Source organism: Myxocyprinus asiaticus, chromosome 17 (assembly GCF_019703515.2).
Source record: "Myxocyprinus asiaticus isolate MX2 ecotype Aquarium Trade chromosome 17, UBuf_Myxa_2, whole genome shotgun sequence".
Taxonomy (NCBI): Eukaryota; Metazoa; Chordata; class Actinopteri; order Cypriniformes; family Catostomidae; genus Myxocyprinus; species Myxocyprinus asiaticus.
In genome coordinates this window covers 23450904-23590723 of record NC_059360.1, presented here as the reverse complement: position 1 = coordinate 23590723, position 139820 = coordinate 23450904, and the positions used below count along the sequence as shown (strand labels likewise).

The 139820-nt window shown below is 37.9% G+C and overlaps 3 protein-coding genes across 3 annotated transcripts; 1 reads left to right on the top strand and 2 right to left on the bottom strand.

Annotated features, from left to right (window-relative positions):
• Positions 1-2340: 2340 nt before the first annotated feature.
• Positions 2341-16468, bottom strand: LOC127455153 (isovaleryl-CoA dehydrogenase, mitochondrial-like). Its single transcript, XM_051722779.1, has 12 exons — positions 16184-16468; positions 15149-15238; positions 14972-15023; positions 7985-8154; positions 7679-7772; positions 7385-7515; positions 7161-7257; positions 6962-7055; positions 6776-6857; positions 3702-3806; positions 3504-3576; positions 2341-3183 (listed from the first exon to the last, which is right to left on the bottom strand). The coding sequence occupies exons 1-12, from the start codon at positions 16310-16312 to the stop codon at positions 3050-3052; spliced, it is 1251 nt and encodes a 416-aa protein (XP_051578739.1). The 5' UTR covers positions 16313-16468; the 3' UTR covers positions 2341-3049.
• A 4315-nt stretch (positions 16469-20783) lies between these two features.
• Positions 20784-42122, top strand: LOC127455015 (inositol-trisphosphate 3-kinase A-like). The gene is made up of 7 exons (XM_051722535.1): positions 20784-21498; positions 29046-29145; positions 30324-30537; positions 34823-35027; positions 36867-36965; positions 39842-39913; positions 40778-42122. The coding sequence occupies exons 1-7, from the start codon at positions 21055-21057 to the stop codon at positions 40979-40981; spliced, it is 1338 nt and encodes a 445-aa protein (XP_051578495.1). The 5' UTR covers positions 20784-21054; the 3' UTR covers positions 40982-42122.
• A 2390-nt stretch (positions 42123-44512) lies between these two features.
• On the bottom strand, positions 44513-134739 carry LOC127455014 (tyrosine-protein kinase receptor-like). The gene is made up of 29 exons (XM_051722534.1): positions 134607-134739; positions 110776-110871; positions 107874-108023; positions 107506-107731; positions 105868-106007; positions 105540-105686; positions 102460-102609; positions 100535-100635; positions 99507-99667; positions 97690-97784; positions 94777-94872; positions 94433-94607; positions 90370-90520; positions 82208-82339; positions 80555-80711; positions 77418-77600; positions 71894-71992; positions 69669-69821; positions 62226-62339; positions 56355-56541; positions 53073-53163; positions 51676-51740; positions 50473-50602; positions 48038-48135; positions 47835-47927; positions 47586-47687; positions 47175-47309; positions 46921-47011; positions 44513-45940 (listed from the first exon to the last, which is right to left on the bottom strand). The coding sequence occupies exons 1-29, from the start codon at positions 134659-134661 to the stop codon at positions 44978-44980; spliced, it is 4536 nt and encodes a 1511-aa protein (XP_051578494.1). The 5' UTR covers positions 134662-134739; the 3' UTR covers positions 44513-44977.
• Positions 134740-139820: the final 5081 nt, after the last annotated feature.

Here is a 139820-nt window from a genome sequence, read left to right as displayed (position 1 = left end):
CTGCAAGCACAAAACAGCTGTTAGAGGTGATTTTCCACAGGTGCCAACCCTTACCGCACTCACTCTCTCAGCATCGCTCTCCACAGACGTTGCTCCGCCACACCCCCGTCACCACATACCCCCATCGCCCAACTGATATTTACTCCCACCCCATTTCTGGAGAGGAAATCCGCAACAGCCATCTTCGCCCTGACCTGTGGACCACCTCGAACTTAAAAGGCTGGAGAGCTAGATACCAACAGGTGATCCACGCGTTGGCATCCTTCATGCGATGGAGCCACTGGAGCGGGGTGTTGTCCGAACAGAGGGTGAAAGCACGCCCCAAAAGATAGTACCAGAGGGTGAGGACCGTCCACTTGATGGCCAAACACTCCTCCTCAATTGTGCTGTACTTCGTCTCTCTCATCGAGAACTTGTGACTAATGTACAGCACAGGGCGCTCCTCGCCCTCCACCATCTGGGACAGTACCGCTTCCAACCCCCTGTCCGATGTGTCCGTCTGCAAGAAAAAGGGAGAGAGAAGTCAGGAGAGTGTAATAACGGCCCGCCACAGAATGCAGCTTTTACTTGCGTGAACACCTGCTGACACGGCTCCATCCACTGGACCAGATCTGGTGCCCCCTTTTTAGTCAGATCAGTCAGCAGGCTGGTGACAGTCAAATAATTAGGCACAAGCCTATGATAATAGCCAATCAGCCCCAGGAACTGTCTCACCTCATTTTGGTCTTGAGTCTTGGGCAGGCTGCAGTCGCCGCGGTCTTATTAATTTGCAGCCGCATCTGCCCATGACCCAAGTGGAAGCACAGATACTGATAGATAAAGATAAAGATAAAGGCCTCCGGGTTGTCCTGCAGTGTCATCTTTGCTTGCGTCACAAGGGGTCCTGCTGCTGCTGGGGTTATGGCTGAAGCCCCCTCCTAGGGCAGCAAGCTCAGCAACACCCGCTGGTCATCTGCATGGGCCTGGAGGAGCATCTCGAAGTGCTTCTCCTGCTCCATCCGCAGCTCCATGAGGGCCTGGTGTTGTTTCGTGGATGCTGGCAAGGGACTTGAAGACTTCTTTCAGCGGCGAGGACGTCATGGCAGCGTATCCTTCCTCCTTCCTGGGTTTCAGCACCACTGTGGCAAAAGTTCTTAACTCTCCTGAGGGCCTGGGTAGCTCAGCGAGCATTGACGCTAACTACCACCCCTTGAGTCGTGAGTTCAAATCCAGGGTGTGCTGATTGACTCCAGCCAGGTCTCCTAAGCAACCAAAATTGGCCCGGTTGCTAGAGAGGGTAGAGTCACATTGGGTAACCTCCTCATGGTCACGATAAGTGGTTCTCGCTCTCAATGGGGTGCATGGTAAATTGTGCGTGGATCGTGGAGAATAGCATGAGCCTCTACATGCTGCGAGTCTCCGTGGTGTCATGCACAACGAGCCACGTGATAAGATGCGCAGATTGACTATTTCAGAAGTGGAGTCAACTGAGACTTGTCCTCCGCCACCCGGATTGAGGTGAGTAACCATGCCACCACAAGGACCTAGTAAACAGTGGGAATTAGACATGCCAAATTGGGGAGAAAAGGGTGTGTATATATATATATATATATATATATATATATATATATATATATATATATATATATATATATATATATATTATACACACACACATTAAAAAGGTATTTTTATTTTCTCTCACTCAAAAGCTTCAAACTCAAATGTTAGCTGCACTGTCACACACATCCACATGCAGGCTCGGCTCTCTCTCCCCTCCGGCGGTCTGGATCGCCCTTTAAATCATTCTCCACTCTCACTGCAAACACAAAACAGCTGTTAGAGGTGATTTCCCACAGGTGCCAACCCTTACCGCACTCACTCTCTCGGCCTCGCTCTCCACAGACATCGCTCGGCCACGCCCCCATCACCACACTTTTTTACTATAAATCAAAACTTTTACATTTTGAAAGTGGAGATTTAATAGCTGAAATATCCTTCTAAAAATCTGTGTTCTGCAGAAGAAAGTAAGTCATACATCTCTGGAATGTCATAAGGGTGAGTAAATGATAAGACAATTTTCATTTTTGGGTGAACTATCCCTTCAAAAAAAAGTAAATTCATCTTCCCATCAATCCAGTTAAAATTCCAATTAAACATAATTAAATTCAAATTCCAACTCATAATTTGAAAGGAGGCCAATTCTTAAATTCTGAATTCTGCTGAACCCTAGCGTATCCTAAAATCATAATCTATATTCTTTCTTTTTTTTTTCATTGTCATTTAGACATGTATTACCGGTAGTCATTTATGGTTGATAGTTTGTGCTGCCATGCAATGCATCAGAATACAAACCACAAAGATGATTTGAGTTCTTTATTCTAAATAATTAATAAAACAAACAACATCTGATCTGACTGCTTCACGAACATGTACATAGGTAATTGATTATCCATAATGCAGGTTTCTGAAAACTTTGATATGTAGATACAATGAATGGAAAAGAATGCTTGAATTACATGCACTGCAATAAATATGCACTATAAAGCACTTTTATGCATGAAAGAAAAATTAACATAGTTTACATGTGAGGAGTCAAAAAGTTGAGGAAAACAGTAACAAGACAATTACCGACATGACGAAGACTTCTGTGGAAAAATTGGTATTGGGTGCGTGTGTGCTCTCGTAAGCGCTTTTTTCAAAGTGCAATTAGTCTGTCATGAAGAATTCATAGTCTGTCCTTTGAAAATCACTTACAGGTTAAACAGTAAATCTGTTGTTAATGCATTGTATTATTGTGCATTAAATGTGCATTTGTTCTTGTGTGTGTGTGACCACTCATGTACATACTCTAGAGAGAGTCAAACAGTTTTTGACATCCCAAAAAAAAAAGTACACAAATAACCAAGTATCTAATATAGTTTTGCATCATCCCTCTTGAATAAGCACATTAATCCTCATGTGATTTAAAGTGTTGATAAGGATGCCAGAGGATCATTTTGTGACAGTTGTTCACTGCCCCATTTTCTGTTGAATTTAATAACCGTCACTCATCCGGTAAGTGCGACTTCTATTTGAACATGGCATTGAAGGCCCTGCCAATGATTATCCTTCTGACCTCACTAGTGCCAGCTCCAATCTCATAAAGTTTAGCATCCCTTAGGAAGCGGCCCAATGGGTAGTCATTAATGTAACCATTTCCACCTGTTGAAACAAACAAGAAGTAGGTCAACTAGGTCTTAAAACATGAAAACCTATATTTCAAATACAAATAAAACTACTTTTTAACTCCGTCAACACAGCAGGTAAACTGCATTTATGACTGGTCAAGACAAGTTAGAACAAAGCATCTACTCAATACGTGGCAACTGGTACAAGTTTGACTTGTTTGCTGCTTACCCACCCAATAATTCACTGCTGAAGCAATAATGAATGAGGATGGAAGAGTCTGACATGACTTTTCTGTAAAGTACATCAGGAGCTATTTCTTTCATTTTATGCTGTGCTAACTACTAGGCACTCACCCAGGCATTGAATCCCATCCAAGGCAACTTGAGTGGCGTTCTCAGCACAATAAAGGATTACCCCAGCACAGTCCTACAATAACATCACAAATCAATACTGCTACTATGCAGTCTGGAACCGGTGCATGCATCCGTTCCCGACACAAAACAGTATGAAACAAAGCAGACAAACAGAAAAACTGTTAAAAAAGCTCTTACCTTTGCACTGACATGGCCTTTGTCACAAGCACGGGCGACATTGTATAAATACTGCCGACACGAACTAAGCCGTGTGTACATATCAGCCATCTTCCCTTGCATTAGCTTGTGAATTGACAAAAATAATGAATTTTATTACCCAGGTGACAAGTCTTATAAAAACAAGTTAGTAGATGCATTATTTGTAATTGTGAATGTTTTTCATTGTTAATGCCATTTTATTCTGTACTTTCCCTACAACACTGAATTAACTTTCCATTCACCATAACCTGCCTTTCCCCCCCAAATACATTTTTTCTTCTTCCTCAATTTATTGGTCAAATTTTAAATAGGTCATTGACAGATAAGGCTGTCTGAGATTACAAAAATGAGAAATCTTAAAAATCTGTGCCACAACTCCGATGCTTTCTGCCTGTCAATAATTTTTTTCAATGGTTTCTGCCTGATATCGGTCTCAATAAAGCTCAAATGGTATCTTTGGAGTGCAGGGTTTCGGAAAGAGGGGGCGTGGCATGTGGAAATTCTAGAACAGCTAAAATCGCTTAAAGCCCCTTTTAATCAGGATTTAAAATATATATATATATATATATATTTTCAAAGTAAAAAAAAAATACATATACAGAAATTAATATTTTTAACACACATCATGCATTTTTGAGTGAAAAATATAAAGAATTTTCTTAAGGTTATTCCATTTGACCTGCACAAAATTTACCTTTTCATAAAAATGACAAATATCTGATATTTTTAAATGCAATGACCTTGACACTCACTCATAAGGGTCCTGTTTTATGGTTTTCTTGTCACATGACAACAAAATGTCTGCAAGTTGGTTACACCCCCTGACTTTGAAATGATGGACAGAAGTTATTAAAGAATTAATATTTTAAGACAAATGTCACTACTTATTTTTCTTGAGAATTTTTTTTCAAAGAAGTCTTTTAATTTCAATTAACCCTATAAAGCCTGACATATGAAATAATAGTCAATAGTTTATTTTGGAATGTTTTTTTTTTTTTTTTTTTTACCTATTAAAAAAAGTTTAATATGCGATTTGTGTATTTTTTATTATTTATTTTTTTAATCATATTTGATACATACAGCTTTTAAAGATCAGTTTACATTTTAAATATATCAAAGGTTTGGGGTCACTAACTCATTCTTTATTATTATTCTTTATTTATTTTTTCACATTTTAGAATAATAGTGAAGTCACTATAACTATGGAATAACAGAAACAGAACTATGGGAATCATGTTGTGACAAAAAAATTCCAAAGCAAATCAAAACAATGCTATATTTTAGCATCTTCAAAGTAGTGCCCCATTTTGCAGACATGTACTCTTGACATTTTCTCAACCAACTTCTTGAGGTATCACCCTGGGATGCTTTTTAAACAGTATTGAAGGAGTTCCCATCTCTGTTGGGCACTTATTGGCTGATGTTCTTTATTATTCGGTCCAGTTCATCCATTTCAAAAACTCTTTTTTTATTTTTAAATAAAATATTAGTTTCGTAATGAAATAAATGAATAAGTTTTGGAATAAAATGATGATTGAGAGATATACCTCAAAAGCCTTGTGTATCATATTTGATAGACGCATTTCAATGTGATTTTTCTATAGGATAAATAATGTACAAAATTTTAAGCAAGCACAAGTTGCTTCAATTCAGCAGATCCTTATTTGGAAAGATCAGTAACAATTTAAACATTATTGTTACTTTTACTTAAACAAAATCAGCAAATATTTTACAGCAAAAAGATGTGCATCACAATATTATGGCGGAAAGATTGGAAATGATATTACTGTGAGTTTGTAATGACATACTACCCATACTACTCTTCCTACTCCTGCCATGTCTGTCTATGGCAGAAATAGTAAAAGTATTATGTCAGTATGCCATTCTGAATTCGGCCAAGGTCTTCTACTTTCAGAAAAGCACGGAAACATCTACCAGGAGGGAGTAGACATCTAGTACATTGCATACAACAGGTTTTTCATCATGTTGATGATGTAGAGTCTTTACAGAATCACGTACCAAATGTGATACACACAGCATTATAGGGTTAACTTTTAATTATACTTTTTTTTTTTACAGTCTCCTTTCTACAGATGGTTACACCACATTTTTTACTTTAAAGGGATAGTTCATACCAAAATGAAAATTCTCTCATCATTTACTCACCCTCATGCCATCCCAGATGTGTATGACTTTCTTTCTTCTGCAGAACACAAAGATTTTTAGAAACATTTCTCAGCTTTCTAGGTCCATACAATGCAAGTGAATGGTGGCCAGAACTTTGAAGGTACAAAAAGCATATAAAAGTAATCCATAAGACTCTAGTGGTTAAATCTTCAGCAGCGATATGATAGGTGAGTGTGAGAAACAGATCAATATTTAAGTCCTTTTTAACTACTAATTCTCCTCTCTGCCCAGCAGGTGATATGCACAAATAATGCAAATCGCCAAAAACAAAAGAAGAAGAATGTGAAAAAGAAAGTGGAGATAAATATTAAAAAACGACTTAAACATTGGTCTGTTTCTCACCCAACACAATCATATTGCTTCTGAAGACATGGGTTAAACCACTGGAGTCTTATGGATTACTTTTATGCTGCCTTTATGTGCTTTTTGGAGCTTCAAAGTTTCACTTAAATTGTATTGACCAACAAAGCTGAGATATTCTTTTAAAATTCTTTGTTTGTGTCCTGTAGAACAAATGAAAATCATTCACATCTGAGATTGCATGACAGTAAGTACATTTTGATATAATAAATTATGATTTTTGGGTGAACTCCCTTTAAGCTCCACAAATTTTTTAATTTTTTATTTAACTATGTATCATAGTAGATATGTACTTGTTTAAGTGTTTTGTGTGAATTACATCTTTAATGTATTTTTATATAACTAAATAAATACAGACAAAAAATTTAAACTTTGAAACTATGAAGAGTTTAGCTTTGAAAGGTAGTAGTTCTCATTTGTGATGCACCCTCTTAAATCAGCTAATGTTGCAGTGTGACAAACATAAAACATGTCAAAACCTCAAGTTTCATAGACTGAAAGCATACCTGGAAGTGGCCAATTTTCTGCCCAAATGCTTCACGAACATGTACATAGGGAATTGCATGGTCAAGCACAGCTTGCATGATGCTGAAAAAAATTCAACATATGAATGGTAAACAATAACTGTTCAACTGTTCATGGATCAATATATATCTCTCAGCATGCAATTAGAAATAAACAGTGACAGTTACCCAACGGGTCCAGAAGCCAATACAAGTCTTTCCAGATCCAGTCCACTCATCATGACATATACCCCTTTATTCAATGGGCCCAGAATATTTTCCTCTGAAACGTTTGAGAAAAATGAAAAGAACATTTAAAAATTTTGTTGGACCACTAACAAAATCAAACTCATGAACAGGCATAATAGATTAATGCACATTCATGCACCTGGAACCTTGCAGTCCTCAAAGATCAGTTCACAGGTATTGGATCCTCTCATTCCCAGTTTATCCAGCTTCTGTGCAGTGCTGAATCCTGGCATACCCTTCAAGAACCAACAGCAAAATGATATGCTGATCAACTGAATATGTTTCACAAAACCAAATAAAAACACCAATAAAAACAAATCAATAATTTATTTATCCAATACAAATCAAATTAGCCTCTCTCACCTTCTCTATGATGAAAGCACTGATCCCACGAGCCATTGCTTCTGGGTTTGTCTTAGCATACACAATAAGAACATCCGCATCAGGCCCATTCGTAATCCAGAATTTATTACCGTTTAACACATAGTGGTCACCTTAAAGATGTCAGATCAAAGCAAGAAAGATAAGACAACCAATGCAAAATGGATATCTAACCACTTATGACATGTCCATTGTACTGGTGGAACAGCGCTTATTATAGCAGCATACAGTGATGAGTAATACAGTAGCATACAGTGTTAACAGAAGGCCAGTCACCTTCCTTTCTGGCTGTCAGTTTCATGGACACCACATCAGAGCCAGCGTTGGGCTCACTCATGGCCAAAGCACCCACATGTTCCCCTGTCATCAACTGAAGCACAAACATAGATGGCAATGTTTTAGTAGCTCTTCGAAATGACTGACATTCAAATCTTTCAATAGCCTGTGTTTACAGCGGGGAAAATTAATATTCCCTAACATTTTGTCATATGGCAGGGGCTGAGAAAGCCATTTTTGAAAGTTTGTTCTGACACTATAAAAATGTAAAGGACATGTCAATGAAAATGATTTGTTTTGACACACCTTAAGCATGTACTTCTCTTTCTGTTTCTGGTTTGCATGTCGAACCATCTGATTTACACACAAGTTAGAGTGAGCTCCATAGCTGAGTGCGATAGCGGCTGACACACGGGACATCTCCTCCATAACAATTACATGATCAAGATAGCCCAATCCCGTTCCACCATACTCCACTGCATACATCAAAAAAAAGATTTTGTCGAAGACACTAGACACTAACATTCCCACCAGATTAAGTGCTTTTCCACCATCGGACCAAACGATTCTGAGCACAGTAAATAACAGTTCCAGTAGCATTTCCACTTGAGCATGGTTCAGGGGTGTGTTTCTCATACAACAACGTAACTCACTGCTTAACCACTATAGTACGATGCATCATTGGAGAAATTACCTAGTCGCGACTGTTTCCTGAAACCATCCATCGTTTGAACCATGTTGGTTCAACAACATAGAGCTGTCGTTAATGACGTTACGCAGGGGGTGGAGTAATAACTTCTGCGAATATTAAATTATAAAAGCTCATTTACACGTACACCAGAAAGTCATTTAATGTGTGAAAGCTGCTGAAGACAGGAAAGCTGCATGCACTTTGTAGATACATGCATTGCAATAGATGGGTTTGCCTCTACATTAAACCTTGGGGTTCCCCCGACACACTTGAGCACAAACGCACATGTGCACTCTTCAAAAACATATAAACGGTACTTATGCGTTAACATTAACACATAAAAACGGTGTTCTTCAACAGAAACTGTGTGAGATAAAGCGCTTTCTCTTAACAGCCTTGAATCCCTTAAACAGCTATACTCGCATATATGTGATGTTTCAGAACACCGCTTTCTGCAAAAGCCCGGAGTAAGCCGTTTTCTTAAATGCATGTGAACTTGGTCAAAGTGTTGACAGAATGAAAGATACTGTATATATAAAATAGAATATATAGAAGCCTCAGCGAAGTGGAATAATGACACGGCAAACTAACTAGGGAACTATGATTCTAACCACAGGTAAAAAGCTGTGTTCGTTGGAACTAGGGTTTCGGGAAACACAAAATCGTTGAACTATGCTGGTAATGATAGAATTTGCCACCATAGTTGGCTAACAATGCTTCTGGGAAACACACTCCTGTACGGTTTGATAACTAATTGTTCCCAGCCCTGATTTCTGTGAAGGGAATAGATTCAGGCATAGCTCCAAAAGGTGTGTGAGCTCCAAATCGCCATTTAAGATAATATAGGGAGCCCCTAACCTAACCTTTCCCTAACCTAAACCCTTTTGGAGTTTGGATCCTTTTTGTGGACTTCAGTTCGGCTTTCAACACCATCATCCCAGCTTTTGGAGTAACTCGACTCCCTTTTGGAGTAACCCCACCCTCTTTTGGAGATTCCGCCCCCATTTGGAGGTCTCCGGCCTGCAGCTATACCTACTTGGGATTTCTAAGCAAGGAATGAAAACGGAAACTGAAAACCAAGTCCCTTTCAATTGTTCCAGAGTGAAAACTTTATTTTTTAAATGTTTAATATTTAAACCGATTATATTCGTTCCGATATTTTTCTAAGTCTAAATGGTTTATTTTAGTATATTTTCAGAATTACACCACTTCCTGTTGCCCATAAAAATGAGGCATCTCTCTTTTTAGCTAAACATGATAAACATGTGCTTTGATTCTGAAGGAAACTGCTGCAACATATATTGTTTGCCTTAATGAATGTTGAAAATGTAGCCTTATTTGACATGCTGAAGACCTTTTAGACAGCTATATATAATTACTATGTATACATGCATGGTTAATCCAGATACAATTATTAAAAATAAAAATTACATTTCTTAGTTGTTTCCAAGTCTTCACTGAATTATTGTTAGATAAGATGCATTGATACAGATTTGATGCTACCGGGTTCTGACTGAGAAGCAGATCTGTAATTAAAACAAAATAATTAAATAACTATTAAATAGTTTACACTAGGAAGTTGCACATGAACGACACCTCAATCGTAAATATGACTTGGAAACTGTGAGATAATTTTGATACCCGGGTTTCCGAGATGGGAGGAGTCATGGCAAAGGAGACTATTAAGAAAAATTATTAAAACCTGTCATTCACTATGTCATTCACAACGTTATTAGCTTCACCTGTGAGTAGTCATAATGTTTTGGCTCATCGGTGTACATAAATGAATATGCCCAAAATGGCAAGCGTTATAAATTAGCTGTATTTAGAAAAATACAGACCAAAGAGGATGCTTACAGAGGTGGGGATAAAGTCTTGTACAATCAGGCCAGGAACACACTGAATAAGGAAATCAGAGTGGCTAAAAGAAGATACTCTGAGAAGCTGAAAAACAAGTTTTCAGCTAACAACCCTGCATCAGTGTGGAGCGGCCTGAAAGACATTACTAACTTCAAGAGACTTTCCCCCAACACTGTAGAGAACCAACAACTGGCTGATGACTTGAATGTGTTCTACTGTAGATTTGAAAGGCCCAATCTCACACCCCATCTGCTCTGACCTTCAATTCACACAAACACCAACACCTCCTGCAAACCCCCTCCTCCTACTCAACCTGCACTTAAGATCTGTGAAGAAGAGGTGTGCCGTGTCTTCTGAAAACAAAAGACAAGGAAATCACAGGGCCCAGATGGCGATTCACCCGCTTGTCTTACATCCTGCACTGACCAGCTGGCCCCCATCTTCACACAGATCTTCAATAGATCACTGGTGCAGAGTGAAGTCCCATGCTGCTTCAAACGCTCAATCTTCATTCCTGTCCCAAAGAAACCAAAAATCACAGGACTTAATGACTACAGACCCGTCGCCCTAACGTCTGTGGTCATGAAATCATTTGAGAGACTGGTGTTGGCCCACCTGAAGGACATCACTGGACCCTTTCTAGATCCCATTCAATTTGCTTATAGAGCAAACAGGTCTGTGGAGGATGCAGTCAACATGGGATTGCATCATTTACTGCAACATCTGGACAGACCAGGTACATATGCAAGGATCCTTTTTGTGGACATCAGTTCGGCTTTCAACATCATCATCCCAGCTATTCTCCAGACTAAATTACACCAACTCTCTGTTCCCACGTCTATCTGTCAGTGGATTACCAGCTTTCTGATGGACAGGCAGCAGCTAGTGAGACAGGGGAAATTCACTTCCAGCACCTGTACAATCAGCACAGGTGCCCTCCAGGGATGTGTGCTCTCCCCACTACTCTTCTCCCTGTACACAAATTACTGCATCGTCAAGGACCCCTCTGTCAAGCTCCTGAAGTTTGCAGACGACACCACTGTCATCGGCCTCATCCAGCATAACGATGAGTCTGCATACAGAAGGGAGGTTGAACACCCCAACACTGACCCCCCTCACCATTCTAAACAGCACTGTGGCAGCATTGGAGTAATTCAGGTTGCTGGGCACTACCATCTCACAGGACCTGAAGTTGGAGATCCACATTGTGAAAAAAGAATTTTTTTTTCTAATGTACAATCATTTATAGCTTTTTTTCTCTGCGCATGAATGCAGCAAGCGATGTCGGAAGATGTTATCTGCAACCACTAATCTAGAATAATTTTTTTTACGTTTCATTTCTCGTTAAGGTGTGGACTTGACTTTGGGAAACTGACCAGCAGTTATGAGCCACTTTATCCCAAAGCAGAAATCGAAAGCAACAGGCAGTCGATTAAGTGAGATAATTCCGCAATGAAATTCTCTATGCAAGAGCGGAAATCTTTACTAATCAAATGATCAATTGTACAATAGAGGCATGAAAGCAGAATGCTCCGCCTGCAAATAAGGACACACTGATCTGCAAGATCATACATGTTTATTGGTTTTGTGTGTTCGCCGGTATTCAAGGCAAAATGCTTTGCCAATATACAGTATTATTAAGCTTACATATTCAATTGAGGGTGCTCTTACATTCACAACCCCGCAGAACCGGGCTTGCATCTAGCTGGCAGTTGCACTAACACGATGGCAAAACAACAAGATACATTACTTATCTATTAATTTATTATTGAATAGTAGTGTAGTCTACTAGCTCACCTTTTGCTGCACTACCACGTTCGGGTAGCACATCCTCGTGCTCTCTGGCAATGTGACACGTAAGATTCCAAAAGGAATATTTGCTAATTCTCACGTCTCTCCACATTCCCTTTCAATTTCTTCGTTCTTAGCTTTGATTAATACTTTGCATTTATTGAGGTTATAAGGTTTGCAACTTCACTAAAACAATGTTAGAGCTTCATAACCTCAGGCCTATTGCTTATTTAGCAGATTCCCAAACCAGCATATCACGATGCGCATTCTGGGTTCTGCGAGCGGCACTGAGCGGTCTGAGCGAGCAGAGCGGAATCTTCAAAAAGGCGCTCTCCGCTCAGGTGAAATTATCACCGCTCCGCTCAACCCTCCGCGCTCGCTCCGCTCACATGCTCTGGTGTGTGTGTATGTATGTGTATGTATGTATATATATATATATATATATATATATATATATACACACACATTACTGGTCAAAAGTTTTGAAACACTCATTCTTTATTATAATTTTTTTTTTCACATTTTAGAATAATAGTAAAGTCATTAAAACTATGGAATAACAAATGGAACTATGGGAATTATGTTGTGATGCTTTTTAAACAGTATTGAAGGAGTTACCATCTATATGCTGGGCACTTATTGGTTGCTTTTCTTTATTATTTGGTCCAAGTCATCAATTTCAAAAACTTTTTTTTTATTATTAAATTTTAGATTTATAATGAAATAAATTAATATGTTGGCACAATTATATTTTTGTCTACAAAATTAATTTCAAACATTTAAGCATACGCCTTCAGATCAAAAGATTTTTAAGATCATGGGAAACATTTCAGTCAAGTGTTTCAAAACTTTTGACCGGTAGTGTATATACAGTATATATATATATATATATATATATATATATATATATATATATATATATATATATATATATATATATATATAGTCATATTGCGTATTTTATAAATACTTTATTTTCTATTCAATTTTTATTTTATTCAAATTGTTTTTATTTTTTTATTATATTTTATTATTATCTCTGTCTTGTTGCTGTATTGTATTGTCATGCACTGGAAGCTCCTGTCACCAAGGCAAATTCCATGCATGTGTAAGCATACCTGGCAATAAAGCTGATTCTGATTCTGATTCACTACAGAATTCAGCTAATTGCGAATAACGTAGTGAATGACAGGTTTTAATAACTTTTCTAAATACAGTTAATTGTTAGCGCTAGCCGTTTCATTCATATTAATTTATGTACATATCCAAAACATTATGACCACTCACATGTGAAGCAAATAACATTGATCATCTCCTAACAAGGCCACACGTCAAGGTCAGGGTAGATTAGATGGTAAGCGGACAATCAGTTCTCGTAGTCAATGAGTTGAATGCAAGAGAAATGGGCAGCAGTAAAGACCTGAGTGACTTTGACAAGGGCCAAATTGTTATGGCCAGACGACTGGGTCAGAGCATCTCTGAAACAGCAAGGCTTGTGGGGTGCTCCCGGTCAGCAGTGGTGAGTACCTACCAACAGTCGTCCGTGGGGGACAAACTCATCCATGCGCAAGGGCAACGAAGGCTATCCCGTCTGGTCCAAACCGACAGAAGGTCTACTTAGGCACAAGTCACAGAAAATGTTAATGATGGTTACGGGAGGAATGTGTCACAAAATACAGTGCATCGATCCCTGCAGCGTATGGGGCCCGAGTAGCGGCAGACTGGTCAGAGTGCCCATGATGACCCCTGTCCACCATTGAAAGTGCCTACAATGGGCACGCAAGCATCGGAACTGGACCTTGGAGCAGTGGAAGTAGGTTGCCTGGTCCGATGAGTCCTGTTTTCTTTTACATCACGTGGATGACTGTGTATGTGTGCGCCGTTTACCTGGGGAAGTGATGGCACCAGGTGATGGCACCAGGATGCACTGTGGGAAGACACAAGCCGGTGTTGGGAGTGTGATGCTCTGGGTAATGTTCTGCTGGGAAAAACTGGGTCGGGCCATTTATGTGGACATCAATTTGACACGTTAACCTAACTAAACATCGTTGCAGACCAGGTACACCCCTTCATGGCAATGGTATTCCCTGACGGCAATGGCCTCATTCAGCAAGATAAAGTGCCCTGCCACACTGCACACATTGTTCAGGAATGGTTTGAGGAACATGATGAAGAGTTCAAGATGTTGCCCTGGCCTCCAAATTTCCCAGATCTCAATCCGATTGAGCATCTGTGGAATGTGCTGGACCAACAAGTCCGATCCACGGTGGTTCCACCTCGCAACTTACAGGACTTGAAGGATCTGCTGCTAATGTCTTGGTGCCAGATACCACAGGACACCTTCAGGGGTCTTGTAGACTCCATGCCTCAGTGGGTCGGCACTGTTTTGGCAGCACGCGGGGAACCAACAGCATATAAGGCTGGTGGTCATTATGTTTTGGCTCATCAGTGTATATCAGCAACCATTTGATGCAAGTTGTACAGTTTTACACTGTAAATCAAGCTAACTGACTGAGTAATATTTATAATGTTGTCAAAATAAAAGTTCCTTAAGAAATATGTAAGAATAAACCTGCTGTTGTCCATGTTTCCTGTTCTTTCCGACAACAAAGCACTTGAACGTGACATACTCGTATCTACCACTTCAGAAGTGGAAAGTAGGATAATTCCCATAGCACATGAAGGCAGCATTAGTCCCTGTTTCTAAACACGGTTAGCTAACCTTACTCTGTACAGAGAACCATTCCTACAGTGATTGGTCACTTGCCCAGCCATTCCATTCTAAACCTGATTTCGCAGCACCACAGTGGAAAAGGAACGGCATGGCTCTGCAATAAAAACCATTCAGCACGACGGTGGAAAATCAGCTGTTATACTCAATACTACCTCAATAACAGTTTGAAGCAAGAGTATCCTATCTACAGACAACTTGGGCCTATAAATGGTCTAACCTGGAGCAGTGATTCCAAGCAGTCCAAGATCACCCATCTCCTTCCAAAATTCCTAGAGTGAAAAAAAAAAAAAAAAAAAAAAAAACATTCTTTTGAATTATAACCTACTCATAATTAATAAAAGAGAGACTACTGAGAACATTTTGTAATAAATAGTTGATATATACAGGAATTTACCCTCATGCGAGGAAACTCGTTTTTCTTGTCAATCTCATCTGCATGAGGAGCGAGCTTCTCTTGGCAGAATCTCTGGACTGTCTGTCTAAGCTGGAGTTAAAAATAATTGTATATGACAAACACAGGTCAGCCTATCTACAAACAGCATGGGAGCCGCCAAAAACTTAACAAAAATTACTTGGGTGTTGAAAGTACATTTGGAACATTATGTGTTGTAGACCTCCTGTTTAACACTGCTGAACAAAACAGCTAAAACCAGCCTAAGCTGTTTGGTTGGTCCAAGCTGGTTTAAGAAGTTCTCCCAGCCTGGCCAAGCTGGTGCTGGCTGGTTTAGCTGGAAGGCAAGCTGGTCTCCCAGCTAAAAAAAAAAAAAAAAAAAAAAAGAAAATGCCCAAAACGCCATCTTGACGTCCAGCTAAGACCAGCCAACCAGCTTAGGCTGGTTTAGGCTTGTTTTTTGTTTTGTTTTCCAAGCAGGTAAGTGGATACTGGACCCAAATTATTTTCTCACAGAATTACTAATCAAAATAAAATTGAATATGGCATCAGAATATCTCCTGACCAATCAAAAGACGCCATACGTTCACACCCCTTTCATCAAGTATGCTATTTTTATTTATTTATATTGTATTTGAATCAGAGAACAAAATACCAGAATACCTTGCATTAAACCATTGACAGGCAATATGCAATTGTAAGTGTACTTGTGAGCTTCATTTAAAACGTTGTTTCTTGTAGTTCGTGTGTTGTGTTTGTAATGCAAGGTCAGGAAAACAGCTCTCTGTGTGACAGTTTCTCAGACAATGTGTATGATGCACTAATTGTAGCTGAATATTAGGTCTACAGATCAATGACTGGCGACTAACGAATCAAGTTATCTTGTGTTCCTAGAAATGTGTCAAAGGTCATCACGTAATGTAGCCCGCGAGTCGGCTTTTCCCTTCAACACTTTGTGGGTTCATGTTACTTAAACAAGAAACGGTGTCATTTTGCGAACTTTTGGCTAACGGTTACGTAACCCGGTGTGTCGGATACCTGCATCTGCTCTTCGTTGAGACCGTTCACGAAGTCGTCTACTGGAATAGCCCCAGCGCATCCTCGTCGCGAGACACTAACATTTGCCACTCTTGGGCAAAGACACAAAGCTCTTCTGACAGCGAACATTTTGGGATATCTCAATGACAACCAGAGAACGACAGGGCAAAAAAGAAAAATATGTCCAATCGCACTAGAACAGGTGGAGACTCCAGGGTCACACACGAACTTTAATAATTCGATACTGGAAAGAATTCTGCTCTCCTTCTGTTAAGTAACCTCAACAGACCACTAAAGCTTTACTGACACCTACTGCTAGGAAGTACAACCCACAGTCCAACGTTATGAGAAGACCAGCAAAACCATAGTGATGAAATGCTTCGAGAGAATCGTCATGAGTTACATCCAGACCATCACACCGGACACTCTGGACCCTCTCCAGTTTTCATACAGACCAAACAGGCACAACAATTCACACTGCCCTCACACACTTAGAGAGCAAGGATAGCTATGTTTGAATGCTGTTTATTGACTATAGCTCAGCATTGAACACGGAGATACCATTCTAAGCTCATCAACAAGCTTTCCACCCTTGGTGTGCCACCCATCCTCTGCAACTGGGTTCTAGATTTTCTAATGAGCAGACACCAGTCTGTTAGAATAGGGAACCACACATCCGGGACAATAACCATAAACACAGAAACTCCTCAAGGCTGTGTGCTGAGTCCCATGCTCTACACGCTCTTCACCTATGACTATGTGGCCTCCCAGAACAACACCAGCATCATCAAATTCGCTGATGACACGACAGTCATTGGACTGATAACTGGGGGTGATGAGTCAGCATACAGGAGGGAAGTGGCTGAACTAGTGAACTCAGGACAAAAGTGTCTTCCTAAATGTTAAGAAAACAAAGGTGATGATTGTTGATCCATGGAGGAGAAAGGGGCAGCACTCAGCACTGCACATTGGTGAGACAGAGGTGGAGAGAGTGAGTACTTTAAAATTCCTTGGTGTTCACATCACTGAAGATCTCACCTGGTCTCACAACACTACATACCTGGTGAAGAAATCTCAACAGCGTCTCTACTTCTTGAGAAGGCTGAGGAAATTCGGCATGTCAAGCAGAATCCTCAGCAGCTCCTACAGGTGCACAGTTGAGATCATCCTCACCAGCTCCATCACAGTCTGGTTTGGAAGCTGCACAGCTCAGAACCGTAAGGCTCTACAGCGAGTGGTGAGAGCTGCCCCAACCATCACTGGAACAGCCCTACCATCGCTGGAGGGCCTCTACCAGGCCAGGGTCATCAGGAAGGCTCACAACATTATTAAGGACAATAACCACCCCCAACACAGCCTATTCACACTCCTACCATCAGGTAGATGTGACAGGAGTGCAAAAGCAAGAACAGCCAGGCTGAGAAACAGTTCCTACCCGCAGGCCATCAGGCTTGTGAACAACTCTCATCCACTGCCTCTCCCCCCAGCACTGCAGACACAGTTTTCCCTCTGTTCGTAAGAGGTGTCAAGCTTCCCCACCCTGCCTACACACACATATTTATGAATATAACAACATTATGAACCACTACTGAGACTACCTCCGCAGGCCTTTGCACATGACCGTCTCCATGTTTACAATGCACGTACACACTTTCTCTTGTACTCTATTTTTAATTTATGTTTCTAATGTTTACACTTATATGTATGTGTATACATTTTTACTTGTGCACTATTTGTAATTTGTGTTTTTTTTTAAGTGATTGTTGTTGTGTGTGTGATTTCTTTCTTTTTTTTTTTCTCTCTCCTTATGTCCTATTTAAAATATGTCTGAGGTTGCTGGGAGGATTCACAGAGTAAGAATTTCATTGTACTGTGTAACACTGTTTCTTGTACATATGACAATAAACTCTTAACAATGTAAAAGATAATAATGTTCAAAAAGACTGAAAATGTTCCAGTTTAAGGAATGTTCTGGGTTTATTACAACTTAAGCTCAGCACCATCTGTTGCATAATCTTGATTATAATAGACTTATACTTTATATGTGTTAAAGGTTCATTCAGTATTTTTTACTCATTAAAAAAGTTAAACTCCTAAAGACATGAACTGTAATTTTGCAACATATGCAGGAAATCATGAGCACTCATATTACAATGAAGACTCCAGTCATATCAGTAACCTTATAAAATCTGTTTTATTCTACATGGAGAGGGTCCGTACATGGGGGCTGCCATGTTAGAATCACATGACCAGCTGAATACTACTCACTTTATCTCAGTAACCGTCCTGTTATTGGACACTTTCAGTCATTGATTAAAGTAATCATGGCTGACTGTGAATACTAAATTTCTACAATGGCATCTGAAACTGAAAACTATTGATTTTAAATGATGCTGCATCCAAGACACTAGGTGTCAGTTTAAGTCCAAGATGACACAAAGACAAAAGTTACTGAGTGCACTTTTAATAAAATCAGTGATTTTGCATGTTATGGCATTTACCAGATTACAGGGTTTACATTACGTCGTCATGACAATGAAGTTGTAATATTGGCTATAACTTAACAGAGATAAGGGGATTTTATCACAGTAAAATCATGTTAACACGCATATTGTTTACCTCTCGTGGCTAAAATACATATATCAGTGTTTATACCCCATTCACTTCCATTGTAAGTGCATTATTGTAACCGGGTCATTAGCAAAATATGGTGTCAAACATGTTTCTTTAATATTTCAGTCATGAAATAGTTTTCAAATAGTCAAGAAACCCCATTTAAAAGGCATCATTCTATAACCTAACATTTTATTAAATAATATGAAACGGTTTGACAGTATATTGTTTTACACATTATATATATATATATAAAAACCTTGTCCCCTTTATCTGGCACACTACTTCTATGACATTTACAGTTATGTATGTGTTTATGCTTTACTCGTTTTGTTTTCTCAGGTCAAGCATTAGTGCAAGGCCTAACAAGTGTGAAAAACCAAAAACCAAAATAAGTAATAGTAATCTAAAAGATTTAAAAAGAATGTCTGTCTCTTAATTTAATGGCATTATTGCTATCAATGGTAAAAACTTGTATTTTGAAAATTCAAAAGTGTTTGGAAAAGAACATCCAAGGTCAAAGTTCAGAAGGATATGCTGCTCAAATGTGCATATAGTGATTTTCCCACCATGCTGAAAAAGTTATTCATTTACATTTTAACTGTAATTTTTTCACATTTTAATATGTCAGTGGTGTTCCATTGTATAATGTTAATGTGAAAGATTTAATGGTATAATTTAATGATTTCAGTCTGATCAGTGGTGTATTTTTTTATGCTATTGACACCATCTTAGAAAATGTATCTTTTGAGAGAATTTTTCACTGGTGTTATCGTCACTTGTGATACAACCCACGCTTAATTTGTGAAGCAAAATTAAATAATAAAATAAAGAACAACAGTCAAGTCCTTTATGAATAAAAATAATGTCAAAATGTAAAAAAATGTTTATCCTCAACTTTTAACTGAATTGAAAATTTCAATATTTTAATCGGATATTAATTTTTTTTTAAGAATGACTGAACCACTATTTGTTTTGTTTGTTTGTTAATAAACGAGGGACGAGTCTAAATGATTTTTGGTGCTAATCAATGCCACATTCATTCCAGGTTCAATACAAGTTAAGCTTATCCATCAGCATTTGTGGCATAATGTTGATTACCACAGAAAATTATTTCAACTCGTCCCTCCTTTTCATTAAAAAAAAAATTAAATAAAAAAATCTGGTATACAGTGAGGCACTTACAATGGAAGTGAATGGGGCCAATTTTTGGAGTGTTTAAATGCGGAAGCTTATAACTTTATGAAAAGCACTTAAATTAATTCTTCTGTTTAAACTCATGTATTACTTGAGCTGTAAAGTTGATTAAAGAATCATTTTTAGGTTTATGTGGTTACGTTGTCATGGCAACAAAGTTGTTCATTTGTATATAACTTTACACAGAAAAGGTTAGTAAGTGATTTTATCACACTAAAATCATGTTAACACACATTGTGTATGTCTTGTGGCTATACTTTTGAAACTAGTATTTTAACATTTACTGATTGGCCCCATTCACTCCCATTGTAAGTGCCTCACTGGAACCCAGATATTTGCTTTTTTTTTTTTTTTTTAAAGAAAAATAGTGATGAGTCAAAATAAATGTTTGTGGTAATCAATATTATGCCACAAATGCTGTCGACTGAGCTAAACTTGTACTTAAGGTTGATTATTGTAGCTTATGTATTTTTCTAATCGATTTTGAAAACCATATTTGCATAGCCTTGACAAAATGCATTCTTTTGTAGTCAGGACTTAACAAATTGCACGAAATGATGGCCATTAAGGTGACTTTGGATGACTTTCACTGAACTAGTGACAATTTTAACACCCCACGTTTTTTAACCCGTTATTTTATATAAAGGTTCTATATGTTTGACAAAGTGAAGGTTTACCTAACGTGATATCGGCTCAGCACAATAAACACAAGCACGGCCGAACACTACACTGAATAAGGAAATAAAATATCAAGCAAAAGTCAAACAAATAAAAAGTCAGGAAGAGCGGTGAGACGTTGAAATGCGGAAGATCAGCAGTAGCAGCAACACAGAGGTGTTAACCGGGGTTCCCTGGGTGTCAATTCACACACTGACCTACACTGGGCCAAAGGAAATGATCTCGATGGATATTATTTATTACATAACTTACTGGAAATAAATGCACTGAAGTGAAACTGAATCAACTGTGTGTGGCGATACACACGGATTAAAATTTGGGGGCCCCCAATATCGCAGCCCGTGACCCCTGGGACTGGGGAAATAAACCCAGTCGTCGGTTCCATGCCCAAAGAGAGGCGGAGGTCGCTCCGAGGGGCGGTGTTCTCCCGTTTGTCTCCTATTTGCGACGGATCAGGGAGAGGAGGAGGAGGAGAACGCGAAGGAAACTTTTCGCCCACAGAGATTTGTGATGATCCAACACAGATGGCGGAACAGTATAGTGTGCAAGCAGGCTTTCTCCCAGTCAATAGCCCGGTGAGAGGGTGCTTGGTGCCGCAGGTGACCATCACATCTGACGGGGAATCCCGAGAGATCACGCAGGACGATCTGGAGGAGGAGGAGGTGAATGGTTGGCTGTGCCGTAAACTCTCCAACTCATCCCTCTCTTCTAATGGCTCTTCCACGGCGTTTGATGAGTCGGAGGATGACATCCTCAGTGACAACGAGACCAAGAGCAAAGGCATCGTGACTCTGGAGCATTTGGGGGACTCAGTGGACACAGGAGAGGTAGGTTAAATGTACAGAAGTGGTTCACTTGGGACTTACAGCTCGGTTCATTTGGCAGCCCCATATAAACCAATTTTTGTTAATATGTTTTTTTCCTTTTTATACCTTTATATGCACTATATATAAAGTATGTAACATACACGACATAGTTATATACCTATTGTTACTGTTTTTTCCTTATATACATTTATATGCACTATAGGCTATATAAAGTGTGTAACATACACGACATAGCTATATACCTATTGTTAGTAAGTTTTTTCCTTATATGCACTATATATAAAGTATGTAACATACACGACATAGCTATATACCTATTGTTAGTAAGTTTTTTCCTTATATGCACTATATATAAAGTATGTAACATACACGACATAGCTATACTGTATGCTATACTGTATACCTACATAAATAATAATATTTTTTGTATTGCATTGTGCATTTAAAATAAGTTCAATTATGGACACGTATGTAGGTCCTTTCTTGGAAAAAATTAAAAATCGTTGAAATCTAAGGAGACCAATAATGAGGAACTGTTGTTTTGGAAAGTTATGCAACCAAAAGTTGCTGATGAGGCTTTTATTTGATACCTGTCTCCATACTGATAAATCATCAGAAAATGATCTAATCGAGATCTGCATGTTTCTCACGGCAGTTGAAACAACAGTAACATGTTATGCAAGCTATGGTGTTATTGTGTTGACATTTGTAAAGAGTTCAGGCTAGATCATGGTAATGATATGTTTGTGTGTGGGTGTCTTTCTGCCTGTACTGGTTAACACACATGGTTTGTTCACCATGTTGCCAGTTTAAAATTGTACAGTATTTGCCATGACACATGGCATTAGGGGTGTAAATCCTTATAAGTATCTATGTATCCTTATTGTATGTTCCTTCTTATGTAATATTTTCATTAATGGAGGTCAAAATCATACAATTGCAAATAGTACACCACTTTTCACTTTGAAATGTTTCTCCATAACTGTTTACAAAGTAGGCCGATCCTAGGTTTTTTCATCTGAATTCTATATTTTTTATTTGCATTCAGCTATTTCAATATAGTTTGAGCAAATATGGTAAATGTGCAGCTTTAATAACCTGTCGGCACCTGGAGTTGTTATAACAACAAGCTCAACAGGCTTAACCGCTATATACCAAAGCCTTTTTTTTTTTATATGCTCACGTTATTAAATTCAGAAGTGGCTGGAGACTTATTGCATTAGATAAAAGAATGTTTTTCTCTCTTAAGGTACTCTCAACGCCTAGTGATGACCTTTGCATATTGTTTTGAAAATACGCCTGTTTGTGGATGGGCCAATGTGGACATTTTCTGAATTAGTCATAATTTAGAGATAACATTTTAAATTTAGTGGTACACACTAGAGGTCGACTTATAGTGGATTTTACCAATACCGATAACTAAGGTGGTGGAAAAGGCTGATAACCGATTAATCGGCCGATAGTTTAAAAGAAAAATGTGTCTTTCCTTACTATGACGGGTACAGACGTAGAGGTTACAAGATCCAAAATGCGTAAAATCCCAGATGCATTTTATTTTTCAACCAAAATCCTAAGAATAACCAGGGGAAAAAATGAAGATTATAAAGCAGGAATTATAATCCATTCTACCAAACCATTCTAATTGCAAAATCCTCCAGCTTCGGTTACAAAAGAAACACATAGGAATAATAAGATAAAAACTATTGGCAACTATCGGTATAGATTTATGCAGATAACCAATAGTTTCATAAAGTAACTATCGGCACCGATTAATCGGTAAAACTGATATATCAGTCTAATTCTTGTACACACTTAAACACACACACACAAATGAAGCCAGCTCTTCTCAGGCGAAATTAAAGGACCTAAAAAAAGATAAAAGTATTATACACTGACTACAAAACTCAAATAAATGGGCCCTTACTGAGTATTTGACAAAATGGTTGATAAATTCTAGCTAAATACTGTAAATCTATTCATTCGTTTTTATCTGCCTTCTCTAAAGTTTTCGTTTCTCACTTCTGTCATGTCTGTGATTATTTTAAATGGATGTGTTATATATTATATGCTCTGACACATTCACAGCCATAGAAGGCTTTCACTGTCACTGTACTTTAAACACACTCTGCCTACGTAAGTCTGGAGGGCATGTCTGCATAGTATCTACCCCTTACTATTCGGAAAGTTACACACCTTGTGCTGAATGAACTAATCTATGTTGATTATTTAGTCACAATAAGAGTCACACTCCATGGAAAAAAGGCATTCAAAGCTTTTAAAGAATGTTTGAGCAGGCCGGTTCCAGACATCTATTCTGAAATGTAAAGGGAACCATATACATAAACACTTCATTTCATCAGCCTACTGATATCAAAACACATTGCCATTTGACATTTAGCTGAAGCCACACTGTACCACAAACTAGTTTCCATCCACTGTTTGACGGCAGAGTGACTTCAAGTCAGTTTTGTAAATGTCGAACTCACTGGAGTGTCACATTGATTTACAATACAGATTTTTAATACATACGGCCAAACTAAGACCTCCTCCTTTGGTGTTTACTGCTGAATTAAAGTGTAATTAAGACGTTTAGGAGCCCACAACTCAAGATAGATAGTAATGGAAAATTGTTTGCGCAATTTCTGCTTGTCTAACTATCATAACAGAAATACCAAAGATGTTATTTTTTAGTTTGAGATATTTTGTATATAGTCTCAGGCCATAATTGGCACATTTGTGATATAGGTAAACTTTACAGGAAGGTTCAATTTGTTAACATTAGTTAACAAGAACTAACAATGAACAATACAGCATTTATTAATACTGGATAATGTTAATTTAAACAGATAGTAATAATTTTTTTTATAATCAAAAGTTGTATATGTTAACATTAGTTAATGCACAATAAACTAACACGAACTAACAATGAACAATTGTATTTTTAACTAACATTAACAAAGATTAATAATTGCTGTAATATATATGCTAAATATATTGTTCATTGTTAGTTCATGATACCTAATGCATTAACTAATGTTAACAAATGGAACCTTATTGTAAAGTGTTAACTTGAAATGTTTTCTATTTTTTGGTTTTTCGAGACTTGCAGTAGCTATTAAAAAGAAAACTGATGACTTTGAATAAATACTTGCCTTACAGTGAACTTAGTGAACCTGTAGGTGTTTAAAGTTTTTTTTTTTTTTTTATGATTCAGTGTTTACGTTTATTGAAGGTAAAGCTTTTTGTTGTTAAAACATTACATTTTTAAAACATGATTGGTAATTGTTCAAAAGTTGGCACCATCATTTTTGTATTGTCTGCATGACCGTCCAGTTCAATATTTAGATATGGGCGTGTTAGAAACGTGTGTGTGCACAGCTCCATAAAGTGCAGGATATAGCCTTTGGTTTATGGCTTTTGTCTCAGTATTTATACAGGGCTGTACACAGTCTTCTTGACTTTAAATATGATGCACTCTCTGGATCTTGTCCAACCTAAAAAGCAGTACTACCGTACTTCCATTTGAAAGACTCAATAATAGTTGAGTTGTAATTAAATGACATTGCTAAATGTGTGGTATTTTAAAGAAAGCTGAAATCAGCTTTTTTACCTGAGGGCAAGTACCAAACACAAATTAGGCTGTAGTGTTTTTGTCCATATTAGATAAAAGAACAAACACTACACTGCACTTCAGATAGACACAATGATGATTTCAACACCAAGTTTTCATTATAATTCAGTAAAACCTGCTGTCTCAGAGTTAATAATTAAAGATGTAGCATTTAGAATTGTTTATTTTTATTTTTTTCAAAATTATCAGAAATTATATTTTATTTAGGGGCCTTGAACTCTTTTACTCATAAAATTATTGTTGTACAAGCAATAACTCCAATACATTAGTTCAGCATATACAGTTGTATAGATATGGCGGTTGTTTGACCCATCAAAATCCTTTATGAGAAAATCAGAGATAGTTTTGTCCAGAATATTACTTCCTGTTGAACTAAACAGTTACACTTTATGTCTTTTCTCTAGACTACTCTTGAACTCTGGCATTTCATGCAATGATAGACCCATTAGATTATTGTTTAAGTATAACAAATGAACAAAGTTACACAATATAATATAGCACAATATAATGAAAAAACTGTGATTGGTTAATGGATCTCACTATCTCAGTAAGCTACATGTCAAGTATGATTTCCAAATGCATAATGCATCTTTTAAAATATATAAAAATAGTAACTTAAATGCAGTGCAGGCAAAGGTAGCTAAATGAATGTCATGATCCTGCCTCTTCTGGTCTTGTGTTATTCTTGTTTTGACAGGATTGTGACAGTTTTCCTCTGCCCATCTCACAGGTTGTCCCATGTGCTGTTGTTTCCCTCTCTCCCTCCCTTGTGTTTCTCACAGGTGCTGCTCAGCAGCGCAATCAGCGTTGCCATGGCAGCGCTGATTCGCGCTGCTCGTGATTATTGGCAGCACCTGTACCCTATCTCTATTTGCTCTTAGGGGTGTCAAACTCGGTTCCTGGAGGGCCACAGTCCAGCAGAGTTTAGCTCCAACCTTAATTAAACACACCTGAAGCAGCTAATCAAGGTCTTCAGGAGTGCTTGAAGATTACAAGGAGGCATTTTAGAGCAGGGCTGCGGCCCTCTAGGAACTGAGTTTGACACCCCTGCTCCTATTCTCTCCTTTGTCTCGTCTTTGTTGCCAGATTGTTGTGTTGTGTTGTGTTGTGTATGCTCTCCAGTTTTGTCAGTCGGTCCATTTGAGTTCCTGTTTGTTCCCTTTCTTAGTTAGTTTGTTAATAATTCTTTCTTGCCTTGTCTTTTCTGGTTTTTCTCCCCTGTGAGAGTTTTTGTTAGCATTTTAGTTTTGTTTGTTTTGGTCATTTTGCACATACTTTTTATCTTGATTTTGTTTCCTTTCATTGTGAGAGGTTTTGTTTGTATTCTGTTTTTATTTTTAATAAAGCCCTATCATTGCCATCCTGCATCTTGGGTGCTTCCTCAAAAACTGTGACAAAAGATCGCAGAGCTATGCAAATGTTATTCCCAGAATGAATAGAACTCAAATCAAACGTCTCAGTGTTATGGGCTGAAATGCTAAAGCTTTTTGAGCTGCACAGCTCAAACTGAGACAATGTGTGTGTGTGAGTCAGACTCACACAGTTTAAGAACATTGTGCAGTAGGCCTGGGTGAGTAATACAATTTTATTTTCAGTTACAATTTTGGCTTCCAACAATTATGAAAACAAGATAATCGAGATAAAATTATTATTGTGCCGCATTCCGTTTTGCAATGAAACTCCCTGGTGTTATATCTTTAACACATACTTTATTAAAGTTCAAATAATAAGGAAGCGGGTTATGAAAATAAACTCTGAAACTGGCATTTCTCTGTGCAGTCAGCGCCGCGTCTTTGAGTTGCGTGAAGTGACCCGGGAAGAGATTGAATCTTCTCCCGTTTGTTGAACACTCTGGGGCGGAAACACTTGTCACTCGCGTGCATTGGCTGCAGCTAGATTATAACGTGATGGCTCACAACGTAGTGAATCATAATATATGTGTCACGATCACTGTGTGTATCTTATCATGAAGAAACCTCTATTAAGAAGAGAAAGTTTGTTTTTTGTAACTCTTGTCCGGGACAAGTGGATTTTTGAAGTGGCAAGTGAAAGAGAACGCAGACGCACCTTGCTACGCAACCTCGATTTCACACATCGTTGCGTTGTGAAATGTGTCAGCACTCAATTCATAACACAACGCAAGTACCTGCTGCATTCTCAGCGTTGTCGCAAGGAGCGCTAAAGCGGATTTTCTTCTTTCAATCAATAACTGTCATGGCGGACTCGTGCAGCAATTTGAGTTGAAACTTTCCAAAAAATATATACAACTTTTTGTCCCCAGTCCATTCAAATGAACTTGTTTTTTCTCCGTGTCTCTCCCCACTCCTCAACTATCGACTCATCTACCACATCCGGGCTGTGTACGAAAACATAGGCAGCTGACTTGCTGCTTAATCAGTTAATGGTTAAATGACAGCTGTTTTGAATGAATGGAACTCTTAAGGAAACTGGTCTCTGAACAGTTTGAAAAGCACCTTATTTTCATCCTGCCTCCGTATACAGGCTCTGAAGGCAGCATTTTCCTGTTTTCGGACGCAGCAACGGTTTCGTGGTCTCGCCTAAAAAATCTATTGCCCTCTTGTGGTATGAGGTTTGTAACCGCCAGAGCAATGCAAAAGCGCACGTATGTACATCGGGACCACGCGTTGGCCATGCGTTGGCCAAGCTCTTGCATCTGTATTTGCGTACTTGCGTGAAGTATGTTTCGGCCTTAAAACGTCAATAACGAAAAAATAACTGGCTATATTTGTGATAGCCTAGGCCTGTGTAACTTATTAGAAAGTTCATATTCTTATTCTGCTGTTGAAAGTAATCCAGAGCATGTAATTTTATAATTCACTAGCGATCTAGTAACAGCTGTTTGATTGAGAGGCGGCATATGTGTGTGCGCTGAACATGCGCATGTTCTGAAAATGCTCACGCTAATGCGCACCTGAACTGTCAAATACATTTCAAAATTCCGCCAAAATGCCCATCTTGGTGACGTATATGTTTGAAGCTGTTAAAAAAAGCACTGATCTTAATTTGTATTTTTTGTTCTATTATTTTTAATCTATTTCTATTCATTGCTATTTTTTATTGTTATTTTATTACTGACTGTTTACTAGTCTTGAATAATTATTTAAGAACCTGAAACCATTCTTCCATAATTAATAAATTAGTTTGTGTTATTATTTGTTGTGGTATTGAAGCTGGTATTGAGAATTGTCAAATTTCACTACCGATATTTTGTTATTGTGATAATGTATAGCCTTTATTGTACATGGTAGATCTTGCTGCAATAACATGATGAAAAATTAGATCTCATTCCATAGAAGTGTGAGCACCCCTGCTGTAAATGATGGCGATGGAGGCTTTCATTTATTTGACAACCGTACATAACATAATATAATTATCATATGACAATAGCCTCCTCAACTACCCAGTGCAGTTTACATTTCAAGTTCAAGGAAATCCACTGTTAAAAAGAATAATAATAAAAAAAAAAAAGTTCAATAAATGTATGATGTTTCCGAAGTCAATGAGTAATCGTGTTAAATAATCGTGATCTACTGACCAAAATAATTGTGATTATGATTTTTGCCATTATAGAGCAGCCCTATTGTGCAGTGTTCAAAAACACTGTCAGATGGTTTTGGTCACTGGTTGCTGTAATTTTAAGAGACCCAGTCTCATTGCTTGCAGCTTATTGCTGGGCACAGAGTCATTTTCAGGCTTATTTAAAGCTTTTTCCTATACGTATATTAATAATATCTCTTTATGAAACTTTGTTCCAAGTGCAATAGAATGTCAGAATGCAATTTTATATATTATCAGTTATAGAAATACTGCCTTATACAGAATGTTCAAAATATTTATTGTGTTTCATTAAAAGTTGATGGTCAGTTATGACTGATTATGTTTCAATGTGTCTCAGCAAAACAATGCCTGGTGGAAACTGAAGACTATTGTCCATTGTCCTTTGGTAGCCTCACAACGAAAACGACTATCCTGGGTTCAGTTAGCAGGCCATAAAGGTAAGACATAAACTGCACACAATATTTTGTCCATGTTTTCTGACTGTGTTTTATCTGAAATATTTTTTTCTCTCTAAATACATGGGTAAGTACAGTCATTTGATACCTTTTCTTAGGGAAGTGGTAATGTGCAGTGTTATGTGACATTTGACTCATATGCACATGGCTATGACCATCACAATGATCTTATGATGTTATCTTATGTTATCGCATCTTAAAGAGATTAGTTAACCCCTCCAAAAATGTAAATGTAATCATTTACGCTCATGTTGTTCTAAACCCATGTCACTTTTTCTCTTCCGTGGAACACATAATGTGAATTTTTGAAGAATATCCTGGTCACTCCTACTACATATAATGGGAATGAATGGAATCTGGGGCTGTCAAGCTCCAAAATAGCACAAAAAAATAAAAGCACCATAAAAGTATCATTTTGTTCATATGACTTATGCGCCACATTCCAAGTCTCCTGAAGCAATGCAATAGCTTTGTGTGATGCATAGCCTGAAATGTAAGTCATTATTCACTGATAATCTTCCCCTCTGTTGAGGTTCCAAAATGGTTTACAAAAGTCATATGGACTACAAAAATAGTGTGGCGTTAATGCCATTGGACAACACTGAAACGTTATTTCTCACATGTCTCGTGAACAAACATCATAGACATCTGACACAGCATGTCTTAATGGTGCTATATTTGATTGGAGATCCACAGCGAAGGGGAAGATTTTCAGTGAATAGTGACTTAAATTTCGGTATGTTTGTCACACAAAGCTATCGTTTGGCTTCAGAAGACTTGAAATATAGTGCACAAATTGCATGGGCCACTTTTATGATAATTTCATGGTGCTTTCTTTTTTATTTTTGGAACTTGCCAACCCCTAGTCCCCATTCACTTTCATTATACGGAAAAGAGTGGCCAGAATATTCTTCAAAAATTCACCTTTTGTGTTCTACAGAAGAAAGAAAATTATATGGGTTTGTAACAACATGAGGCTTCATTTGTGGGTGAACTATTCCTTTAAGCTTTGGTAAATGCATGTAGGTATCAAACATGTACTGATATTTACTAATAGATGACTAAAGCAAATAAAGATCAGGTTTTCTGCCTCGAGTGTAAAGTTGATTATATGTGCTCCAGTGACTCCAGTCATCCTTTGTGTTTGTGTTTCTGTCCAGGCAGCTTCAAAGCAGGAGATGAGGGCTCCATACTGAAGAAGTTCTCAGAGAATGAGAAGCAGTGTTTTGAGAGGCTAAAAGAGGATGCTTTAAATTCTTTTGTGCCAGGCTACCAAGGAGTGGTTGAGAGAGACGGAGAACTATTTCTGAAAATGAAAGACTTATTGACCAGCTTTGATATGCCGAATGTCATGGACTGCAAAATGGGAGTGAGGTAGAGTAATAAGAAGACAGATGGGTGTTTTCCTGGGCCACATGTTGCATATATTATGATTTAAAGGAATAGTTCACCCAAAAAATTAACATTCTGAAATGTAGTTCCAAACTCATATGACTTTCTTTCTTATTTGGAACACAGTGAATAGTACCTCATTTTAAAGCTTAAAAAAGGACCCCTAAGTATCATAAAAGTAATTTATGCAACTTGTGCATCATATTACAAGTCTAATGAAGGCATACGATAGGTTTTAGTAACAAACAGTCCAAAATAGTAATTTTTCAGTGAACACGTGAACTTATGCACTCCTGAACATGCAACGGATGCCAATATTTTTTATTAAACGACAGTAATTTGGGCCTCTCTCACACGTTTGGATCTAGGGCTGGGCAAAATATTCCGCCTAATTGTGGTCTTCACGGCGTGCTGTGAATAACATTTTTGAGTCTTTCTGTATAATCTGAGTTCAAAGATGAGATCCTCATAATCCATTTATCATTGAATAATATCTCTTTTAATATCCTGTCTGTTCTCTACAGTCACTTACTGATCAAAAACAACAAAAGAAACATTTTATTTTAATCTTCACATTGTACGGATTCTGTGATGAACCCATTCGACCAAAACAAACACTTCTGTCACTTCTGCTGGCCTTAAAGAGAGAGTACCATTTTAGCACTTGCTCTACATATCGATGTAAATACTTGTAAATATTACAAAATAGGTATGTAAACAACAAACATGTAACAATATACTGTATATATTCAATATAATATATGCAGTTTCAAGACATATTATTTATTGATGTAATACATGAACTTTGTATAATTTTTAAAAGATAAAAGGTGACTAAAATGATGAAAAACTAATGATAAAATAAATGTTTTAAAATTAATATTTACATAATTAACAAGTTAGAAGGTCCACTGTATAATTAATAAAAGCATTAGATGAAAGAGATTTTATTTCATACTGTAAGCAAAATGTACATTATAACTGAAATATACCCAAATGAATTGAAATTGAAAGCTTATGAATTGGAATCAAATCATGATGTCATGATATATCAAATCGTGACATATGTATTGTGATGTATTACGATATGTTGACTCATGACGTGTATCGCAATACGTATAATATCGTGAGGTGGCTGCCGATACCCAGCCCTAGAAAAAACATTGAAAGCGTTATGAGTTTTATATTGCTGGCTTGCTCTTTTGATACATTTGTTAATTTGTTTGCGGTAAAGAAGCAAATTTCAAAAGAGTTGTAGTCACAGTTCTAAAAAGCATAATCAATGAGACCACATTAATGATGCAAATCATTTTAAACTTTAATTACAGTTAGTTACAGTGTGTAACATATTCCACAAGAGCAGGTCACAGACTCTAGAGACTGATTTCCACTAAAGGCAAATATAACATTCATTAAGCTAAGCCTGCTAAAACACCTGTTCTGGTTCTTGGTCTGCTTCCTGTCTGGGCAATGGGTGGAGCTGAGTCTCATGTAGAGAGAGGCCCTCTCACAGCGAACAACAATAATAACCACTTCCTGTGCATATGCAGTGAAAACTACACGCACACTTGCAGAGGCAGACACAGGGTGTCCCTTAGGACTTCCTTCTCACGTTCACTTCACATATTTTTCTACACACTAATCCGAGGTTTTGTGCAAGGAGTCCCTTGGTGGCTTCCTCTTTTCACACACAGGAAGTCAATTTCAAGACTGAAACTGAAATCAATACATGACTGAATTCATATCTATCAACACAATCTACCTCCACTAGACTATTAATTGTCCACAGAATGGGCACACTTCACCTTAAAAAGAAGGCAACAGTTGAAGTAAAATGGTTTTAATCTGGTCCTCTAATTTAATTGGACAAGTGGCATTCCAAGAGTGCTGATAATTAATATATAATAGCACTGGGATGCTTTGCTGTTTGAATCACTCCACTTGTCTGTGTTTACGGCATTCCAGGCAGGCTGTCAGTCTGTGCGTTGCTCACTCGCCGACACGCAGTGGTTGATTCTGCTTTGGCTTGGTTTGGAACTATTTATGTTTAGTATTTTTATTACGTCAAATCACAACTGTGCTGATATTACAAATATTACAGCCAAAACCAGGGTTGGGAGGGTTACTTTTAAAATGTATTCCACTACAGATTACAGAATACATGCTGTAAAATGTAATTTGTAATGTATTCCGTTAGATTTCATCAGTAATGTAATCTAAATACTTTGAATTACTTCTTCAGCACTAGCAGATTTTTTTTTTCACTTGTTTTTGACTATATAGACGTGAATAATGTAGGATTTTTATAATGTACATTTTTACAATGTAGGGATTTGTTTTTTTACCACATGGTTGTTAAGGTCCAACTACCACCGGTGAACGGTGTTGTACGGTGGTTGGAGGATGGGGGAGGGGATGCGTGTGTAACTGGGATTTGAACCGGTGTCAGCTGGCATGGGAGGCAGGCACGCTAATGAGGAGGCTAAAGGCTACAGTCCCTAGCATCAGTCGCTAGTACGCCTGTTGAAGCCAGGGGAGTGAGGTTTACACATACCGCACAGCTATCACGTACCAGCTGGTTCCCATTACACTCACCCCCCTAAATCTCACTCCCATCCTGGTCACAGCACCACTGTAACTGGTCCTTCTCAGCCCGCTCCAAGCAGGATTCGAACCAGCGTCAGCCGGCATGGGAGGTGGGCGCTCTAAGGATGAGGCTAAAGGCTTCAGTGTCTAGCATCAGTCGCTAGTGCACCTCTTGAGGCCAAGAGAGTGAGGTTTATATATACCAGCTGGCTCCCTTTACATGTGCAAAAAAAATTGCGGTATTAAAACATTTGTTAAACATCACAAAATACCAAAAATCAAGTCAAGATGATCCTAGGAGACCTACAGTAACGTGCAGAAAATCTGCCAGTACAGTAAGACTTCAATGCCGTCTTTTTTCACTCATAACAGCGTGAGAACGCCCTCTGTCTGCTCGTATGAGTAATACATCATCAAAGTTTCCAAGCTGTTCAAACTTAAAATGCTTATCAAATCACATCATTTAAATAAATAAAATGCTTTCCAACTGAACAGACTAAATATTAAATTAAACAAATGACAATAAAATGCAAAGTAATTTCCTCAGTAATCAAATACTTATTTTTAAAGTAGCTGTATTTTGATTACCAACTATTTAAATTACTCATATTTTGTATTTTAAATATGTAACGCTGTTACATGTATTCTGTTACTCCCCAGCCCTGGCCGAAACATACTCTACGCAAATAAGTGATTGCATACGCTTCTAGCTACGAAAGCTCAATTTCTTGCATAGTTGTGCAAATGTGTCAGACTGCAATTCACAACAAAACGCAAGTGCGCATTGCATTCTTAGCATTATCGCTATAGCGGACATTTGAGTGAACTGTCCGCTTCTACAGTGAGTTTTCTCTTTCAAGTCAACAACTGTCACAGCAAGAGTTTGAAGAGAATATTGCTGAGCAAATAAGTTAGTCAATATATTTATAGCAAATTAACTGAATAATAACAAATCCAATTTAAATGACCTTACTCACGCCATTTTTTATTTTTGATGGGAATGACAACGAGGCTTTGAGGGATAGACATACAGTCTCTTCAATGGCTTGTACAGTTGTTTTAAAGTGTTTTTTGGTCATTTTGCTGACAAAACATAAAACACCCCATCTTTCACTATATACTTTATCTATATATTATAATATATTTCTCTAATATCTTTTTTACGTTATCTCTAATAGCGTTATGTATGTTCAAGCGGAATGTGCGTTGGCAGTCCACTGGCCAAGCGCTCAAATCTGCTTAAGCGTACTTGCATAAAGTATGTTTCTGGCCTTAGAATAGTTTAGATCAAAGTATGAGGAAAAAAGCTTCAGCATACAATGACATTCTAGAGAATTATGTGCTTACAGCTTTGTGGCAACAGGCCTCTTCTGCTCCAGCATGACAATGCCCCAGTGCATAAAGCAAGGCCCATAAAGAAAACTGAGTCTGGTGTGGAAGAATTTGACTGGTCTGCACAAAGCCCAGATCTGAACCCCATTAAACACATTTGAGATCCTGCAAATCCCTGCAGTCATGTTCCAGTTCTTGTGGAAATCTTTCCCAGGAGAGGAGACGTGTGGTATTCGGGTGTCCACATACTTTGATCACAGAGTGGATATTTTTATATTGATTTATAGTGATTTTATCATTGTTTTTGAGCTAATACCATAATCTTTCTTTCCTTTTTTCTTTCTTGCAGGACATATCTGGAGGACGAGCTGGTGCGGGCGAGGGTGAAGCCTAAGCTACGCAGAGACTTGTATAATAAGATGCTGGAGGTGGACAGTGAGGCTCCTACAGCTGAGGAACAGAAGCAGCAGGCTGTTACTAAACCACGCTACATGCAGTGGAGGGAAAGTCTCAGCTCTACTAACACTCTGGGCTTCCGCATCGAGGGTATCAAGGTATACACAGTTCTTAAAAGTCAGGGCCCAGTTGAAAGAAACCCTTTAAGTCAAGAAAACCAGTTTATAATTGTAACAGTTATAATTTTAAGTGGATTGTGTGTATTTGTTTCTTAAGGAATAGTTCACCCAAAAATGAAAATTCTCGCATCATTTACTCACCCTGATGCCATCCCAGATGTGTATGACTTTCTTTCTTCTGCAGATTTTTTTTTTTTTAGAAGAATGTTTCAGCTCTGTAGGTCCTCACAATGCAAGTGAATGGATACCAAAAGTTTGAAGCACAGAAAGGCAGCATAAAAGTAATCCAGATGATTCCAGTGGTTAAATACATGTCTACAGAAGTGATATGATAGGTGTGGGTGAGAAACAAATCAATATTTAAGTCCTTTTTTACTATAAATGCCCCTCCCTGCCCAGTAGGTGGCGAGATGCAAGAAGAATGCGAATCGGCAAAAACAAAAGAAGAAGAATGTGAAAGTGGAGATTAACATTAAAAAAGGACTTAAATATTTATCTGTTTGTCGCACACACCTATCATATCACACACCTCTTTGTGCTTTTTGGAGCTTAAAAATTTTGGTTCCCATTCACTTGCATTGACCTACAGAGCTGAGATATTCTTCTAAAATCTTCGTTTGTGTTCTACAGAAGAAATAAAGTCATACACATCTGTGATGGCATACGGGTGATAGATGATGAGAGAATTTCCATTTTTGGTTGAACTATCCCTTGTAGGGTTAATGGGGCCCAGAGATTTCCTCTTTGGAATTAAATGACCATTTTAATGCCTAATGAGAACATGATCATGAGGAGAATTGTGGCACATTTGTTCATCACGAAAACAATGTGGGGCCAATGTCAAACATACATCAGTAGTTAAAATGTGGGACACATTAATGACATTTATTTTATTAATGCAACATAATTTTCAGTTGTAAAGATACCAACACTTAAATATTAAGCTCGTATGGTTATGTAGGTTATGTTGTATATTTGTCAAGCTTTATGTTTTTAAGTCCTGAAGTATGACTGAAGCAAATTTAACAAAAATAAACAAGCTATTGCCACTAAGGGTTTTCTTAACTTAAAGGAATATTCTGGGTTCAGTACAAGTTAAGCTCAATCCACAGCATTTGTGGCATAATATTGATTACCACAAAAAATAATTTTGACTTGTCCGTCCTTTTCTGTAAAAACATTTTAAAATCTGGGTCACAGTGTGGTACTTACAATGTAAGGGAATAGGGCCAATTTTTGGAGGGTTTAAAGGCAAAAAAAAAAAAAAAACAATTGTAGCTTATAATTTTATAAAGCACTTCTGTTAAAACTCATGTATTATTTGAGCTGTAACGTTGTTTAAATCGTCATTTTTACAGTCATTTTAGGGTTTTAGGTTTTGTTGACATTACATTGTCATGGCAACCAAGTTGCGAAATTGGCTTTAACTTTACACAGAAAAGGTTAGTTAGTGATTTAGTCACACTAAAATCATGTTAACACGCATATTGTTTTATGTCTTGTGGCTATTATTTAGAAAAAACCGTGAGTGTTTTGATGTTTAGGGATTGGTCCCATTCACTTCCATTTTAACTGTCTCAATATAACCCATATTTGTGCTTTTTTTAAAGAAAAGGAGGGATGAGTCAAAATAATTTTTTTGTGGTAATCAATATTATGCCACAAATGCTGTCGATTGAGCTAAACTTGTATTGAACCTGGAATATTCCTTTAAGGGGTTTCTTGCAGCAGAAGAAACGTAATCCAAGCATTATTTCTTGGCCTATGATTTTGTTTTGATTGCATATCAATTAGCAATGCATTGTTTTCTTTTCTCAGAGAGGTGAAACCTGCAACACGGATTTTAAAAGGACATGCTCAAAGGAAGATGTCATTCAGGTCTTCAAGGATTTCATCGGATGCAATAAAAACATACTTGTGCGTGACTTCTTGAGAACTAGGTTACCTATTGCAAATGCACCCCAATATTTGCATATAACAATATCAGTCATAAGCAACAGATGAATGAAAATTAGACCTTCAGTATTTCTATCCAGGATATATTACACTGATTAAAAAAGGACAGATGTTTGTAGGCCATATCATGTTTCCTCACAGTGACACACCATGGCAGTTAAAGGTGCTGTAAGTGATTTTTTCATGGAAAGGTATGCAAAAATGTTCCTACTCCCTGAAAGATATCACTGAAATAAGTGTCATGAGATATCTCAAAATGTGTCCAGGGGCCACGATCTCATTTTGCGCGTTCTCATAGTTGCAAATTATTGAGGCTTAAAGTTCCTGTGAAGTGCCTTGAAAAGCACAGCTTACTTTACACTGTTGATGTTTTTCCTACTGAAACATGAAGTTGGGGCGGTACTTGTTGAACGGCTCATGCCATTTTTTTAAAATAGCCAGTGGGTAGCTCAGCAAGTATTGACGCTGACTACCACCCCTAGAGTCACAAGTTCGAATCCAGGGTGTCCTGAGTGACTCCAGCCTGGTCTCCTATGCAACCAAATTGGCCCAGTTGCTAGGGAGGGTAGAGTCACATGGGGTAACCCCCACATGGTCGCGATTAGGGGTTCTCGCTTTCAGTGGGGCACGTGGTAAGTTGTGCATGGATCGCGGAGAGTAACATGAGCCTCCACATGCTGTGAGTCTCTGCGGTGTCATGCACAGCGAGCCACATGATAAGATGCGCAGATTGACGGTCTCAGAAGTGGAGGCAACTGAGACTTGTCCTCTGCCACCCGGATTGAGGTGAGTAACCGTGCCACCACGAGGACTTGCTAAGTAGTGGGAATTGGGCATTCCAAATTGGGAGAAAAAGGGATAAAAAAAAAAAAATAGCCAATAAACGCAGTCATACAGACACACTCACTCATTCCTCTGTTCACCGTGCTGCTGTTAGAGAGTGAAACTGTACAGAAACTGAGCGATCTCAACCTAGTTTGGCTGCTTTTCCACTGACTTGAGATCTGAACAGTGATCTAACTGTCCCTGTTACAAACAAAAACAGTGCATCGCGGACTTCACTAATGACGAGGCAGGAGCTGTTGTGCAAGTCATGAAGATGAATCAGAAACAAGCGAATAAAACATTACAACATCTCAATGTTTTGAATCACACTACACTAAATAGAAAGAGCAAAGAAAATTTACTTGTGATGTACATCCCAAGAAACCTCTGAAAAATGGCTGCATTAAATACAAACTCCAGACACTTTCATCGCGTATAACTCCCACGAGCGTGTTCCAATCTGAAGTGATAGTCCCAATGCCCTATTCCTTTCAAAGAAAATTACCCTCCACTCTGAGGGCTTAAGGGGCTGAAATGTGATGACGGTCAGTTACAACTCACTTCTACAGTGATTATTATTGTAAATTCGGTATGGAAAGACCCCACAACATGGATTGTGCTCTCTTTGAAGTGCCCTGTGAAGGAACCATTAGCGCAGGTGAAAACACAGTCATGTACGGTGAGCAGATTAATGGGGCGGGTGCCTTCTTGTTCTAGAACGCATGTGATTGGACAAAGTTTCTCTAGTACAGTTTGACATCATGATTTGACTGTCTTTCTAACCGGAAGAGCGAGACTACAGAATTTAAATGATATATCTTCTGAAAATTAATTTTGTCAACCTTTAGATACACTGGCATATTGATTACCCTAAAGATAACATATATGGACTAAAAGCAGCAAAACTTTCATTTTGATTTCACAGGGTCTTTAATGCCATATTCTGATTTATAATTTGTCAGTTGAGGACGCTATTTCACTACTGTTGTGTTTGACAACCGTGGGAACATGCTTTGTGTCGGTTTCAACGGTATCGGCACTGGCATGCACAGAACGGGGGCTCTCCCCCATGCTCAACAACTATTGCTGCATTTTGCTTCACACTCTGTCAATGTCCTTTCGCCCCTGCCCCTGCTAAGGTTTGTGCACGTCACTGGGTATCGATGCAGTGTTTTGGAAAGAGGGGGCATGGCTAAATCAACGGCTCAGTCTCGTGGAAGTTAGACTGGCTAAAATCGCTTACAGCACCTTTAAAGCAGTATCATGAAAGCCCATCTGAAAGGAATAGTTCACCTAAAATTAAAATTCTGTCATCATTTACTGCCGCTCATGTTTTTTAAAACCTGTATTAGGAGTTACAGTATTTATAGCAGAATGTACAAGCTGCTCTTTTCCATACAGTGAAAGTGATATGTGACCACAGCTGTCAAGCAAGATTGTCAAGGCAAGATTTTCAGTGAATAACAGCTTACTGTAAATGTCAGTCTATTACTACAGAACGGCCCCAGGATCACATGGCTTCCGAAGATTTGGAATACTTGGAATAAGACATGAATAATTTAGACTACTTGTATACTACTTTTATGTTTATTTGTTTTTTATGTTTTTTTTTTTTTGTTTTTTTTTGGAGCTTGACAGCCCTGGTCCCCATCCACTTCCATTCTACAAAATAAGAGCAGCGTAAACATCCTTCAAAACAAACCTTTTGTGTTCCACAGAAGCAGGTTGGGTTTAGAACAACATGAGGGTTAGTAAGTAATGACAGTATTTTCATTTTGGGGACAATATGTTACTTCCCATGAAAGGGTATATGTGCATTTAAGAAATTGAGGAACTAGAACGGAGTTAGAAAAGCAGATGTAGCCAGTTCAGACTGAGGTGGTCACGAGGTTTAATGAATAAATTAAACCTAAATAGGAGCTTCACTGTGCTTTAAGTTTATAATTACTGACAAAATAACTTCAGTTGGATTATGATTAATACTGTGCTTTTCTCCTTTACCTACCTAACAGAACTCATATATTACAAGGCTTCAGGATATCAAACAGGCTCTGAAGAATTCAGAGTTCTTCAAGAGACACGAGGTAAAAAAATAAATAAAAAAAATACAGGAAGTTTTGTGAAATCTTTTTTTTTTTTTTTTTTTTTTTTTTTTTTAGAAATCTTTGTTCTGCAGTTATCATTTTTTCCTTATAGTTGTTAAAGGAATATTTTGGGTTCAATACAAGTTAAGCTCAATTGACAGCACTTGTGGCATAATATTGATAACAACAAAAAAATATATTTTGTCTTGCCCCTCCATTTCTTAAAAAAAAAAGCAAATATCTGGGTTCCAGTGAGTCACTTACAATGGAAGTGAATGGGGCCAATCTGTAAACATTAAAATACTCACTGTTTCAAAAGTATAGCCACAAGACATAAACGATATGTGTGTTATTATGATTTTAGTGTGATAAAATTTCTTACCTTTTTTGTGTAAAGTTACAGCCAATTTTACAACTTTGTTGCCATGAAGATATAATGTCAACAAACCCTAAAACGACTGTAAAAAAATGTGTTTTAAACAACTTTAAAGCTCAGATAATACATTTACAATGAGTTTTAACTAAAGAATTCTGACTTCAAACCCTCAAAAAATTGGTCTTACTACAACTGCAACTTCAATTTTTGTTTTTAAGAAAAGGAGGGGCAAGTCAGAATATTATTATTTATTTAATAATTTGTGGTAATCAATATTATGCAACAAATGCTGTCTATTGAGCTTAACTTGTGTTGAAGCTGGAATATTCCTTTAAAAATGTCTAATTAATATCTAAAAAGAATTGCAATATGACATTTATTAATTTTTTATAAACTATACTGTGACATACTACATATGTTTTACTAATGTTTAACAATTGGTTTGGTCCATCTCAAAAACCATTATAACATTTATTTATGTCTTTAAGGTCATTGGGAGTTCACTTCTCTTCATTCACGATCACACAGAGAGAGCTGAAGTCTGGCTCATTGATTTTGGCAAGACCACAACTCTTCCGGATGGACAGACCTTGGATCACTACAGACCCTGGGAGGAGGGCAACCGAGAGGACGGATACCTATTGGGCCTTGACAACCTGCTCCAGACCCTTGCCTCACTTTCCAGGGAGTGACCTTTTGACATCTTAAAGAGAACTTTTGACTTACTGCCCGAATGACAGCAATGGGATGGATGCTGACAGACACTTACAAATCTTTTGCAGTGCATTATAGAGAAGCTACTGGTGAAAGAATCAATTACTTTACAGTATTACGTTTTTATTGTCAGACCATGATCGTAGTTTAAAAAACTCAAATTGATATCACATTGATCTTTGATACAGTATATTGTCTGTCATTGTGCATCATACAGTTCATCCTCCCCAAGGCTTTATGTACATACTGGCACCTATCATAATCACTTGTTTTTATATATATACAGTATATACAGTACACAGTATATACTTAATATAGGACAAACTCACATGAATAGTTGGTTGTAAGTAACATTTTTACATATCTAGGCCCAACAAACACTAGTCAAACAATTGATATTACACAACTTACTGTTTTCTAAAATTGTTCCATCAAACTAATGTGTAGAACCACATTGCAACAATTAAAGGAATAGTTCACCCAAAAATTTAATCATAATTTATTCATGATGTTCCAAGCCTTTATGACTTTCTTTCTTTTTTTAATGGAACACAAAAGGAGATATTAAGAAGTATGTCTGGGACTCATAGTCACCATTCGCTTTCATTGCATGAAAGTTAATGGTGAATGAGGCTTTCAGTCTCAAACATTCTGCCTAACACAGAAGAAAGAATGTCATATGAGTTAGGAACAACATGAGGGTGAGTAAATCATGGAAAATTTTTCTTTATTTAGGTAAAACTATCCCTTTAAGCAAATATAGCTCATATTTTCTAGTGTGCTAAGTGGAACATTTATGCAAGAATACAGTGTGAATAATGCACGCATGCATTCCTAGTACAATAATAGTTTGGTAATATTTTGTTCTTTGACCACAGTGATCAGTCAAAGGTGGTGTTATATATTATTCTTTTGATGATTGCATGGGCATATTTTATTGGTGTTAGGTTGAAGAATCTGGGTTGCAATTTTCCATACTGCACATAACACCAAGCGTTTTCATTATGGATAAGACAAACTTAACCTTGTGACACTATTTTGTTTTTTAGGGCAGGTGAGATTTGTTACAGTGTTCCCTGTGCAGTATGTTTATGACAAATAAAACATCTGCTTAAAATCGTTCTGTATTCTCTTTTTTGCCGTTCTGAAGTCATTTAAGTAAGGTAATTCATACCAGAATTATAGTCCAAATCAATTTATTTTAGGTTTGCTATTACTCAGCAATATCCTTAAAAAAAATAATTGTTACATTAAAATTCACTTTATGTGATTGAACATTTCTAATCTGGCCTATTAGAAATGAGCCCCTGTGTGATACCGCATAAACAGCAAGGTGTATGCAGAACATTGGCAGTGATAACCTCAATATAATCCAACAAATAAAAAAACAAAATCATGAGATTAAATAAAATCACAGCTACATATTTTAGGGGTTAGTTTAGTGTGAAATAAAATTAATCCAAGAATACAGCACTCATTTTCATGGCTAAAGTAAGACTATTTCTACTCTTCTATCCAGTTATTATCCACATTTATAAGGCTACAAAAACATGACAAACTTTAAGCTCTTTAAAATGGCAGTTAAAATATAAAAATGTTAAATTAAAAGATAAACAAGACAATGTAAAGTGAAAACCACCAACAAATTGTGCTAATACACTTTACTCTCTTCTGTCAGTAAACTTGCATAAAGACGGATTATCAGCAGATCCTGAATAAAATAAGTGACAAAAAAGTTCTTCGCTCATAAAAACATTGTTCATCGTCGATAACTAATAAGTACAATAACTAACAAAATAGCACTTAAAAATAACTTCAAACAATAAGCAAAACATTTAATTTCTCATGCATCATATTACATACACTGAGGTGTTGTGTGTATGCTCATGCTGTCATAACACTACTGTATATACTTTACAATTGCCTGCATATGTAATCTGCAGAAACATAAAGACACATTCAAAACATGGTAGCTAAACATAATGTTCAAAGTTTAGTTTGAGGACATCTGGGGGATAAAAATACGACTTCTATTTATTCACTTATCTAAAAAAGAGATTGCAAAAAAATATCACAAGAGATGGGTGTCTTAAACAGCTCTCTAGAAGAGTCCATTGAAGTGGAAATCAATACATTCTCTGCAGCAGCCACAACAATCTCACCCAGTGTTACATGGCTCATTGACTTCCAACAAATTCTGGTGCAACACCTTTTCTCAAGCCTTCATAATTATCTCAGTGTTTTACACACAAAACACACCCCCTTTGAAAAGGCGACACACTGTTCATAAATGTGTTTGTAACACAGTCAGTGTTCAGGTATGTGAAGGAGGAGACGGGGAGCAGTGACACAGTTCAGGTAAGGCTCTTTATTTCTCTGCCTCTCTGCACAGCTGTTGCACTCTTCTCAGTGCTTTTTCATTTGCTCAGTTTAATTAAAGTAACTTCCAAAATAAACATACATTCCTTAATAACACTCAGGCTGGTTCCCGCCTCCTCCTTGCCCATCCTTTACCCGTTACATTGTTGTTTTTCAAAACTAACACCAGACAAAATACATGACAAAACACCAAGCTTAGTCTAAACTATTGATCTTTGATCCATTTTTTCCAGTCAAAACACCCTGTAAAGTCAACCTGATTTTTTAATCTAAATTTAAAGGAAAAGGTGTTCTCTGTATAGCAGTGTTTTTCAGCATTTCTTACTTTTTAATACGTCACCATTTTAATTTATGTAGGATAAAGTTTAAAACAATCCTCTTAAGTCTTTTGTGATGTTTTTAACCTATTCGCTACAGCAAGTTTTACTTATAAAGAAATTAATAGTACTTCTGAAAATGTTTTAAAATGATGTACACTCACATGAGATGAAGATTCCAGTCATATCAGGGGCCAAGTATAAGCGGTTTTATTTTATATTGTTCAGGTCTACCTCATGGGAGCTGTTTTATGACCCCTCATATTATGTGGTTCACATAATGTGGTTCAAATTGGGAGAAAATGGGATAACCCCCCCAAGATTATAAATGTAGATGGTTATGTAAAGCATACGTTAAAATGTATCACCTTACAAGTCATGTATTTTAGTAAAATTGTACTATGTGAGGAACAGGGCGAAAAGTAAGTGTTTATTAACTGATAGTCTGCCGTTTTAATTATATTTTGTGTGAAAGTGAATAAAACTCGTTGTGGCACCTCTAGTGTCCATTTCACCAGAAAACGGCCGTGATCTAGAAATAATTTTGTAAAAATGTAGGAATAGTAACAGGATTTTTGAGACCAGTTTGCAACAATACTGTGTGCACCTTTAAAGTTTACCAAGTTACTCAACTCTCTAAAAAAAAAAAAAAAATTACAAATCGATTGAATTGTACAAATCATACATAAAAAAAGCAACTTCTGACTGATCATTATGTGGTACTGTTTAGTGTACTATCCATTTGTGTTCCATTTTAGGTCTGAACGTGCTTTTGATCCTACTGTTTATTTCTAATACCAGCCTGAAATGCAAATATATACTGTATATTCAAAGCTGTTTATGACTTCTTCCATGTAGTCCTTAAAGTGAACATAATATGTTTTCACAGTGTTAACAGTAGATGAGAATCCAGTGAATTAAGTGTTCAAGGGCTGCTATTAGCCAACAGGAAGTTTCAATAGAAACCATCAGCCATTTAGAAGAGAGCTGCCAGTTACAACTCCAACTCTCCATGTCTTTGGTGTTTTTGAACCACAAAATAATTATGTATTCTCTCTTTTATAGTTATAGTCTTATACTGTAGTAGTCTGCCGGCAGTAACTAACCTGACATTCTGCCTCTAGCATACACTGTAAGTGTCAAAGCGTAATAAAATACCTTAGTGCCAAAAATAAATTAACACCAAAATCAATGTTTGGAGCCAAACAAAATGAGATGCCGGGTATTTTCCTATATACTGTACTACTATCTAAGTGCCTCTTAGATTTTTCTGGAATGCTACACAGGGGTGATACTAAGGTCTTCTGACAGCGAAAAGCCAGAATCCCTGTCCCTTGTAGGTTTCTCAGGCTGGATGTACCTCCTAACATCCTCATGTCCATAGCTAGCATGGCGCTTGACCAGAGGTTTGTGAGTAATAGTTGTAGCCAGACCAAGAGCAACCAGTGAAGAAGTTGCTGCAGTGCTGGTGCAGGGCTCCACAGACTTGGCCACAACCACAGGCAAGCTCTCGGTCTCATAGCTCTGCTCGTCGTAAGCATAGTTTACGTTACCACATGGGAAGCTCTGAAGTTTCGCCAAATCCATAACCGCAGCGAGCGAGCCCCCTGTAGCGCCTGTTGTTGCATCCTTCTGAGAAACATGACTTAGAGGCCCAGTGGGACTGCCAGTGGTCTGGGAGGATGTTATAGTTGGAGGTGGGGATGTGGATGTTGAAACAGTTGCACTTGCAGCTACTACTACAGGGTCAATGCGCTCTGAGGTAGAAGCCGACGCAGACAGGGGAGTGGAATTATAAGACAGCGGCACGGATTGGGTATGGCACAGGGCTGATTTTCCCCGTCCAAAGCTCTCTAGAACCCAGGAACCGTAGGTGGGGTTCCAAAGATTTTTTGTCTTGTTCTTGAGCTTCTGGCTGCCTGACAACGAGCTGGTTCTAGAGCATGGTCGATGGTCTGGGACTTGAAGCCATTGCCCAGGACGAACCCCTGGAGCTGGAACCGACTCAGCCCAACATGATTCCAATGTTTCACGGTACGTGCCCACCTCCTGTGCAAGCTGGACTGGTCTTTGCTGCTGCAAATGGGGTTTTTGGGCCTGTGGATTTGGATCCTGTGACATAGAGTGGGCCACAAGAAGAGGTGTCAAACTGCCAGATCCTTCTGGACGGATAACAATGCCACTTTCTTCCATAGAGGGACCATACTCCACTGGAAGGGGGGTGTTGATGACATCAGGGTCCTGATGGGTCAAGAGATGGGGGACAGTTGAAATGTAGAGGATGGGGGCAGAAAAGGCAAAAAGAGTTGAATTAAGTCATCTTAATTTAAAGAAAGACAGCAAATTCCATACTGTTTCTGCACCCTTGAAGGGTGAAGCAAAAGTGAGCAACTTGTGGAAGGGTTGTTTGTGAATGATACATTTATAAAGTAATGCCATGCTCCCTTCAGAGTACGCACTTCAAGGGCTATGCCCTTCTAAGTGAGAAGGGAATAGGGATGCTCACTTGCGATTGTAATTTGCCTTAAAGGTATAGTTCACCCAAAAATTAAAAGATGTGTATGACTTTCTTTCTTCTGATGAACACAAATGAAGATTTTTAGAAGAATATCTCAGCTCTGTAGGTACAATGCAAGTGAATGGTGGCCAGAACTTTAAAGGTCCAAAAAGCAAATAAAGGCAGTATAAAACTCCAGTGGTTAAGTCTATATCTTCAGACGCGATTTGATAGGTGTGGGTGAGAAACAGGTCAATATTCAAGTCCTTTTTTACTATGAATTCTACTTAGTGCCCAGTAGGTGGCGATATGCATTCTAACAAAAGGAAAAAGTGAGAGTGAAATTGGAGATTTATAGCACAAAGGACTTAAATATTGATCTGTTTCTCAGCCACACCTATCATATCGCTTCAGAAATGTGGATTTAACCAGTTCTTCTGTTTCTGGAATAATGTTATGATGCTTTTATATGCTTTTTGGACCTTTAAAGTCCTGGTCATCATTCACTTGCAATGTAAGGACCAACAGAGCTGAAATATTCTTCTTAACATCTTTGTTTGTGTTCAACAGAAAAAAGAAAGTCAGACACATGTGGGATGGCATGAGGGTGGAGTAAATTATGAGAAAATGTAAAATTTGGGGTGAGCTATACCTTTAATGTACTGCCTGAATTTTAACAGTGATATCTTAATGTATTATATTCCATTAGGTAGATTTGTTTTACCTGTGTACAGTAGTTGATACGTTCTAAAATGGTAGTGAAGTTTGGTCGGTGATTTGGACAGTGTTGCCAACACTGTGTCATGATCCGATAACTAAAACAGGACAAATCAGAAATACTAGCAATTAAAATTACTAGACCAGTATCACTATACTGCACCTATTAGTAAATCATGAGTTAAAGTTAGACCCAAGAGCCTTTCATACTTTATTCTTAATATAAAAAAAAAATCACACAATCACAGTTGAAGGACTTACACAGGCCCTGGGCAGCTTTTAGGAGGGTCCATCCGACCTCCGCCGGTTACAAATTCCAATACTTCCTGATTGGTCTTGCAGGGATAAGGCATGTATCCAAGTGAGAATATCTCCCACAGCAGCACCCCAAAAGACCTGCAGATGGAGACAAATCACATATAATGTCTGAAACAGTTGGCCTTGGGTCTGCAGTCTGCACAGCTGAGAACTGAGGAACAAGTGATACCACTGCAATTTTGAGAAATTTAAATACCACAAACAATCAAATATGTTCCGGTGTCATATTTAACCTGAAAATCAGAAATAACAGTCTAATGCACTAATCACTGCTGTACGTTTTTTTTTTTTTTTTTTTTTTTTTACCATTGTTAACAAATAGAAAGTATTTATATGAACCACAACTGTTATTACCATGTGTCAGTCTTGCATGTAAAAATACCCTCTAAGAAGGCTTCAGGTGGCATCCACTTCACTGGCAACATGGCACGACCACCCTTCCTATAGTAACTTGCCCTGCAATGCAAATGCATCCCTTTGTCAAAAACAGAATGTCTGTGTTCATTCATACTCATTATTATAGATTAATAAACATCACAGGTACAACATAACAAAAATGGAAAGACAGAACAGGAGGTGGGGTCATCAGTTGAATTACAGCACCTATAAATGTCACGGGCCATCCCAAAATCTCCAATTTTAGCCACTCTATCTGGACCTGGACAGGTCAAAAGGCAGTTGCGTGCTGCAATGTCCCTGAAACAGAGCACCAGAATTACAGGTTTGGCTTGCTCATGGTATCTACAGGTATCTACAATAACCATACATGTTTAGCACATCAAGTGATTTATAATTATAAAGTTCACCTGTGGATGAACTGGTTCTCTTCTAGGTAGCGACAGCCAAGTGCAATATCTCTGGCCATATGCAACAGCTCCAGCATAGTCAGAGAGGAGGACTTGTTCTGTTTAAACAGATAATTAAAACTGTAACATTGTAAAAAGTCAATTAAGTCCCCATTGCAATGAGAATGAATATGCAGCACAAAATAATGATCAATTATCAAATTCACTTAAATTTTTTAATTTGACTTCAAATAAAATGACTTTTGCTTTAAACACACATTATTCCATTTTGTTTCACAAAAAAGTGAAAACAGTTAATTCATATTTAAAAGCACAGCTGCATAACGGTTTCTGTGCCGATTTTGTAAAGGCAGCTCTAGAAAAATCCACATCGAGAACTTGCAGAGCATAAAGGTCTATTGAGAAACAGCAGTTTTAAACAACAACAATCATATGAATAATTAAAATATGGGAGAAAGAATTGCAAACTGTCACAAGTGTATGAGACCAAGGCAGGACCCAAACACAAGAGGCAATTTCAAAGGCTTTGATGTAAAATAAACCAAAGTACAAACAAAAACACTAAAAAAAACAAACAAACCAGAAAACAAACTAAAGCAAGATTGGAACCAACCGACTGGGAACACACACAAACATTACTAACATTACAAACAATTCAACAAAGAATTAAACTCGAGGGGAGCTTAAGAAGGGAAGGGTTGATAGGGAGCAGGTGCCGCCGATGATTGTTAATTGGAGAATGAGCTGTTGTCCGAGTAATGGAGCTGGCGTTCTCCACGTGGCACCTACAAAATACAAGAGGGTGAGAGAGAGACAAAACCAACACAGGAAAACACTCAGATAAGACAAACAGACAGTCAGGGGAGGCACAGTTAGGCAAGACTGTGACAGTACCCCTCAACTGATGGACACCTCCTGGCATCAACAATAGACACACCAACACGAGAGGGACTGACCAGGGAGGAAGGGTGGGAAGAAAGACAAGACATGGAGCCTGAGTGTCCGGATTCCGACACCAGAACCGAAACCGAACTAGACAGGAGAGTCAGGATCCAGACACCATGCTCCAAACATGAAACACAAAACAGATCGAAGAGTGCAGGCAAGAAAACCAAAACCAAAGCCATGCACCCACACAGAGACAACACAAAGACAGGTAGAGCACATGGCCAGGAGAATAGCACTGAGCCATGCGTTTAACACAGACACAGAATCTCGACTGAACCATCTCGAAGAAATGGGACTTGAAGATTTCTGCACGAGTTTCAAAGTTAGATGTCCAATATAAAGTGTCATTCCATTGCACTTTCCCCAGTTGAAAGGTGGAAATTCAGACTTTCCAAGTTGAATGTAACACTTCATGAATCACAGCAACAACAATACGGAGCATCACGACTTTCCTCACAAGAGTGAACATTTGGGGACACACACACACACACACACACACACACACACACACACACACACACACCAGGCGCGTGTGGCAGTGGACTCAGTGTGCTGAAGCAATGCATATACAGCAGGCGAGTGTTTCAAACAGCTAGACAGAGCTAGACAGAGCGCAGCTAAATGGAACGCAATGCAGCGTCTTCAAATTGAACTTCAATTTAACACGCATATTAGAAACGCAATGGTTATGGCATCTCCTGTTATTTGAAAATAGATGATTCAGACAGTCACTAAAAAATCTGGTGCGTATTTACTAAGATTACTACGGTAACCTGAAGGAATAACAGACAGACGTGCGTTGGGCACATTCTTTCAGAGTTGGATAGCGAATCTTCACATAATGATAAAATACGATGCATTATATTTTGAATATTTTGGATATTTTGTAACATATTATTTTATAACAGCCTATACTGTTGCCTATGCCTATAATAATGAATAGACGACACACTGGAACGACAAGGCACAATGCAGCAGCCATAGCTGTTTGTCAGACATGTTATTATATATACAGTTATGAACATGTAATCGCCAAGTACTGAAGTAATTAGTCCGAGTACTCGAATAGACAAAATGACAAAAATGACCCTTCCCTAGACGCAAGCTGTCTTCTTAAAAATAACTGTGTATTTAAAGTATTCTGTAAACACATACTATATATAAAGCCTATGTCAGTCATATACAGTATATGCCCTTTTCTCAGTTTGAGCCACTGCCCCTCAAAATGTCTGTGCACGGCTCTGATAATTACCATAGACTAAATCAAATCCTAACCCTAAAAGATAAATTTTGGCATTTTAATAATAATAATAATTAAAAAAAAAAAAAAAAAAACATTAATGAATGTATGAATTGGTTTTCCAAATGAGGACATCCTGAAATGTCCCCAAAGAGGTTTTTTTTCAGCTCACTTCTGGGAACAAACTTATCAACAAAGTTACACTATGTACAGTATGTACACTACTACACACAACACACACACTTACAGTTCTGGGGCGGTTTAGTCTCAAGAAGCTCTTTAAGTCTCCTCCCGTCATGAGCTCAAGCAAGATGAAGCGAGGCAGGATCTGCAGACTGACTCCAATACAGCGCACAATGTTCTGATGGCTGAACTTACTGCAGACATAAAAGAGTGGAGAACCAGACTCCAATGAACCATGAACACATGTTCTGCAGGTACAGGTCATCTTGACTCCAACTCGATCACAAACAGTCACACACCTCTATACATGTCAAGCTGTTACTTGTTCATAGTGCCATGACAGTTATTATACTGTATTATAATTTATTAGATATTTGTTATATTAAAAAATATACAGCATAACACCTTGAAGTGAAGGGCAGTCTGAGAGGCATTTTGCATTGAAGTATAACAAAGTTAGATGCTTTGTAACAAATTCTGGCAAAAACAAAAAACAGTTGTGGTCCATATGGTGGAACATGTTAACAGCTAACTGAAATAATTAATGCACTTTAATTTTTTTTTCTTCTAATGATATACTATAATATTATTTAGAGTTTCTGTATTATCTAGGCCAGTGTTTCCCCAACATTTTTTGTCTTATGTAGGATAAGACATTTCATAGCACCACAGAGACACAGTGTTCATGGTTTTAGAGGAAATTAACCTTAAATGGCTTACTTATTATTGTCTCTGTGTATTAAGCTGGTTAAGGATACAATATTTTAACATTGAAAGACTTAAACACTTCTGCTTTAATTATTTTATGATTTTGTCAGGCCTAATATTTTTCAGCGGCAGTTTCTGCTTTCTAGATCTAACAAAGCAAAATCTAAATCTTTTATCTTTTAGGTATGGGTTGAAAATCACTGATCTAGGCCAATGTAAATTAAGTATGAACTATGTTGTTCATTAAATTCACTAACTACAGTTTTCAGTTTACATAAATGATTATGAAAGAGAATCTCTGCAAAACATCTGCTGCCTGACTAAGGAGGACACATGCCCCTCCAAAAACAAAAATGTGAACCAGGCAATCAGAACAAACATTTAAAATGGAAGGAAAATATTTCATAGCCTGAAGTCAGTTGACTGAGAGCAGAGGATTGGAATGACAATCTATGTTCCCCCACTTGCTGTCTGTCACACACATGTACAGGCATAGCAATTGTGTGTGTGTGTGTGTGTGTGTATTTGGGGGAGGCGTGTGTGTTATTGTCAAGCATACCTCATAATCAAGGCCTCCATAAGGAAATCCATCTCATCCTGTTCTGAACAGATTTCTGGAAGAGTCTGTCATAGATAAAGAAAGAGACAACTCAAAAAAAAAAAAAAAAAAAAAAAAAGATAGATAGTTCTCCCAAAAAGGAAAACAACTTACCCTCATGTTTTTCCAAACCTGCATGACTTTCTTGCTTCCATGGAACAAAAAAGGAGATGTTAGGCAGAATGTGACTGACAGTCTCAGTCACTTTTTACTTTCATTGCATTTTTCCTAACATCCCCTTTTGGTAACACTTTATTTTAAGGGTCCACAATATGCACTAGTTAAGCACGAATAAGACAGTAATTAATGCATAACTGAATGTAGAGTAAGGCTATCTTAGCCATAACTTATTTTGTGTAGAAATTAATGCAATTAATGCTCTATTTCAGATATATATATATATATATATATATATATATATATATCATATATAAAAAGCTGTTACCAATAAATGACTAAAATCCTTTATTAAAGACAACTGGACCTCTTGTTCTAAAGTGAAAATTTAACCTATTCAAGTTATTGGTTTGTTTTGCATTTATTAGGTTGTATTTAAGATTATTTAAATATATTAAAAAAGTAATTAGGACTCATTAGTATTGGTTTTACTAAGTTGTTACTAATAAATTGCTAAAATCTTGTATTAAAGACAACTTGACCCCCTGTTCTAAAGTAAAAGTTTAACCTACTCAAGTTATTGGTTTGTTTTGCACTTACTGGGTGGTTTTCTAAGTTTACTAAACTATATTAAGACAGTAATCATGACTAATTATTATTGGTTTTACTAAATTGTTACTAAAGAATTGCAAAAATCTTAAAGACAGTTTGACTTCTTTTTCTGTAGGGAATCATTTACTTACACAAGTTATTTAGTTGTTTGACATTTATTAGGTGATTACAGTATTTGCAGTAAACTTAATTTAACCCATAACTTTAGTAGGTTAAACCTTTACTTTAGAACAGGGGTTATGGTTAGGTAAGGGTTGTTATTAATTTACTAGTAACAGCTTTGTAATAGCTTTAATTACTGGCTTAATATTGTTTAGTAAACTTGATATATGATCTCTGAAATTTAGCATTAATTACATTACTTTCACACAAAATAAGATGTTTAATAAATTGGAAATTATGGCAAAGGTAGCCTTTCTCTACATTCTGTAAATAATTAATGACTGTATTATTCATGCTTAACTAGTGCATTAGTGTGGACCCTTAAAATAAAGTGTTACCAGAAAATGATATGGGTTTGGAACAACATGAGGGTAATTCTTTTTGTTTTTGTGAACTATTCCTTTAAAAATACAGTAACAAAGAACGCATGAGCATTAAAATGCAAAGGCAGATCTGGGAACCCTCACCTTTATAGCGACCTGCATGGCTGTGTTGTCTCCATTCATACCCAAAACCTGTCCTTCATACACTTCCCCAAAGGCACCATGCCCCAAAGCCCTACAGTATAGTTATAGATCCCAGACAGACAGTTGCCAAGACAAGAATGAAATCTTAATTTATTGTCACACAACCATTTTCAAGTAATTTCTACAACTTTCACGTGATGTCGTCATAGAACAGTGCATTTAAGAAATATAAACACAAGTTACATGCTGTACGGTTGCTTCCATTGTAAGTGCATAGCTGTCAAAAAACATTTTTTTATTTGTTTAATTAAAGTTTTCTTTGGTAATTGACAGCATGCCACAAACGCAGTCAATGGAGTTTATCTTGTATTTAACCTGGAATATTTGTTTAATTTATAACAGGGAGTCTCCCTGGAGCAACCTGGGGTTAGGTGCCTAGCTTTGTGGTATGGATTTAGTAAATGGTATGGATTTAGTAAACATGCTAAAATGTGTTAAATGTAGTTGAGAGAACTACATTCTTACTGGTAGCTAAAGGCATAATTAAATTAGCCAAAAAATGTAATAAATAACAGAGTTCCCACGTTTTGCCCAATGAATATCCAAGATTTTTGCAGTCTTCGTGATTACTAGATAATTTTTTAATTTACATTTTTGTTTTCATGTCCTTGAAAAAAAAAAAATCTAGCTGATATATGTTACAGCTGTGCATAAAAAAGAAAAATCAAGTCGGAGCTGTAGCCGAGTGAGCTGCGCTCATGACATGTGGTGACATCGCGGGTGACCCGAGTTTGAATCCTGGCTCGTGAGGTCCTGTCCCGATCCCATTCCCACTCTTCTCCCTCTCATTTCCTGTCACCTCTCTACTTTCCCTATCCTATTAAAGCCAAAAGGCCATAAAAATAATAATAATAATAAAAAATATCAATAAATAAATGCTCTACTAAAGACATTTTAATGACTTTTCCATTACTTTTAAAGATTGTATTCATTTTCAAGACTTTTTTTTCCTGGGCCTGGAAATCACAACTCTACAGTAAAATTCCCTGATATCTCCAGGAAAATTTCTTGACTATTCCATTACTTTATTAGATTGTATTAATTTCCATGAATTATTTCTGGAACTGGAAATCACACTTTTACAGTAAAATTCCCTGTTATTTCCAGGTTTTCCATGACAGTGTGAACCTTGAAACAAACATGCAAAGGGCGTTCCAATTCTGTTGAAAACGCAGAACTTTCTGCAAAATTTTGCACACACAGAATGTGTGGGTCAGCTCGCCTGTGGTTGGCATCAAACAAGTAACCTTCTGGTTGCCAGCCCTGAGCCTTAAAGGGAAAGCACACCCAAAAATATAAAATCTCATCATTTACTCACCCTCATGGCATCCCATACGTGTGAATTTTTCTTCTGCACAACACAAATATTTTTAGATGAATATCTCAGCTTTGTAGGTCAATAAAATGCAAGTGAATGGTGGCCAGAACTTTGAAGGTCCAAAAATCAAATAAAGGCAGCATAAAAGTAATCCATATTACTCCAGTAATGCATTGCGGCCCATTTCCCAAAAGCATCGTAACTTTAGTACTTGAAAATGTTAGTAGATTAACGAGTGCTCTGGAGTAGTCATCCAGTGTTAAGAACATCGTAAGCACACAGACTTATGCAGACACCTGCAGGACAAATGCGAAATTACACCTGATACAATTTAAACACCTGTAGCTACACTTTATGCTCATTTAATATCAGTATGCATACATTTTATTTTATTTATTTTTTAACCGAAAAGGCTAATAATAATAATAATAATAATAATGAATGCACAAAATGGTTAGTCAATATTGGATGAACAGATAAATTACAAGTAAAAAATAAAACTTATTTGTGGACTAGTTGGTAACAACAAAGTGGTGGGATGATGGTTGCAGAGAACTGTTAAAATTACAATCAGAGAGAGAAGGAATGAAGTGAATAACTTGCTGCCGTGCATGAAAATCATCCGTCCAGTATATTAGCTCCTCATCCTCGTCTCCTCTTCCTCTCTGACACCTAAGGGCACTCTCAACCGCACCACGTGTTGTGTAGTACCGCACTTGTTGTGTAGCATTGCTGTTACTGTTATCACTTTTGTGAGTAAAGGGCAGTTTCCCTTTGATTGGTGAATGTCTCTAAAGTGCAGCTTCCATGTGTCTCCTTATTTTGCACTCCGCAGTAACACGGTGAACCTCGTTATATTCATTAAATGCTTGTTGTCATTAGCAGGACCATACACAGGGTCTCCACTGTCTTCACTTATCCTGGAAGATTTAATCTCAACCCACAGAGCAATTTTTGAAAATTAAATATTAAAATGCACATCTGATGAACGAAGCAGTGGTTGTGTAAAAGAAATATACTGTTCTGCACAAAACGATTGCAAAACAAAATGCAATTATGTAGTGAATTAAATTGTACATTTAAGAAAATATTTTTAAATATTTCCAGTGAGGTAAATTACAAAAGTTTTTAAAGTTACGCAACAAATATAATGAAGTTGCAATGACGAGCAGCACTATTCGGTCACATTTCAGCATTTCACGTTTATGGACAATGTCTCTCTTAAGCAGCACTTAAAGCGCATCCTCACACGTTCATGTTAAGTGCAGTTTTGGGAAATGCAAAAAAAAAAATAAATAACAAACGTTCATAAAAACGTTCGTAGAAAATGCTCTTAACTGCAAAGGTCAATCGTTATCGGGAAACGCAGTCCTGATCAAAATTTTAAGTCCTTTTTTACTATAAATTCTCCTCCCTGTCCAGTAGGTGGCAATATGCACAAAGAATGCGAATCGCCAGAAACAAAAGAAAACAATTTGAAAGTGGAGATTGATAGTAAAAAATATTGATCTGCTTCTCACCCACACCTATCATATCGCTTCTGAAGATATAGATTTAACTACTTGAGTTGTATGGATTACTTTCTGTTGTCTTTATGTGCTGTTTGGACCTTCAAAGTTCTGGCCACCATTCACTTGCATTGTATGGAACTACAGAGCTGAGATATTCTTCTAAAAATCTTTGTTTGTGTTCAGCAGAAGAAATAAAGTCATACACATCTGGGATGGAATGAGGGTGAGAAAATAATCAGAGAATTTTCATTTTTGGGTGAACTGTCCCTTTAACCTCTACACCACACCATCAGAAAAGCATATCATTGTAATTTCGTAGATATTATATCGTATAAAGCATATTTATATGACTGTTATGTGTATGAAGTGGCATACAGTATAGATTTGGTGTACCTGAGAAGTGTGATGTTCTTACGTGGCACCTCCTTAAGCTCACTTAGCGAGGCCGCCTTCCCGGCAAAGCAGTAGTTGGGGTTATAGTCAGTCATTATGGTGGAGGAACGGATTTTGCTAAGCTTGTACTCTGGGCTCTGCAGACGAATCCTGACCGCATTCAAGTGGTTCTTCTTACGATAATATACTGCAAAGAGACAAAACACATCATTGTTGAGTGATTGTTGAGTGTTTTTGAGAAATCCACTCTTTCATTTACATAATTATTTGTATCAGAGCAGATGAAAGTCTCTGATGTGGATAAGAATATGTTGTATCTTAAAAATTTCAATAAGCTTTCAACATATTGGCAATTCTCTCAAATAAACAAAACAACCAAGTGCACTTATTTCTCCCTAGGGAACTCATCACTGCATTTTAATATAAAAGAAAAAACCCTCAGGTAAGGAGTGAAGCTCTGGACATTTTAGATGACAATGGGCAGGGCGGACTCACCCTCAATGGAGGCTGCCCATGTCCCCGATGCAGGTTGGTAGTCTGCTGGGGAGGGCGCTGCGTGGAGGTGAGAGGTCCCCTTTTGCCGTCGGGCTGCTGGCGCAGTGGCGCGAAGCGAAGCCGGCAGGAAGTTGACCAGGGATTAGGGGTGAGGGAGGGGAGGCCCAAGCAAAGACTACCAACCTGCATGGGGGAGAGCTCAGGGGAAGAGACACAGTTAGTGTCCATTGGAGCTCTGCAAAGTGAGGACTCAGAGACCTTGCTTGGCTGTTTAGATTGACCTAAGTGGAGTGTACCTTTATAACAGTCTTGCATGTATGGTACAGAACTGTGTTTAAGTGATGTTGGGAGTATGAAGATCATTTCATTACAAAGTAACCCAATTAAGACAGATCATGGTGGATTACCCTTACAAAAAAATTCACTTTTCTTTAAGTATTTGAGTTATGGCAAGTCTTTATTTATTGTATCTTACAAAGACATACAAATACATGTCATGGCACAGCATTCTATAGTTAGAGCACAAGTCAAACAGACAATATATGTTTGTTTATTTTGTTCATCAGACATAAGGGAATACCTGATATTAAGCATGGTCATACAAAAATAAAGCATTTATATTTATTACTGCCATCATAGTGTGAAAGTCAATTGAGCACTCTGATAAACGAGTGGTTTAAGGCATACCTCAGTCACATTTGAAGGGTTTGGGAAATTTGGTGCACAGGACTTAAGAGAATAAAAGGATTGCGACAAAAAGGCAACAATCTAGATCTGTGATATGATTTGTCTACATCAATCATTTATGTTCTGTCTAAAGAAGCTAGAATATGTAACACTTAAAATGTTACATTCCAACAAAATACCTTCAATGTTTCACACCATTGAAAAGAACCAATCTACTTGTGAATGACTGTAAAAAGTAATTTCTAGGTATGCATAATATGTCGGTAACAATATCGGTATCGGATATACAAGTGTTTTTTAATTATCAACATCGGCCATCCACATTATAATTAATTGATTAATTATAAATATCTGATTTCATTTGAAGAATGTAAAATTCCAGATGGGAGCATTAGCGTGAATGCTGTTAAATAAAAAAATCAGTATAGATTTACAGTATCATATCTGTTATCAACCAGAGACTCTAAAGGAATATCCTAGGTTCAACACAAGTTAAGCTCAATCAACAGCATTTGTGGCAAAATATTTATTATCACAAAAATTTATTTTGACTTGCCCCTCCTTTTCTTTAAAAAAAAGCAAACATCTGGGTACATTGGAAGTGAATGGGGGCCAATCCCTAAACATTAAAATACTCACTGTTTCAAAAGTATAGCCACAAGACGTAAACAATATGCATGTTAACATGATTTTAGTGTGATAAAATCGCTTACTAATCTTTTTGTGTAAAGTTATAGCCAATTTTACAACTTCATTGCCATGATGATGTAATGTCAACAAACCCTTAAACCCTAAGATTACTGTAAAAACGATGATTTAAACAACTTTACAGCTCAAATAATACATGAGTTTTAACAGAAGAATTAATGTAAGTGCTTTTATAAAATTATAAGCTTCAAATTTCTGACTTCAAACCCTCCAAAAATTGGCCCCATTGACTTCCATTGTAAGTGCCTCACTGTAACCTCTATTTTTGCTTTTTTGAAAGAAAAGGACAGATAGTTCATAATTATGTTTTGTGGTAATCAACATTATGTCACAAATGCTGTTGACTGAGCTTAACTTGTATTGAACCAAGAACATTCCTTCAAGTAATTATCAGTTTTTTTGTATTATCTCCTAAATCTTTACTAGTGCATCCCTAGTCATTTCTTCACTTTTGACGTCACTGTTTCTAGAGAGACTTTTACAGCATTGTTAGAGTTTTTCCTTTGCGTAAGCAAATTTTAAAAGTGAGTATGTTGGACAGCCACCACTGCAATGAAGGTATTATGGATCTAAACCATTATAAAAAAATAAATAAATAAAAAAAAAGGACAGGACAGGACAGGACAGGAAATATGTATTCAACAAGATGCCCACATTTATAGGGACAGTGTATTATAACACCCTCAAAATTCCCTCACTGTCCTATGTTGGAAAATATATATCTTTTTGCCCTTGAATTAAATGTCGCAAATAAAAAACACACACGTTAAATAGCAGCAATTAAACTTAAAGGAATATTCCGGGTTCAATACAAGTCAAGCTCAATCGAGAGCATTTGAGATATAAGGTTGATTACCTCAAATATTTATTTCGACATGTCCCTTGTTTTCTTTAAAAAAGCAAAAGGCGAGGTTACAGTGAGGCACTTACAATCAAAGTGAATGGGACCAATTTTTGGAGGGTCTAAGGCAGAAATGTGCAGCTTATTATTTTATAAAAGCACTTACATTAAATATTCTGTTAAAAAAATATATTATTTGAGCTGTTAAGTTGTTTAAATCATCGTTTATACAGTCATTTTAGGGTTTACACCATCATGGCAACAAAGCTGTAAAATTGGCTATGACTTTATACAGAAAAGGTTTGTAAGCGATGTTATCACACTGAAATCATGTTAACACGTTGTCGTGATTCACTGTTGTCTTGCCTTGTGTTTATCCTGTCTTCTGTTTTCCCTGGACTACACTTCCCAAAATGCACTGCCCTCATCTCTGTCAGCTGTTCCCAATTGTTCTCACCTGTGTTCCATTCCCTCGTTAGTCCTTCTGTATATAATGCCCTGATTTCTGTTCAGTCTTTGTCAGTTGTTTTCACTGTTTCATGTACTGGTTCCTAAAGTGGATGTAATGTTTGTTTTATTTCCTAGTTTTGCCTTGTTCCAGTGTTTTCCTTGTTTTTGTACTTTGATTTATTTCTTATTAAACATCATGCTGCACCTAGATCCTGCTTTCATACTTCCTTCAAACATTACAGCACAACTGACCAAATGGATCTAGCGGCTATGTTCATCCAGTTGAGCCGGGAGGATTTACCCATAAGGGAATACTCCCAACATTTCAGTGCCATTGCCAGCTTCACTGGATTTCCTGATTCCCACCTTAAGGCAATTTACCGGATCAGACTAACAGCTCACCGGTGGAGGGAATTGCCGGAGACGGTAGATTACACATGGGAGGAATACGTGAAATTGACACTAGAAACTCTGGCTTCAGAGAATCCTCCTCCCTACCCTGATCCAGGCTTCCAAGACTTTCACGCCTGAATCAGCTCCGCGGCAGGTCACAGCCAAGTCCGAGTCTGCTCCGCGGCAGGTCACAGCCGAGCCTCCCACGGCTCCGCCTGCCAAGGCTTCGCCCCTCGAGCTTCCTATGGCTCTAGTCTGTGGCCGCCTCCCAGGCCTCCTGACCCTATCTTGACCCTGTGGTCACCAACCAGGTCTTCTGATCCAGTCCCTACCCCCGGTCCCCTGTGGACCCCTGGGGGGGGGTCTGTCATGATTCACTGTGTTGCCTTGTGTTTATCTTCTGTTTTCCCTAGAAAAATGCACTCCCCAAAATGCACTGCCCTCATCTGTCAGCTGTTCTCAATTGTTCTCACCTGTGTTCCATTCCCTTGTTAGTCCTTGTGTATATAATGCCCTTATTTCTGTTCAGTCTTCGTCAGTTTTCTCCATTTCATGTACGGTTCCTATCGTGGATGTAACATTTGTTTTATTTCCTAGTTTTGTCTTGTTCCAGTGTTTTCCTTGTTTTTGTACTTTTAGTTATTACATCAAACTGCACCTAGATCCTGCTTTCGTACTTCCTTCAAACGTTACACACGTATATTGTTTACGTCATGTGGCTATACTTTTGAAACCGTGACTATTTTAATGTTTACGGATTGGCCCCATTCACTTCCATTGTAAGTTCCAGATTTTTGCTTCTTTTAAAGAAAAGAAGGAATGTGTTGAAGGAAAAATATATTTGTGCTAATCAACATTTATACTAATGCTGCCGGAATATTGCTTTTAAGATTAGCGAATGTTTGCTAAAAATGGCCATTGGTGAAACTAAAGTTAGTTAAATCATTTGGCTCAGTTTTTTTATGAACATCATGTTGTAAGGTTAATAGCAGTCCTTTTCTTAGTTCCCTACTCAATCCTTTAGGGGTAATGTGCAACATTAAAGTTATTACATAAAAACAAGCAAGCAATCGGAATTGGTTTCTCCTTCAGTTTTTAAAAACAAATATGGAAAAATACAGTTAAATGACAATAAAAAGAACCTAAAATATTTTTTAATTTTCCTACACTACCGGTCAAAGGTTTTGAACCACTTGACTGAAATGTTTCTTAATCTTTTAATCTTAATAATCTTCTGATCTGAAGGTGTATGCTTAAATGTTTGAAATTAGTTTTGTAGACAAAAATATAATTGTGCCACCATATTAATTTATTTCATTATAAAACTAAAATTTAATAAGTTTTTGAAATTGATGACTTGGACCAAATAATAAAGAAAAGCAGCCAATAAGTGCCCAACATAGATGGGAACTCCTCCAATACTGTTTAAAAAGCATCCCAGGGTGATACCTCAAGAAGTTGGTTGAGAAAATGTCAAGAGTACATTTCTGCAAAATCTAGGCAAAGGGTGACTACTTTAAAGATGCTATAATATAATACAGTTTTGAGTTATTTTGGATTTTTAGTCACAACATAATTCCCATAGTTACATTTGTTATTCCATACTTTTGATGACTTTACTATTATTCTAAAATGTGAAGAAAAAAAAATTATAATAAAGAATAAATGTTTCAAACTTTTGACCGGTAGTGTATATTTTAACTGAACTAAAACTAAACAGCAAACACAGAATGACAAAAGAAGGAACAAGTCTGGATAATTATGAATTGCTGCAGATATAATTATCGGTTATTTAGTTTGGCTTAAATGTTCTGAAATACTACACATGACAAGTATTTGGCATTATTGGGTTTTGAATGGGTTTAGAGGGGTTCAAATCGAAATTTGGCCTGGTTTCACATAATTGTCCCTACAATTTTTTTACATCACAGTTTTGTTCATGTCACATTTAACTCTAAACTTTTTTCTTGTTTCTTTCTGATTAAACACTAATGCCCAATGGCTCATAAAATAGCCCTTTAATTTTTTAAGTCTAAAATATTTGTGGGGTATGAAAATGGAAAAAAATACAAATAAAGTGTGGACACTAATTTCAGTTGTCTTTCCTCCTCAAAATTACTGTTCCTAGCAGCTCTGAAAGCACTGTTGCTGCTCTCTCTTAAACTTGCTTTTCAGGGAAGTACAATTTAGCATGGCTAAATCTTTGCTGTAGTGTCACAGGGAGATAAATGGAGCATGTCAGAGCCGATGGAAGGTTGAAGGCACAGAGCTGAGGGAGAACTGGAAGAGTCTCTTACTGAGAGTGAGGCTGGCGCAGATCAGAACGACACCTGTTATTACCGTGGACGCAATCACTGCCAGGATAAAAATAAGGGATGGGGGCCCATCTGCCAGGGAGCCCAGAGAAACAACTGTGGGACGAGATGGACAGTGATATATTAAACATCTTTAGAACAATTACATTTATAGACTGGTAGAAAAGATTGCAAATGAGATATCTTTAAAGGAATAGTTCACCCAAAAATAAAACTTCTGTCATAATTTACTCACCCTCATGTAGTACTCGCATAAAAATGCCTTAAGAAGACTTGAAATATAATGCTTGAGGCGCATGGACTACTTTTTGTCACAGTCTGGCCTGACAAGTGTACCATGTACCATGTCTGTGTGTGTCGGTGCTCTCCCTCTCGTTTCTCACAGGTGCTGCCCAGCAGCAATCATAGCTTGTTTAACAGACCAGCAGCACCAGTGTCCCTTTATTTTCTCCTTTATTTAAACTCTCCTCTGCCTCGTGTTCCCTGCTCGTCTGTATTGTGAGTTTGTGTTTGTTGTTCCCTGTCCTGTCGGTTTCCTGTGCCTGAAGATTCTCCGGTTGGTTAGATTCTTGTCCTTATTCTGTTTCTGTTGGTTTAGTGCCTTGTGGCCAAGTTTATGTTGATAATTTTTCTCCATTGTGAGTTTTTGTTTGTATTTTGTCTTTCTGTTAAATAAAACTTATTTTGCCTCCATCTCTGCTTTTGGGTCTTTCATCTCATCAGTGATTGTGACAACCTTTATCATACTTTTGTGTTTATTTTTAAGCTTTAAAACGAGTCACTATTCACTGCCATTGTGTTGAAAAGACAGTATGTGATACTCATTAAAACATCTCCTTTTTTGTTCTGCATAAGAAAGTCATAAGAGTTTGGAACGATATGAGAGTGAGTAAATTATGACAGAATTTTCATTTTTGAGTGAACTATCCCTTTAAAATACCAATTGGCCCTTCGCTAAGCCCCACCTTAAAAGCATTTCTGACCAATCCTATCTTAGCAACTGTTGCTGTCTGCTGTTTCTCTGACCAGTGCTTGCTGTTTTTCATTGAGAATCTACAGGAGTAATATGTTTTTGAGCAGTATCATGCTGAAATTTATAGAAATGATCCAAAAATGTAAGAGTTGTTTCTGGGTCACTTGTAATAGTGAGGATATATGCAGTGTTTTTTTCTTATTTTTTTAATCATTAAACAAATCTCGAGAATAACATGCTCTGGATTAAACTGTGTCAGCCCTCATTCCCATATTAATATGTTTAATATCAGTAAGGACACCAAAAAAAAATTTCCAAGGTAAATAACTAATCTAATAGTTAATAACTTAATGTTAATTTATTTCTGTTTGATTCATGTCTTAGTAAAGGCGATAGTAAATAAAGAGTTCACAGCATCATAGTGAATATGTTATAAGATGTTATAAGCAGTTCTGTTCACTTATGTTATCAGGAATGTTATCACCATCAATTCTGATTCACAGTCTCCACAGTTTTCAATCAAATTACTGTATACATTCAGCTAAATGTAACAATTTCTTTGACAAAAAACTTCAAATAAATATCCTTTAAAAATGTCACTTAATTCCAGCCCACATAAAAATATTATAAATTCTGTTTATGAGAATATTTTGCCAAAAAACATGACATTCAAGGCAATCTCCCATTCATTCCTATGAGAAGTTCTGCAAAGCTTGTCGGTGCGAGCAACGGTAACCAAGTGGGGCGGAGCTTATCAAAGGATCAATTGTTTTTCCTAGACAGAAATTAGAATAAATGGAGAGCAAGTTGGGATTCCTGGGGTCTCCTGTTTCTCAGACTTGTCCTGAGAGACAAAAAAGCCCCATTATATTCACATGTCTCCTTTAGAGTTTCAGATGAGATCTCAACAATGTCTCAGACTGTGCTCGGATTTACCAAGATGCCAAAGTTTGCGATCAAAAATCAGAGATCTCAATATGAACTCAAATATTTCTGAAAAAATTCTTCCAAGACCGATCCTAGCTATACAATCCACATTTCCTTTTATAGCTTTATATACTGCCTGGCCAAAAAAAAGTTTTAGATTGGATTTAATAAGAAGATACTTAAGAGCCTATGATTGGATCATTATTGCAGTGATTAATATGTTTCAGCCTGCAACAATTCTTTTAACCCTAACTGATGCAGTGTGTAGCTTTTAATTTCTTAACCATGTCGGAAGACGTATCCCGTGGTCATGGAAAAGATGTTACTGTGTTTCAGAAGGGGCAAATTATTGGCCTGCATCAAGCAAAGAAAACAACTAAGGAGATTGCTGAAATCACTGGAATTGGGTTAAGAACTGTCCAACGCATTATTAAAACCTGGAAGGATAGTGGTGAACACTCAGCTTCGCAGAAGAAATGTGGTCAAATAAAATCTTGAATGATTGTGATCGGAGATCACTGAAACGCTTGGTGAAGTCACACAGTAAAAATCAACAACAGAACTCACAGATATGTTTAATAGTGAAAGTAAGAGCATTTCCACACACACAGTGCGACGAGAACTTACAGGATTGGGACTAAACCAGTAGTGTAGTCTAGTGTCAGAAAGCAAGAGACCAAAGATCAGAGGAACAGTTCACAGGATTTATTGACAATAAAGTAGAACACAGCAGGGCTGGCGAAGCGTGGGGAACCTGGCACCGACTGCAGCAGGAAGGCGGTGAGTGTGTTTGTAGATGTGTGTGCATCGTGGTTGTGTACTGAGACACATGAGGGAGAGAACAAAACAAACAGAACAAACCGGCAAATTCACCGGGACCGTGACTGCAAAGAGTTGTGGACATACTCGACCCAGACTAAATGAGAGCTCCAAGAAGATGGATTATGGGAGGCCATACAGTACAGGGTCTTCTCAAGTTCCTGATTAGCCCGCTCCGCCTGCCCATTTGTCTGGGGATGGAACCTAGAGGACAAACACACAGTAGCCCCCTAATTGGGGGCCAGAAACCTCTGCAAGGCCTTGCAGGAATTAGGGGTTGGCCAATCAGATGATCTGACCTTGCCAGGGTCCATGCGCACTCCCTCGGATGAAACGATGAACCCCAGGCACAGAACTGACTGTGCATGAAAAATGCACTTCTCCGCTTTAATGAACAGCCGATTCTCTAGCAGTCGCTGAAGCACCTTCCTGACGTGCTGGACATGGTCCTGGATATTCTGGGAGAAGATCAGAATATCTAGATAGACAAATACAAAACGGTCGACCATGTCTCTGAGCACATCTTTCACGAGCCCCTGGAAGACAGCTGGGGCATTGACCAATCTGAAAGGCATAACCAAATATTCGAAGTGCCACCTATGGGTGTTAAAAGCCCTCTTCCACTCATCCCCCTCCTTGTCCGGACAAGGTGATAAGCATTGCGTAAGTCCAACTTCGTAAAGACGGACACTCCCTGCATGAGTTTGAAAGCTGAAGATATCAACGGCAAAGGATAACGATTCTTAACTGTGATGTCATTCAGCCCCCGATAATCTATGCAAGGTCTAAGCGAGTCGTCCTTAGAAAAACCCCGCCCCTGTCAGAGAAGAGGAAGGCTGGATGAAACCGGCTGCCAGAGAATCACTGATGTAATTTTTCATGGCCTTTTCAACAGCCGTCCTCATGGAGGAGAAGTGCCAGGGAGCAAATCAATAGCACAGTCATACAGACAATGAGGAGGACGGGTCGCGGCTTGGGACCACCCTCAAGTCATGGTATACCAGCGGTACTCTGGATAAATCTGCCGATTCATCCTGAAACGAAACACAAGACTGGACAGGGGAGACAGCAGAGTTAAGACAGTGAGATAAACAGTATGAACTCCAAGCAAGAACAGTATTGGTTGACCAGTCTATGTGTGGGTTGTGCGTGACCAACCAAGCATGGCCCAACACTACCGGTGCCGATGGAGATTGGACCAGGTAGAAGGATAACTGTTCTGAATGATTGCCGGAGATGAAGGTAACTGGCTTGGTGGAATGGGTGATGATGGTCAGGGGCGTGCCGCTGATGGTATGGGCTGTGATAGGTTCATTCAACTGGATCACTGGAACTTGCCACATGGAAGCTAAGTCAATGTCCAGAAAGTTCCCTTCAGCTCCAAAAACCACCAATGCAGAAACAGCGTGACTGGTTGATCATAACTGCAGTTGGGCCGGGAGAGGAGTACTTAGTCTGGGGGTTTTGCTCAGGGTTTTTGCACTTGCCAGTAACCCCCTGCCTACTGATGAGCGGTAGCTTTTACTGGAGACATGGCCAGGATGGGCACAATATAAACAGAGTCCTTGGGTGAGGCATCGCTGCTTCTCCTCCGGAGAAAGCCGAGTTCTCCCGATCTGCATGTGCTCTGCCTCAGACCGTGATCCCGATGGCCTGGCCGGAACATTGGACTGGGTATAGTGGTCAGCCACCTGGGCAGGTGGAGAACAGTGATGACGGTGACGCAGGGTCAGGCGCTGAGCCACTCAGATGGCCAGGTCCAACAGGTCGTCAAAGCGGGGAGGCAGGTCCAAGGCATAGATTTCTTCCTCGATGTTGTTGGATAGCCCATGCAGAAACCGTTCCCAATGCACACGATCATTCCACTCACAAGATGCAGCAAGGGTGCGGAAATCGATGGCATAGTCCATGACCCGCCGGTTTCCCTGAGACAATCCAAATAAAACCTATGCCACCACACGACCTTGAGCCGAGCGATCAAACACTTGGTGGAGCTCTGTGGGGAATTCTTGGAATGAAGCGCAACAGGGATGTCCGTTGTCCCACATGGCGGTTCCCCATTCACCGGCCCTTCAGGTGAGAAGCGTGATGACGCATGCCACCTTCATTGTCTCCGACAAGAAAACAGAGGGCTGCAACAAGAAGTACAAGGAACATTGTGAAAGGAAGCCGCCTCACCTGAGAACAGGGCTGGAGGATTGAGATGAGACCCAGAGAATCCAGGCACATGGGGAACTGCATGGGGATCTGCCAGAGCCGGTGAGGGCGCTTCCTGGGTGGAACCGGTATCGGGAGGCTGGCGGAGTTGTTGGACGACAGAGGTGAGCTCAGCGAGCTGCGACGCCATAATCTCCAGAGCCTGGTTAGAAGCGGAGATCTGATCCTGCTGATGTCCCAGTAAATCTCCCTGCTGAGAATGGCCAGAGCGAAGAGTGGATTCCTCCGCTGGGTCCATTCTGGCTATATTGTTCTGTCAGAAAGCAAGAGACCCAAGAGCAGAGGAACAGGTCACAGGATTTATTGACAATAAATTAGAACACTGCAGGGCTGGCAAAGCGTGGGGAACCCGGCACTGACTGCAGCAGGAAGACGGTGAGTGTGTTTGTAGGTGTGTGTGCATCGTAGTCGTGTAGAGAGCAGATCCGTGAGGAATCCTCCGTGAAGAGTGTGTTCACAGACATGCATGCGTCATGGCAGTGTAGAGAGCAGATCCACAAGGAATCCTCCATGAAGAGTGTGTTCGTAGGTATGTATGCATCGTGGTAGTAGGGAGCAGATCCGTGAAGATTCCTCCATGAAGAATGTGTGGGCAGAAGGACAAGCGCAGCAGCAAACTGGAAGGTAACCGCACTCCAGACACACGAGCAGAGATGAGCAACCAATACAGATACACGAGACCGGACCAACTGAGGCAGAGAGAGCGAGGTGAGTTACTTGAACACACAACAACAATCTAGGAAAGATCATGACACAACTAAAGGTTAAAGTAGGCAGAGAATCAATGGAGAACAGGTGCTGTCAGCATGCTAATTAGTGGTGTGATCAGTGTTCCCATGGAAACAATCAGTGTTCCCATGGAAACACCGATCACGCATGCCAGCAGCACCTGATACACATGAGGGAGAGAAAAACAAAACAAACAGAACAAACCGGCGAATTCACCGGGAAGGTGACAGTCTAGGGCATACGCAGGCATACACCGTATGCCCACCTATCTTTCTTAGGATTTTGCGTATGCCCACCTAAAATAAGTGATGATACGTATGGCCGCCAAAACAACGAGTAGGCTTTTGACCCGGAACATTTTCAATCTACTAATGCGATGCTGCAGCACCGTTAAGTGAATTGCATTTTTGTACAGAGATTCTCTCTAAATGCGCACTTAGCTGTGGGAGGCGGGAGCGCACCTGATTGCACTGGCAAGTCAGACAGTCTGACTAAGCTGATCCACCAATCAGAATGTTAATTTCAGATGTGATTGAATATTTGCTAACCATTTTATATTTGCTTCATAAATTCACAGTATGTCCACCTCTTCAGACACTATTACACCACTGGACTAAACAGCTGTGTGGCCACAAGAAAGCCACTTATTAGTAGGCTAATTGGAAAAAATGATTTCAATGTGCTAGGGAGCATAAAGATTGGACTGTAGATGAAAAAGGTCATCTGGTCTGATGAGTCCATATTTAACCCTATTCCAAAACGATGGACGCATCAGGGTAAGAAGGGAAGCGCATGAAGCGATGCACCCGTCATGCATAATGCCCACTGTACAAGCCTCTGGAGGCAGTGTTATGACCTGGGGTTGCTTCAATGGACCCTTTTCATGAGTAAGCATTCGCAAAGCGGAAGCCATTATAGTTGGTTAATAGCGGTACATGGGGGACCACAGCAAATTTTATTTTTGCTTACCCATTTGCTACAACAGCAAAAGAAAAATCAATGATTACAATTTCACAGCTTTGCAAAAGAATATAAAAAATATAGCGCTGGATAACAGCAGTAAGAAGAGAGACACTGGACAAATTTTCTGCCACTTCCTCAGCAGATATGTTAGAAACCTCGTCACAGCTGTGGTAACTGATTTTTTTTAAAACGTATTCCAGCGTAATATAATACAATGTACACTGGTATACATTTACACTAAATATTTTAAAAATTGGAAATATAAAAAAGTTTGCTAGATTTACATTGTTGAAGAAGGCAGAAACGCATCATAACAGGTCTGTGAAAAGGGTCCATTGGTCAGGTCTAGGCAGAGGCTTAACTACACATTTGTTAAGGGGTATGCAACATCAATGTTGCCGCAAAACGTTAACCGCAAAACGTCTTTGGGATGTGCTGGAGAAGACTTTACGGAGTGGTTCACTCTCCCATCATCAATACAAGATCTCAGCCAAAAATGAATGCAACTCTGGATGGAAATAAATGTTGTCACATTGCATAAGGCTGTCGAAACAATACCACAATGAATGCGCGCCATAATCAAATCTAAAGGCAGTCCAACTAAATGTTACAGTATGCGACTTTTGGCCAGGCAGTGTACTCTTACTCTATAACAACAACTGTCTCATTTGTACCAATTTGTATTTCAATGAAACATATCTGAGACCTCCATTTCAAGTGTCATGATCTATGAAAGGCAATTTCTGAGCAATACATTTTTCCACTAGGGAATGCATTGATTTTTTTAGCTACTGTACCTGTGCAGGTGACATTGTCTGGTGCAAGCACCTCATTGTTGTCACACAAGCAGAAGATGAGTCTGGTATCTTCATCTCGCTTACAGCTCTGGGTCTGACAGTGGCTGCAATTCAGAAATACCTTGATCTCAGCTTCCCCGTGACTCTCCATGGCTAGAACACAGCACAAAACAACACATCAATATTGCACAGCCCTGGTACAGATCAGTGTTAAAGCTAGGAAGTCTTCTTGTCTTTTACACATTATGTACTTGCTAACTTTAAACTGAATAAAAAATTCTGGGAGACCATAAAGGATCATAACAACTGATTTGGCATCTGTTCAAGTTACAGTAAAACCTGTATATTAAATTAAAGGGTTAGTTCATGCAGAAATGAAAATTCTCTGATCATTTCATCAATTAATGTCTTCTAAAGCAAAACAATCGCTTTGGGTGATAAACAGATCAATATTTTAGTCCTTTCACTATAATAGTTTACTTACGGTCACTCTCTGATGCGTGTCCACAAAGGGACTCAGTTCACGCTGCCTCTTGCGTGACGTAAGCATGCTGGCATGTTCATGCGAGAACTGCCGTGATACAACCCAAAGTTCAGCTCCATTTGTTTAAAAGAGAACGATGTTCACAAGCTTCATTGGTTTTGCTTTCATTTGAATATGCCAGTACACTTACGTCACGTGAGAGGCGGCATGAACTGAGTCCCCTCGTGGACGCGCTTTGGAGAGTGACCGTAAGTAAACTATTATAGTGAAAAGGACTTCAATATTGAACCGTTTCTCACCCAAAGCGATCTTATCGCTTTAGAAGACATTAATTTAACCACTGGAGTCGTATGGATTATTTTTATTATGATTGTCTGTGTGTTTTAGAGCTTAAAGTGCTGATCACAATTCACTTGCATTGTATGGACCTACAGACCTGAAATATTCTTCTAAAAATCTTTGTTTGTGTTCAGCAGAAGAAAGAAAGTAACACACATCTGGGATGGCACGAGGGTAAGTAAATGTGAGAGAATTTTCATTTTTGGTTGAACTATCCCTTTAACATTAATACCTTTAAAAACAACAAACATGGTTGCATTATATAACAATTAACAGATCAATAGTTAATGTACATTCAGATGGTTTAAAATGTCATGAAACTCTGATGTTTTCATATACAGTACATTATTATTTTAATGCACATGAACTACTGATGTTAAGAATTTTATATTTTTGTTAATGTCTTATTAATACAATTTATCATAAAATACTACCAAAGATTTGTCTGTGCTTGGTCGCACAAGAGACAGTCAGTCTGGACTCTGGCCCTTTAACTGCAAACACTCTTGCAGTAATAGACTGTGGCGCCAACTTCAATAAGTCACATAAGGTCTTCTATTATATACCACGAGCTGCGTTTCTCATTTCCACGTCCATTATTAAATCAGTGTGTGCCACTGTGTGTATGTTTGTGCATGACCTATTTTCTCAAAACAGCCAACTTCTCTGAGACAAACAAAGACTGCAAGCTCATATTTGGAGTATTGTGTAAGTATTTTAAACATTTTGTAGAATTTATTCTAGAGTAATAACATGCATGTTTGTGCTATAGCATTTTTGTACATGGGTAGTTGACATGAAGTACTTTTTTGAAGTTGACACCCTGTGATTTGACACACTAAATTCCATCTAAAACAACTATAAAAAGCATTTTGCTAATTATTTTCTCATTATTATACATGCAGTATTTATGACTATATGAAACTACTGTATATGTAATATTGGCACTTTTAACAATCATTTGCCTCATGACCATTTAAAATAACAGTAAAGACAAAAGGTATTAAAAATAGTGGAGAACTTAAAGGGGGAAAAAAATCTGTCATCGTTTACTTAGCCTCATGTTGTTCAAAACCCTTGTGTCATTCTTTCTTTGCGAGAAACAAAAGGAGATGTTAGGCGGAATGTGAGCCTCATTCACCATTCACTTTCAGTGTATGGAGAAAAGATCCAATGAAAGTGAATGGTGACTGAAACTACTTTTCATTTTTGGGTGAACTATCACTTTAAGAGAAATGGTGACCAGTCATAGCACCTAAAATATATACTTACCTGTATACTGTACATATACATTTTAATCTTGATGTTGATTAAAAGAAAAGTGCAAGGACACATTATAACAGTGTTATAACAGTACCCACATAAGTTATTAGAGACTTAGACAGCTGAGATAAAGACACACCTGCCAGTGGTTGTAAAAATATCTTTCCCATTGGGTGGACAAAAGAGATTCCATCTTGTCCATCTGCTGTGATCCCATCAAAAAGGGGTGCATCACCACCTAATCAGATGTGATATGAAATATCAAGATTCCATTTTTAAATCAGCCTATTCACTTTCTCATACTTAATAAAAACATCAAACAGACTTTTAGCTTTTACAAGCTGCAAAATTATGAGTGGTGATTTAACAATGACCATAAAATATTTTTCTGTTTAAATGAAATATCTGTTTCACAAAGTGAGTCTTCCTTTGTGATAACACAACATATCTTTGTTTCATAGCATATGCTTTAGGAGAGATACACAGTAAGCCTCAGTAATTAATCTGTAACTTTGATCATTTTAAACTAGGATCTGCTGTTTGCCTTCTAGCCATTATGCTTGCCCTACCATTCCAATGAAAACTTTAAAAGACAGTACTTAGCCTTCACAATAAGGCAACACAATGTATACACAGTGTAGTATAAGGGTCAGAGTAAAATAAAAATCTAGCATTGGGTAGTGTATGTGTTTGCATGTTTGTGATTGTAACATGTGGTGGCCACAAGAAAGTTTAAGTTAAAATTAAAAATATATGAAATTCATTGCATTGAATAATAAAATATCAAACCAAGTAGCATTTGCAAACAAATTATGTTTGACCCCTTCTCATAATCAGGCCCAGACAGCATCTTTTTTTTTCCTGTGCAAATGTTTATGGAAAATCTGCAGAATTTTGCAGGAGGTATTTAAACCTAGTAAAATGTGTTAACTTAAGCTGAGAGTACTTTTTATTGGTTGTTGAAAGCACCATGTAATTTGCCAAAATATTTAATAAACAAGCATGCAAGAGGTGGGGAATGCATAGAACGTTTGTAAAATTACAGATGTTGCAATTCTGCAGAGTTTTCTACAGAGTTCTGAATGCTGAGTTCCTTATCTGTCACTCAGTCGACGTTGTGTTGATGTAGTGACACTAGGGGTCACTCTTGGGAGCCCAAGACACCTCTGGTCTTTGATAAAAGGCCAATAAAAATTGGCGAGTGGTATTTGCATGCCACTCCCCCGGACATATGGGTATAAAAGGAGCTGGCGTGCAACCACTCATTCAGATTTTCTCTTCGGAGCCGAACGGTCGATGTTTACTGAGCTGAGTGTTCATTCACCTTGCTGGATCTGATGGAGCATTTCAGCGGCTTCTCCCTCCTCTGCACTGGTGCACTGCAGAGAACGCCCCTGGGCACTTCGGCAGAAAAAAGAGAGTATATTTTTCTAAAAGAGTATATTTCTCTAAAAGAGCGGCACACACAGAACTTCTTTTTAAAGACGCATCTTTTTAAAGATGCCTTTCCATTTGTGTGTTATTCCTGGTTGCGGTCGTTACCTCTCAACTTCAGATGGTCACGATCACTTCTTTCGTGTCTGGGCGCAACCCATGCGGACACACCGTTCGTGGATGGATCATGTACTCACTGCGAGAACATGACCATGGCAATGTTGCGGTCGCGGCTTGCTTTCGCGGCTCCCCGCCTCGGTCCTTCTACCTACGGGTATGAGGCCAGTGTGGCTAGCACTGGGGGCGATTTGGGGACCCCAATGGGACAACCAGAAGCTTTTGTTGCTTTTTCATTTAATTTTGCCGCATGCCCAAGTGGCTGCGGTATCCAACAGTTCAGCAAAAGAGCGGTTTCCTCGTTCCCTGGGTCACATAACCGGTGTGCACAGCCGTCATCACGACCACCGTCCAACTTTTTATCCTTGCAGGATTGGCGCTCCAGCAGCGGTCTCTCCGCCCCTGCGTGACCAGCTGTGGCACAGATCCGCCCCCGATGTGACAGTCTCCACTGGTTGCAAGGACAGGCCTCTTCCTCCCCCGTCCTAGGCTGTTCCGGGGGTGGTCACAAGGAGCCAGGTAAGTGCTTCGATGTCCCTAGACTCAGCACGGCCATGACATGGTGTGGCACCTCGAGCTCCACCCTGCCACGAGGCCCCACCTGCTAGTACATCCGATAAGATTGTCCCTTTGGTCCCCCTCGCACGGAGCTTGGATGCGTGGCTTGCGCTTTCCAATCCATCGCGATGGCTGGTCCGGACCGTCCGACTCGGCTACGCGATTCAGTTCGCCAGGCGTCCGCCCAGGTTTAGCGGTATCCATTTCACCTTGGTGAAGGATGAAAATGCTGCTACCTTGCGTGCGGAGATCGCCACCCTCTTACAGAAGGGTGTGATAGAACCTGTCCCTCCGGCCGAGATGAAGAAGGGGTTTTGGCGAGCGTCCGGCATCAAGATTGGTTCGTGGCGGTAGACCTGAAGGACGCGTTCTTCCACGTCTCGATTCTACCTCGACACAGACCCTTCCTGTGGTTTGCATTCGAGGGTCAGGCGTATCAATACAAGGTCCTCCCTTTCGGTCTGTCCTTGTCCCCTCATGTCTTCACGAAGGTCGCAGAGGCAGCTCTTGCCCCATTAAGGGAGGTGGGCATTCGCATGCTCAACTATCTCAATGATTGGCTAATCCTATCTCACTCTCGGGACATGTTGTGTGCACACAGGGACCTGGTGCTCTTGCACCTCAGCCGATTAGGGCTTCGGGTCAGCTAGGAAAAGAGCAAGCTCCTCCCGGTTCAGAGCATCTCTTTTCTCGGTTTGGAGTTGGACTCAGTCTCGTTGACAGCGCGCCTCACGAATGAGCGCGCACAGTCGGTGCTGACCTGTTTGAAGGCATTCAAACAGAAAACAGCGGTTCCACTGAAACTCTTTCAGAATCTCCTGGGGCATATGGCATCCTCAGCGGTGGCCACTCCGCTTGGGTTGATGCATATGAGACCGCTTCAGCACTGGCTTCAGACTCGAGTCCCGAGATGGGCATGGCGCCGCAGGACACATCGCGTGGTCATCACGCTGGTCTGTCACCACCTCTTCAGCCCTTGGACCGATCTCGCATTTCTACGGGCAGGCGCTCCCCTAGAGCAGGTCTCCAGGTGCGTCGTGGTCACGACAGATGACTCCAAGATGGGCTGGGGCACCGTTTGCAATGGGCAAGCAGCCGACGGCTTGTGGATGGGCCCGTGGCTGCGTTGGCACATCAACTGCCTCGAGTTGCTGGCAATTCTACATGCCCTGCGGAGGTTCCGGCCGTTGATCCAGGGCAAGCACATGTTAGTTCAGACAGACAACACGGCAACGGTAGCATATGTCAACTGTCAAGGTGGTCTGCACTCCCATTGTATGTCACAACTCGCCCGTCTCCTCCTCTGGAGTCAGCAGCACCTCAAGTCGCTGTGAGCCACTCACATCCTGGGCGACCTCTATACTGTAGCGGTCGCACTGTTATGGCAGATTATCCTCAGGGGAGAGTGGAGACACCACCCTCAGGTGGTCTAGCTGATCTGGAGTCGATTCGGACAGGCACAGGTAGACCTGTTTGCCTCCCAAGAATCCTCCCGCTGCCTGCTCTGGTACACCCTGACCGAGACACCTCTCGGTATAGACGCGCTGGTACACAGCTGGCCCCCTGGACTGCGCAAATATGCGTTTCCCCCAGTAAGCCTACTTGCACAGACCCTGTGCAAGGGTAGGTGCTCTGCATGTGGCGGTTCCCTGCAGGTAACCCCATGTGATGTATATCTTCCGCTAATTCTTTTCCCTGTTGGCAAACTTGGTCAGAGGCCCCTCTGCCCCAGTCTCCATGTTTGTAGTAACTCCTCCCCCGTTGAGTAGGACCTACCATGAGACTTCTCCACACGACATACTTCCGACATAGCTCGGCAAGACAATGTGACGTATTTCCACTTAAATACCCCCTCTCTCTGGGCGAGGTGTGGTCTCCGCAGTGTCCTCCCCTAGGGAGGGACACCCCCCGACTAGACCTGGTTGGCCCAGTTGGATAACCCCCCTTTTTTTTAGGGAGTGGAAAAAAATAAGGGGAAAAGAGGCCACGACTGGGCTAGCCTGTCTCTATCTTTTGGGTAGTCGACTTGTCCCAAAGGGCCGTTCGACACTCATAACTTTGTTGGGGGAGGTTACGTTTTGGCCTGGTGCACTGGCTACGAGGCACACAGCGGTCTACCCATCACACATCGCCAGTTCACGTAACACAGTTCAGCCAGTTGCTGCGTTTTGTATAGGGACCCCTAGTGTCACTACATCGACACAACGTTGAGTGAGTGACAGATAGGGAATGTCCTGGTTACTTGCGTAACCTCCGTTCCCTGATGGAGGGAACGAGACGTTGTGTCCCTCCTGCCACAATGCTGAACTACCCGCTGAAATGGCCAGACCTTGTCTCGGCTCCTCAGCATAAAACCTGAATGAGTGGTTGCACGCCAGCTCCTTTTATACCCGTATGTCCGGGGGAGTGGCATGCAAATACCTCTCACCAATTTTCATTGGCCTTTTATCAAAGACCAGAGGTGTCTCGGTCTAGTGTCACTACATCGATACAACGTCTCGTTCCCTCCATCAGGGAATGGAGGTTATGCAAGTAACCAAGACGATTCCATCTGGGCCTGCTAATAACTAACTTTACATTTCTTAGAATTTTTTTTTTTTATCATTTTGCAATTACAATTTTTCAACAAGTTAGTTCCCCTTAAAGCGATATTTCACCAAAAAATGAAAATGATCTCATCATTTACTCACCCTCATGCTATCCCAGATGTGTATGACTTTCTCCTGCCTAATACACATGAAGATTTTTAGAAGAATATTTCAGCTCTGTAGGTCCATACAATGCAAGTTAATGGGTACCAAAACCTTGAAGCTCCAAAATGCACATACAGGCAGCATAAAAGTAATCCATAAGACTCCAGTAGTTAAATCCATATCTTCAGAAGCGATATGATAAGTGTGTGAGAAACAGATCCATATTTAAGTCTTATATGTTTATATATGTCTTATATGTTTTTATCATAAAATCATAAAATATGCACGAAGAATGCAAATTGCCAAAACCAAAAAAAGAAGAATGTGAAAGTGAAAGTGGAAACTGATAGTAAAAAATGACTTCAATATCAATCATATCTCTTCTGAAGATATAGATTTAACAAGTGGAGTCATTTGGATTATTTTTATTCTGCCTTTATGTCTTTGTGGAGCTTAAAATTTTTGGTACCCATTCACTTGCATTGTGAGGACCTAAACAGCTGAAGGGAGAGTAAATTATGAGAACTATCCCTTTAAATTCACACAAGTGCCCTAGCAGAGTAGCTCGTTGCATTTACATTACTACAGACACATTCCACAAAGTTTGACAACAAGAAAGTGTCAATTTACTGTACATTCTGTTTTAAGTTTGAAAGGTATATCTATTATTTGATGCTTAGAGCAAAATGTGTTGCTTGATAAGTGTTTTTGTGCTTTGTTTAATTAAAATATAAACAATTTGGTTTGATTTTTTTTATATACTGTATAATGCATAGAAACTCATAATTTTTTTAAGTGCCCCTTAAATATCCAAATATTTTTGGGGGCTGCCTTTCCAAGTGCTTTTAATATCACATTCACCTCTGTATCCTCCACCACCCCCTCCGGCAGTGCAAGCACCCCCTCCCCCTCCAAACCCCCCAAATGTAGCCCATCCGAGCTTAGACAGAGCTTGAGGACAGGATGAGCCTCCCTGCCCTCCTTCAACCAGAGATTTCCCTGCCCAAGGGAGATAGGATGAGTCGCTCCATCCACCTCCGCCTCCTAAACACTCACACAAAAATACAAACAAGCACATTACAGATGTGTCTAAAGATGTTCCATTTACAATTCCCTTTGGTTTGAGGAAGAAATATTCGGCAAGTTTGAAGACTAATTATAATTGGTGGTTATACTGTATTTGTCTTTAAAGCTGAGAGCTCAGAACTGCTTTCATATGACCACTTAGCATATAAAGCATCTCCCAGATTCCTAACCCACAAAACATCCTTCATAACTTTGAGGATTGTCACAAGATAATGTGATCCTGATGGTTTAACTGAGAAAGCAGCAAGCTCTTATTTTTGTGAAAACCTGGTTGGTAGCTAATGCAATTAGGCAGCCCTAGAAAACATACAGAAATGTGGCATTAGCTGGAATTTGGGGGAATAAAAGTTGACCTTCATCCAAACCTACACCACAGCGTAATTGTTTGCATTCAAAGAAAACTATTTCAATCTCAAATCATGATAACCAACCACTGACCCTGTTCTTGTATATTGCAGATTGAAAGAACATGCCTTTAAATGGGTCCAGGTTTCATACATAAATATATATTTATATGTGAACTGTGATCAGTGACTTCGACCAAGAAATATATTTTGAGCTTTATGCATTAAAGTAAAAAGGAATGTTTTAGTCTTCTAATGATATGATTAGGTTTCTACTCCAAACCTTTGCTGAGGTATAATCATTTAATGTTAGCTGAGATTTTTCCTTTTACTTTAAGGCAGGGGTCAGGAACATTTTTTTTGTATTTTTGGTTGATGCATTTTTTTGAAAAAATTATTTTTCGAATAATTTACTATTTTCAATAAAAGAATATGTTTATATTGCCCTTAGACTACTCAAAAACACAAAAACAAACAAATATGCAAAAATTAATAGGTAACATGTTGCACTGTAGAATTGAGTACACAGGTTTGTGCAGGTCTCCATAAAATTACTTCATTTTACAACTGTTCATGTAAAATTTTACTTCCTTTTTGGGCTGGGCAATATTTTTACGATAACTGCCTTTAAAATATCGCAATATCCGATTATATGGTCAGCCCCCCTGCCAAGGGTTAGTAAACATTTTTGCTTTATTGATATTGCTTTAAAAATGTAATTAATTTATTGAAACATGAAAAACTTAAACAAAAGACATTTCTAAATTCAAACTGCACTTTAAACGAAACGAAAAAAGTAATTAAAATAACGAAGTGATTAAAAAATCTTATATATAACCACCTCCTCAAATCCAAACATTTACTGTCTCCAACGGCCTCATTTGCTATCACGCAAGTATCACAACAGGTGAAAAATTACTAATAGCCTACAAATTAAGAACTAAAGATAAATGTAAAGATAATTATAATAATCAACATAATAAATAAGCCTAATAAATTCCCTTGTGTTCCCAAAATAATGCTGCCAAATGTGTGTTCTTATCGGATGTGTTTGTATTGCATTCTGGTAATACAGTTAATGCTGTCGAATTAAAATAAAATAGAACGTGTCTTGTGTTACTTTATGATTTAATCACTTTTGTATTTGTGTCTTTAATACAAAGAAACCTGTATATTTTACTGAACCTGCAGAGTTGCATTCACAATGTGAAAGAGTGAACTGCTCTGTGGAAATAAAGCAAACTAAACTCACAGCACCTCACGAGATGAATGGAGATCATTTGCAGCATTCTCATAGACGACATTATTCTTGCAAACAGTTTTCAGTCGAATGAAACGAGACAGGGTCCTGTTGCACACCTCTGAACAACTACCCTGTTGCGGGTAGATGAGCAAAATTACTCGGGTATGAAATACCTGCATTTGAACGAGGAGCTCGCCAACTGTATTGAGCCTCGTCGCATTTGGAGTGTGGCGGGTGCTATTTCACACCCTGGGCGCACATAAAAAATAACGAACATTCGTAAAATCGCTCATAGAAAATGCTCTTAACCGCTAAGATCAATAGTTATTGGGAAACAAGGACCAGAACTCTATGCATATGCGTGTCTTGGAGATGCGCTTTCATTGCACTCGTGAATAGCAGAGCTCACTGCGCACACATATCAAATCAGACGTGCATCGGGGGCTTTTCTTTCATCTGTTCTTCAAAATATAATCACATTTCATCAAACGCGCGTCTTTGTGTCTAATTTCTTGTAATATATCACTCCGAGAAGTCTTACAGGTCACCTTCCACTGTGGCAAAATACTCTGCATGAAAAATCCGCATTTGGCAGGTGTTAATTTCAAACCTTGTTAACCAGGAGTAGGCTGTATGACAAATTTGGGAGAAAGGAAACCAAAACACTGTCATTGACTTCAAGCTTTGCAATTGCACCCACACTTTTTGTAGGAAAATTATCTCTAGAAAGTTTTAAACGATCATGTGTTGGTGAATGATGAGACACCTCGCGAGCCACTAGATTTATAACAAAGAGCCACTTGTGGCTCGTGAGCCATAGGTTCCCGACCCCTGCTTTAAGGCATAAAGCTCAAAATGTGTTTCTAGGTCAAAGTGATTCACAATGATGTACCAGGTCACATATTGTTAAGCAAAGAGTAAGGTCAAATTAAATTTCAGCAAAAAAATTTTATTTGAGCTGAACATAAGAGTGAATGTAAGGGCTACGATTTCTTTTCTTTTCTCACTTATAATATTCACAATTTTTTAAGTTTAACATATAAAAGAAAAACAAGTTTCTTAGCAAAACAGGGGTTATCGTTATTTCAACAGATTTTATCAGAGACATCGGTAATATATGATACTATATTTAAGCTGAAACACACAAGCCACTTTGCTTGACCAGGAAAAATGGTCTAGAACCAGGTTTTGCCTTTTTTCACCATTTTGGTGTCATATGGTGTGTCAGAAAAATGCAATAATTAGCTTCTTTGTCATTGGTAGAATGAGATAATTTCTAGAATATTTCTAAACTCATATTGGAGTGAGATATGCTTGAAAGAGACCTGCTGCTCCCGATTTGCCATTGACACCAGAGGCCGCAGTGTCATTCTCATACTGTTCCAGGAAAATTTGGTCCAGGCTGCTTTCAGGGTCCTCCAGGTAGGCCTTCCCTCCCCCTCCAGCTGCAATCAGCAAAGGAACTGGTTCCCCATTCTCCATCTGCCCCCAACCGTAAAAAAATAAAAAAAATAAAACAACAGTTTTCATGATTCCAGTCAAGCCCTCTCTTCCATCTGTGTTTCAGTTTGGACAACTCTAAATTATTTCAGGAAGTCTCAGAAATGCTCATCAAGACGACTGCCGTTCACATGGCTCTCCTTAAGGGGACTCACAAGACTGTGATGGATGTGCTTAAAGATGTGTTTGAGATAAGGAAACAGAGGAAAAAACAAAGATCTTGGCTGGGTTTCCTGAAGCACTAAGTAGAATGTTAGCAGCACTTAAGTAGTACTTAATCTCTAAGGCGCATTTCCCAAAAGCATCGTTATCTAAGTAGTTCGTAAAAACTTTTGTAAATTAACAAGTGATTTGAATTGCTCTTAAGTCCATTAGGTGCAACTTAAACATATCTTTCTTTCATCTTTCACAATTTCTCAAAGACAATGGGACATTTAATAAATTGTATTAATATATTTTTATCATTGGAAAGCCATTGTTAACTATTTCAGATGATAAAAAAAGTGTTGAAAAAATCGCTATTAAATCAATAGGCAGTCTCCGCAGTCTGCGCATGCGATGTGATAGGTCTAAATTACAAGACACGTAATACAGAATAACGTTATATTAGCCTTCTTTGATAAGCATAATTGTAAAGGCAATAGAAAGACAATATGTTCCTATTAAACAGATTATTTAAGAAGACATATGTGAGTAATGTGACCACGCAGTTTAAAACTTAAATATGCCAGAATAAATCATTAAAATATGGTTAACAAAGGAGATTAGAGTGAGAGTGTGCAATGAGAGATTCCCTCGCTCTCTCTCTTCATCCTCCTCCTCTTCTTTCTTCCTCCAATGGATGTTTCAAATCGGATCGCCTATAGTCTTTTTCAAGGCAGTAACAAATTGCATGATGCATAATGGCAGTAAGGCTACAAGTAGCCTACACAGTGCCTCACACTCTAACCTTATTAATATTTAAACAGGTCTATGAGTAGTTCAGTACTAATGTTCATCAATGTAATTCTGTTCTATGTGCATTTGTTCAGTTTTCAGCCAAAGTAACAAAACTTTAGGCCATGTGAGAGCCCCTTATGATTCACATAGTGTAAATTCACATTACATGCATTTATTGCATCACTTTCATTATTCTCTCTAATTGAGTATCAATACATCTGAAACTCTGTCTTACTAAAGCCATAATTATTTCTCTAATTAAATTCTGTAATAGTTAGGTTACAAACAACTTCCTTGTTCAGTATTTCCACCTTATTTTCATTTTGAGAAGACAAACACCTGGACATACTGGCCAAAGTGATCAACACCTTTAGACAGGACAGCTCCCGTAAGGAAGCACTTAAGTTCTACTTTATAATGAGCAATCTAAGTGCTGGTTTGGGAAACAGGTGTTACTCCATCGTAAAATAACAAGCGACGTTAGTTAAGATGATCGTTAAAGCATAAGTTGCAGGGTTATCGTGAAACCCAGCACTTACCCGATAGATGTGAGTGGCTCCCCCACCGCCACCTCCACCCCCTGCCCACTCCAAAGTTGAACCATCGCTGTCAAAACCATCTTCAATAACAGAAGACTCGCCCAGACAGATGTTACGGGTCAGGGGGTTCCTCTGTATTCATATGAACAAAACATGCAGATAGAGAGAATGTATACATAAATACAAAAAATTGGGCAAAATTCTGAATTTAAGAATTGGCTTAATTTCAGTTCATGAGTTGGAATTTAAATGGAATTGGCTATGTCTCACATTTCCCCGTTTGGAATGCAGATGTAAACTGTAGTGTAGCTTTTATAGCGGTGAATGGGACACCACAGCAAAAATCATTTTTCATGTGCTATAACAGCAAAACAAAAATCCACTATTACATTTCCATGACTTTCCAAATTAGGAAAAAATAGAGATGTATTTTGACAGTCAGAAGGGAAAAAGATGTCAAATTTACTGTCACTCCCCCAGCAGTTGTATTGAAACCACACTGCAATGGTTTTGACTGGTATTTATAAATTTATTCCAGGGTAATGCAGTGGCAAGAAAAAGTATGTGAACCCTTTGGAATTACCTGCATATATGTATAAATTTGTCTTAAAATCTGGTTTGATCTTCATCTAAGTTACAATAATGAACAAACACAATCTGTTTAATTAATAACACAAATTATTCTATTGTTCTTGTACATATTAAATACATTGTTCAAATATTCACAGTGTAGGTTGGAAAAAGTATGTGAACCCCTAGGCTAATGACGTCAACAAAAGCTAATCAGAGTCAGGAGTTGGCAAACCTGGGTGTATGGTATCAAAATAACATCAAATGTATTTAAAAACACATTAGAAAATGTTTTGCAAAAAACAGAAAAATGTAAGCAAATAATCAGAATTGCAAACAAAATTATGTTTTCCTCAGTTACATTACTCGGTTATATTTGCTCTCTCTGACATTTTTTGCTCATATTTAATTTTTTTTGCACACTTACGCTGTGGTTTTCTATGCTCTCATTTCCAAATTCTTCCCTTGAGCTTCCAAATTTTCATGCAAAACAGGGCGGGGTTTGGTGTACCCATTGGTCAGCTAGTTCTAGACTGACAGCTGTTCTCTAGCCAATCAATCAAAGTGGGGAGTTGACGTCACTTGTGTATGAACTCTAATTGAATTTCCTCGTATATGGCCATATACCAGATTTCAATATCAGACAATGCAAAAATGGCAACAGGCCTAATTATTGAATCCTCATTTGTGTTTTTTGTTTACAGATTTATTGTACGTCTTTTTTAACCTTAGATACGTTTTCTTGCATTTCCTAACTGAACCGTAATTATTTATTTCTTTATTTTTATTTTATGAGAGAATTTTTTTTTCAACAACTTCAGGATCAATAATACCAGATATACATAAAAATAAAACATAAGCAAGGATATAAGAATTGTAAAAAATAAAGAAAAAAATTTATTTAGGGAAAATGATTTAAGGAATTAAGGACAACAAGACAGATAAACACAGATGATTAATATACATACTAATGTACAATATATAAAAGGAAAGCATCTAGTTACTTAGAGTTCCTTTAAAATATTCTTTATAATATTTCAAAAACCTTTGTTTTTTTTATTTTTAACAAAACTGAGGGATGTTAAGAGATATCTTAATTCAATAATAAAATGGGGAAAAGAAACAGGGCAGCTTGCAAACTTTTGTTTATGAATAAAAAAATTGGCTTGCAGGATAATGAAATTGACAATATTTTTAAAAGGTTGTTTGTGGAATTATTTTATTAAATAATAATATATTTCATGCTAAAAGAATATGTAGCCTAGTATTGGCAGGATCAAATAAGTGTGAGCCCAGATCAGACCAAAATTTTTTAGTTATAGGGAACTGCACCGTAATTTGATGACCAAACTTTCATCGTGGCAACGTAACTGATTGCGTTGTGACAACCGGAAAAGTGAAATTCCTGGATTCGTAGCCACAACGTAACTTCAGAAAGGTGCCAGTCCATCATGACGACGTTGTGGCAACGTCAAGGAACAACAGTTGTTTGTTGGTAACTAGTTGGTAATTTTTGCTTTGGGTTAGTAGTCTAACCTAATTTATGTCCTTATTTGCCCAACATAATTTAAAGGCTATTTAAACAGTTGTGAGTATGAATAACGAATGCAGACTCAAAGTTAATGTACTTCATTTATTTTGACAGAGAACAGAGAAAAAAATGCAACAATAAAAGATATAGAGACCTATTGCCACATAATTGCAACAAAATAACAAGGCTAAATGACTTCTGTGCTCATATTAATCTGTACTTAGACCAGCTTAACACCTAATGCCTTGAATTACATTTGTTAATTTTAAAGCAATTTTAAGGATATAATGTTTTTTAAATGACTTCATTGCAATATAATCTTCAGATCTACATATTTTTCAATAAATAATGATATTAAACTATAGCAAAAATTAAAAATGAATCAGTAAGAAAAAAAATGAATATATATATATATACAGTCACTGTGACACAGACGCGCGCACACGCAGCTCCGTGTGTCTCTCTCTCCATCTGCTGCTGTCTCCTCCCACCGCTCCTCCTTAGAACACAAGACACGTGTGGGACACAGGTGGAACTCGTTTACCACTTATCTCTCTGGCCTTGCTCTGCCCTGACACCACTTGGCCACACCCTGATTGCCACTATATATATATATATATATATATATATATACACTGTATAGATAGATAGATAGATAGATAGATAGATAGATATTGCATAAGTATATATATTTGGCCGATGGATAGCAAGCACTCTAAACAAAGAGGACTTGTGAAGAGAGAGACGTTACGTCTAGGTTGTAAAACCTTGCAAATGTGTTTTGAGAGGACCATCCTGCTGCAAAACATATGTCCTGTAAGGACACACCATTCATCCATGCCCTTGAGGAGGCCATGCCTCTAGTTGAGTGTGCTTTAACACCAATTGGGTAAGTCTTACCCTGTGACTCATAAGTCAGGACAACTGCATCAACAATCCAGTGAGAAAGTCTTTTCTTGGAGATGGACATTCCTTTTGTGCATCCTCCATAGCATACAAAGAGCTGATCAGACAGTCTGAACTTGCATGTACGCTCAACATATGTGTGTAGTGTCCCGCATAGGGCATAACAAATGCAATTATTGCTCCTCATCCGAATTAATGGAGGAGAGAAGAAGGCCTGAAAGTGAACCACCTGCTCTCTGAAGGGTGTGGTTAGGACCTAAGGCACATAGCCTTTTCTGGGTTTGACAGTGGCTCTTGAAAGACTGGGGCCAAACTCCAGACATGAATTGACAATTGATAGTGCGTGTAAGCCACTGATCCGTTTTACTGAGGCCAGAGCCAGTAGTAGTGCAGTCTTAACAGAGAGCATGCGCAAATCAAGTCCAAAGGTTTGAAGGGGGGCCCTGTGAGAGCTTTTGGACTAAAGTTAAGTCCCAAGTTGGGACTGTAGCCAGCCGAAGTGGGTTTAATCGTCTTGCTCCTTTAAGGAAATGTATGATTAAATCGTGCTTGCCTATAGAGGCGCTGGCTTCATGTGCGTGATACGCAGATATAGTTGCCACATACACTTTGAGCATTGATGGGGTGAGTCCTGTGTCTAATCACTCTTGAAGAAATATGAGAATTTCATGTATGGGACAGTTTACTGGGTCTTTGCCATGTGAGAGACATCGATCAGTGAACACCTTCCATTTTAGCGCATAGAGGCATCTCGTGGACGGCGCACTGGCCTGTAAAATGGTGTTCATGATTGAACACGTCAGTTCTGGCGCAACTAGTGCGCTCCTTTCAGGGGCCACACATGCAGGTTCCACATCTGGGGCTGGGGATGTGTCTTGTGCCTGAGAGAGGAGATCCCTCCTCAGCTGTATTTTCCATGGCAAGCTGTACAGCATCTCTATCATTTCCGGAAACCATGGCTGGTTGGGCCATTTCGGCGCAACTAATAGAATTGTTTCCTTGTCCTCTCGGACTTTACATATGACAGAATGAATCAGGCATACAGGGAGAAACGCATATTTGCATTTTGCCGGCCATTTGTGTGCCTTTGTGCTCACTCCTTGTGGGGCTTGGGACTTCGAGTACCAGAGGGGGCAGTGGGCATTCTCCACTAAGGCAAATAGATTGATTTCTGCTTGCCGAATATTTCCCAAATCCTCAATACAGTTTGAGGATGAAGTCTCCTGAAATCCGCCTTGGCGGTTTATATATGCCACAACTGTCATGTTGTCTGAGTGAACCAGGACATGACAGTTTGCTATTTCTAACTGAAAAGCCTTTAAGGCTCTAGGCGCCATGTGACAACTTTCCCCAGCATGGCACCTCGCTGGTTAAACACAGGAGCTGTCCATGGTGCTAAAGCAGCTATACAGCGGCGGGATATAGTGATGCCCATGCGCAGATGCCGGCGCTATAAATCCCAGTGCTTTCTGAAATAGCTTCAGTGGAAGTGTTCTCCCCAGTTTGAACTGGGACAGACACTGTAGAATGGCCTGAATGCCCTCACTCGTGAGGTGCATGCGCCCGCTCATGGAGTCAAGACCGTCTCCCAAAAAGGAGATTTTTTTGGCTGGGGGAGAGTGTGCTCTTCGCCCAGTTCACATTGAGGCCCAAGCTGTTTAGATGCTGAAGCAGTAAGTCTCTGTGCTGGCATAATAGAGCCTCTGATTGCGCCAGTAACAACCATTTGTTGAGGTAGTTCAAGATGCACACACCGCTCAGTCTCAGAGGGGCGAGAACCACATCAATGCACTTTGTGAATGTGCGAGGAGCCAGAGACAGTCCGAAGGGCAGGACTTTGAATTTATACGCAGTTCCCTCGAATGCGAATCTCAAAAACATCCTGTGATGTTGTACAATTTGAATATGAAAGTACGCATCCTTCAGATCTTTCGACGCAAACCAATCGTGTGGGCGTACATGTGATAAGTTCCATTTCTGAGTAATAATTTTGAATGGCTGCTTTGTAAGTGCACAATTTAATTGTCTCAGATCCAGGATCATCCGAAGTCTGCCGTCTTTCTTTGGAACAAGAAAATAATGACTGTAAAACCCATTATGTGCTAGACAATTTGGCACAATCTCTATCATGTTTTTCATGATGAGATTGTGTATTTTATCTCATAACACTGGCACGTCTTCGGGTGAAACCGTGGAAGACAGAACGCCGTTGAAACGGGGTGGCCGGCGTGCAAACTGGATCGTATAACTACGTTCGGTCGTTTTTTGCACCCATTCTGAAATACCCGTTAAGGCTCACCACGCGTCCGCGTAATGGGACAGAGGGCAATTCGTTTTGTTTATCGAATGATATAATGCGTAGCTCATGATAGGGAAGCGGTTGCGCATAATGCATGTGCTTTGAAGAGGAAAAGAGCTCTTAATTGAGAGCACCTACTGCATTTTTTATTGCATTTATTTGAGTGCAAGACACAGAAACAACATTTTGAACAATATTGTGAACAACAATATTCCTTTCCTGGCAAAAAGTAGCAGGGAGATGGGGAACAATGTTTTGTGACCTGGAGGGAACTGCAGGCTTTGCTTTCCGCTTCAAGGGTTGTGTCCGTCAGGAGCACTTTTCCTGCATGTGCTGAAACACAGGTGCTGGTGAGGCAGCAGGTATGGGGCTTTTAGTCAGGTGATGGCTCGAAACAGAGCGAGGGCAAACTGGCTGTGATGTACTCCGTTTGGGCATAAAGTGTCTCATAGCCTGTGACTGTGACGACCAGGTTGCCCATGGACTTGCCGATGGCCTGCGCAGTGACTTTCTTGGTATGCAGCTCTAAGTCTTTAGCAGTGCGGAGCTCTTTGAATGTCTCTGGATCGAAGCCGTGCTCGTCCATTTGCTTGTGGAGCTTGGCTTGGAACACCTGGAGCACCGCCATTGCATGGAGTGCTGATCCAGCTTGTCCTGCCGCTGAGTAAGCTTTTCCTGCCAGTGCGGACCTTTGTCGACAGGGTTTGAAAGGATGTATGGTACGTGATTTCCACGCCCTGTTACTCGCTGGGCAGAGGTGTGTCGCAACCGCCACCTCCACAGGGGGTAATTAGGCATAACCATTTTCTTCCCTGTGATCCACATTAAAGAGGATGGTGTCACTGCACAAGGACTTAGAATGAGGCAGATTTGTGGGACGCTGCCATTTGATGGCGTCCGGACTGCAGGAACCATTCATCGAGGCGAGACTGTTCAGGTTCCTCTGGGGGAGACCACTCAAGGTGAAGCACTTTGACCACCCTTGTATGGACGTGGAGCATCTCCCTGTCAGTGCTGCTTGGGGCGGCAACATCATCCACTGGCTACTCACCTGATGCAGCGAGAGACATGACATCTTCATTATTATCCCCAGCGTCAGAACCGCAGAACGAGACAAGGCCACCCACTCTTCCACAAGGCCTCTCGCACATAGCGTATCAGAAAACATGTGCTTCGGAGAGATTGAGGGGCTTGCGGGGCATGTGCCGCCACAAGGACCGCCTCAAAGTTATCCTGCTTGACCTATCGGCCCCGCCGTGCCTCCTCGTGTGAATCCTCGGGTATCACAGAAGAGGTGTGTGGGAGGGCACGTGAGGCTGAATCGTCCCTCAGAACGAGGGTGATTTGCAAGCTAAGCATCTTGAGACTCTTGCCCTCACAATGAGGACAGTCTGTCTTCATGAGAGCTGTCTCTGTGTGGGAGCTGCCCAGACAGTAAATGCAGCTCTCATGCTGATCTAATGGCGGGATGTGCCTCTCGCACAAGGAACACTTACGGAACGATCTTTAAAAAGACGCAAACACATATGTGACTCTTTAAGATATATAAATATATAAATTAATATATATTTATATTTATACCATACAATATACAATACACAATATACAATTACTTTGTAAGGACACACGAACCCTGCAGAAGCGCTGCGGGGAATCAGGATGCTGAGGCCCATTCACCAGCAAAGCGTCAATCGGCGAGGTGGAGTGATGTTCGCCGGAGCACTGCAGGGGAGCGGAAAGCCTTCCCGTGAAGATTCCACCCGCTGATTCATGTATATCAACAGCGAAGATAGAGGGCTTCTAGACAAGAGATGATCGCTGTCTTGAAGTAAGAAATTCTGAGGAAATGGTGTTTGTGCATCTGTTTTTATAGCGGACAGTTTCACGCCAAAACAGGCATGGCTCAAACACCATAGCCAATATTAGAATACTAGGTCATGTTAGAAGGCACTCCCCATATGCGTTAATAAATGCCATGTCAAGTGTACTGAGTCATAAGGGAACAGTGTAAGCATGCAAAACATTTAAATAAGAGCAAAAAATGTAATGTACATAACATAGAGTAACGTAACCAAGGAAAACATTATTTTGTTTGTAATTCTGATGATTTTGCTTTCGATTTTCTGTTTTTTGCAATATATTTTTAAATGTGTTGATTCACGTATTTTATTTTTTGGTCTGCGACTGCAATATATTAGGCGGGAAATTGGCACCAAAACCTGGCATCCAAATAATGAAACAAGATTGGAGGTGTGGGTTAGAGCACCAGTACTTGATAAAAAGCACTCAAACATCACTGAATTACAATTCAAAGTGATTCCACACAATCACACAATAGAGGAATTTCATTAAATCAGCACAGCAAAACAATGGTCAACAACAGATAACTTCACAGGTTGTCTGTTTAAAGGTTTCCATCTTGTAAACTTGCATTGTGTTCTTTGGCCATTTTGAAGACTTGAAATATTTTGGGAAATGTTCTCTTCTTCCACAATAAATTAACTTATTTCGGTAAATATAACAAAATATTCTAAATAAAATAACACAAATTTCTATAGTTGGCATTTTAAACATTGGTAGTTAATATAATCTAATATTTCTGGAAATATCCCATTTTAGTGTATCATAATGTTGGACAAAAAGTAAAAGTTAAAAACTATACTTACAGCTGTTAAATTAATTTCTTTGAATTTCATTCCATTCTAGTTTCTTAAATTCAAATTCAAACTACAGTTTTGCAATTCTTTTTGCTACCTCAATTCAAATTCAACTCAAATTCAAAATTTAAAAGGCATTCTCAAATCAATTCTGAATGGCCTGGCCTGACTTTCCATTTTAAAGAATGTCATCACTCACCCCTGGACAGGCGTCTTCCCCTTGGTGACCAATTAGGATGTAGAGTATATCCCCTTTCTCCAGTGGGAAGATAGCCGAAATGATGACGCCATGTGAGCGCTTGTTATGGTTCTTTGCTCCTTTGCCTCCTGCGGCTCCATAGGCAGAAATCCTGGAAAATTTGTATCGTCCATCAGTGTCCTCCAAGCATTTAATTATCAAACAGAGGACGCACCTGTCATCTCTATATACTAATAGCCAAAAACAGCATAAAATAAACGTAGCTCATATATTTACATTAAAAACCTAATAAAGAATATTTGAAAATAAAATTAAGCCTCATCATGGTTTAATTTGCATGAGAATTCTCCATAATATCAAAACTATCATCACAACCACATTGCATTTGAAGCATTTGTTGGGCCTTATGTATTCAGATAGAAGACAAAGGCAGGCCTAACAGTCATAAAAAACATTCCTCAAGCCCCCTCCTTCTAAGTCGTAAATTTTACTGATAAAAATCGCGCCAAAATCAAACAAAGGGAGTCCAAAACAGACTACATGAAGCCTTGCCCTCTAAAGGATCGAGCTCTCAACTCCTATTGGATGAAGCACACCACAGAACGTCCCTCAAACATGACATCATCAGGACTTCAAATAATTCTGAAATGCTTCCAAAGTGGCTTCCAGCGACTTAGTTCACCGAATACGGACGTAGCTTTTTGCTGCTCTCCGGTGCAACCTCGTGGCTTAAGGAAGTAATGTCCGACTTGAAACTGTAGCCATACAATCTCCATCTCGCTGGACGAGTTGAGATTACTCTGTGTTCAACCGAACACTCTAACGGATCCGAAGGAGACCGCTGAGCAATTCGCATCTTCATCCGTTGGCCTACAGAAGTGAAGAGATTAAAGATTTCTCTTCCATCTTCAATCAAGTCGACATTTCTGAGTTCTCTGCCAGCCCGCCGAGAATCAACAGCCGTACCGCCCGCTGACAATCAACAGCCGTACCGCCCGCCGACAGCGCGAGGAAACGGCCTCCCGTCATCACACGAGCCTCAAGGAACCGGGTCAAAGTTAAATGACGGAGGAAAACACATTCTACCTGTGTCCTCATGCGATTCAAGTAAGCGGTTTACGTCTGGGCAGAGATAGAATAATATAGCGTGTTATTCTTGTGTTTCAAAGTTTTTGCTTGTATAGTTTACGGACCGCCATGTCCGCTCATTATTAATACTCAGGGTATTATTTATCACAAATTTGTTTTGCTGTATTGTGGTCCAACCAAATTGGACTGTTGTGCATTTTCGCCATCGCGGGCGAGACAGCAACTGAGTTCATCCATTAGAGTCAAATAACAAGGGACTTTTACAAGCCCCGCTCGTAAAACCGCGTCTCTGAGTGATGAACACGGCTGCTTTATCTCCAGCTGTCGCGAAATCAGCTTTCGGGCTGTCACTTAATCATCTCTCTCTCTCTCTCTCTCTCTCTCTCTCTCACTAACCACACTGACACACACACACACACACACACACACACACTGTCACACACACACACCTTGTGTTATTGGATTATTTTTATTTCCATATCTAATCATATCACTGTTTAGTTTGTAGTTGTAAGTCGGAAGTTTATTGACTGCATTGTATTAATTATTAATTGATATTACTGCATAAATAAACTTTGTTTATATTACAAAGAGAAGTGTTTTGGTTTGTTTTGCATACGCCTGTGTCATGCTGACGGGATGTCAGTGCTCGGATTCAAACCTTCATTCATTGTTTTTTTCCCCGAAAATCGATATTCTTCAGATGTCGATTTTCCTAAGAAAACAATCTAATATTGAGACTGTTTTACTATTCGGTTATTAGTCCCTGATTTCAGGGTGGTGCCCCGTAAATGTTAATCCTTATTAATATTCTATTGATTTTTGATAATTGATAATTATCTTTGATGATTGTTGAATTTGAATGATCGATAAGCTAGTGTTAATTTTAATTAATGTTTCATCGACGTTAACAATTAACGATTATCTTTGATAACTGTTGATTTAAAGGATTAAAAAAAGCTAACATTGATTCTCATCAATGTTCTATTGATTTTAATAATTAATAATTATCTTTGATAATTATTAATTATTGCTAATAACCAAACTTGCTCCTAAATGTAGCACACTACATTTACTGGAGTCCCATACGAGGTTTTAATGAGTTAGATACAATTAATTAATTTAAATATTGATTAATAACTACAGATATAATTATTAATTATTTCTGATAGTAACACTGATCTAAACAACCAGTAAAGCCCTACACATTTAAGCATTAAGCGGCCCATAAGTGGCTCCTAGTCATCAACATTAGGCTTGTTAATATAATACACTATCACTTTAATATACTAAATATGCACAAGAGTAAATCCTGATTAAGATGAGTTAAATCTGAAGTGTGAAATTTCGACAATGCTAGCAATACCAACTGAAACTGCAAAATGATGGAAAAAGATAGCCCTGCACAAAATTAATAGCAATAGTTGAGACAATGTTGCTGTTTCTGGCTTGTCAGCATGCTCAAACAAAAATAGCAATGTTTTTACAGCACCACAGTGTCGCCGTGTTTAAGATTCTCATGAAAATCAACCTAAAAATGGCTTCCTCATAGTTGCCTCTGCATATTAATAAAATAAAAATATTTTAACATTTCAGCTTTAATACTAGGATGCTGCTGTAAAAGGAAAGGCTTTAATTCCCTCACATCACGTAAGGAAGATAAAACTCCCTGTCTCCAGGGAAATAAAACTTTTGTGATTAAAACCAGCCAGTGCTTAGGGCACCAAAACAAAAGGACAATATCAAATAATTCAGTTTAGGAATGATAAATAGCCTGGGCTGAATCTCTGTTTTTCAGTCTCCCACTGCTGCATGCTAAATGCAATGGAAGCACAACACTGTCACATGTAGGTTCATTTTAGAGATTATCTACCATATTTACGCCCATTTTTCCACTTCTGCATTCCCGTCGAAAACAGTTTAGGAGTTGTTTTTTTAACAAGCTCCCATGACTAGCCTCTGTAATCACTGTAAATCAGTTAAAAGGCTTCACTACACAGGGGCCAGATTAAGTGAAGTACAGGAAGAGATTTATCTATGCCTAGAGCCAGTGAGTCATCCCTCTTGCTGCTTTTCTAAAAGAGAGTGAATGAGACAGAGGAAAAGAAAGAGGGGTGAAAAAAAGACAGGAAGACAGTGAGACCCTGTTTACAACTGATGTAGGGTGTAGGTGTAAACTAGGCCAAAAAGAAAGAGAGAGCTTTAAAGAGATAGACCTCTTGTCTTGACATTTCTAAAAAACAAACTCAACTTTTCTGTCTGCAAACTTATACATTACTGTGTAAAAGTCTTTGGGACATAAGATGTTTCACAAAAGCATTTGTCTTTAGATGGTTATTTATATATTCAGCTTTAGTGTGTCAACAAGAAATATAAATTTTAGACTCCCAAACATTCTTTTTGCAAAATGAATAAAATAGAGGAACAGGTAGCTCTGCAACAGATGGCATGCACCCCACAGAGCCCCCCACTAAACATCGAGTCAGTCTGGGATTACATGAAGAGACAGAAGCAATTGAGACAGCCTAAATAGATAAAAGAACTGTGGTGAATTCTCCAAGAAGCTTGTGACATCCTATCTATTAACAATCAAGAAAAACTTTGTCCAGGTGTACCTAGGAGAATTAGTGCTGATTTGAAGGAAAAGGTAGTCACACCAAATATTGATTTAGCTTTATTATGTTTACCATGATGTTAACTGATAAATGCATATGTTGTATTTTGGATGCTGGCTGCCAATACTGGATGATCTCCAAAAGGCTTCTTAACTAACTTAACCGGCAAGACTTTTTCGGCTAACCAGCCTCACCAGTAAAACCATGCTGGTTGAGCAGCTTCATTTGTTAAGTTTTTCTGGTGACCAGCAAAGCTATGCAGGTCCACCAGCTAGACCAGCTAAAAAACAGCACTAACTACCTGGTTCATGCTGGTCTAAGCTGCTCGTTTGGAAACAATAATCATCTTCTGAACTTACTTGTACATGTTGGTAGCTGGGACCCTCCACATCTGAACCCCCTTGAGAGGGTCCTCCTTCCCCACCACCACACTGAGGTTGGTATTGCGGTAAGCACTGTCACACTGGGCTTGAGTAGGGCCAAGAGGTCCACTGGCTCCACAGGAAGTAAACCACCATGTCATTAGGGACACCTCTGAAAATAAAATACATTGGTTTCTGTCTGCATCAAATACCTCAGAACCAATGGACTGAAAACCTGATGGTTCTACAGACGGATCTACTGAAACTTTTGTTTTATAATATTCAGGAGAGAAACTTCATTATGAAGACCTTTTATCAGACCATCATAGTAAAAACTGTACCTGATGCTGAGGGCTCTGGTAGAGGGCTAAAGTAATCCAAATCACTGATGAAGTCCAAATCATGAGGTCTTTGTCCAAGAAGCAATTCATTTAGATCTGATAAACCAGGTGGGGGGGGGGGGGGAGACAAAGTAGAGGAATATAAAAAAAAAAAAAAAAAAAAAGCATAGCTTTTTTTATGTTCTTTTTGGTATTTAATTCATTTTTATTGAAGGGATAAAATAGAAAAGACAAGGAACAATGGGGATAAAAGGGAATCTGGAAATGTCACAAGCCAGATTCCTTCTTCCGTCGCTCACAAGAGCGCCACAGCTAAATGGATAATAAAGACTAGGCCACAGTTCCAACATTTTGGACCTTTTACTTGAAAATTCTTTCTTCAACATTTCGTAAAGATAAAAGATCAACAGAAAAGAAGAACATGCAGGTTAAAGAGAGAATAAGAGCTTTCAGATCCAAGGCTTATCAGATAAAATGAGTTATTGGATGAGAAAAGAGATAAATATGGTGGAAAATTAAGGTGGTGAGTGAGAAAAGACAACACAACAAAGGACAGGAGGACTAGATGGATAGCTAGAACAGACATGATATTTAGTGAGCAGATGGCTCAGGAATTTCGCTGTATCACCGATAATGGGAAAGAAAATTAATAGGGACAGTAAATCTCGACCTTCATGGGACTCTTGAATTTAATTCAACAGGCCCACCAATTCCTGCGGCCAGCCACTGCAGGGAAGGATTAACACTTCACGTATATCCATGAAAGTACTATAGTGGGTATTGCAAAAATTAACACCAATTGTTGCAAAATATTCTACAAACCTGTTAAATGTTACTATGAACAACAGCTAAAAAAAGAAAGGCATTTGAGAATTCATGGTGCTACATCTGATCTCACACTCGACAGATGTAAGTACGTACTATGCTGGCAGAAAGTCTATAACTGCCGCTTTTACGAGAATTGCAGGATTGTGGAATGGGAGAGTGAATAGGGAGGTCTTCTTATCGGTTTCCACACCATCAAATTCAATTAAGCAGGGTCTACATCAACAGGATTATGCGAACTATCTCCTTCTGGTAACTGGAAACAGTGGTTAGATATCATATGCTTGCATCACATTTTTTAAATTCTCTCTCTGTTTCAGCCTTATAAATGAGCCCTGTTTTTGAGTGGTTGGACGCAATTGTGAGTTTTAAACTGCGGAAAGGTCAATATCCTCGTGGACCAGTGATGGACTATTACAACTGCACTCAACAGTTAACAACCATGTTAAAAGCAGTACAAAAGTGGGGAAATGAGTGTCTGTGTGTGCATACAGTACTTGTACGTACTTCGTTTACTCCATTACATTTACTTGAGTAACATTTTGGGAAAAATGTACTTTTATGAGTACATTTAAAGGTGGGTACTTTTCACTCTTAAGTAAATTTCGAATGAAATTTTTTTACTTTTACTTTGTTGCTATGGGTGACGTTACTGTCATTACTATACTGGTTTTAATTTATTAAGTGTAAATAATTGCATAATTTATTGAGAGATTTTTGAAAGGGGCTTTTACGAAAGCTGAACTTTACAGCTGTGCTCTGTCACTGGAGTCACTGGAGTCCACCACTGCAGCAGCAGCAAGCGCGCCAAATAAACACTTTCTTCGCTCCATACCATGAAAAAGAGTAGTTTTGTCATGCAATGCCTTCATTTTACACCAAGACAAGTGGATGTTTCAAGATTAAATTAAAATTGCAGTGCAGTAAGTTTTGCCGATTATGATAACATGGGCTTGTCTGTGTAATTGTCATTTTTAGGGTGATTATGTAACTATGGGCTCTTATGACCTCAGTTTATAAGTGTACATTTTTATATTAGTGTTGCAGTACATCAGTTCCTAAATCCATGTAGACATCTGCGTTAAGTTTAAATGTCTTATGCTTTGTGGATTGCGTGCTTAACTTCTAGAGCACAAGCTGACAGCATGCCTGCGCCTGTACAGCATTTCTGCATTTGACAGATGCGGTGTGTTTTTCTCATGGACAACAGAGCTCTGAATTTAAATAAGCCCAGCATGCTTCCAGATACAGAGATAAGTTGCAGTTTACCCTTAGTGTACAGAACTAATGATCTAAATTATTTCGACACTGAAAATACTGTAACTATACTGATCTAAGTATCAATACAGGACTTTAAAAAGTGACAGGACTTTTGAAATAGTGACAGTAGGTGTTAATAAAGCATGATCTTTTTTCATTTTATTCAGCATTACATATATTTGGGCCTGTGGGACATTGTTCACATTTTTCACCATAATAATTACTAGAAACTGGTTTCCAAACTTCTCTTCTAATCAACAGATTCGTCCTCATGTTGTTCCAAACCTGTGTGACTGTGTATTTTGTGGAACCCAAAAAAGATATTAGACATAATGATAGAGACTGACAGTCTCAGTCACCATTCCCTTTTAAAATATGAAGGAAAAAAACATGAATTGAACGTAAATGGTGACTAAGGCTATCATTCTGTCTAACATCTCTTTAATTGTGTTGCATTGAAGAAAGTCATATGGTTTGAAACAACATGAGGGTGTATGATGACAATTTCCATTAATAATAATAATAATAATAAATATTATTATTATTATTATTATTATCCTGTAATACATGTTAAATATGTATTATGTAATGGAATATTGGGGCGTAAACATCCATTATGTTTTATGTGGAATAACTAGTTACTCACTACTTGAGTATTCTTTTAATTGGATACTTTCTTACTCTTAATAGAGACATTTTTTACATTACTACTTCTACTTGAGTACTACTTTTTTGAAAGTAACTGTACTTTTACTTGAGTAAAGATTTTGGGTACTCTACCCACCTCTGCACATGTATGCATGTGTGAGGGTGAGGCAGAAATGTTACCTGGGTAAAAACACGCTGCACTTAACGAAATGTCATCCAGTGCAATGTCAGCCTTAGAACCAGAACCCAACAAAGCCTGCACTTTAACATGGAAACTGTGGTCAAAACAAAAGACAAATTATGTTATAAAATCAGCAAATATCAAATGGGCTTTGTTAACATAAATGTATTCAATAAAATGGAAGAAAAACAACAATGATCTGAAATACATTTCCTGTAAATAGGAGTCATTCAAAGTAGATGAAATTTCTCACTAGGGATCAATAAAAGCATCCACCAATCTATCCATACATTCATCATTCATCCACCCATTTATTTATCCATTTATCTATCTATTCACATATTCATCCATTCCATCCATCATCCATCCATCCACTTATTCATCCTTCCGCCCATCCATCCATCCTTCTATCCATTCACCTGTTCATCCATTCATCCATCCATCTATCCCTCCATCCATCTATCCATCCATCCACCTATCCATCCATGCTTTCACCTATTCATCCATCATCCATCCACCTATTACATCCACCCATTCATCTCTATTTATCTATCCATCCATCCATCCATCCATCAATCTATCCATCCACATTTTCCAAACACCCATTAATCTCTATTTATCTGTCTAGCCACCCATCTATCCATCCATCCATTCACCCATCTATCCATGCATTCACTTATTCATGCATCCATCCACTTATTCATCTATCCATCTATCCATCCATCAACCTATTCATCACCCATCCATCCATCCATCCATCCACTCAATTATCCATCTATCCACTCATCCATCCATCCACTCAATTATCCATCTATCCAAACATCCATCCATCCATCCATCCATAAATCCACATATTCATCCATCAATCCATGCATTCACTCATTCACACATCCATCAATCCATCCATCCACTTATTCATCCATCTATCCATCTATCTATTAATTTTTCCATCTGTCCACTGATTCATCACCCATCCATTCACTTATTCATCCATCCAACCAATTCATCCATCCACCTATTTATCCATACATACATCAACCTTTTCACCCATCTATCTATCCATTTATCTTTTAATCCATTCATCCATTCACCAATTAATCCATCCATCCATGAATTATCTTATTCATGCATGCATCCATCCATCCAAACACCCACCCACCCATCCATCCATCCATCCATCCACCTTTTCACCTATCCATCAATCTAGCCATTCATCGATTAATCCATCCACGCATACATATATTCATCCATCGATCCATCCTCTTATTTATCGATCCATCCATCTATTCATCCATCCATGTATTCACTTATTCATCTATCCATCCATCCCCCTATTCAACGCCCATCCATACATCCATTCACCTATCCATCCGTCCATCCATCTGGGCTCCCATTCATCCTTCTATTCACCTATCCATCACTCCATCCATCCATCCACCTATTCACCCATCTATCCATGCATTCACTTATTCATCCATCCACCATCCACTTATTCATCCATCCATCCATCCATCCATCCATCTATTCACCCATTCATCCATCCATCCATACATACATGCATACATACATCCACCTATTCATCTATACATCCACCTATTCACCGACCACCAATCCATTAATCTATTAATCCATCCATTCACCAATTAATCATTCCATCCATGCATCCACTTATTCATCCATCCATCCATCCATTCACCTATCCACCCATGCATTCACTTATTCATCCATACATCCACCTATTAATTAATCAATTCATCCATCAATTCATCATCCATCCACATATTCAAAAATCTACCAATCCATCCAATCATCTCACCCATTTAAAATATCTGTAATCTGTAGAGTGACATCTTGCCAGTTATCTTTCCAGTGTCCAGATCTCTCCCACACAAGTTGAGGTGTAGCAGATCCATTCTCTACCACTGACAGTAGAACTGTACCATTGAAGTTGCCATAGAGGTAAATGGAAAAGTGCAACTACAGACAAAACATCAGTGATTAATTGATTTTGTACAGAACCAGATGTCTCCGCAAAATGCCATATTCATGCATGTAGAACAATTAAGTGTAAGGTTTTTCTTTGTAAGCTTTTTGTAGAAATGCAATGTGTCTCAATTTTGCAAGGATAATTAACTCCTAGGAATCTGCTCATAAAGTGAAATTTACCAAACCAGATATAATGTTCTTGTACAACAGGAAAATCACTCTGTTAAGTTAATATACTGTATATTCATCATAAATAAACCTAGATAATTAAAAAAAAAGAAAACTAATCTTGCAGTTGTCATTTAATTCAATTAATAGGCTAACTCACACATTAACATTACCTTTATGCGTTTTGCAGACATTTTTATCCAAAGTGACTCACAATGCACTCAATGTACAGTATGCATTTTACAGTTGTAGATTTGCGGAACTGAACCTATGACCTTGGCATTTCTGGCTCCATGCTCTTTAATTAGAGCTACAAGAACATGTTGCTTGTCTTACCATGTGACATCACTAAAGTGCAAAAATGTGCACATCTTTTTTCAAAATATTCTTGAAATATTCATTATGTTCATTATTACATCTTAAAATCAAAATCATATGTGCTTAAAATGCTACTTTTTTTAAACAGACCCTCATGGTGGAGAAACATATCAATTATTATAAAACATTAGTGAAAACAGCTAACTGTAAATTATCAGGAGCAAATTATTTAATATAGCTTGTTAGAGAATGTATAAGAAGGTCAAGGCTATGTCAAATTCAAAACCTAAAATAATTCAAAGAGCATTTGTTTGCTGTTCACTGACACATCATTACTAGTCCTCACAAATCTTTGACTGTCATAAAACTTACCTGACATTCTTGATTAGATAAAGTTGAAGGGAGAGCTGGGCTTTGAACCAATGTCTCATTTTCATCACCATGACCTCTAAGCTTTAAGAAAAGGAAGTGCCCTGAGGCAAGAAATGATGAGGTCTCAATGGTGCTCAGATATTGTGTGGTACTGATTACAAATGAAAAACTGAATAGGTAGGATTTGTGAACATCTTCAAATGTGATTTAAAGGAATAGTTCACCCAAAACAGAAAATTCCATCATAACTACTCACCCTCATGTCATGTTATGTGGAAAACAAAAGGAAAATGTTCAATGAATATTGCAGTCCATCTTTTCAATACAATGGCAATTGATAGTGAGTTACTTTAAAGCTTAAAAAAGGACCCAAAAGTATCATAAAAGTAGCCCATGCAGCTTGTGCATCCTATTCCAACTCTTCATATAATAGGTTTTGATAAGCATATGAAAGGTTTTGAAAAAAAAAAAAAAAATCAAAATGTAGATATTTTTCAGTAAAAATCTTCATATCTGTTGACAAGCTCATTTATAGTGGCTCATGTGTTCATGACAGAACTTGCATTGTTTAGCACATAATACAATGCAAGTGAATATACAAGCCACTATGATTGAGCATCGCTCATTGACTCATAAATGTGCAACAAATGGCATGATTTCCATCGAAAAATAATATGCATTTCAGGTTGTTTCTCATCAAAACCAATCATATGCCTTCAGAAGAGTTTGGAATATGATGCCAGAGTTGCATGGACTACTTTTATGATACTTTGAGGTCCTATTTTAAGCTTCAAAGTGAGGTACTATCCACTGACATTGTATTGAAAAGAGAGACCACTTATTCATTACAATTCTACCTTTTTTTATTCTGCAGAAGTCAAATGGGTTTGGTACGACATGAAGGTGAGTAAATTATGACAGAGTTTTCACATTTGGGCGAACTATTCCTTTAAAGTGTTGTAACCCCCATTCACAGCACAGAAAATTCTTTAGAGAGGTTGAGTTTCACAAAACAATACCCTGTCAATTTCTTTCTAAAATTTTAGCTAAATGAGAATATAACACATCAGCCATTAAATGAACTAAGATATCTTGTGCTGTGCAATTATTACAGACTTCTCAAAAGTATATCTTTTCCCAGGTTAAAATCCCACGTGTCATTTGCAGAGCCCTCAAGAAGTTTCTTTACTGAATATTTTGGAATCGGCATGAAAATCTTATTGGCAGCATTCATAACTGAAAACAATGGTTTCCATTTTCTGTGTCTTTGAAGAAGACAATCCAGCATTTAAAGGTCTGCCTTTTGTATTTTTATTTTTTTACACATGGGTCTCATAAATGTCCCCATCTCACCCTGATATGGTCATAATACAACAGCTTTTCCACAAAAAAAAAATAAATAAAAAACAAAATTCAATAAGAGCAAACAGGGATAGCAGAGCATCTAAGTTCACACAAACATGAGTTTTAGATGAAAACTTGTTTACTCACATCAGCTTGTAAAATAACTTTTTCCTCTCTAATTGGGCTTTTACACAATCTTAAGCCAATTTAACTGATATGTGAAACTTTTCAATGTGATTTTTCCTTGTGTATAAAAATGTACAAATAATGTATAAACACTAATGCAACTTTCTGAGATTCAATTGGATGAAGAATGTAGACATCCCAAGTCTTAAGGAAATTCATGTGCTATTTTCCTTTTTCAATGATTGTGCCAAAAGGCCCATGCAGTCTGTTAGATCTGTCCTTACTATCTTTTTGCCTCTGACCAGAGACTCAGTATGTATAGTAAAGAGGAAAGAGACTATGGACAAGAAATTGTCATGCTCATGCTCACATTATAAAACTGAGTTCATGTTTATGACCATGATGGGCAACAAATAAAATTACTGACAGAAGCTGGGTTTTTTTCTATTATATACCTTGAGTATTTTGCAGAGTTGTGCCCTGAAGATCCGTGCTTTCAGCTAGATGTTCTCCACTAACTAGCCTCCAAGAGGATTGTGTATTTGAAACCGACCATCCACAGGAGCCCGACTCAAATGAACAGTGCGAACCCAAGGGTAAAGCATCTGCAAAGACATTCAGCAAATGATGAAACATCTGACCAATCTAAATGAGCAGAATACAGATGATTTTTTGTCTACAAACATTAGTAAATCTAAAAGCTCATCAAATTATAATTACACACTTTTCCTTAAAAGTTCCTTTTAATAATTTATTTTCCTTTCCAACATTGTCTCATGATATTCCACTACTTCCATTTATCTATTAAGTCCACTCAAATATGATTATGATGAACATGAAATCAATTAAGTTTGTGTAGTTTGTTTTGCAAACTGTGTACACTGTAAAAACGTTTTGTCAGGTAACCTAAAAGTGTGCTTCACGTGGTAACATGTAAATAAACTGATTTCATTAAAGTAATTTTTTAAGGATTAGATCAGGTAGAAGTAGTTAAGAAACAACTGTATGTTCATGCTTTTACAGTGTAGTTTGTTTTGCTAAGACCAAAAAATATTTTTTTTTTTTTTTTAAATGTAAAAATCAGGGGTGAATTCACTAAGAATGAATTTAGCCCACTGATAGTGTTGTTAATTTGCACATGTTGTCTGCATTTTTTTAGCACCCAAATGACTAAAGGAATTATGCAAATCAAATCACTTTTCAGATATTTTCGCAAATAATTCGCACGGCTGTATTTATGCAATAAAATACCTTAACTTTGAAATAACTAAAGACACCACAATTTATGATATTTCTCACACCTTTGTGTTCACTTTACACTAACAACAGTTATGGTGATATGGAACAGGGGTAGGTCAATTGTTGGCCAAATGTTACACTTCAGGGTCCCACAACATTGAAGAATCCAACACCAATAATTTAATTTCTTACTAGAAATACCAATTTACTGTTAATATTTTTAATGGAACTCAAGCACATGTTGTGCTTTTTACTTGTCTAGAGGATCAATTAGGTATAGACCTAAAATAAAATACACCTAAATACTGACTGCAAATAAACAACTAAATGACGGGACTCCAACGAATGTGTAACAAAATGTTCTCAGGAGGTGTTGGGTGGAGAGGGAAGGACAGATTTAACTAATTCACAGATTTATTATGGCAGACACTTTTAAGAACATCATGGATGCAGTTAATAAGAGTTACTTTAATAATTTTCATAAGGATGCCGAGTGAAACCCTGTTATATATGCGTTTATATCTTGAGTTAAGTTTTTTTTTCTTACCCCGTAGTTTTATTTTATTTTTTTATTTAATTTAATTTATTTTTTTAAGCATAAACCTCACTATATTTTGTTGGATTTGAACTGAAAACAAGAAGAAGAAAAAAAAATTGTCATTGAGGTAAGAAAACTAAACTTAATTCAAGATATATTCTTTGAAAATAAGTCTTAATATCTTATGCAGTTTTTCTTCTCAAGTAAATTTATATTGTTTTAAGGATTAAGGTTATTGTGTTAAATTACTTAGATATTTTACTGTAAAACAAGACAAAAATATTGATTCATGTTATGTGAGCATGTGATCAGAGAAATCTTTAATACATTTTTATCACCTGTAACTTTAGGTACAACAATATAGAGGCATTTTTTCCCCCACTGTGATATATGACAGTTGTTCTCACCTCGGTGGATTATTACGGTAAGCGCTGTGTGGCAAATGCTAAAATCTACAAAGTTCTTTGTACGTAGACATTACCGTAATTATAAATTATGTAATTATCAATCTATGCATAGTTCAAACACTAATGAAGATTAACTAAATCAATAAACATGGGAAAGCAACAATGATGCATTTCAGGCCCTTGTTGTAAATATCAGACTTGCAGCTCTTTACTCAGTGGAAAACTTTGACATTTGCTAATCCAATGACTCCAGAGAAAGGATTAACAATTTATCATGGCTTTATGCTTTAATACATCTAATGTGAATGACACACAGCCAGCAAGTTACTCAATGGCCCCCTTTCACATCACCCTGTCACCCTGCTCTTCATACTTTAATTGTGCACTCTCAACGAAATGCAAATTGGCAAGAATGATTTGGCAAATCTTACAAGGATTTATATTTTAAAGGCCACCTTTCAGAGAAATGTTTCAACTATCATAAATTAAATGCTGAATGCTGGAGAGGTGGGGTGAGCCTGTTCTTTTACATTTAAAATTGTTCAAAAACATTAACTTCTGTATCTTTAAAAGATTAAAAGAGCGCTATAGCTTAAAGAATATTTCGGGTTCAATACAAGTTGAGTTCAATCGACAGCATTTGCGGCATAATATTTCGACTCGTCCCTCCTTTTTTTAAAAAGAGCAAAAATTGAAGTTACAGTGAGGCACTTCCAATGGAAGTGAATGGGGCCAATTTTTTGAGGGTTTAAAGGCAGAAATGTGAAGCCTATAATTTTATAAAAGCACTTTCATTAATTCTTCTGTTAAAACTCATGTATTAATTTAGCTGAAAAGTTTTTTTTAAATTGTAATTTTTACAGTCATTTTAGGGTTTGTTGACATTACATAGTCATGGCAACAAAGTTGTAAAAATGGCCATAACTTTACACAGAAAAGGTTAGTAAGTGATTTTATCACACTAAAATCATGTCAACACACTCATTGTTTATGTCTTGTGGCTATACTTTTGAAATAGTGAGTATTTTAATGTTTACAGATTGGCCCCATTCACTTCCACTGTAAGTGCCTCACTGTAAACCAGATTTTTGCTTTTTTTAAAGAAAAGGAGGGCAAGTCAAAATACATTTTTGTGGTAATCAATATTATCTCACAAATGCTGTCGATTGAGTTAAACTTGTATTGAAGCTGGAATATTATTTTAAATGTTCTAAATAGACATGCTCAGTTATTGCATAATTCTGGCCAGTGTAATTGGTTTACAATAACTGTACTCATAGACTGATAAACAGAAACTACTGTATATATCTTCAAGGCTCATCAAATATTTATAAAATCTTATTTTGCTAACCGCATATGAATCCTTCATCCTCCCCTAGTGGGCAGTCAGTATGCAAATCACACACTCGTCTCTTCTCTATACAGCCTCCAAAATCACAGTGAAATGATGATAATTTTTCACATTCTGAAACAACATCCAAATCGAAATCCTCATAACCTGTGAAAAACAAAAGAAAACCAGAAGATTTAGCTCAGAAGTACTACACATACATAATGATAAAATAATTATTTTTAGCATTAAACAAAAAATGCTGTTGGCATACAATAGTATCACAGTGATACAGTAGAAATGCTCTAAAGATGTCATAAGTCATAATTTTAGATAATAAAGTGCTTACCCATGACACAGTCCTTCAGCTCCAGCGAATCAAATGCGAGAAATCCGACATCATGGCTGCTACAGGAAGAGTACTGCACAGACACCTGGAAGGGCTCGTCTAACTTACCAATCAGAGCCTCAAGCACCTCCCACTGTGATCTGGGCGACAAAGAAAGAAATGAAGATGTATGGTTTGGAACTACATGAGTCTGTATATCTACTTAAACGACAGAGAGAGCAAAACTGAGAGACACTTTGCAAAGACCTTGAAGTACTCATATTCCATATCATTAAAAAATCCCTTATGCTTACATCCTTACATGAGAGCGGTCTCACAGCTGCATGTGTGAGTGCTTCATTAGATGTATAAGCTTGTATAGTACACAGCAGGAGATAATGCAAACTAAACATGGGTCTCTAAGTCTAAACAGAAACAGATATTATAAGTGTATAACTGATTTGTATAATACACCACACTCCATGCAACCCCAGGTTTTTAGGCTCAGTGCCAAACAATCCAATCCAGAGAGTAAAATCATGATTGTTCAGGCCCATTCTAAATTGCATTGCATCACCATCTATTTCTAGCCCTCTGTCAGAAAAAAATAGGGCAAAATAAATATCTACCTTTAGAAACAAAATGCTTTCAACCATCTCGGTTGCGATGTGCTCAGCATAAGAAAATCAGTAAGTACATCATCTCCATAACAAAAGTCTTTTGGTTGACTTTTTTTTTTTTATTGTGGTTACAGAATGCTGCTTGATGCTGTCCTGCTTGTAAGTAAAGCATATGCCAATAATCTCTCACTTATTTACAGTAGCTCTGAGACATGTCAGTTCTCCTTTTAAGGTCTGTCAGTTAGATTCATTGTAACATTGCCACTGCATGCAGATACTGTAAGTTGTGTGATATAAACAAGTACAAAAAAGACAGCTGAAGGACATAAAATGTTTTTTTTATATAATGTTTGGAAATGATAAAACAAAATCTACACTTTTAAATCTAAAAGGTAAACTTATTTGGACTCTTTCTGGTTGTCAAACATAGGTGGAAAATATCCATAGGTACTGTTATGAACAACTAGGGCACCTGTGTAAACTTGAGGAGAAATAGAAATGCAAGCGGTAATTCTGTCAGAAAGACTTGTTGAATCTTTACACCATTCATTCAATTCAGGCATCTCATAAAATCATAATCCAGCCTCTGCTTTATAAACCCTGCAAAGCTTTCTCTCATTGCTCATTATACCTCTGTTTGTTTTCACCCCACTCCACCCCATCACCACCAGTTTAGGTTTAGCGCTGAACCGTAGGACAGGGCATATGCCAAAGGAAACTAATTTATCACAATATTTGTGATCAATTCTCATTTATTCCCATTCTTTCTGGTAGAACTGACTTCATACATCAACTAAGAATCAACTTGACACCAGTTGGTTAAAAATCATAGCAAAAATTGCTCATAAAAGTGAAGTTTGCTCTGAGTAAACCACTTGGTTTGATATTCTGTTATCTAATGCAATGACACTCAGACATTTTTTTGTGGCTCATGTGTCGTTCTGGGCCACTATATGTAACTTTTTTTGCTTTAAAATTTTTGTTTCTCATTGTTTGAGGCAATTAAAAATAAAATCACGGTTGAACGCAGAAGGCTCACCTGCCAACCCTATGTTCCTTGATTGTAAGAGCTAATGGCTTGATGACTGAGGAATCAGTCGTTTTCACAAAGGCAGATAAGTTTCCTGTGTGTGGTTCTGGCTGGAAGCGAGCGAGGCGCAAATGACAGAGTGGCCCACTGTGGAGTTCTACAGGACTGGTCATGTGGAAACTACATCTCCCAGAGGACAACTGAGTTGAGCTGGTATTTAGTAACAGAAAATGACCTGTTGAAAGGAAGGAAAACTTTAAAACATTATAGGACTGCAACTAATGGTTATATTGCCAATCTATACCAAAAAGCTATGCCTGTTTATGCAAAACATCCTTAAATGATGTATAAATAATAGGGAGAGTTACCATTCATACCTTCAGATTTTCCAGCGGAATGATCTTTGATTGGTAAGACACCCCGTATATTGGATCTGTGTTGCTGTGGTGACGTGACATACCAGTCCCCTCCAGTGCTGTGACTGGATAAGGTCCAAGAACATGGAGATTCAAAATCACAGAAGGAAACTGTAGAAGGATAAAGTAACAATATTTTAGAGGGTTAAAGGAAGTCACAACAAACACGGTGGTGACAAAACAATGACATAAGCTTTATTCCACATGAAATGCATAATCAGCTGTAATAGAAATACAAATTATAATAGAGGAGAGAATAATAAGTCTGTATATCTGGAATTGTACAGTCAGCAATACAGATATATCAGAAAACACACAGGCCAATCTGGCATAAACACAGAACAAGACCATAAGGAAACCCCAAAACAGTTTAGAACATAAATTATAGTAGTACAGTGTGAAAGACACCCCTCATATTTTCTAAATGATTTGCACAATTCTAGATGGCAAATACATATTTTCAATCTTCATTGCGCTCTTGACAGATTAATATATTAGTACTGGTAAATATTTAATCTGATCCAGCACTGTTTATATCACTAAAAGTGAAAGCAGGGCAAATATAATGAAACTAAATAGAAAAAATAAATCTTGACATATTCTTTATCCTGATAAAAGATCAAATTTTTTCTCCATTCTGACGGTTGATGTGAACATTAACTGAAGCTCCTGACTCGTATCTGCATGATTTTATGCACTGCACTGCTGCCACACGATTGGCTGATTAGATAATTGCAGGGATGATTCTTGGTGCCAGGCAGGTTCGAACTGACAAAGTCTACGGTAACTCAGATAACTACTCTTTACAATTGTGGTGAGAATTATATCAACTCAGAATGCTATCCTGAAATGTGGGTTGGAGCTGTTTTGGTGGCTCAAGGGGGACCTACACAATATTAGGCAGGTGGTTTTAATGTTGTGGCTGATCGGTGTGTGTGTGTGTGTGTATATATATATATATATATATATATATATATATATATATATATATATATATATATATATATATATATATACAGTATATACACACACACACACACACACACACACACACACACAATATTAACATATTGTATATGTTATCAACATATACAATATTATTTATGAAGAATGTTTTTAAATTGGGGGGTTTCTAAAATAAATTTAACAAATGTTTGGCAATTAGTCCACCGTATTTGTAAATGGTGAGCTTTTAGATTTGAGTGTGAAAAATTGCAAGCGGCAGTCCAGAAATGCCCCAGAACTGAAGAGGTAAACGAATAATTCCCCCAAAATGAAAATTCTGTCATCATTTACTCCCTCATATCATTGCAAACCCGTATGACTTACAGTATGTTAGACAGAATGCTAGTGTCAGTCACCATTCACTTTCATTGCATCTTTTTCCCCTACAGTGAAAGTTAATGGAGACTGAAGGACCCGAAATGCTTTATACCAAATTGAAGAACGAACGGGTGTGACATCATTTAGAACAAAATCTGGCCTAAAAGAATGTTTTTGCATTCGTTTCAGTGATTCGGAACAGCTTGCCTGGGTGAACTTTTAGGAAAAATTCTTACCGGCTTCTAAACACCATCATACTTTTGTCTTTATTCTGCACATTAACACTTTTATACACTCATCTTTGCAATAGTATCAGTGTCATCAAAAATTATAATCACAGTGTAACTGACACATTTTATTGCTGCGTGTAGCGTATTAGCGCATTAGCTTCATGAATTCAAAATGTAAATAAGACAAATTAAACAATTTCTACTGCATATATATTACTTTAAACCATCATCGAGTGGTTAAAACAAATTTTACTGACCTCTGACCTTTACTGATGTGAATTCTACTCATAGAATGAGGCATAAAGTCATTGATAACATTAATGTAGTTTTAAGGTCACATTGGTTAAGCTTACATGTAGCATCCTCATGTTTAAATGTACTCCTAAACGCCTCCCACAGAGGTGTGGCCGGTGTCTGAATAATCGCAAAAAGTATACCATTGCTCGGCTGTTTAGAACTTCTTTTTACCCCATAAAGAAGAACGAAGCAGAACTTCTCCGGAAGTATATCAGGGCCTTGAGACTGAATACTCTGCCTTATATCTCCTCTTGAGTTCCACAGAAAAAACAAAGTAATTAAGGTTTGGAACAACGTGAGGGTGAGTAAATTATGATAGTATTTTCATTTTTGGGTGAACTATCCCTTTAAGGACACAACCATTAAGAAATATTCAACATGTTTTTGGAGTGATATATTAAAAGAAAAAGATATTACAAGCCCACTGAAACCATCTGTCTTAAATCGTATCTGTCAGTTATTAGTTTTTATAAAAGAGTGATTGTTTGTAAACAGATTCTGGAAGAAATTGGTTTCAGTGGAACAACTGCACTGGAACGCCCTTGAGAAAAAAACGTAATTAAACTGTCATTCCTCTAAAGTACTTCCAAAAATGCCAAACATAAAAATACAACTAATTAATCAGGACAAGGGTTTGTCAGCATGGACAGGATAAAGAATATCTTCAGGGCTTTCTGTTTGTCATCAGGCATTCCGAGTTGTGTTTGGAATCATGTAAGGCTATTGATGAAGAGAGACCACAGAGTGAAACCACAAACCCCCTCTGGAATTTGACATAAACGTCCCGACGGGAAGTGTCTTGGGTGGAATACTTAACCAAATCATTGTTTCTTCTCAGCTAAATGTGGCAAGTGAAACTTCATAAGAAACATAATGGTCAATAGAACAGTAAAAACCTCAAACTGTTATTAAGGAATCAAACTAGTTATCCTCTGTCTTCATGGTGGTTTGTATGGTTGATCACTTCCTTATAAGAAACAGTTGAGGGGATGAAGTAATAATCAATGTCTTACATTCACTGTCTTCTTTTGGACTGGATTGATGAGGATATGGATGCACTGGAAGATGTTCGACTGCTCTTTCCAACAGAGAACAGCTGCTCCTGAACACTGAAAAGACAACTTAAATAAGCTTTATGAGACCAAAGGTTAACCACACCATCAATAGGAATAAAGCATGTCTTTGCTCTCTTGTAAAATGATTTAATAAATGATGATTACTGGTTAGCAGATGCTTCAAATGAAGCTTTCATATGAAAGAACAAAAGTTTTAGACTGAAGACCATATGGGTCTGTTATCTCTATGTTAGTACCCACAAAGCACCTGAGAAACTTTATGATATTTTAAGGTCTGCCTAGTGGTTTTGCCCAAAGGTGACATTATGCACAGTTCTTTTGTTCTATCAATGAGGAATTTCATTCAGAACAGCTGAATACAGTGCTGAGTATTTTTGAAGACACTGGCCAAGTTTCCACCTGGTATTACGATGTGTCCCGGGTGATCCGATCACGTGTGTTCAGGTGAGACACATCGCTGTTTACACCTGGTTACTTAAATGCGTCTACTGTGACCACTTGTGTTCGGATTTGGAGGGGAGGGTCTCTGTTTCATGATGACATACATCAATCACTGTGTCAGTGTGTTACTGAATGATAATAAATCTCAACAAAGTAAGTAAATACAAAGAAAGTGTGAAAAAAAAAAAAACGGTGCACTGTTTCTCCCAGATGCAATTAAAATGTCATCTAAGCACAAACGCAACATTTCGAGCAGAATTATCCATTATTTTAGTGTATTACCTGTATTAAAGGAGCTTCAGGTGATATCAGACACACTAAAGAAGATCAATGAAGCTCTCGTGTTTGTGTTTGTTTCCGCTTTTAAAAATTTCCAAATGGACGGTTAAATTCCTTTATAATCGCTTGTAACCGGCAAACTTTAAACTCTTGTTTTAGTGACTCTAGGTTGATTGACAGGTGAGGGGCGGCACTTCACTGCTGCCAGAACGCATACAGGACATATTACTGTTTACACCTCAAATGCGATGTGGTGGTCACATGCGTTTTTGACCACATTTGTATGTGGTTTTTGTGATCCGATCACAAAATGGTTTAGACCTGTATTTAGGGCTGACCACATGTGATCGGATCACCCCAAAGCCATCTTAATACCAGGTGGAAACATGGCCATAATGCAGTTCTGTTCATCAGCTAAAATTCATTGTAAGACCATCAGCACCCAGGACTATCCTTTTATAAAAACATATAGATTACAATATAAGACTAAAGAGAGAGTAGGGCTCTTAAAGGGATAGTTCACCCAAAAATGAAAATTCTCTCATCATTTACTCACACTCATGCTATCCCAGATGTGTAATACTTTCTTTCTTCTGCTGAACACAAATGAAGATTTTTAGAAGACTATTTCAACTCTGTAGATCCATACAATGCAAGTGAATGGTGGCCAGAAATCTGAAGGTCCAAAAAGCATATAAAGGCAGCATAAAAGTAATCCATACAACTCGAGTGGGTAAATTCATCACTTCAGAAGTGATATGATAGGTGTGGGCAATGGCGTAGATTTGTTATGAACATTGAGGGGGAACAAATGTGGGTCCTGCAGGTAGGCGGTGGGGTGGGGGGGGGGGGATAAATAAGATAAATAAATAAAGTATATTCAATGTAGGGATGCCGCTGTGTGAGTTTTTGACGGTTAGATTACCGTCTGAGAAAAAAAAATCATAAATGTAAGATTATTGTGAGTGCGAAACATGTAGTTCATGGCCTTAAACAGTTTTTTCTTCTGCATCAGTTTATTGAAGCAATCCGTTGTTCTGTCAGACACCCCAACATAAAGAATTGGCAACAGACTCTAAATATTATCCACAACACCTTACAAATAAACCTGTGGACTATGCATAATACGGGAACATTGCTTATAGCAGGCAATTTAAAGTCCAATCATGACTTTTTACAATTTACAATTTACATTTATTGTTGAATGTGGTGAATTTGTACAGAAGCAATGCTTTAAATAATGAGGACAATTTAAAAATGCAACTTTTCAAAGTTTACTTGCTGATAGTAACTACACGCAATGCACTGCACGCTTTAAACATTACAAAAAGTGGCATCTTTAATTCATCACTTTAAAATCACCACAGCTAACAATATTAAACTTACTAGATTGTTGTTGGACGATTAGTGGAGCATCCGGTCCCATTTGTAGAATGTGTTTCTTTCTATGACTTCTGTCTGCATAATTTACATCCGTCGTCTTCAGTCAGTCATTTAAATGCTGCCAAACAACCAATTTAAGTTGCTTTTTTGATGGATATGAGTCTGGTATATCGTATTCCTCTGTTATATTTTGATATTTGTGTGTTTAAGCTTCGGTTTCATGTGAATTGAAAGTTCATGTTCAGTTCGCGACACCTGGCCATTAAAGCACCACGCGGCCACCATCCGTAACCATAGCAACAGCTCCAGTACCCACAAGAGTTTTCCCATTTAGCTTACAAAATCTTATGACATTTTTTTTTAGATTATATATTTATACATTATATCTAATATTTTTGTCATGTGTAAATAAAGCCTTTCACGGTTTTCAACCGTGGATTCTAAATTCTTACAGTCAAATTAACAGTATAATCATGTCATCCCTAATTCAATGCATAATCATAAATATTTATACACTGTATCATATAAAAAATTCCAAAAAAGCATTAGGGTTGGGGCCTGGGTAGCTCAGCGAGTATTGATGCTGACAACCACCCCTGGAGTCACAAGTTCGAATCCAGGGTGTGCTGAGTGACTCCAGCCAGGTCTCCTAAGCAACCAAATTGGCCCGGTTGCTAGGGAGGGTAGAGTCACCTGGGGTAACCTCCTCGTGGTCACGATTAGTGGTTCTCGCTCTCAATGGGGCACGTGGTAAGTTGTGCGTGGATTGCGGAGAATAGCATGAGCCTCCACATGCTGGGAGTCTCTGCGGTGTCATGCCACGTGATAAGATGCGTGGATTGACTGTCTCAGAAGCAGAGGCAACTGAGACTTGTCCTCCGCCACCCGGATTGAGGTGAGTGTTGGGCCTCATGTACTCAGATATGAGACAAAGGCAGGCCTACATGCAGTCATAAAGCCTGACTGAGGCCTACATGCAGCCTGATAACAACCGCGCCAAAATCAAACAAAGGGAGTGGAAAACAGACTACAGATCCCATGAAGCCTTGCTCACTTTACACCTATGTGTGAAATTCTGAAGGATCGAACTCTCAATTGGGTGAGGTGCACAACAGAATGCGTCCCTCAACCATGATGTCATCGGGAGTATATAAGCCTCGGAGACCTTTCTGAGCGTTGCTTCCAGCGACAGTATGTGCCTCTAGATGCAGCTCTGCTGCTCCCAGGTGTAGCCATATTTCCCAAGGAAGTTAAGTAAGTATCTAAAACTTTAGCCATACAATCTCCATCTCGCTGGACGAGTTGAGATTTCTCCGTGTTCCACCGAGCCCGCTAACGGATCCACGTCTTCACCCTTTTGCCTGCAGAAGTGAAGAAAGATGTCTTTTCCTTTTTCAGCCGAGTCAACTTTGCTGTATTCTCTACCAACCCGCCAAGAATCAGCTGCCATACCACCCACCGACAGAGCGAGAAAACGGCCTCCTGTCATCACCCGAGGTTAGAGGAACCGAGTCGGGGTCAAACGACGGACGAACACACATTGTACCCGCATCCTCACGCAACTCAAGTAAGAGGTTTATGTCTGGGCAGAGATAGATTATTACAGTGTGTTATTCTTGTGTATCAAGGCTATTGCTTGTATGGTTTACGGACCGCCGAGTCCGCTCATTGCTGCTAATAATACTCAAGGTATTACTGTAACTTACTGTTACCCCGAATGAGATTTGCTGTGTTGTCGTCCAACCACGTTGGACTGTTGTGTATTTCCGCCAACGTGGGTGAGACTGGCACACTGAGTTTATCCATTAAAGAACCAATGACCGTGGCGGACGGATTACGATCCGTTCAGTGCTGAGAAAAGCAACAGGTACCAGGTGACACCGCCGTCTAATTAGGCGATACCAACTCATTCAACGGAGGGGGGACTTCAGTTTTTTATTGTCTCAATATGACAGACTCATAGCCACGCAATTGCAAGGTATGTCAAATGAAATGAAATATTTTCACCGTTGATAAAAATATATAAACAAGGACAGATGCAAATCACCCCTTCACAGCATTGTAATGTGTGCCCCCCATCTCCTCCAATTCTATGCCAGTTGGTGTGGGTAAGAAACATAAATATTTAAGTACTTTTTTACTGTAAATCTCCGCTTTCACTTAAAAGTGTGAGTGAAAGTGGAGATTTATAGTAAAAAAAGGACTTAAATATTGATCTGTTTCTTACCCACACTTACCATATTGCTTTTGAAGACATGGATTTAACCATTACAGTCATATGGATTATTTTTACGCTGCTTTTATGTGCTTTTTGGATTTTCAGATTTCTGGCCACCATCGAATTGCTTAGAGAGGAACAACGAAACTGAGATATTCTTCAAAAAGTCTTCATTTGTGTTCTGCTGAAGAAAGAAATTCATACACATGAGGGATGGCATGGAGGTGATTAAATGATGAGAGAATTTTCATTTTTGGGTGAACTATTCCTTTTAAGGAGACTTAACATACAGATGTTTTTGTTCGTTTTTTTGTTAAAAATGTTAAGTGGACATATAAATAAATGTTAAAGATGTTAACATTTATTGAATATTTGTATAATATTTAAATTTACAGTGTGTATTAATATTATAATAAATAATACATACGTAATATATTATATATATTCTTATTCTTATTCTTTTTATGAGAATAAAAATGTTTATTCTATGTTATTATTATAATGTTAAAACACCCGCTTATTTTTGGCATGTGAAGTTTAACTTTCTAAAACAACAACAATGCTGTTTCAACAAAGGTTTAGACTAGCAATGGATTGTGATTAACTGAATTGGGCCACTTTTCAAACAAAGTCATTCTGTTGTGTATTGAATTAGCACAAAATTAACCAAATTATAACAGTATTTCAATGACTATTGCTTTCACAATGGGATCTAAATCTTTTAAATGCCTTCTTACTGTAGTTAAAGAAATAAGAAACAGTGTGAGCCTGTGTTTGATCTTGCAGTTACTGGCACACATGAAAACATCTTTAAAAAAATTTTTTTTTTTTTTTTTTTTTTTTTTTATGTTCTTTAAATTTGTTTGCTGCATACATGCATGAAAATGGGAAGAGTGTTCTTACAGTATATACATTTTCATGTATTTTGTTTTTTTTATAATTTATATTTCTAAGTGCTGAATCATATTTTAATATTTGGGGAGATAAGAGGTTGCCATAGCAAAAAAGTCCATAATCTGTTATAAAAACATACAACATTTGAGAAATGGTATTTATCACAACAATAGCTTGCCAAAATCAGCACTGTAATGAATATGCATTGCCAGTTGTGACCAACACTATTACACCATCCCTGGAGTACACTGTTCTTGTCATTTCCTGGCTCTAAATCAGATCCATTTGATGTATGCTCAAGAATTTCTTAAGTGGGGCTTCTTCGAATGCCCCACCACTGCACTAATATAATCCCTTAATTTCAATGGCATCAACTGGATCCAGTTAACAAATAAAGCCTCTGGAATGCTAATGAAGAGAGCCATGAAGTCATAAAAAAGCAGGAACTGAAAAATCCATACTGATGACTTTTATGTTCAGATAAAATTATTAATAAAGAATTTTAAGAACATTTTAGAACCCATTTTAACCTGAAATGCACTACATCACCAAAGTGCATGGACGCCATCTTCTAATTAAAGGAATAGTTCATCCAAAAAGTGAAAATTCATCATCATTTACTTATCTTCATGTAGTTCCAAACCTGTATGACCTTGTTTCCTTCATGGAACACAAAATGAGATGTTAGCCTCAGTCACCATTGACTTTCATTGTATATTTTTTCTATACTATGGCAGTGAATTGTGACTGAGGCTGTCATTCTGCCTAACATTTCATTTTGTGTTTCATGGAATAAAGAAAGTCATACAAGTTTGTAACAACATGAAGTTGAGTAAATCATGACAGAATTTTCATTTTTGATGAAATTATTCCTTTAACAGTTTTGGTCATTTCAGCTACACCCATTATTAACTAATTGCCCATCAGGGTGTTTTCTATGGCTGCCACTTTGCCAGTAGATCCTGATAAAACAGTGTTCAAACTGCTCAAGACAGCTGTGACAAATATCCTAGTTCAGAATGAGTGTTCAATTGAAATATTGTAAACAAGCTTTTAAAGCATAGAAAATAAACACATGGCAAAATTTAGCAACAAAGACAATGAAGAGAGAGAATGCTCAATCACACCCATGGCCCACAGGCAAACTGTCATGTGACAAAAATAATGTGATCTTCTCCTAAATATACAAACTGACCGCAAATGCTGAAACAGAAGTTGTAAAAGTTTATCATAACAATGGGCAAGCCTCATATATTTCAACCACAAAGAACATCCTCTTTCTAGTATGTGACATCATACAGTTGGCATCAAAGATCTTGCACAAAACATTTTATATTAACCAAGGGCATTGGCAAATGTATTAGTCACACTATCAGTAATAAACTAAATGTGTTTAAATAATGGAACTACATGCTGTTCAAAGGGTAAATCCAAGAGTCCCCTAAAATGTTGAGCTCTCATTATTTGAAGACATAAGCAATAAAGATTTGTTGCAAAGTTATAGTTTGACTGTTTTAGTGTCATTTACTTCTGATTATATACATAAATACTCTACTTGTTGGATTTGCCAGGTTCTGCATTAGAACCTGCCTGGCCATTCTCCATTGATGTCTCTCATCAACAAGCTGTTTCCATCTGCAGAACTGCCGCTCACTAGATGTTTTCTGTTTTTGGCACCATTCTGAGTAAACTTTAGAGACTGTTGTGCGTGAAAATCCCTGGATATCAGCAGTTACAGAAATACTCAAACCAGCCCGTCTGGCACCATCAATCATGCCACAGTTGAAATCACTGAGATCACATTTTTCCTCCAATCTGATGGTTGATGTAAACATTAACTGAAGCTCCTGACCTGTATCTGCATGATTTTATGCATCACACTGCTGCCACACAATTGGCTGATTAGATAATAGCATGAATAAGTAGGTGTACAGGTGTTCCTAATAAAGTGGTCGGTGAGTGTATATCAAGCATTTACAATATATACGGTAAAAAGGAACAAGGAACATGGGCAAGGATCTGGATTTTACTAGCTCTCTCAGTGAAGAATTCATCTGGGGGGTCTGTCCCTCAGCAAGAGCAAAGTCCAGTTGTCAACACTGGCTACGATTTGCATCTATTTTGTTCTGCCAAGAGAGGACACTCTGTCGCATCTGCATATGTGACGGCCCTCTGATTTGTATCCAAGTGGTGCAACGTGATTTCTGGCCTACCTGTTCCGCCCTGATAGGGTAACAGAGGAACATATGACAGCTGGGCTTTATTAACTACACACTGTCAGTGGAGGGCTGTCAGACCTCAACATGATACCTAGCTGACTCAAGAGTCTGCTGAGAGAGTGCCCACGTCTGAGGCTTGATCCTTTTCTTTCTTCCTCTGAGGATAATGCTGATTTTTAATTCTCTCCATTTGAGGTGAGAGGCCATCCGCACCACTAGTGCCTAATGCTTTGGAGGAGCTCAAACATTCAGTGTGGGTTTAAGCATCAGGCAAGGTGCTTAAAGATTGAAAGTGTGCTGACTAAAGTGTTGTACTGATTAATTACTTTTGAGTGTTTTTTTTTTTTTTTTTTAGATGAAGAAGACAATTGTACCAGATCTGGTAAGAAACTAAAAACTAATCAATGCTATTACACAGCAAACCAATTTCACAAGATAAAAGGCTATTTGCTTAACCATGAAAAAGACTGGTTTGATACAATGGCACCAAAAAGCATTTGTCCACATAAACCACACTTAAAAAATGCATGACTGTCTTTGCATTATATAACAAAATATCAAACCAAGTTGTATTTAATTTAAAGAAATATAGCGCAAACACACTTTCAAGCAAAACATTTTTACTAGAAGTAGTTTGTTAGGTTTCAAATGATAAAACAATAAAAAGCACTGGGGTAAAATTACTAATAAAAGTGAAGTTAGTTCTGAGAAAAGTATATCATCGTTTGTTTGCAGGTGCCACCTGGTTTGATATTTTGTAGGCTATCTAATGCAAAGGCATTTAAACATTTTAAAGTGTACCTTACATGTAAGAGTCCAAAAGTGTCCAAATACCTTTTGGGGCCACTGTACATCTGAACTCTAAATCCAGAGTCCCTTTGGATATGAGACAGTGCCACAGATGTTTGAGCTACATCACAAAGTCTCACTTTTGTTCTTCTCATCTTTTCAGAAGCTCAGAAAAACATGGACAAACAATAAGGCCAATATTCAAATATAATATTGGAATACCAATGGGCAATGAGAATATCAGTAAAACAGAGAGATACTCTAAAGGTGATATTCTTCAAAGACATTTAGTATAGCACATGCACACCAATGTCTAGATCAATCATAACCAGTGTTGGGTGTAATCCAATTATAAAGTAATTAGTTACTGTAATGTAATTACTTTTTTATTTAATGTAATGTAATGTATTACATTTTAAAGTACTGCAATCAGATTACAGTTACTGACTTTCAATTCATTCAGTTACTTTTAAGTAGGGTTATGCTTATTTCTAATATATTATTTATTTCGAGTACATGAATTATGGCCCTGTATCGAGTCATTGTGAAGGAGAAATGTGAAGTGCTGAGTGTATGACTTGTGTGTAATAATGAACAAGGAAGAAATATAGACATTATTGAGCGGAAAAGTTTTTTAAAAAGTAATTTACAGTAAAATAAAGTATTTAGTATTGTGATTAATTTTTCAATGAAGTAATTAGCCTAGTAAAGTAATCTGATTACAAATGTTGAGAAATAATTAGTTATTTGTAGTGGATTACTATTTTTTAAGTAACTTACCCAACACTGATCATAACATACTGTCAGGTTCCTCCAAATGTGTCAAACTCCATATTACTTCCCTAAAAAAAAAAACTTACTTCATTAATGGCTGATCTCTTCAAAGCAACAGCTTCACAGTGGAAAGAACAGCAGTGAGACTGGGAAACTGATATAGTCAACCCCTTGGGATCACACAGTGAACACTCCAATTGGATTTCTGAAAATAGTAAAGCATTTTGGAGAGTAGGAGAGACACAGGCTAGTCTTCTTCAATGAAACATATTGCATCTCTGTCCAATCCATATTGTATTAAAAAAAAACAAATTCACTGAATTGTAGAGTACATATTAATGGTAAAAGCCAGCTATGAAATGAAAAAAATATTTTTTTCCTTAAAGTCCTAGTCTTGGCCTTCCTATCAAATCCATAATGCCAAATGGCTAAAGAAAATGAGCAAATATGTTTATGAGACACACACAAAAACCCAATCTGCAGAGACATCTGTAGGTTGTTAATGATGGTTTTCATGGCTCACTCGAAAAGCGCTCACAGCCACACTCCCAGGGTTCACAAGCCACTCGTGCAAGACCAAACCAGGCTGTCAGCACATATTTTTTAACATCAATTTAGAGCTTAATTGTAGCAGTTAGTGAAGATCACAGAGCATGCTTGGGACTTGTAATTATACAACCGATAATTAAAAGATTGCCCTATTTGACATATTGTATCACACACTACCATGAGGAGGAAAAAACAGGTCATGGCAACAACATAACGAATAATTGGAAAATGGTAAGAAAACACTAATTTAAAATGTTGAGTCTAAATGCTGTAACAAACAAACATTTATGTATACCTTTGCAACAAGTTACAATTTCACCAAATGACGGATGAAAATGTTCTGATAGAAAGAAATCTTAACAAAGCAGATAATTAGTTCAGGAAGACTGAACAAACTGACCCACTTTTAATTGATATTGGTATCCAGAATTGATCAAAAGGACATGTCATTGCTTGTTATACCACAAGACCTTCAGTGGCCCCAAAAAGTATTTGGATATACACTCACTGAGCACTTAATTAGGAACACTATGGTCATCTTCTGCTGTTGTAGCCCATCCACCTCAAGGTTTGACATGCTGTGCATTCTGAGATGCTATTCTGCTCACTGCAATTGTAGCAATTGTTCAGAGTGGTTATCTGAGTTACCGTAGCCTTTCTGTCAGCTCGAACCAGTCTGGGCAATGTTTCCCAAAAGCATTGCAAGCTCAAGTTGATCGTAGAGACCATTGGCACCAATGGTTTCTACGATCTACTTAGGCTTACGATGCTTTTGGGAAATGCAGCCCTGGCCATTCTCCATTGACCTCTCTCATCAACAAGGCGTTTCCGTCCACAGAACTGTCACTCACTGGATGTTTTTTAGTTTTTGGCACCATTCTGAGTAAACTCTAGAGACTGTTGTGTGTGAAAATCCCAGAAGATCAGCAGTTACAGAAATACTCAAAATGGGGCCTGGGTAGCTCAGCGAGTAAAGATACTGCCTACCACCCCTGGAGTCGCAAGTTCGAATCCAGAGCATGCTGAGTGACTCCAGAGAGGTCTCCTAAGCAACCAAATTAGCCCGGTTGCTAGGGAGGGTAGAGTCACATGGGGTAACCTCCTCATGGTCGCGATTAGTGGTTCTCGTTTTCAGTGGGGCACATGGTAAGTTGTGCGTGGATCACAGAGAATAGCATGAGCCTCCACATGCAGAGCCTCCGTGGTGTCATGCACAATGAGCCACATGATAAGATGTGCAGATTGACAGTCTCAGAAGCGGTGGCAACTGAGACTTGCCCTCCACCACCTGGATTGAGGTGAGTTATCGCACCACCTCCAGGACCTACTAAGTAGTGGGAATTGGGCATTCCAAATTGGGAGAAAAGTGGATACAAATATTTAAAAAAGAATAATAATAATAATAGAAAAACGATACTAGTGTTTTATTTTTGGAGACTAGTTTAACACACGTTAATAAATAAATAAATATTTTACACAGTATACAATAAACAAGAGCTGTTCAATTATAGGTTACTGAAACTTTAGTGTATTGTTTAGACCTTTTTATTCAGTGTGCAAAGACAGTGGATAAATAGGCTTGCTTGTCTTTCTAAACAAGAACAGCTGAGGAGCTGCAAGAGGTAATTTCATAGTGAAAACATTATCCTTTTAATACTATTAGCAGTAGATTTACGTGGCTCAAATGTGCAGGCACATCTGCTTTTGGACGATCTAAGACTGACATTTGTGACTTCAACATTTCAAGCATGAATTATATCCTGAAATAATACGTATATGTACTGTATGTTTGTGTGTGTTTGTATTTTTATTTATTTAATTATTTCAATTAAAGTTATGCATCGAAGCAAGCCTATATCTGGTACAAATCGCTGAATTTGTTTGATTTTTTTAGTCATTCATTCAAATGTTTTGTACGCTACTATTATATATGTAGACCTTTTTTATGAAATGTTTTTGCTTCCTAACCATTAGGTACCTTAATGGAAAACATTTATATAGTTAAAAATCTACCTTGAAAGTTAATTTACCTTTTCTATGTTCTATTAAGCTATAAACTGACATGTTCTGACATTTGTGTGACCTCTCCTAGTGCAATTATTCAATACAGCCACATTCCAAGTTTTCTCAACATACCAAAAAGTCAAGACGAGAGATGCAGACTGTGACTAAAAAGGTAAATTAGCTGTAGCTAACGTTTACACTGGTTAATAAGTCCTGACATTAACTGGACAGTAACTTAGTATTTCATTAACCTTAACTCTTACATTTTTATACCTCATGCATACTGTAGAGCTTTGTGTCTACTTCGGTCTGAAAGTGCAGATTCACTTTTCCAAAAACTAAACCTTCACAGGGTAAGTCTGACAAACTAATCGTTGATAATTCAATTGCTGCCTTCAAATGTTGCAGTAAACATGTCATGTTCATGATGTTTTCTTGCTCTGCATTTCCATGTCTCATTTGCCAGTCTCTGCAGTTTTTGCACTTTAATTGCTAAATTTCACAATTTTATTCAAGAAGCGAGGCAGATAAAAATGCAATGCAATGTCACTCTACATTCCAGCACACATAAAATAATATTCATTCAGTTTATGAACATATTTTGCCAAAACATTGTGACATAACCACAGTTATATCCCATGCAAAGCTTCTCTGAGCCAGCAACAGTAATGAAGGGGGGCGGAACTTAGTCAAGGGTCAATTACCTTTGATTATCCTTTTCAGATTCAATGTCATTGAGAGAATATCACTTAACATAGAGTGTTCCTTGTAATCATTCAATCATAAACTATACAATATCTGAGTTGCTAATAACAATCTACACTGCCAGATGTCGAAAACATTCAATGATTCATTGACTTGCTAAATCAGATATGTCAAGTCAGCCAAAATGATTTACTTTACTTTGTATGTAAAGTATGTACTCAATACATACAAGCTCACAACTTTTTTTCAAGACTTTCACCCACTATTGCACTTGTGTATATGGTTGTGTGACAATAAAAGTGATTTGATTTGAACTAGGGCTGAGTATTGATACAGATTCAATCTGATTCCGATTCACAGCTCCCGATGATGAACAAATAAATGAACAAATCCATGTATTCTATCAAGAATCAAGGATATCAAGGATATTATATTTCATATATTATTTTTAGTTACCTATTTATTTGTTTAAATGCATAATTTGTACTATTTACAAATATTTATATTGATTTGTTGAATACGTGCTGAAACCGGTACTGTCTCTTTAACCAAACCTGCATTTCTGTAAAGAGTGTCTGTAGATGAGCGCATGTTAACGAGAGAGGACTCGAATGACTTTATCTCATCTGTGCCATGCATTATTAGAATTAAATGTTTATTTTTTGTTGTTTTTGATCAACAACTGACTGTACAGAACTGAAAGGGTCTTAAAAATGACATTATTCAATGACAAATTGGTCGCATGGATCTCGTCTTTGGACACACATCACACGGAACATCTTTTAACTCTCAACACGCAGCAAAAGGATCTCGCTGCTGAATACTCCACCACTATACTACACAATTACTGGTGAGTGAAATCGAAAAATTTACCAGCCAGTATAACAAATATACAGTATACATTTTAGACGCATTGTGCAAAATTTGGTTGCAAATGCAAGTGATTTCCTCTCATTGTAGTAGAGGGTTGTGCACAGAGTAAAAGATCGATTTAGGGATTTAAGAATCCATACTGAGATCATTCAAATGAAGATCACGATGCATCAGAAAATTTATATTTTTACCCACCCCTACTCACAACTGTCTAATCTAAAAAGGAATGATGAAAAAACGACATCAGTTCAACTGCTGCTCTTTAGGAGCTATAGATCTCTAAAACAAACTTTATATTGAGACAATGTCCAATAAATGTCAACATGACAAAGTCAAAACTGCTGCCAGACAGATAGGTACATACCCATCTAGTCCGCTGTGTCACATCACACTCTGTCTTTGAATTCAAAGTGTATCATTACTATGTAGTAGGTGTGAGAGACATTAAGAGGGAACAAAATAATTACAAGGTAATTGTTGTGTGTGGCCAGCCTTCATGAGACTGTTTGGTTGCATTAGTATGAACCTTACAAGTACTACAAATATGCACATGGTCAAAAGATGAACAAACAAAAACCATCCGGCTGAATGGTTCCAGTAACATTTCAATTTGAGCATGGTTTGGTATGGTACGATTATTCTAGATCCGTTCCTGGCCCGGAATTCTCCGCATGGTTAGCTCACCATACTCAGGACAGAGAACTGTTCTGGTGGAACACCTGAAGTGATATGACGACTCCCGATTGTTCACTTTCCCAGTCAGTCCACTCTAATCCAACATAGTTGAAAAAGAAACAGTAACCATGTCAGCGAGCCTTGCCGTTTATGCAATTTTGGGTGGTGTGATCACAAGTGGACAGCACCAAATCCAGGTGTAAACTGGGTCCAAAACGTTATGTGATCAGATCACTCAAACCACACTGGAAGGTAGTCAAAACCGTATGTGTCTACAATTGTACTGTTAAAGCTGTTCTGATGCGTCCCGGACATCATCAAAGGACTACCTATTCATTTGTCAATCAACCACTGTAATAAAACAAGGGTTTTAAAATTTACCAGTTAGATATAACTGTCTGATTGAAAAGTTTGGAAAAGAGCAAATATACAAGTACAAGACTTGCCTGATATCAACATGCAATGACATTGATCATGTGAAACACACACATCCAAAGCACTAAAATAACGCAAAATTTAGCACGAAACATCATGTTCGGGCTTAGATTAAATTTCAGGTATATTAGGGAGAAATAGTGTGGAAGTTTTCTTTTTTTTCTTCTTCTTTTTTTTTACCTTTTTGAGAATATGTTGTCACAAAATCAGAGACCCTCCCCTCAAAATCTGAACATGAAACGTGTTTGAGACATGTAACTACCAGATGTAAACGGTGATGTGTCCTGCCTGCCTGACCACTTGTGATCAGATCATCTGAAACAGATCTTTATTTTTTTTTGGGGGGGGGGGGGGATTTCCCCCCTTTTTCACCCAATTTGGAATGCCCAATTCCCAATGTGCTTTTAAGTCCTCGTGGTCGCATAGTGATTCGCCTCAATCCGGGTGGCGGAGGACGAATCCCAGCTGCATCCACGCTCAACTCACCACACGCCCCACCAAGAACGAGCCACATTATAGCGACCATGGGGAGGTTACCCCATGTGACTCTACCCTCCCTAGCAACCGGGCCAATTTGGTTGCTTAGCGAACTAGCGAACTCCAGGGGTGGTAGCCAGCGTTTTTTACCGTTGAGCTACCCAGGCTCCCATCCAAAACAGATCTTAATACCAGGTGTAAACAGGGCCTCTTACAGTGTCTTTGAACAATGATTTTTTTTTCAGCTTAAATAGGCTGAGTACAACTGCTCTGCTTGCAAATGACGTTTCAGTACGCAGACACATTTCAGTGAGGCACATTGCAAGGCACTTATTGCACCCCTTTAATGTTTGATGCTAAAAGCAAATACTTTAAACTGTGTTTAGAGATTCAGACCTGTAATTACTGGACTATTATGCAGTTACCTTGGCAAAGGAAGTCCATCTCACTAAACACGCTGTCTAAAGTTCCTTTACAAGAGTCATACTGAGTTGCACTTACACATGCATTTATTTCACTCAATTAAAACTCTTCTTTAAAGCGATGTATTGTGATTTCCATAATTAATGGTATTGAAAAGAAATGCAGTTTTCTCTGAAACCATGGTGCAGACATTTATTTTTGTTTTATCAAATATATTGCACAGAACTATGCAGGAGCATTTCACAAATTATGTAATCATGCTACATTGTCATTGTTCCTATGGTTTCATGCATCAGTTCCTGTTAGAGGTGCACTACATGGTCAAAACTATTTGGACACCTGCTTATTGAACATTTAAACAATAGTGCACCCTTATGTGGAACACAAAAGGACAAAAAAACGATTACTATTTTTATCGGCACGTCTTTTCAATTCAATGGCAGTTGACTAGGGCTAGGGATTGATACAGATTTCCCAATTTGATTTGATTCCAATTCACAAACTCTCGATTCGATTCCGATTCAATTAGATATCGATTTATAAGGGTACATTTCTGTTACAATGTTCAATTTGCTTATATAGGAAAGATATTCTCACACAGCTAATGCTCATAATGATAAAGGAACCTCCTAGGCGACCCTTTTAGGTACAATTCAAAAACATTAATTTTACAAATTATATTTTATCATTAGTTTTTCATCAAATTGGTCACATTTTAGCTTTTGAAAAATGTTCAAATTCAGTCTATTCCATCAGTTAATGTCTTGAAACTGCATATATTATATTGCATTTATATTTTTGTTACCTTTTTATTGTATACTTGCACAATTTGTATTATTTACAAGTATTTACATCTACATATGTAGAACACGTGCATATTCGGTACTGTCTCCGGCATCAGCGCATGTAACAAGAGAAGACGTGTGTGGTTTCTGTAGCGCATCCATGTGTGATTAGAATTAAATGTTTATTTTTTTGTTGTTTTTAATCAACAACTGACTGTAAACACAAAAAAGGAAGATACCTTTGTAATGACATATGGATCCGTGGATCTCGTCTTTGGACACACAGAATGAGTTAAACCAAACTTTTACTTTCAACACTCAGTGAAAGGACCTCAGTGTTAATAACTTCTCCACTAAACTACTCAATCACTGGTGAGTGAAATCTGAACATTTACTAGCCAGTGGCTAAACACAGACAATTTAATTTGCATAGCGTGAGATTTGGTTGCACATGCGAGTGATTTACTTTCATTAGAAGGTAAGTATGGCGCTATAGGAGGTGTAATCGAGCTTGAAATCCTGATCGCCAATGAGACTGCCTAACATATGTGCAGAGCCCTAGATGGCGCTATAGGAGGTGTAATCGAGCTTGAAATCCTGATCGCCAATGAGACTGCTAATGTCAAGATTTACAGTGGAAAAAAAAGTTAAATTTTGGTCTATTCTCACCCAAAACCAATTGGATCTGTTCCGAAGACATTGATGAAACCACTGGAGTCTTATGGATTACTCTTATGCTGCATTTATGTGCTTTTTGGAGCTTCAAAGTTCTGACCACCATTCACGTACATTGAATTGACCTACATAACAGCAATATTCTTCTGAAAATCTTTTTTGGTTTGTGTTCAGCAGAAGAAAAAAAAACGAAAGTCATACACATCTTGGATCGAATGAGGATGATAAAATGATGAAAGAATTTTCATTTTTAAATGAACCATCCCTTTAATGGTGCATTCAATTCACATGAGAATGATCATATTTATGGGATGAGTGTAAATGAATGCACAGTCCATAAAAATTGGAACAATGAAGGAGGGAATTGAGTCATATTAGTGACCAGGACAGAGACTTGTGGGGGTGGGCTCTTTTCATTTGGGCCAATAAGCAACCACCCAAGAACCACCCAGAACACCCTGGCAATGCGCTGAAACAGAGTTAAAAAAAAAACAAAAAAAAACTTAACAACAGCATAGCATCAATCTGACAACCACCTAGAACACCCTGTCAACTGCAGAGCAATGTGCAAAAAACACAGAAAACAACTTAGCAACAGCATAGTAACAACCTGGCAACCACATCCTGTAGCAATGCGCCAAAACACACAGCAGAGATCACATTGACAACTGCATAGCATGCCCTAGCAACCATCCAGAAAACCCTAGTTACCACATACTGTAGCATAAATGTGCTACAAAGCAAATATAACTCTTTAGCAACCACTAGAAAACTAGTTTTAATTAGGCAAAGACCATTCATCCATCTTCATAAAATACAAAAATACATATTGTTGGACATTTTCATGAGCACTGGTAATTATTCATACACATCATACCTTGTTTAAATGTAAACACATGTGATTGACTTTTATATGAACAGGTCTCCTGGAGAGCCGGGAGACTGATCGCACATAACTTCGTTACTTAACAGCTTTCATAATGTTTAAGTCTAAACTTATCAAATTAAAAGTAAAAAAAAAAAAAAAAAATACTCACATGAGCAGCTTCTTGTCTTCCCCAGTGGAGACAGTGGCGCGCTCTTCGCTTGTGATTTTGATTCAGATTCGTGATTCGTAAAACTAATAATTCAGACCAGTTTTTGAGTCTTTTGTTCAGTTCAAAGCAATCAAATTTAAAAGACTGGACTCAAATGATTGTTTCAACAAATCACACATCACTATTATGGGATCTAAATCCCGTCAAAAGTATTTTGTACAAAATAATAAGCGTGAATCAAAAAAGAATAAGGGTAGATTAAAAAAAGTGCAAAAATAAATAAAAAGCACAGATCAAAATAATTAACACAGATAAAAAAAATAACAAGCATGAATCAAAAATATATAAACACATTTAAAATACAGTAGTTTCTTTTTCCATGATACTGCAGCAAAATCAGAAACAAGTGACCAAGCGTCCCCACGTCAATAAATAATCCAATAAAGTTGGCTTATGTTGGCTTATTGACGTTGGACGTACTTTATTCACAAATAGTCGCAAATTTAGGGAAATTTTAGGGAAAATTTAAATTAATAATGAATGTGCATTCTGTAAAGTTGAACCAGAAACATTATTCCACCTATTTTGGAATTGCCATCTTGTCAAAAGATTCTGGAAGGATGTCGCTCAATTTATGTGTAGAAAAACGAATTATACTTTTTCCATTGAAGAAAACAAGGTTTTACTTTATTTTCATCACAATAACAAAGATGTTAACTTTTCTTTTATTGTACATTTTATAATTATTTATGGAAGATGAAATGAAGTCGAAATGGTCAGAAAAGAAACCCAATATTAACCTATTTTTGATAGACTTTTTACAACATGATTAAACTTTGTAAAAATATTAAAGCCAAAAGATTTGTAAAGATCTTTAATTTGTATAATTTAACATAATGCTGTTTGTATTGAAACCCCTAACTATTTGTATTGTCTTTTACACCTCCCCCCCCCACCTACATCTGTGATTAAAACATAAAATAATACAAAACCACGTTCATCTCAAACCATGATTTATATTTCAGTGATTATTATCATCATTATAATTATTATTTATAATTGTTTTTATGTCTTCATTTGTGTAAGTAATTTTCCGCCTGTAAATGGAAAGGTGGTTACTTATATAACCTATATATTATTTTTTTGATCACTTCATTATTTTAATTGCTTTTTCATTTCATTTGGAGTGCAATTTGAATTTAGAAATGTATTTGATTTAAGTTTTTTGCTTTTTAAATAAATAAATGTAATTTTCAATGCAAAATCACTAAAGCAAGAATATTCACTGATCCCTCAGTGAATATTGGATATTGCGATATATATATATATATATATGTTGTAAAGCCATCTTTCAAAAAGTTGAACAACACACATTTTTTTCCAGTTTCATTTGAAATTTTAGTTAAAATAAATAAAAAACAAAGTTCAAAGTTTGAAATCAAAGTGTCTTGCTTTATTGTATAGGCTTAACCCTAACCCTGCTTAATGAAAATGATCCCATAGTACGACCTAGCATCCAACCAGCGGTAATAATGTTCATCGGTTTCCTGTGGGGTTTTTTTTTTTCTGCGACCAACGACCAAGACTCTTTTCATCGACTAATGTTTTGGTCGACTATCAGGGGGCAGCCCTACAAAAAAAAGTAATATAACCAAGGAAAACATGATTTTGTTTGCAATTCTGATGACTTCGCTTTAATTTTTGTTTTGTTTTTTGCTGCATATTTTAAATGTGTTTATAAATTTTTGATTCATGCTTGTTATTTTTTGATATGCGCTAATTATTTTGATCTGCGCTTTTTATTTATTTTGCGCTTATTATTTTTTTATCTGTGCTTATTATTTTTTGATTCATGCTTATTATTTTGATTTATGCTTATTATTTTTGGATCCGTGACCACAATACTTTTGACAATCTGCACGCGATATTTTTTTTGCAGTGTTCAGTCGCAAAAGTAATGAAAGGGTCTGGAGAAATTTATCAGAGTAAAAGTATTCAATTTCTCTTCAAAATGTAGTGAAGTGAAAGTAAAAGTCCAAAGAAATATTTATACTCCAGTAAAGTACAAATATAAAAAAACTGTACTTAAGTACAGTAACGAAGTATTTGTACTTCGTTACTATACACCTCTGCTCTCACAAATATATCATCGTTTTCAGATATCTTCATTTTCTCTGTCCACACCTCTACGTGAAGTCAGCATTTTCAAATTTATCCACTTGGGAGTGCGTTTTGGAAAAGTTCAGTTTTCGCTGTCAAAAATGCAGTCTCAGAAGAACAAAACGTAGAGAAAAAGATGCATTTTCAAATGAAAACGTATTAGTGTGGACCTGGCATAATAAAAAATGTTATCTAAGGAGATTGTATGGCTGTTTGCTCGCTTTTATGCACCTGTTACTAATAGTTTATTAGCCAAATAATAATAAAAAGCCAAATCCGTTAATTAGAATGGGGATATCCACATATATCAAATGGCAGAAAGCTAAAAGTTTTGTGAGAAACTGGTGTTATAACCTTGACAAGGCTGAGCTAGTTTTCCTCCCAGTCAAGACCTTCCAATTCAGTATCACTCCATCTGTGCACAAATTCAGGGAGACATAATTTACACATCCAGTGTATACAATTTTCTTGAACTGAATTAAAATGACCAACACACCCACACTGCTTACACTGCAGTAACTGCCTGGTCCTGGAACTTCCATAACATAATAAAATCTATTTCCTAAACCCCTATTCCACCAAAGGCTCCTTTTGTAGTTCTCCTCATTTTAGCTATGAATCTTTGAGCACATCTAAACTGCTGCAGCCTGATTTGTTTTGAAAAGTCCAGGAAAATTTCACAAGTCTGCTCTTGTTCCTTCTCTGGCTTGCCTTAACTGCTAGAATCAGACTCAAAATGTTGTTTCTGGCCTCCTTAATCTTCAGGCTGTGATCCATGCTATGACTTCAGCAATCAGCTGCAACCAGTCAACTAAGCGCCCATCTATAGATTCATTAGCCCACTATATTTGCCCCCTACTGTTCAAATGACCTTCTAAAGAGACAGTTATAACTTGATTAATCAGCTACATTTTGGCCCAGGTATAAAGTGCTTTTGTAAAATGTACTGTTCCTTTATTAAAGTGCTGGAAAGACAAAGATTTGTGGAGACAAATCTTTGAAAGATATTCAGAGCTTTGTTTGAGGTATGCAGTTGCAAGCAAAATAGATATCCACAAGCAGAACTGTATCCTTGACTTTGTTTTCTGAATTATATCTGCCAAATAATCAGTACTTATTACTTTTGAATGGATTCCGATTACAAAATGTAAACACATTTCTACTTTAAGTTCAGTGTTTTCTGTGCAGCCTGTAGTATAGAAACAATATATTTTACATTTATTGCTAAATATTCCGATATGTACAAATACTGTAGATAAGTAGTTTAAGGGTGAAGAGACACTGACTCGATTACGTCATTCACAGTGCATCATGGGAGTGGGCGCTCGCTCCGAGGCACATTTGGCGGGCTTTGTTAGCCACGGTTCTTTGATTGGTGGATCTTTCTCTGCTGGACCATGGGTAATGTAGTTGTTTACCAAGAATTTTGCTATCAAACATGATTTTTAAACAATGAAGTTGAAATAATGCAGACCGATGGCTTCAGCACAAGCATATATCATCGATAAACAACCTTGGAGCTCAAGGTAGGTCTGTCTTTAAAGGTTTATAAGTTATCATCGAAAATCAATTAGTCTATGGAAGAAATTAATAGGATTGTTACTTCCAAAACTAGACTGTTGTGCTCTATTACTGTGCTATCAACTTCTTCAGATAAACCAACCCACAAATGGCACGTAAAAATGAAAGGAACTGCGGTTGGTCGCTTTACATGTCAGTCATATGTGCTTTTCCTATCTATGTGGGTGGTTCTTGGCCAGAATAAGCTGCAAAGTGGAGTAAAATTTATGCCAATCAAAAGTCAAAACTGACGTTCAAATGACACTACTTATTCAGTTCTTATACAGACACTTCTACTGACAGTTTGCCTACCTTTTCAGTGTCACAATAATATATTACAGTATATGGCATGCTCCATCTTGTAAGTCAGTATGGTTGAAAAGACAATATAAAATAAATGAAAATGTATCTGAATAAGACATTTGAATCTGGCTTTTAATTCTTCTTTTCTAAAGCACTGACATTAACAACCCCTGGATAGTAAAATACCCTCAAAGAGGGTAAGCTGACAGGACAGACTCATAATACTTGACATCTGTGTGCTGTACTGTCTTTAATGTGTATGCAACTGAAACCAGTCTAACACTTCTTTTAAATAACTTTTTTTTATCATTATTCATCCGTATTTGTATGAATCATTTCTGAGTAAGTCATAAGTTATTTCATTTGTCTTATCAATGGAAACTAATAATGGTAGTGAAACCATAAAAAAATCAAATAAAAAAAACATGTAAAAACACTAAAGTATTCAGCTACACACATGTACAGTATAATGGCCTGAGTAACTTCAAAAAGGCTTTCAGTTTTCCTTCAGCCCTGAAATCTGTGCGAAATCTTGCTAAAAGCTCAGGTCAACAAAGAGAAAATAACAAAATGCTAAATTAAACCAAGGCTTTGAATGTCTGTCTGTGTAATATATAATAATAAACAAATAAATAAATAAAAATGTTAGACACTGACAAAACAGCATAGACCTACATAATATTTGTGTTGAATACTAAATTGCCAGATTACTGGACACTAAGTTTAGAGTTGCTGGTTTAAGAGAAATCATATACCATCTAACATAAAAAAAAGCCTACAGTATGTGGGCCAGATTGATAATTAGAGGTGAAGTCTGTACGCTGTTAAATACAATGACCTTACAATTGTGAGTAGCATGCTCTTTACATAAATCAAATATTTCTGCCTAATGGACAACAAAAAATGTCTGACTTTAAAGGCATGCAATAAAGCAACAAATGTGGTTTTGATAAGGTCATTATGTCGGAGAAGGACAGATGAGTTTCTCAACAGCAGAATTAGACTAGATATGAAATATAAATATGAAAGTCACAGACCAATATAAACAGATTTCCAGATGCAAATGGTTTTGCTTTTGTATTTCCATGAATGAATATTAACATCTGAAAGTGAATGTTTTCACATTCAAATATTCCTGTATGTTTATGATCTACACATCTGTTTTCAGACTGCATATTCCTGGAATTGATACTCAACCGCCCTACAGCTATATTTTGCGGACAATATAATAAATGACATAGTGTACTAATTAAAGGAATATTACGGGTTCAGCACAAGTTAAGCTCAATCGACAGCATTAGTGCCATAAGTTGACCATGATGCCAAATGATGTAGAGGGGAAATGTGCTTCCTTTGAGCAGCAAATTGTAAATTTAAAGCCAATATCAAATAATAATCATATAATGTAAGCCCTCTGTACAACATACACAAAAACAGGTAAGACAATAGCTTTCCATAAAAACAATAAACATTTTAGAAAGCCAAATAGGCAATAACAGACTTGAAGATGTGTAACATGGGTTATTTAAGAGAGCTGACATGAAACTAAATGGGAGGAAAAGTAAATTGACCGAAACGAGAGTTTTTCTTTCACTTCACTAAGGTTGCCAAGAACAGTTGGATCTCCCCTGCTTTGCTCATATCTGGGGACCATTAGTTCTTACATAAAGAATTATCTAAGCAGGGTACTTTCTTTGATTATGACACACCACACATTTGGCCAGCCTATTCTGAGACGTCCAAAGGTTTTATGCCTCTGAATAAATTAACTTAACTAAACGAAAATGAAGGAGGTCTGAAGCATTGCAGCTTGATGACGCACAAGCGGAGTGAAGCGGCTTTTCAAAGTGCTGCTCAGCTCAAATCTTAGGGCAAATTGCAATTATTGATTTTTATAGTAATTTAGAAGTAGAAATGAAACACGTCTTGCAGAACAGTTCCTGATGAATGACACCGCATCCCACCTATTAAATGGAAATGAGTGCTGTTATCAGTATCCCATGAGACAAGGTGGATTTCATTTAGACCTTCAAAGTCTCAATTCATTTCTATCGGGTTTTTAACGGCAGCGCGTTTGACATCACCAGAGAATTTGTCTACAAACACTCACCTGTAAAGATGAGAAAGGCAAGTTTTAGAAAAGTCTGTCCAGTAAGATAATCCATGGCTCCTTAAAAAGGATCCTGGAGATAAAGTACTGTTAACCTAGTGTGTGTCCACTAATAAATAATAACAAATAACACGTATTTCCGTAAGCATCCAGTTCTGTCAGCTCGCGCTGCTCGGGGTCCCTGAGTCTCGCGCCTCACAGCTGTTGTGATTCAATATGATGCTGATGTTGCAGCCTGCCTCTCTCTCTCTCTCTCTCTCTCTCTCTCTCTCTCTCTCTCTCTCTCTCTCTCTCTCTCTCTCTCTCTCACTCAATTTCAGTTAAATTCAAATGAGCTTTATTGGCATGACAAATTGTACATTGTATTGCCAAAGCACGAGCACTTCTGTATTGAACAAGTGTGGAAAAACAGAAAAAAACAGAAAAAAAGTGTATATACTTTCAGTGGTGTGTGTGTGTTTGCATATGTGTGTATGTGTGTGTACAAGAGTTTGTGTGAATTCACGTGTCTTTGTGTGTGTGTGTGTGTGTGTGTGCCTGTGTGCGTGTCTGTGTGTGAATAAATTGGCACATCACTGTTTAGTCGACTCTTCCCTCTTTTTGTGGCAGGAATTGATGTACTTTGCTGCCAGTGAAATGCAGTCTCTTTGTTCACCAAGTAAATATTGAGCTTGTGCATCATTCTTCAACTTTTTGAAGTTGGGACAAATAATTTCAAATTTGGGAAAGAAGTGTTTTCGAACACTTGTTATTAGGGCAGGTGGTTAACAAGTGCAGCACTGTTTCTATTTTTCCTTGGCTACAGTACAGGCATAACCTGCTCTCTCTGGGCATCCAGCTCTGTCTGTATGTGCCCTTCTCTATGTTGGCTGTGGTCGCTCAGTCTGTACCTCGTCATGTTTTTCCTAAGTTTGTGGTGTCTCACTGTGCTCAGGTATTCTGCTGTCGTGTAATCTCTGTTTAGGGCCAAATAACATTGTAGTTTGCTTTGTTTTTGTGTTGTTTCATTCCAATAAGTTAGGTAGTTTTCTTTTTGTGCATTAATCATTTGGTTGGGCCGGATTCTGTGGATGAGGGTGTCAGTGTCCTGAGGCTCACTCACTAACGCTCAGTCCTAATCAACACACTCTCACGGCGAAATCATCAGGATTCGTACAACTATGTACGATTTTTTATGAGATCGGGTTAGTCGTAATACGTCAGTCACATAAAGCTAGATCCTGAGTGCACCCACAGCTTATGGTGGTCCAAGGCAAAAACACTTAGGCGACTTCTTACAGGGACTGAAAACGTTCAGAGGAACGAAAACCTGATAAAGTAAACTGGTTAATGTCGTTCAAATATATATATATATATATATATATATATATATATATATATATATATATATATATATACAGGTGCATCTCAATAAATTAGAATGTCGTGGAAAAGTTCATTTATTTCAGTAATTCAACTCAAATTGTGAAACTCGTGTATTAAATAAATTCAATGCACACAGACTGAAGTAGTTTAAGTCTTTGGTTCTTTTAATTGTGATGATTTTGGCTCACATTCAACAAAAACCCACCAATTCACTATCTCAAAAAATTAGAATATGGTGACATGCCAATCAGCTAATCAACTCAAAACACCTGCAAAGGTTTCCTGAGCCTTCAAAATGGTCTCTCAGTTTGGTTCACTAGGCTACACAATCATGGGGAAGACTGCTGATCTGACAGTTGTCCAGAAGACAATCATTGACACCCTTCACAAGGAGGGAAAGCCACAAACATTCATTGCCAAAGAAGCTGGCTGTTCACAGAGTGCTGTATCCAAGCATGTTAACAGAAAGTTGAGTGGAAGGAAAAAGTGTGGAAGAAAAAGATGCACAACCAACCGAGAGAACCGCAGCCTTATGAGGATTGTCAAGCAAAATCGATTCAAGAATTTGGCTGAACTTCACAAGGAATGGACTGAGGCTGGGGTCAAGGCATCAAGAGCCACCACACACAGACGTGTCAAGGAATTTGGCTACAGTTGTCGTATTCCTCTTGTTAAGCCACTCCTGAACCACAGACAACGTCAGAGGCGTCTTACCTGGGCTAAGGAGAAGAAGAACTGGACTGTTGCCCAGTGGTCCAAAGTCCTCTTTTCAGATGAGAGCAAGTTTTGTATTTCATTTGGAAACCAAGGTCCTAGAGTCTGGAGGAAGGGTGGAGAAGCTCATAGCCCAAGTTGCTTGAAGTCCAGTGTTAAGTTTCCACAGTCTGTGATGATTTGGGTTGCAATGTCATCTGCTGGTGTTGGTCCATTGTATTTTTTGAAAACCAAAGTCACTTCACCCGTTTACCAAGAAATTTTGGAGCACTTCATGCTTCCTTCAGCTGACCAGCTTTTTAAAGATACTGATTTCATTTTCCAGCAGGATTTGGCTCCTGCCCACACTGCCAAAAGCACCAAAAGTTGGTTAAATGACCATGGTGTTGGTGTGCTTGACTGGCCAGCAAACTCACCAGACCTGAACCCCATAGAGAATCTATGGGGTATTGTCAAGAGGACAATGAGAAACAAGAGACCAAAAAATGCAGATGAGCTGAAGGCCACTGTCAAAGAAACCTGGGCTTCCATACCACCTCGGCAGTGCCACAAACTGATCACCTCCATGCCACGCCGAATTGAGGCAATAATTAAAGCAAAAGGAGCCCCTACCAAGTATTGAGTACATACAGAGTAAATGAACATACTTTCCAGAAGGCCAACAATTCACTAAAAATGTTTTTTTATTGGTCTTATGATGTATTCTAATTTTTTGAGATAGTGAATTGGTGGGTTTTTGTTAAATGTGAGCCAAAATCATCACAATTAAAAGAACCAAAGACTTAAACTACTTCAGTCTGTGTGCATTGAATTTATTTAATACATGAGTTTCACAATTTGAGTTGAATTACTGAAATAAATGAACTTTTCCACGACATTCTAATTTATTGAGATGCACCTGTATATATTCATTAAACATGGTTTATTACAGTAAATTTTCGGAATTACACCACTTCCTGTTGCTCATAAAAAAATTTAAAAAAAAAAATAAAAAAAAAAAACATGTTAAACATGATAAGCATTAGCTTTGATTCTGAAGGAAATTGATGCATCATACATTTCTTTGCCTCAAAGTACGTTGTGAGTGTAGCCTTTTTTGACATGCTGAAGACCTTTTAGACAACTATATATAATTACTATGTACAGGCCTACATGCCAGTACAATGAAAAATATTATGGTAGAAATAAATTTCTCAGTTGTTTACAAGTCTTCACTGAATTGTTGTTAGATATGATGAATTAATACAGATTTGATGCTGCTGGGTTCTGACTGAGAAGCAAATCTGTAATTAAATAAAATAATTATTAAATAACTATTACAAGTTTATAATAAAATAATTTAGCCAACATAAGATGATGTTTTTTTCCAAACACGCCCAAATATTGATGAGATTTTGGCTTTAAAGTGATTTTGGCTATTCATTGATTTTAGATGGCAAGATGTATTTTTGAAATATTTTTCGGGATATATTTAATATTAAGAATACATTTATTGAAAATACGTTATTTTATATAGGCTACTGTATACTTTGCTTAGGATTTCTTTGTATATAATTCCCCCACATGCATGGGGAAAAACATTTAATTGCTTATTAGCACTTATTTTGGTTGAGGCAAGTCCCTTATTTTGAGTGTGTTTTTTAGACCAGGACCCTTTTTGTTTCTTGAGAGATCCAGTTACACTGCAACTGGTACGACACCCACCTTTAGCACAGAGTAATGTCATTTTAAAAAGAGAACATTATTAACTGTTCTTTAATTTTATTTGAACTGGTTACCAATTTGAAAGGAGAACAGAACATTGGAACCCTAATGAAAAAATACAGTTTCTGCTCAGAACAAACTGAATATTTTGTTCTTAGTCCCTAAGTTTAAACACACGAACCCATGCGAACAAGCAGCTGCATCAAGTATAAATCCATACACTCCGCCAAGCAGCCTTCACAAACACACATCTTTTTACACAATCAGTTATGTGCATTTATCTGTTGCAATACAATGATATAATAATGTATAAAAGAGTAAAAATATAGAATATAGAATAAAAATACAATAATGTGTTAAAGGTCTCCCTGCTAAAAGTTTTAGGGCCCTATTTTAAGTGCTCTGCCTTAAGCGCAGCACTATGCGATACATCAAACGCGCAAAGCGCTAATGGGCTGGGTCAAGGGCTATTTAATTCTAAGTTTCTTCTCCAGGTATTGCACCATCTGCATCCCATTATATATTCTATTTCCTGTCAAACAATGTTGATATAAATAAAGACAGCCCATTCATAAGAATTTGGTAGTGTAAATAGGCTGAATATAATGCATCCCCTGCTCTGTGACTGTATCGTCTTAAAATTGAGAGATAGCTCTTTAATATAATCTGTTGGTGGAATCTCCAAACTGCAAATGCAGGAACCGACTTAGATTAGACATGCTTCTCAAATATCTAAGTGCAATGACCTATTTCTCAGAAGAATAGCAAATCGCGCTTTGCGGCACTTCATTAACATAGAGTACACCCACAGTTTGCGCTCATGCACCCACAGAAAGCACAAACACTCCCACCCACTCCCACTTGCGTTTTGCGCTGGTATTAAAAAATTGCTCTTAGAATTAGCGCTTTCACGAAAATTGGATAAGACGTAGCGCACATTTGTTGGGAATGCAGTCACGAAAATAAAGCACAGAATGTTAGGGTTTTATTGCTTAGAAACAGTTGATGATGAACATCAAGGGCATAGTAGCACATGAAACAAGCAAAAAAAAAAAAAAAAAAAGTTTGTAATACATCTCTGCAAGTGCCTAAAAAGAAACCAGAAAAGATTTTAATCTGTGATTAAACCTGTATTGTTTTTAGAGCAACAATAAATTGACCACATGCTGAAACTGTTATTTACATTTTTAAATACAGTTTGAATACAATTAAACTTTGTGAAAATGCTTCTTAAATAGGAAACTTGGAAATTGTGCATTGATAGGAAAAGATGCACACATTCTTACATCCCAGTGATTGCATACTTTCTTACGTTCTATCTTGCTCATTGAGGAATGTAATGTTAAGCAGCCTGACACCATTAGACACTGTGTGAATCTCTATATTAAGTTAGTGGATTCTAATAATTTGTCCTTTGCTCACACCTGTTTT

What these genes read in the sequence shown, in the direction of transcription:
- LOC127455153 (XM_051722779.1), bottom strand. Translation starts at nt 16,312, where the DNA reads ATGTTCGCTGTCAGAAGAGCTTTGTGTCTTTGCCCAAGAGTGGCAAAT. An exon ending in GCTTGGAATCACTGCTCCAG is followed by an intron (nt 8,155 to 14,971) that starts GTTAGACCATTT and finishes TGATGTATGCAG; the next exon opens with TGGAGTATGGTGGAACGGGA. An exon ending in AGAAAATTGGCCACTTCCAG is followed by an intron (nt 3,807 to 6,775) that starts GTATGCTTTCAG and finishes TCAATTCACAAG; the next exon opens with CTAATGCAAGGGAAGATGGC.
- LOC127455015 (XM_051722535.1), top strand. Translation starts at nt 21,055, where the DNA reads ATGCCCAAAGAGAGGCGGAGGTCGCTCCGAGGGGCGGTGTTCTCCCGT. An exon ending in ACTCAGTGGACACAGGAGAG is followed by an intron (nt 21,499 to 29,045) that starts GTAGGTTAAATG and finishes AATGTGTCTCAG; the next exon opens with CAAAACAATGCCTGGTGGAA. An exon ending in AGTTCTTCAAGAGACACGAG is followed by an intron (nt 39,914 to 40,777) that starts GTAAAAAAATAA and finishes TATGTCTTTAAG; the next exon opens with GTCATTGGGAGTTCACTTCT.
- LOC127455014 (XM_051722534.1), bottom strand. Translation starts at nt 134,661, where the DNA reads ATGGATTATCTTACTGGACAGACTTTTCTAAAACTTGCCTTTCTCATC. An exon ending in GGGAAGACGCCTGTCCAGGG is followed by an intron (nt 82,340 to 90,369) that starts GTGAGTGATGAC and finishes ATATGAATACAG; the next exon opens with AGGAACCCCCTGACCCGTAA. An exon ending in AAGAACATCACACTTCTCAG is followed by an intron (nt 53,164 to 56,354) that starts GTACACCAAATC and finishes ACTATACTGTAG; the next exon opens with GGCTTTGGGGCATGGTGCCT.